The sequence below is a fragment of the Vanellus vanellus genome (genome assembly GCF_965231255.1).
Source record: "Vanellus vanellus genome assembly, chromosome: Z".
Taxonomy (NCBI): Eukaryota; Metazoa; Chordata; class Aves; order Charadriiformes; family Charadriidae; genus Vanellus; species Vanellus vanellus.
Window position 1 is genome coordinate 78029460 of NC_138908.1, and position 142461 is coordinate 78171920.

The 142461-nt window shown below is 54.7% G+C and overlaps 1 protein-coding gene across 1 annotated transcript; it reads right to left on the reverse strand.

Annotated features, from left to right (window-relative positions):
• Nucleotides 1–7308: 7308 nt before the first annotated feature.
• On the reverse strand, nucleotides 7309–93819 carry CNTFR (ciliary neurotrophic factor receptor; the record flags this gene model as incomplete). The annotated part of the gene is made up of 7 exons (XM_082496949.1): nucleotides 7309–7454; nucleotides 9047–9227; nucleotides 21398–21561; nucleotides 27815–27981; nucleotides 28668–28785; nucleotides 65377–65607; nucleotides 93738–93819. The coding sequence occupies 7 exons, from the start codon at nucleotides 93817–93819 to the stop codon at nucleotides 7309–7311; spliced, it is 1089 nt and encodes a 362-aa protein (XP_082353075.1).
• Nucleotides 93820–142461: the final 48642 nt, after the last annotated feature.

Sequence of the window (142461 nt, forward strand, 5' to 3'; positions counted from 1 at the left end):
GCCGAGGCCTCTTTGTAACCCAATCTCGTCTGCATGGGCCCCTTTGTTGTTATTACATTTATTTATTGATCCCTCTTGGGAAAACCTCAGCAGTGCTGGACTTGCCGGGACTTTATTAATGGGGGTGGGGGGTGAGGGAAGGGGAGGGGGGCCGAATAGAGCACCGGACCATCTGTTCCCACCAAAGGGACGAAGCAACAATAGCCATGTTTATAAAACTTCTCTGCAACTCATTGTGTTTGCGAAAGGAGAGCTTCCACATCAAAGGCTGTTTCCGCTCCCGCTGCTTGGGGGCCCCTCCATCTTCCAACATCCTGCGAGGATTGCCCTGTTTTGGTCCCCTCCTCCCCCCACAGCCCCAGCCACATGGTAAGGTGGCAGCAGCTTCACCCATGGGGACACCAAGGCGGCTGGGGACACCAAGGCATCTGGGGACACCCTGGTCGAAGGGACTGTCTGCTTGTGTCCAGTGGTCGATGAGGACTTTCCAAGGGGGGTTTCTCCTGGAAGCAATAAATCTCTGCCATAAAGCACTGAATAGAGTTTACCAGGCACTGGCTGGTGGGCAGGAGACCTGTCCCCAAGCTGGTTTCATTCCATCTCCTTGAACAGCAATATTTGTGAAGCAGCTTTGGTTTTACTCAAATTTCAGATGTGGGAAAAAAAAAAAAAGAAGAAAACCAAAAAACAGGGAAGGGAGTGAGGTCTGGCCACATCAAAACTGGCTGATGGGGTTCTTCCTAATGAAACAACCGTGTTTGGCTTTGCTCTAGGCTTGTATTAGATTATCTGTTACAATCAGACATGAAATAAAGACCGTTAAACAGCAATGAAATATTTTGACTGAACCAATATGTTGTTTTTCCTTCCCTAACTGATCTTTATGGACAAGATGAGGGTTTAGGGCTGGCTCAGATCAAAGCTGAATGCCTTCTTGGGGACTTGGAGTTGTCAGCCATCTCCTGACCACGACCCGGCCATGCATCTGGAGGATGGGCTTCTCTGGGTTGTGTCTGCAGGCTGAAGGTTTGGGACATGTCCAGGCTGTCACACATTCCCAGCGTGACCCTGAATAATGTCATGTCACCTCCTGGGACTGTGGCTCCTTCCCTGTCTGCTGGTGCTTTATGGTGGTGACTGTCTCCATGGGGCGACACACATGTGAATCAGTGACTTTGCTGGGGGTTGTGCCCATTAGGTGTAAGGAACAGGGAAACCTCCCGTAGGGATATAGGAATGTTTCAGTCCAGCCTTGGACAAAACTGAGACCTCTGGAAGGTGCTGCCAACCTGCAGGAAGGCAAGACCCCAGACCAGCGGCACTTTGCAACCCATGGGCAAGGCTCCTCTCTGCATCACCTGGTTGTCCAAGTGCCTGATTTCCAGCCTGCAGAACAGGTGCCCTGACAGCAGGCTGGTGGCTGAGCAGGGATGGGCTATCTCAGATCTTTCAACCACCACTTCCATCCTGGAAGGAGAAAAGCTTCCCAGAGACTATATGGCACCTTCTTGGGAAGCAGTCCAAGTCCCTGTTGTCCATGTCCTGTTGGCCTGTCCTCCTCCAAGCTGCTGGAGGAGACCTGAGAACAGTCCCTGATCACTCCTGGCAGAGCATAGGAAGCATGCTGCTCTCTCCCAGCACTTAGCAGCTTCCCCGGGAACTGTGCAGGAAAGAAGAGGAGCCCAGACTTCTGGGAGACACTTTCATTTCATGCCTAAGCCACTACTCTGCTGCTCAGCCACACGGCTCCATTAAGTCCCCTCCTGGCTGTCTTCTTTCCATCAATCACCCCATCTCTGTGAGCAGCCCAGACACCGGATCTGGGTTATAAATAAGACAATCAATCAGCGATGCTATTAGATAAACAGAGTGGCAGAAGCCAAATTAATGCTTGGCTTTTTCTTGAAAGGGAGGAAAAAAAGAGTCAATTGCTTATTAAGGGACCCCGGTGTGGTCTGGTCTGCACGCTGCAGCTGAGCTGGGTGGGCTGTGCTCAGCTGCCGTGCCTGCGTGCAGGGAGGTTTGGGATGCTGTGAGCAGACAGTCCGTGTGGGTCACCCTGGCCAGAGCAGGCAAGGGACTGAGGCAGACAGGAGGTGATCAGAGAAGTCACAGCACTGAGGTCACGATGGGGAGCTGGGAAGGCAATGGCGGGTGCTGCCCATCCGGCCATAGTGCCACTGGGGGGTGAGGAGGTGTCGGAGTTGGTCTGGTGGGGAGGGAGGGCATGAAGCTGCAGGGCAGAGGTGTCTGGGGACTAGGGACACAGTGCTAGGGCAGAGGATGAGCCATTCAGGATGGACATGAGGAACAGGAAAGTCACTGCTTTGAGGCTCTTCAAACAACAGATGGCTTCTTCTGGAGAAGCATCAAGTCCTGTTCTGGAGCCACCAAGGAATAAGAAGGTCCACGGCTGTCCTTTTCAGTCTGCTGTGACCATCTGTCACCTCTTACTGCTCCAAGCCTCTGCCCAACAGACTTGTGGGGGTGCCCGACGCTGTTGTTACCCCCAGGGACCACACCAGCAGCTCCATCTGCTTCTCTGTATGGTGGTGACTGAATCATTCAAAGCTCCTGGCCTCATTTCTGCACCACTGGTAGTAGGCAGGAGCCTTTCCTCGTAGTGGGACCCTGGTGTCTGAGCCATCCCTCCTGCCACTGGGGAAGAAAGTCCTGGAGGAAGGCTATAACCTGCCAAGGGCGTCCAGTACAACATCCCTGTGGAGGAGACATAGGTATTTTCTGAACCAGTACCCTGTGGTTTGGGATGGGCTCTTGTATTTTGCTGGACTTGACACCATGACATGTTGAGGACCAGGGGAGTCTGGGCTCCTCCAAGTCAAGCTGACTCTATTTGCATCCTCAGCCCCTCGCAGATGCTGCTTTTCATGCTTTCGCCCTGTGGACCACCTTTCCACCAGCTCCTGCTGCTCTTGCCTCCACCTCCCACCTCTCCCTGTTGTTGTGATGGAGGAGGATGTTTGACCCTTGGGGGACAAGATCTAACCCTGTGCAAATAAGCAGCAGCTCTCTTCTGCCAGCTGGCTTGATGGATCCCATGTGGCATTTCCATCCAGGTCAGCAGGATGCTCTTGTGCTTGGGTCTGACTGTGCAGCTATCCGTGTGATTTCTTGGCTGCTGAGGTTGCCTTCACACCCCTCTGCCTCCCCGCTCTCACCTGGGACTGTCTAAGCTGGAGCCGAAACACACAGCACCACGCCTGTTGCTCCACCATAGTGTGGTGCCCCATTGAAGCCTGACGGCTCAGCGCTGCCAGTCTAATTTGTGATAAATAAGCTGCACGCTATCACTTGGGGGCTCCAGGCTCCTGGGAGGCTGGTATGGCAGCAGGGAGCTTCTCTGACCATTGGGTCGGGGAGGATGAGATCTCTGCTGGCACCTGCCTCCGGGAAGGATGCAGGAGGTACAGTGATTTGGACCCGCTCCACGCCTCAGCCCATCACTCAAGCAAAGGGGCTTTCTGCTTCCTACGAGGCCTCGTGGCCAGGAAATAGCTCCTGCTTTCCAGCCGCACTTCTGATCCCTCTTGCAGAGCCTGGGGAGCTCAGTGCAAGGCTGCTCTCGCATCAGCAATGGCTGAAAACAACACCTAAGGTGGGATTTACTGCCACGTATGTGCTGGGAAGATGCAGGGACCCGTTGCGCCCAGCTGATGTATTGGATTTCAGGTTATGTGATGCACAGGTCTCTCTGAGTGCTGTAATTCCTCCTTTCTTCCTGTATGGATTTATACTGCTAAGTGGATGGATTTTCTGCTTGGCAGGGATGCTCCTCTGGGACCTTCCCCAGTTAGAAACATCTCCGCACATCTGTACGTAATATTGCTGGGGCACTTCACGAGTGGGCTTTTACGACACCCCGTGCTTTATGGACTGCCGCTTAATCTGGCCAGGCACAGCGGAGGGGCTGATGAATGGCATCCTGGAGCCGGCGTCAGGCTTGGTGCCAACTGCAGGTGTTGGAGGGTGCCTGGGGCTGCGTGTGAAAGCCACCACTCTTGGGTGGCTTCTCATACAGCTGCCCCGGGCAGTGGGACCACCGCTGCCTGGGTGCCTGAAAGAGCTTGAGAAGGACAGGTTACTTCTGCTTAATAACCTGAGACAGCATGGCTCCGGACCAGGCATGGAGATCCTGGTTGGAGATGAAGGCAATCTGTCTGTCTGGGATGCTTCCCCCAGGCAAGGGCTGGGCCTGACATTTTCATCTCTGCTAAGAGCTGTCCCTTCCCCCTGCCCCGAAGAGCCATCTGCTATGGTAGATTACCCCGGCTTTTAGCACTGTGAATCCATAATTAGTGCATAATTAATTACCAGATGTTTTTAACACTAATGAAACATTAATAAATGACGGAGGCATGTTGTCTGGTAATGGAACATTAACCAGTGAACCAAGCCAGCACAGGGGGTAGTGCTGCTGACAGTATGGCCAAGCTGGAGGCTGCATAGGACTGAGCTCTCCTCTAATAAAGCCCCAGCATGGCAAAAGTCATAGCAAGTGCCTGATGGGACACAGCGACCAGGTTGGTGCTGCCTTCAGGCTTTACAGAGCCAGGGCTGTGGCTACTCCACCTGCATCCACCCACTCACCCACCCATCCTTCCATTCATCCACCCATCCTTCCATCCATCCACCCATCCACCCATCCATCCGTCTCCCAACTGGAGAGATGCTGTTGGTGCACTGGGCAGGCAATTTCCTTAAACAAAACAACCTTTTTTTCCCCCTGGGATGAACTGCAGCTTGATGACATGTCTGCTCCAGTTGGTGCTCACAAGCAAGGCATGTGGGGAGAGGCCAGACCTCCGCACAGCATGCTTTGCTGCTCTCACTGCCCCTGTGCCATGTCCCTGTGAGCCTTGCCTTGATGGAAGTTTAATTCAGAGCATCTGGGCCAGTGGCATTTTGCTAACATGAAATTATTAATCAGACAAGGAAAGTGCATTAATTGGGGCTAAGTGTCATCTCCAACCTCCAGGCTGCAGCGAGGCACAGGCAGGTCTCCATCCTCCTGCCTGCCTGAGAGGTCTTCGGGTGCAGCCGGAGCTCGGGGACACATGGGATCCCTGAAGTCTCCGTGAATGGGGACATGTGACACCTCCCCATCACATCACAGGTGCCACATGGGGTGGGTGACAACCATCCCCTTTACATCACCAGGGTTTGCAGGGGTGGGCATCCCCCTTGCACCTTCTCAGGATGACCTGAAGGCCAAGTTTTGGGTCCCCCCACCGCCTGGGAAGATGATGCTCAAGGCCTTGGGCAGGCTCCAGGGTGTTCGTGTCCCCCTCACTGCCATCCCCATGTCCTCCCTGTCACATCCAGCACCACGCAGCCGAACCCACCCACTCCAGCCGCAGGGGAAATAACACCCAGAGCTGCCAGTCATCATGAAATGATCATTTAATGAAGACTGTCTCTCCTGGTGCATGTGTGTGTGTGTGTGTGCGCGCGCGTTGTCTCTGTGTGAGCTTTGTTTTATCCCCTCTATTACTTCTTTTTTTTTTTTTGATTCTTTTTTTTTTTTTTTATATATATACATCTATAAAAAATTCAAATACAGCATGTCAACAGTGGGAATACTAGGACGTACGGTATTAAATACTGCGCTTGGGTCCAGGCAGGGGCAAGAGGAGGTGTCTTTACAAAACAGGGTTTGGGTCAGGATAGGGAGGAGAGCAGAGCAGGCACGGGGACAGCTGGGGACAGCGGGGACAGCAGGGGACAGGTCTGCAGGGCTCCAGCTCTAAAGGCAACAGCAGAGCTATTCTGCTTTTGTTGGAGAATGAGACAAACGTCAACGGGGGCGATTCCCTGTATCCAACGTGGTTAAAAGTTTGGGGGTGATGTGGGGATGGGGTTGGGGGTGGCGAAGGCTCCTGCAGGGTGCTGCAGGGGGGAGGGAAGTGGGGGGGAGCCAGAGGGGCAGCTCTCCCAGGTGCTCGGCAAGGGGCAGGGGGGGTTTATCGGTGTTTCATTTCCTTTTTTTTTTTTTTTTTCATTAAAACCCTGCCAGCTCCCTGCTCCCCACCACACTTGTGAAAGCCACCAGTTCTTCCCTCCATCATCCCCTCGAAGGGGACCAAGACACCCCCCATCCTCCTTCCCTCCCCCCCACCCCCTCCCCCAGTGCACCCCTCCATCTTCGCCACACGGTTGACAGCTCAGGGAAGCGAGTCCGGTCCTTGGGAGACCCCCTTCTGCCGTAGGGGGGTACACAGCTGGGAGCATCATTCCCCTCGCCACCACCCCCATTTTCATATCCCCTTTTCTCGGTGCGCCGTCACGCTCCCTGTCACCCGGCTGGGCGGTGGGGCGGCGGGCACGTCTTTGGCGTGGGGGGGTTAGCTGTATGAGCGGGTATGTCCTCGGCTGCGGCGCGGTGCCCGGGCTCGCTTCGCCTTGCTGGGGAAAGGGGGATGGGGATGGGGGGCAGGGGAGGTGGGGGGACACAAGTGCGTCTCCTCGCTCCGGGCTGGGAGAGGATTTCATGGCTCCCCAGGGGACGGCGGTGGCTCTGTCCTCCTCCGAAGCGATGGCGAGAAGCGTGATACGTCCTCAACGTGTGCAAAATCGAAGAGATAAGAGACTCAACCCGGGAGGGGGGTGGTGGGGCGGGGGGTGGTGGTGGCGGTGGGCGGTGGGAGGGCGTCTGCGCTGGGCTGCGACTGATGGACAGACAGGGATCTGCAAGTTGGGAGGAGAGGGGTCACCGATCCTGTTCTGGACTCAGCCATGGCTGGCCACCAAGGAGACACACCGAGCAGAATCTGGCCTTTTTCCACAGGAAAATTCACCCCTTCCCAGAACCCAGGTGCCCAAACCCATCACCTCCACCTCCTCCTCCCAGGGACGGACCCTGCCCGAGGACATTTTTGAGATGCATCTTTGAATTTTCTGATCCTGGACAATTTTGCTTCTGTCACTATGCAAAGGCCTTCGATTTCCACATGGTTTCTTTGCCTCAAAAAATCAGCAGTGTGGATGGGGGAGGTCTGCTGACAGTGAGGCATTGAAGACCGACCCCTTTGCAGGCTTTGCAGAAAATGTTTGAAAAAACATTTTTGAGACCTCCATCAGCACACCCAATCGATAAAAGCAGCCAGATTTGGTGCATTTACAAAAGAATTGCAAAAGAACCCCAAACGGCTCATTCTCAATGCTCTTCATCCACAGCCTGGTTGGAGCATCCCCTTCCCAACTACCCTGGAGCCCCCTGGGTCCCTATGTCCCTGCCCCCTCCCAGCACCCACACCCCATCTCTCACACCCACAGTTTGGGAGATACTCACTAAATAAAGAGGACACCATAGGCAGCCAAGACCAGTCCAGCTGTCCAACACACTGCCACGGCCCCGCTGCCCACCACGGCTCCCTTGTCGCAGATCTTGGTGGTGGGGGGCGGCATGAAAGAGGAGGTGCTAGCGCTCGTTGTCTCTGTGGGGAGGGAGAGTGGATGGCGAGGGGAGCCGGGGTGCCCTGGGATGCGTCCCGTCAGGGCAGCCCCACTCCCCCACCGGTGGGGCCATGGCACTGTCTCATCCCCAAACTGCCTCTCTCACTGCCATGCCACGCTAGGGCTGAGCTGGGGGGCTGGGACGATGAGCCAGGGGATGGTGTGGTTGACGAGACTTTCCCTCCTCTAACACCGGACCTACTGGTTGGAGAGGTTTGCACCACCAGCCAGAGCCAGACATCCCTCTCGGCCCCATCCAGACCAGCCGGGCTGCTCTGTGCATCAGGTCTGTGGGAATTTTGGCTAAGAGGTCATGACGACATGGCCACGAGGGCTCAGCAGAGAGCATCCCCTGCCCAGGGAATGCCTGGCTTGTCCTCCTCTGTAGGGGACCAGATGAGGTGTCTGTCCCCACGAAGAGCTGCAGGATTGCAGGGAGAGCATGGATGGGCAGTCAGGCTGGGGCAGCTTCGGTGACATCCAGAGGGTCCCAGAGTGACCCTGGCCAGACAATATGGGGGGAGATGCTGGGAGCCACAAGGGGGGGTCTGTCTCAGCACCTTTCAGACCCCATCAAGGTGTCACAGCAAGGCTCAGCCCTGGAGCTGGGGTGTCCTACATCAGCCCTGCATGGCTGCATGCACAGGGACACGTGTGTGAGGGACATGTGTGTGCCTGCACAGGGAGCAGGTGAGTGCCATTTGAAGTGGCATTTACATTTAGCGCCGTGCAGGTGGGAATAGAAGCAAACCCCAAACCCTGACACCAGCGCGGTGTGCCGGTACTCCTTGTGGGGGTTTTACCCTGCTGGGGATGAGGGGCTGCAAATCCCTGGTGCTGCCTGAATCCCCAGGTGCTCTACTGGGCTTGGAGAGTGAGTGGGGACACTGAGCACACACCTCCTCCCCACACGCACATCTGGCCAGCTCACACACGTGGCCCCAACTAGAAGCCTGGTTGCTGCCTGCCTGCACGCCAGCGCTTTCCCCCACCCCGCTGCCGGTGCCAGCCAGGGGAACCGGCGCAGGGTCCGCTCCAGCCCTTCTGGGAAACGGTGGGCTGATAACGCCCATTTGGACACAGTCCCAGCTCTTTCCTAGAAACAGAGGCTTGTTAACTTTGTGGCTTTTATTTTGAATTGGCATCGCTCCGAGCCATTATGTAGGGTCGGAGGTGTGGAGGGGGTAGGACTGGAGGGAGGGTTGGAGGGAGGCAGCACTCCAGGTAATAAAAATAATAACAATATTATTATTATTATTATTATTATTATTATTATTATTATTATTCATCCAGCTTCGTTGTCACACTGCAAGCATCCCGCTGAGGAGGATGCTGGAGCCAGGCGAGCTGAGACAGCACCCCTCAGACCATGGCTGCACCTGCTGCCAGGGCCATCGGTTGGGGACAAAGTATAGGGTGAAGGGCTGCAACCCTCCACCCCGGGTGCTGGGGGGATCTCCTTGGCTGGGGATGAAACTTGCACGGAGCCGGACAGGGGGGACCCTCAGCCAGGACTCCTGGGTGACTCCCCATTGAGGGCACAGCCTGTTTGTACTGGGAGGGGGGCTCTCACCTGTGACCTGTGCCTCCGTGGTGAGATGCTTGGGCTCCTCCGTCCAGGGGGTGGCATGGACGGCCACGCTCCAGTCACTCCACGTGCCAATGTCGTTGTCTTTGGCTGCTACCTGGATGATGTACTCCTTGCCAGCATAGGCATCCGTGATGGTGTGTGATGTCCCGTCCGACAGCTCGACCTGAGGGCAGCAGCGGGGAGGGGAGGGCAGTCAGAGGAACCCCCGGCACCAGGAGGTGTGAAACAATCAGCGAGTTTAGCTCAGCTACAGGATGATAATGACACTTTTGCAGCACTTTGGGAATCGCTACGGGGTTTTGGGCACAGGCATGAGCCCAGGACAGGGATGCAGGGGAAGAATGCTCCAGCTGCAGCTAAGCCAAAGGTCTGGTGAGACCCCGTTCCTCTCCCAAACTTGCAATACCGGAGTGGAGCGGCTTCCTCTAGAGGTCACCAGAAACTAGCAGATGTGCAGGCAGGCTCCGCTAGGACATGTTAGGACTTTCTGGGCATCACTGCCAGTGCTGGGAGGAGGCTTCCCCCACCAGCGCACCTCTGGCCACCCTGCTCCTGTGCCTGCTAGTGTCCCACCGGCTTGGCTTGCATCCCTCTGGCTGGCCCCTTCAACAAAGATCAAGCCATGTCCAGCCGTCTTTCCTAGAAAAATTCCGTCTGTCCTCTTGTCACTGCTGCCTGGACCATGGGAGGTCCTGCTGTCCTCCTGGGGACGTGGCTGCTGGTGCCATGGTTTAACCCCAGATTCTGTCCACACCTTCCAGGTATCTCTGATCCACTTGGAGCTTGGCTCAATGACAGGGGGATGGAGGCGCTCAGCAGAAATGCATCCCCATTGCATGGCCACCAGTGAGCAAACATGCCTGGCTGACAGAGGAGGAGGGCTCAGCATCCAAGTGACCTTCCAGAGATGGAGCCAGGCTATCTTGGTGTCCTGAGGGCAAAGAGGGGACAAGGGCAGGAGCATCCTGCAGAGGCTGTGTGGGAGATTGCCCTCTACAGTTTGTGAGGCTGAGGACCAATACACTGCTGGGTTCATCCTCCCCCTGTGCTGCCTGTGCATGGCATGCTGGGGGACACACGGGCACCCCTTGTCCTTCTCCCATGCCCTGGCAAACACAAACCACCTTCTCTCCAGACACACATTGATAATAAAGATTCTGGGGGGATAAGGGATAGTGCGGGTCTGATGCAGCCCATCTGCGAGTGGTGCTGCCCAGCCAGGGGCTCACGCTGGAGCAGAACAAGTGGCACTTCAAGGGTGGGAAGAACTTCATGACACAACCCACGTGGGGTCCTCCACGTCTCCCCAGCCACCCAGGAGAAGGTCAGGCACAGGATCCCACTGCCCTGAGGAGGACCAACAGCTGCATTTTATTAAGAACTCAGTTCAACAACAGGAGCAAGATGGAGCTGAAATCTTCTGCCTGATCCGTGATCACATCCTGCAGCCCAAAGAGAGAAAAGCTGCGCTGTCGGGGTGCTGGGGGCTACCTGGGCCAATGCACCTGTGGGATGAGGCCACCCTGGCACTGCGGATTTACACACACAGGGATGGTGTACACACCAAGGATGCGTGTGATGGCCTGGTCAGCAGCCAGTGTGGTTAATCTCATCACCCCGCTGCTTGCAGGGGTACCTGACAAGTAGGAACCCACCCAGAGAAAGACCCAGCCCTTCTCCAGTCCCCCCACTACAGCACGTGCAACACCCCAGCACAGGTTTAATCCATTTGGCACGCGAACTGCAGCTCACCTGGCTTTTACAGCTGCTCTGGGGGATCCCCACCAGGGAGGGGGGCACTTTTTCTTTCTTGTGCCAGGGGAGAGCCTCTCCTTCCCTATTCCCTCTCCCAGAGCCGCATCCAGCCGGCACAGCGGGACCCTTGGGTTCTGCACTCCCAGCTGCTCACACCAGAGCCCGCAGGAGCCTCACACCTGGAGCACATCTGGAGGCAGACCCGGCTGGTCCCCTACCAGCCCTTGGGGAGCAAATGGATTCCTGCTGCCTGCGAGGCACGAAGCTGCTACCAAACCTCGTCAGGGGAGCAGTGCAGAGAAAGATGCATGTCTGTCTCACAGCTGCAGATTTTGGGGCTGGATGGGGGGATGCCAGGCGCTGCCTCTCCTCGCACCACTGGCTTGGGGTTGACACCCATGGTGCCGGTGCGATGCAAACAGCGGATGACAGTGGTTTCACTGCAGGGCTTGTGCCAAGCTGAGACGTGCCTAAGCCCTAAACACCCATTAGCCAAAGCACTGGGACAACTGGTGCATGAGTCCAACCCTACCATCCAAGGGACACCTTCCCCACCATGCCATGGGTGTCACCATCAGGTCTGACCTGTTGGCACTGGGGCAGCTAGTCAAGGTGCCCACCGAGGGGTCTGAGGTCAGACCCTGGCTGGAGGGAGTCTGGCATGGGGGGCAGATGAGCCCAGTGACCCTGTTGGGGCTCTGTGCAGAGTCACCCTGAGTTTCCAGCATGCCAAAGAGGCTGAGAGCCAGTCCTGGGGTCACAGGTGCTGCCTCTTGTCCAGAACGGGGTCAGGCTTACAGCAGTCCTGTTTGGCAGCTTGCAGGTCCTCAGCACAGTCTATACCAGGGGGCTACCTGCTCCCAGTCCAGGGCTGGGCACAGCCCATCCCGCAGGAAAAGCGTTTTGGTCCATTTCACTCATGGGAGAGGTGAAAACTGAAATCCTGTGAGGTCTGGTCAGAAGGGAGGATGGGGAAAAGAAGATGAGGTGGATGCTCAAGTGAGAGCCCTCAGCACAGGAAAGACACGGACCTGTTGGAGCGCGGCCAGAGGAAGCTGTGAAGATGATCAGAGGGCTGGAGCACCTCTCCTATGAGGACAGACTGAGAGAGTTGGGGTTGTTCAGCCTGCAGAAGAGAAGGCTCTGGGGAGACCTTATTGTGGCCTTTCGGTACTTAAAGGGGGCCTACAAGAAAGATGAGGACAAAGGGCCTGTAGTGATAGGACAAGGGGTAATGGCTTTAAACTAAGAGGGCAGATTCAGACTAGAGATAAGGAAGACATGTTTTACAATGAGGGTGGTGAAACACTGGCACAGGTTGCCCAGAGAGGTGGTAGTTGCCCCATCCCTGGAAACATTCAAGATCAGGTTGGAGGGGGCTCTGAGCAGCCTAATCTAGTTAAAGATACCCTTGCTCATTTCAGGGGGCTTGGACTAGACGACCTTTAAAGGTCCCTTCCAACCCAAACTATTCTATGATTCTATGCCAGTGCCTCCTGCAGGATGTGGCTGTGCATCCTCCAGCCTGTGGGGGGGTCTTGGCTGAGAACCATCCCACTAACCCCACCAAGCTCCAGCCCTCCTCAGCCCAGGACCAAAACCCAAGCTCGATTAGGCTCCTCAGAGGTGACGGGCTCTTGGCACCTATCGCTGCACCCAGCTGAGCTGAGCATCCTCGTGGCAAGGTGAAGCTGTCCCTGCCACCCAGACCCTGGGATTCATGCCTCTGCCACCAGCTCTGGTCACTGCTCACAGGTGTGCTGCTTGTGGGCACAGCGGGATGGGATGCATGTGCAGCACCACGCACACCACACAGCAGGGACCCGCCTGGAGAGGATCAGCCCAGAGCTGCTGGGTGGCATCCACCAATTTGGACGGCAATGCCAAGGTGATCAAGCTCCTAATGACAACTAAATTAAATGAAACCTTGCTGGGTGAGCTGCCAGCCCCCTGCAAGCTTGCTTCTCCTGGCTTGGCCTATGCTGGGCTGGGGGTGCCTTGGAAGCAGGGAATGAGCACAGGGCTCAGAAAGATGCTGGTGCGTGGGTCTCTCAAGGTCTTTCAGCATCCAGCTGCTCCCTGAGCCCTGCAGTGAGCAGGCCAGCCCCACTGAGGTCCTGCTGGCCTGGACAGGCTGCTGCTCCATGCAGAGTGTTTTCTCCAGCCCAAAGAGCCCTCCTGGCTGAGCGCTTCCCCTTGGGAGCAACTCCTGCCTCTCTCCAGCCACAGCCAGCTTTTTTTTCCCCTGTTTGCAGGCAGGGTGTTGCAGGCACAACGGGGTGCCTTGCCTGGGGGTAGATGTTCCCCCAAGACCCACGCTGGATGACCTGGAGAACCTTCCTTGTAGGATCCGGGATGATGCTACCCTAAGCTCCTCTTTAGACAGTAGACAAAAAGAGAAGGCATAGAGTCCAGCGTCCTGCCCGTCTGAGCTGGGCAGCCAGTGGACACATCCAACATTTGCTGTGGTGGGTGAGAAAGTCCCTGGGCGGGTGCCCGTGGCTCAGCACAGAAATGCAGCAGCAGATGGGAAAGCACATGGGGACTGGGTCCAACCGGTCACAGACAGGGAGAGCCGGGGTGGGGGACGACACTGGGGAGGTCGTGGGGGGACGGATGGACACACAGCATCAAAGGCTGAGGGAGAAATTCCTTAATCCGCGTCCCCGCCACACAGAGACAAAAGTTGGAGGAAGGCTGCGCATGGTAATTTTTTTGGCCAGGGGGTCTGTGTGTCGCTGCCTGCCTTTGTGCACCTGCCAAAAGTCACTCCGGCTGGCTGTGAAGCGCTGCCCAGATTAATGAGGGATCAGTAGCCAGTGCAATGCAGAGCTATTAGCATTGCAAAAAAAAAAAAAAAAAAAAGAGAGAGAGAGAGAAATGAAAAAAAGCCCTTGAACCCAGTAATTCAGCCGACAGCTTGCTGAGGACAGTGTGGGCTGGGATCCCATTCCCTGCTGTGGCCACATATCCCAATCAGCCTGCTTGGAAAGACAATGGGGCTGCTGATGGACAACCAGTGCCCACCCACAGCCCCAAGCACCAGGATGAGCCCAGGGGCAGTGCCACATCGCTGGGATGGGGACAGACGCACAGGACAGGTGGAGGGGAGGATTTCCCAGTGCTCAGCTTTGCCCCTGTCCGTGCCAGTCCCCCCTGCACACGTGAAGGGGGCCTGGGGACATCCACACCATGCACCTCAACAGGGGACATCCATGCGTGCCCTTGTTCCAGTCCCTGCCTGCAGACTGGTGGCACTGCCTTGCAGTGCTCGGCACAACAGGAGTTAAGGAAACCATTCCTCCCCCTGCCCCGGGCTCCCCCTACTCCCACTGTCCCCAGCCCACCCTGCCAGGCTGCCCCAGCAGTTAGAAAGGTCACCGTGCTCTGTTCCCACCCGAGCTCTGCTCCTGGTCCAAAACGACCGCATAGCATTTACTTGCGAACAGGGTGATGCACAGGCGGATCTGAAGCCCAGATTACTTTTGGAAGGGGATGGGGGAGAAGGAAACCTCAACCCTCCCTGCCCCGGCAGCTGGGCTGGGGGCTAGAGTGTGTCAGAAGGAGGAGGGGGGAGATCAGATGCCTCCTTCTCTGCATCCCACATGAAAATGTGTCTGCCGGCTCTGCTTTCCATTCCTTGACACCTGTGTCTCCCCAGCAAGGCTCCCGGCATGGGAAGAGGGTGCTCCGCTGCGAGGAAGCTGGCCACGCAGGGATGGGGGGCTGGCACCCCTCCGTCCCACGGCAGGGATGCGCCACACCTCTGTGCGTGCCAGGACAGAGACCACGCGACTGTCCCAGGTGTTGTATCCGGCCTGGGTGAGCCTGCCTTCCCCAAAATAAAAGGAGCACCCCGGTTATTGTAGGCTGAAGCTGATCTGCTCGCACTGCCCGTGACACCCACAGCGAGCGGGAGGAAGTGGAAGGAAATCCCTTGTAAGAGCACAGCCCGGGTCCCCCATGCATCTCACATCCTCGCAGCTTCCTCCACCTCTGGATGCCCCCCGGGTTACCCTGGGTAATGGGGGAAATGGGAATTGGGAGGGGGACGGGGCACCCCAGTGGGCTCCATTTCACAGCCTCTTTTCCCTGTAACAAGCAGCCAGATCCTGAGTGTTGCAGGGACCTGTGCTACACAAGCAGCTGCTGTTTGAGGCGCCTTCAGTCCCTGCGATTGCAGGGGGATCCCAGCAGGCTCCCGCCTGTCCTGGGGAACAGGCTGAAACAAGAGCAGGAGTAACCCCCAAACAAGCCGCCCCGCCGCTGGGACGTGCAGGAGGGTCGCTGCAAACAGCTGCTGCAGCCCGTGAAAAGATGTCGCCGAGCGGAAAAGAGATTTTTTTTTTTTGCTTTTTCCCTTCGAAAGCCACGTCTGGAGAGCAAATAGGTCTGACATTCATTACTAATAAACGAGTCCCCAAATACCTCCTCCTGCCGCAGCGCTGCAGGAATCGGTTGGGCTAACCCCAGACAAAACTTTCTGCCCAGACTAAAAGTGAATGACCCCACCTTATTCTCCACCAGCCGCATAGTGGAGGAGCCCAGCAGGGTCTGAGCTGCGGTCCCTGCTGTCACCACCACCCCGAACCCCCCCCGCAAAAAAAGGCTGCCGTGCTGCTGATGCACATAGCTCAGCCCCGCTGCCGCTCTGGGAGGACGAGTTATCGCAGGGCTCCTTGGCAGCCTGGGTTGTGTCACACCAGATGCGGCTGAACGGCTCCCTCCTGGCTTAAAATAAAGAGCATCTTTGAAAGCGGAGTTGTAAGCTCGTTAATAACGGGACTCTTTCTCCGGATGCGCTGTCCCCTCCTGCCAAGTTTCAACTGGCAGACCTCGCTTTCCCTCGCGGCTGCAAGGAGGATGGGATGAGGGATGCTCAGGGCACTCACCACCAGCTCTAACCCTGCCGGGCACTGGCATCTGCTGCCCATAGGTGCATTTACCACCCTCACGCAGTGGGCTGGGGGTGAAAGCGGATGGGTGCAGCTTGTGCGTGGGCACCTGCCTGGCACGGTCTGCACGCCGGCAGGGAAAGCTAAGCTCGCCGGTGCCGTCCTACCTGCGTGTAGCTGTGCGAGCATGCAGGTGAGCACCGGCACACGGCTGCATGCACGAGCGCTCCGCTGTTCAGTGGCACCTTTATGGCTGCCTTTGGAGGCCGGATCCTGCTGGGTGCTCAGTATTTTTAGGTCACTAGCAGTTCCTGAGGGCGCTGAGAGCACCCAGACACTGCCAGCCAAGGGTCCTGAGCCTGGCTCTGTCCCAGGAGCTGGGAGGTGGATGGAAAAGGTGACTTCTGAGCATTCCCCACCCTCATCCTCCTCCAAGCCACCCTCTGTTCCAGCCCTGCCCGTCCCACGCCGAGCTGGAGCGACACTAATACAGCCTCAACATTTTGCTCCCACCTATTAATTCTTTTCTTTTTTTTTTTTTTTTTTTTTTTTTTTCCTTCTTCTTTTTCAATCACTGACTTTGCAGCCAGGAGGGGAAGGGAGAGAAGCGCCGCAATAAAAGCTGCCAGGCGTGAAGCTGTAACCCGGCTCGCTCAGGGTGACCTCCCTGCCAAGGTTGCCTTGCGAAGAGGGGGAGCGCAGGCAAAGCGGCAGAGGCACTGGGAAGGGGCGGGGGGGGGATGCAAATGGGCGAAGAAGCGCGCCCGCCACAAAGTGACATTGCTGCTGCGCCAGTGGGGACGCAGCTGCGGCAGGCGGTGGCACTAATTGCCTTCCCAGTTCCCATCCCTCCCCCTTGCCCATCGCGAGCAGGATAACGCATTAGCACACACGTTCAGGTTATTTCAGGCTGCCCCAAGGCAGGAACTTCCAGAGGCAGCCTGTGAGATTCACCTATTTGACAGAAAAACGTTGCTTTGCTTTGGGAGATGAGCCGGAGCCCACCCCGGCAGCCACCCCCGACACATGAGCGACAGTGGCCGGCCCAGAGAACCATGCCCTTCTCACACCAACCAGCCCAACCACTGAATATTTGGCAATACTCACAAATTGCCCATTCCTGTCCCCAGATCCCCACCATTTGCCCGGATCAGAGCTACTCAGCAGCAGAGCCGGCACAGATGCCTGCACTGTGGGCTCTGTGGCCACAGCTCTGAAAATCCCGGGACGGTGGGAGCACCTCTGCCTGCTTTTCCAAAGAAGGACGTTTCCAGCCTTTGTGAATGCTCACGGATGTGGCTCTAATGCTTCCAAAACAGAAGAGGAAGGAGAGAACCCAACCACATTATTAGCTTTAAATATCTCATGACCTTTTACTGCAAATCTCAAGATCTGAGGCGCAGCCCGTCTTACGGTTCGTTAACATTTCATGTTGTCAGCGCGGCCAATGTGTTCAATTAGACTTTGTGTCAGCATCTGCAAATTGCTGGCAACCCACTGGAGGAAATCCTCCCTCGGCCTGGCCGCCAATTCTGACACTGCTTAAGAAATACCTTCTGAGCCTTGCCACGTTCCCGGGACGTGCACCGAGCTGGTCAGTACTCAGTGCATGAGATCTCCCTCCAAAAATTGAGAAAAAGGGAGATCTTGCTCCAGAAAATGCTGTGGTGTGGGAGAAAATCGAGTGCAAGACCTATCCTGGGCTGGGCTCCCCAAAGATGCTCAGGATGGTGCCACCTGCCTGCATCTAGGGGTGAGCGTGCAGACGGGCTTGTGGGGAGATCGCATGTATGAGCGTGGTGATCGCTGCTGTTGCGAGTTAACTGAAGGAGCCTGTAAAACCAGAAACAGGCTATTAGCAATCCATTAGGAAAGGGTATCCAGTTCCAGCCTAGGTAAGCCATTAGAGGAACATCTGAGAGCATTAGGAGAGCTCGCTTGGGGCCAGGATGGGGCTATAAAACAGAAGAGGAAACCATGCTAATCTGGCTTGAATTACAAACTTAAAAGCAGGAGAAAAATAAAGGATACCCTAAACATTTAATGTTTTATATTTAGGAGACAGAAGGGGAGATTCTGCCAAAAGGAGAGAATAAAAAAACATGTTTAGGCTACAAATATCCCATCTCTCTTTTGGCAGCAGAGAAACCACCAGCCCCTCTTCCAGCAAGGCAGGAGTGTGACTTTAAAGTTGCTTGAGTTTCAGAGCGAGCTCAGTGCTGGTGGGGTGGAGGGGAGTTGGTGGCCAGCCGATGTGACACGGATGCATCCCAAACAGCCGGGAAGTGCGTGTGGCCAGGTGCGAGGGAGCTCCTGCGAGGTGGCACCGTGGCGCAAGGAGCATCCGGCACACGCCCCGCTGCACGCTCACGTGGAAACTCATCATCATCATCTCTCCACAATAATAATTCCCAGAGCACATCATCATAATTCCCAGAGCAAACTGCAACACGAGAGCTGCTAAGTGGCCTGAGTGGAAAGGCGCTGCTGAGCAGGGGAAAGGGAGTGCAAACGGCATGCTGGGGCTCAGAACCACCTTTGCAAAGCACTGGGAAGGGGATGAGGGTGTCCCCCCCCAGCTCTGGGTCAGCCCCAGATATTGCTTGATGGGGGGGGATGCTTGGGCCAAGCATCACCTGGCTCTCTCTCGGGGAGGGAGGGAACTGCATTCATGGCTAGCTCGCTTAGCGGCGGTCTCGATAAGATCCACCGCTTCTGCCACGGACGGCTTCATCTTCTGGTGCCAAGCCCCGGCATTATTAAAATCCTGAAAGGAAGAGCCTGGGAGAAAGCAGACGCTGATTGAATCAGGCCCTATGGTATTCGACAGCTCGACATCCATCTGATCCTATTAGTGCTCATTCGGTCCTGCCTGCCGAGGTGCTGTGCATAAATCAGACCCTGCAAAGATAACGGGAGGTGGAGGGGAGAAAGGGGAGCTGCCGTTTCTACCAAAAAAAAAAAGCCAGGTGCGAGCAGGGCCTGCATGGATATTCCTGGCTCTGGGCAGTCTCCGGTACTCTCTTGTGGGTTTGCTCCCTCAGGGATGCTGGGCTTCCCACGGGGCTGCCAAGGGGGTGGCAGGAAACGCTTAAAACCCACAGCCGGTGCGTGGCTGGGTTGCCACGAGGAGGCGGGGATGGGGCTCAGCATGGGGACCTTGGGCACACAGGGATGTGCCAGACCATGAGGTTACCCAGCTCTTCCTGGATGCTGGTGGAGACTTCTCGTCTCCCTGCCAGGCTCCCCAACTGCCCCATTTTCAGCAAGAAGGTTGTGTGCTATGGCTTTTCCGTGCCAGCAGCCCGTGGGGACAGCAAAAGCCAAGATGTGGGGCAGCTTATGGCAGGAGACCTTCACCTCAGCAAGAATTAAGACACCCCCAGGCCAGCACGACATACATGATGGCTGCATCCTTTTTCGTGGCACTTGTCCCTTCGAGGAGAGCCCCAACCCCACCACCGTAGGAGGAGTTGGATGGCTGAGCTACGCTTGGCTCTACCAAACCATGTCCTTCCCTCAGCTGGCTGGGTTTGGGGGAATAGGGACACCCCCCCAGGATGCCAACAAGTAGTAGGTTAAGCAAAGCAGAGCTCAGCATGGATTGGGCATGCTCCCAGCATGCTGGCATCAGCCGGGTTCGTTTTTGGGTGCAAACCCCTGCATTCGCAGGGTGCCTGGCTGCGCTAAGCAGGCTGAGTGTGCCAAGGGGGTCTGGGGTCGGAGCAGCTTCGCCTGCTGCAGCACTGCCATCCCCTGGTGTTTGGGAGCTGATTGAATTAGGCTTTGCAAATAATTCATCTGATGAATAGTGGCAGTTTTCCTCAAATCATCCACAAATCAGATTTTTCATTACCTGGACGGCGGGGCACAGAGTCAGATAACAAGGCTGGTACCTCACACTCTGAATCCTTGCACTTGCTCACCGAGCAAATTATTTCCCAAACACACTTCTCCATCAGACAGTGATGGGGTACATGTCTTTTGCAAGGGGATATTGATTAAAAGCGGTACCCAGGACTTCTGTGCCCTTCCAGGATGCTGGGAGATGAACCCTTCCCAGCCCTCCTTGCACCCACCATGAGGGCTGGTATGTCAGCCTCTCTCCGCAGCTCAAGATATCTTTAAATAGGAGAAATCAAGTTTTTACTGCCCTGGAACTGCCTTTTCCAGCCAGGGTGGCCTCGCCAGCGGTGTCACCAACACCTCCATGTATTTCCTACCATTGCTGCCTGCCAGAGAACATTGATGGAGAGGCCGCACTGTGCCCTCGGAGGCCCTGCAGCGAGGGGACTGGCACAGCTTGACCCCATGAATATGATACCTAAACCCCAGTGATGGAGGGGCCAACCACCCTGTGGGTGGCAGCCATTTTTTGGGTGCAAACCGCTGCATTTGCAGGGTGCTTGGCTGGATTGGGCTGTGGCAGGGTAAAAACATCAGCTTTTTCCACAACAGTTTCACACCTTGAAAAAACTGACATTATGCTTGGTATTTCCCATTAATTCTTTTCACAAATTCTACAATTTGAGTATTTCTCCCCCAAGTTAAACAAAAAAAATTATACCCACAGCAAACTAATACCCAAACTCCACCTCTGCTTTCTTACCCCTTGGGATGCTCCACGGATGCTCTCCCGCTCCCCAGAGGGAAGCAAAGAGACAAGCAGGAAAACCCTCTCCCAACCCTTCTCTGATTTTCAAAGCCATCAGCAAACGCTTCAGTCTGAAACATGACCTGCGGCATTGCCTCATCAGAAAAAAAATACAATACCAAAGAAAAAAGAAAAATTCGCCGAGACACCAACATCTTGCAGAGACACGAGCAAAGCTTCCCATCCCATCTCTCAGCCGATTCTCTCCCCAAGAAGAGCTGGTCTGCAGAAAACCCTGCTTGGTTCCACGATGCAGGTAAGCTCCCCGGGAACCAGGTGCCACCTTCTATTTGTTTTTTTTTTTTTGGGGGGTGCGAAATGCTTTATCAAGCAAAGCGCCTAACTGGCTTTCAACCGGCCCAGCTCGGTGCAGAGGGGATGCTGGATGAGCCATGCCAGCGTAGCAGCACCTCTCCTCGAGTGGCAGATTGCTTTCCTTCACAAGCTGAGCATGCAAGCAGCACATAGACACAAAAAAAAAAAAAAGCCCATTTGTTATCTTCCTGCAGCTAACAAATGAAATCTGTCCTCCGGGCTGCCAAGGATTTCACTGACTATTTTTTTTTTTAAAGAAACAAGAAATAAAAGTAAGAAATACGATAACATCGCGGCAATCGCTCTGTGACTGTGCTCTGACTTACAGTGAGCGGTATTTTATCTTCAGTTCAAAATCTAAATGTGGCAGAGGCGCATTTAAATGTGGTGACATTTATACTTTAAATGCCTTTTACATCTCGTTGGCAGGTTTTATATAGAACATATGTATGGAAAGTAGATAGGGGCCGTGGATGAAAATGCAGAGCGGGGAGAGCCTGCAGAGCCATTTGTAGGCAGAATGTGAGTTAAAAGAAAGATGGAGAGGCAGAGAGAAAGGAGTAGAGACAGAGAAGGAGAGGAAAAGGGTCTGGGTTGCCTGGGCAGTAAATAGACATTTTTTTTGGTCCCCAACCACTTGTTCCCAGTGCAACTTGTTCCCAGCCACCATCTCCCCCCATTCCCTCCCGTCCCAGCCAGCTCAGCATCACTTACGTGTTGCCACTGGTCCAGGATGAGGGGCCGATACCGCAGGAAGAACTTGAGCGGGAAAGACTCAGGGTCAGGCCAGGATGAGGGGTTTTGCCACGACACCTCCAGCCTCCGAGGGTTATTGGTCACGGGTTTGGCCACCACGCTCTCTGGAGGGTCCGGCTTTACTGGAAGAGAATATGGTGGCTGGTAAAGCTTTGGACATGGCATCCTTACACCCTTCGGCACTGCTGGCTGGGCTTTGTGCCACATGCTTTCTGAGGTGGGCAGCCAACACACGGATCATCCTTTTCTCAAACTAATAAAGTGCAAATCACCTTTTCTTATCCAGGTCAGTGGTACAGCTGTCCTGGCACAAAATAACCACCATCAAGGAGACGGCAGTGCTGGAGACGTGTGGAAACAAGCTGGGCAGGACAAGGCCCGCCCCAGGGCTACTTGGGTCAGGGTGAGGAGCCCATCAAGCCCAAATCCTGCACTTTCATTGCACCTTCTGATTTCTGGGAGTCGGACCTACATTCAAATCCACTTACCTCAAAGTAACATGCCAGAGTTTGGCCCTGGGGTTTAGGTCTGGGGTTCTGGGGATCCAAAGTGTTGGCACATCATATTTGCCAAGGGCGAAGGACTGCCATGTTCAGCTTCCACCCCAGGTATCTCTCTCAGCCCTGCCCTGCTTTTGGGATACAGGGATATTTTCTTGCCACCTGACAAGTATCTCAAGTGAATATTAATTGGCTGAGAGCTAGGCAACGTGCTTTGAAGTCGCAGCTACTTTTAAGAGCGCTGGGATCAAATCCCAGACAGGCTGTGCTGAACGGCACTGCCCCTTGCAGAGTGAGCCTTGCTCCTCAGCAAGGGTTTGCTCAGCTCCCAACAGCTCAGTACCTAGTGCCACCTCCTGGCTCCCATTGACCCCTCTCTGTGGCAGGGTGGGACAAAATTTTCCATGTACAGCTTTATCCTTGGTAGGAGGGATGACTTGCTGGGTCTGCGCTGTGCTGAGCTACTCCAGATGGCTATGCAATTCCTCCACTTGCTTCGAATCCCGAGGCTTGGGCTGGACACAGCTTCCATCGACAGGGACTTGGAGTCCAAATGCATATGGAAAAGTATAAATCCAGGGCTGGCTCGGCGGGCTCGGTTTGCAAAACAAAAGTCTGTTCAGCTGAACGAGTGCAGATGACTGCAAACTGCAGCTCTGCAGCGAGGAATTGGGAAGGAAAGCACCGGGCTGGGGATGGACGCAATGGATACTCCCTGGGGTAACGCAGAGAGCCTGGCTCTGCTTTTTGACATGCCAGCCATGGCAGAGGGATGCTTAAATACAGTTATGCGAGGTAGGATGCATGCTTGGGCAGCAACGAGAGATGCCACCATGTCGGGTTGGAGGAAAGCACAAAATAAGGTGCCCTGATGCTGAATTGGGAGTCACCTGCCTGCTTTGAAGGGATGTGACCCCCCCAGCCCCGCTCCTGAGGGTTGGAGACTGTCCCTGGCATGCAGGGGAGGGCTGCCCTGGCTCCAAGCGAGCACGGCAGAGCCCAGCCATCGACGGGGCTGCACTCGCAGCTGTGGCGAGCCTTCAAACGGCGCTGCGGGTTAATGGGAAAACCAACAGCCCCTGCTGCCTCCCCGCGTGTCCCCCCCATCCGCGGGACTCCTGCCCAGCCTCGAAAGCGCAGCAGTGCCAGCCCCTCCAAAAGCATGAGGCCAAAGGTCTTCCTGCCACGTCCCTCCAAGGCGGTGGGGATGCAAGAGCCAGGAGAGGGGACTGCGTCTCCGTCAGCCAGCCCAGCGAGGACAGACTTATGTCTCTTAGACAAACGTACGTCTCTTAGGACAAACCTCCTTACACTGTGCTCATCATGGGCGACATCAGGGCTGGTTCCGCAGGAGCCATCTGAGGAGTGATGGGAGACGGGCTGTGTTCAGCTCCCGGATTTCTGTGTGGCCTTGAAGGAGTCCTTTATCCTCCGCAGCCTCCCGGGTCCCTCCTGCACACACGGGGACGAGCGCTCCTCTTTCCCTGGCCTTTGTCTGCCTCCATTTAGCCCGCACACGGCGAGGCAGGGGCTGTCTGGCTGTACATCAGCCAGCATAATAGAGGCCTGTCCTCGGCAAGGGCCTGCAGGCAGTAATGTAATAAGAGCAATAATAGTAATAATAATAATGGACGATGGGCATTAGGCTGAGTACTGGTTAACCGGCTACAAAAACAGATGTAATATTATCCCACAGAGCTGAGGGAGCATCATCAGACTTTCCTTGGAAGGGGACTTGGCCGGGAGGCGACTCGCAGCTCTTCCCGCTTGGTTTTCGGCTGCCGCGTCCAAGCGAGGGCTCGGCGTGCAGGAAGAGCCACGGAGAGCGGCTTTTCCTAAAGGCTCTGCGCGCTCACGCTTAACTGCGAGTCTTCAGCTATCCATCGCTCCTGGCTGCTGTTAGACACATCTCAAGACGGAGCCAGCGGTTCAGAAAGGCAGCTGAGACCCCGCAGCACGGAGGGGCCTATCACCCATCCCGTCTCTCCAATGAGCGCTAAAATGGATCCCTTGCGGCCGTTAAATATCCCCTGGCATTTTCCATGAGCAGAGGGACATTAAACTCCATGTCTTAGCCAAATGTCAGTCTGGGTAATTTAATTCTGCCTCCCTAAGTAGTATGAATTGAACTGACCTTCTGCCTAGGCAACTGTATACCCGCCTTCAGAGATTCTGAATTTTGTACAGACATGGGCACATTTGTCCTCATGCAGCCCCTTCGAGATGCTCTGCGTCTTAATCACCCCAGAGCCGTAGCTGGGAGGATCAAATGACCTTCCCAAGGTCACACAAGGGATGGGTGGCAGATTTGGGGAAGGCACCAATGCCTGCAAGGCCCGGTCCAAGGCTGCCTTCCTCCTTTTAATGCTGCACATCTTCTGCTAATTTGCCCCAGGCCCACACAAGGAGAAAGGTGCTGAGATGGGATGCCAGTGTTGCTGCTTGGTGGTGATGTCCCTGCTTTCCTGGGGGATGCGTGTGCCAGCTACCTGGTTCTTGGGCTGAAACACAAGTGAGGAAGGTGGGGTTGTGTCCTTGGAGGGCTGTCCCAGACATCATGAGGGAGGTGGGAGCTCCTGACACACCACCTCACTCCTCCCTGGCGCCTTCTTCTTCCTCAAGGTTCTCTCCCATCCAGGTCCCCCAGTCCCTTTCCCACCTCCTCCTGCCTTGGGCTGGAGCCCTGATGCCTGCAGGGCTTTGCAGAACCTTGCTCTCCCCACATTCACCTTCATTAATATCAATACCTTTGCAGAAGACGTAATTATGAAAACAATTTCCAGGAGCAAGACGAGGAGGAAGTCAGCCTGGATCTCCTACCAATGAGAGGTGGGGGCCAGAGCGCTGGAAATGCTTTTGCAGTCATCATTGAAAATGACAATGCAGAGTGACCCCTCGCAGCTGGCTGCTAATAACCAGCACGGCACAACCGCCAGCAAGGCACGGGCTCAGGATAGCAAAAGAAAGTACCAGTCATTTTCCACTCAATTAGAGCCCATCTTCTGAGCGGCTGTGGAAGGGATTTTCTGCTGGGGGCTCCAGGGAGGGAGGAAGGAGAGAGGAAGCCAAACCAAAGGAGGTCACTCCTTCCCAGGGGGCTTTTTGTGTTTGCCTGGGCTGGGTGGGTGGTCTGACCCAGCAGTGCATCTGCTCCCGGCTCAGACGGTGCCGGCAGGGAGAGCCGCTGGCCCTGCGCTGCTCTCGTGTTGGTTCCAGCCAGGGTATGAGATCGGGGCTTCACACCTGGGGTTTAACTTCCATGTAGAAGGTATGACGGTTTTCTCTAGGCTAAGGGGAAAACGCAAGGCAGGCTCTGACATCCCCAGCCCTGGTATTTTAGCAGAAGCATCATGCAGTCGCTGGTTGACACCATCTCTCCATTTTAGCAGGATGTGTGCATATGTCTCAATGCTCTCACGCAGCGTTCTTCCAGTGAGCCGATGCAATGGCTTTGCCCTGAGCCACAGGTTTTCCACCCCTCCATGTAGCAGAGTGAAACTCAGCACAAGTTCCAGGATGAAACCTCAGCCCAGCTGATGCTGGTAGAGATCCCCAGGGAACCTACCACGTGCCGGATCCACACCACCGGCACCCACCACACCAGGACACAACCCCGGGTTCGCAGCCGCAGAGAGCCAGAAGAGCCACTGGAAAGCAGAAGCTTCTGCAAGACGAACAGGCAACTTGGGGCAAAATTGCATGGCAAAATACGCTAACGCAGAGCACTGGTTTTAATTGGAAACACCGGGACAGCACAAGTAGAAGCTCCGTTCAGGGTAGGTGGCTGTTGATCGGTGGCAGCCGAGTTCATCCCGTAATGACCCTGCTAAGCCTGCCCACTGCCTGCCTGAACACTCAGTCACTCTCTGCTTCCTATGCACAGCGGCTGTACCAAATCCCAAGGAGAAGAATTTCATAGTGTACAGAACATGGAGATTTTAAGCCCACTAGATATTGAGGTGTTTATGGGAGTGAAGTGGCTCCAGGGTGCAGGACACAGCCCTTCCCGTCGGCACCAACCCATCACCCCTTCCCCAAGTGCCATCCTGGCGGGTGTTAGAGCATCTTCCAGGTGATGCTGGGAGGTTTCACCTTCCACCACAACTGCTGGGACATGTCCAGGCACCCTGCACCCCTCCAGGCACTCCTGCAAGAGGCAGCGATATGGCGCCCATGCTCACGGCTGTCCCGGGGCAGCGCTGGACTCTGCTCACCACTGCTCCTCTGACCTGGGCTGAGTTCAAACCGCTGGGCTGGATCCGGCTTGTGCTGGTGCCGGGATGCCCCGGGCTCGCAGCTGGGTGTGCTTCCCTGGGGGGTTGCCCTTGTGTGCTGGACAGAGGACCAGATGTTTGGGAAGCCAGGCAGGGCATGGGTGGGATGCAGATGTTACAGGATGATGCCCTGAACTCCTGCAGGAGGGAATGCAAGGAACTCAGAAAATGCAGCTTAATTGCTGCCCTGGGCCCTGTGGGCTGGAGGTTACCTTCATTTTTAAGGAGTGTATCTTCCACAAACACAACAATTTCCATTTAAAGGCACCCAAGTGACTGAAACTCCAACACTTCCCTGCTAAGCTCCTTGCCTTCTTATTCACGTTTGCAATGCACTGACGAATACAAGCTTCAGATATGGACCGCAGCTGCAGGGACATGGCAGGACAGTCCCTGCTCCAAAATAATGTCCCCGCTCTGTTCAGAGCTGGCACCTTGTTTCTTGTTTGACGTTTTCCAGGATTTGGGGTAGAAATGGAAAATCTGGGATAGCAGTGGAGCTCCTCTTCTTGCACTCTAGCACTTCCAGCCGCTCAGGACTGGGACATGCAGCACAGCGAAAGCAAAGACTGACTGCTGGCTGCACTTCAAGGATTCATTTATTTGTTTTTCTGGTCCAGTAATTGCCACATGTAACCAGCAAATTGTTTTTCGACGTGTTCCTGAATTCTATTCTCTCCCATTTTTCCTGTTCTGTGAGGATGGACAGCCTTGTCACAGCATGGGCTGTGATCCAGCTTTGGCTGGTGGCAAAAGCGCTGTGCCCAGCTCCCTGCTTTGCTCGGCCTTGAATTGCTCAGTCTACGCCAGTCCTTCAAAGTCAGAGAAGCATCCACACCGTGGGTTCGGACATGGTCGGGCAACATCCCCGCGGCACAGCCGGTGGCATGGACACCCTGACCCCCAAGGCCCATTGCTCCCTGTCCCACATTGCACAGCATCCACTGCCCAGGTCGCGCAGTGAAGAGGTGTAAAGGGGGAAATAGGGTTTTAAGAAGCATGTTAGGTAAGGGGTGGTGGAGGATGACTTTGGAAGGGCTTATCCTGACAATAAAGTTCTCTGGGAGGAAGAGAATGGGACATTTAAATTTCTCTTCCAATCCTAATTCCCATGACTCCACTTCCAGCACAAACACTAAACCTCTCTTTTAGGAATGCTCATAGGGGCAAGAAAGGCAATGCCATTTGGACCACAGCGGTTTCACAGCCCTCTGCCCCACTTCATGGCAGTCAATTCCCCAACCCCCACCAGGGATGAACTCAGAAACAATGGGAGACTTGGACCACAGGGGATGGGACCAGGCAGGGCATGAGGCCACCGACAGGAGCAGCATGGTGGCTGCCAGTGGGCGTCCTGCCTGGCTCCTCGAGGATGCTCAGGTGTTGGCATCACTTACAGCAGGGGCATGAGAATCTGGGGGGCACGGGGAGGATGCCAGCGTGGCTCAGACCCTGGCTCCATCTCATGCAGGGACAGGCAGAGGCTCCATTTGGAGAGCCTGCCCCTTCCCTGGCCCGTCGCTCCGGTGGGCGACGCTGCGTGCAGAGCAAGCCAACCCCAACACCGTCTCGGAGAGGCCAGTTGCTGCCGCGGAAGTTACCTATGGCGAACTCGTCAAAGGTGAGAGTGGTGGAGTTTTTGCCCAGAGCATTCGTGACTGTCAGAGTCACCTTGTACTTCACCGTCGAGAAGAGCTGGAGGTATCTGATGTGACACCTGTTTTTGGGAAAGGCATCCTTCTCGCAGACCATCTCTCTCGTGCCGTGTCTGGAAAGCAGAGGCGAGAAGAGCTGTTACCTACGGAGCAGTGCTGGGGCAGGGGATGCACCCACGCTGCTGCAGGGAGGAGGCAGGAGTAGCAGTGCTGTGTCTGCGGTCTCCATGCACCAGCCCCTGCCGCTGCCAAAGGGCTGCTTCCTCCTGCCGAGGAATTTTGCAGGCTCATGTGTGTGATGTTTTACCCCAAGCCTGCACAGAGACTGCAGTGAATGTCCTCACGCTGGCCCCAAGGAAAGGATGAGACCCTGCTAGGCTGGGGTTGGCTCTGCCCCTTCTGTAAGAGAAACGGTGTCTCCTTTCTGCTGGTGACAAAAACCCCAGAAGATAACGCACAGCACCAGCCTGTGTGAGAGCTGTGCCAAGACCTGGGCACAGGGTGGGGGACAATGCCATGCCATTGCCAGTTCTAGGTAGGGGACAATGCTGCTGCCTGGCAGTGCATGGCAGAAGGGAGCATGGCTGTGCCAAATGCGCCGAAATACAGCGGGCACAACCTCCACTGTGGACAAGTGGTGCAGAGAGGCCGGACCTGGGGGACATGGGAAGGCGACCTGGGAGTTGGGGACTTTCTTGGCCCCCTCTGGGGAAATTGGAACTTTCTGGGGACAAAGCATCCAGCCTGCATATCCCTGGAGCATCCTTCCCCATTGCACCCGTACTTCCCCAGCACTTACATGACGGAGATGTTGAAGAAGTTGGGGATGTAGGTGGGAGTGGGCAGGTGCCAGCTGCAGTAGAAACCCTTTGGGTAGTTGTTGGACCGGCACATCAGCACTGGCTCCTTTGGGGGGGCTGCCAGGGAAAGAGAAAGAACAATTACCCATTGAGGGTATCACCAGGTTCTGAAGAAGGGTATGTTCCTCCACTCTCAGCTGCTGCCAGCTCGGGAGGGGACACAGTTGGCAAGGGGAGCCTGGTCTCTGTTTATCAGCTGCTCAAAGCATCTGGGTGCCTTTTTACCATGTCTGCAGCTCACTGGCTTTAATGAGAGATGGAGTGGCAGCCGAGGGTGGCAGGTACCAGGGGAAATTGTCTTCAAGGCTGCAACAGAGATGTCACTGATGGGGGGGAGGTGCAGCTCTCTTGACCCCATTAAGCTACAGTGCTCATGGCACTCTCTGCTATGTCCCCAGGGAGCGACTGATAAACTTGTTGGGGGATGATCCTCTAAAAGACCAGAAGTCCTCAAAGGGTGGAAGAAGGACCACTTATGGTAAGATCAGGAGGAACAACCTGAAACCAACAGAGACAATTCAGCTCTCCAGGAGGACTGGCAGTGTTAATGCTTTCAGCAGTGGGGCAGAGCATCTCACCCCAGGGCTCTGCCTCCCAAAAGACACAGAGGCAACTGGAGATGGGACAAGAGCGTGCAGTGGGGAGCAGCCTACCTCTGGCCTCTTCAGCCAGTCCTAGAGGTTAGAGGCAGAAAAAGGTTTTAAACCCAATCAAGTGTTCACACTGCGCTTGGCTTTCCCAGACACAGGCGCTCTTTGCCGGAGCACAGCCAGAGCTGCAGGAAGACTCTGCAAAATGCTGTGGGCCAGTGCGTGCAGGAGGATGAGGTGTGATACCTTTCAGCTGATAAATTTTGCCCTCGTAGGTTGGTAAAAACCTTATCTGAACTGACACCGAAGTCAAGTCCCCTTGGTATTTGGACACTTGCATTGCTAAGAGCAGGGTTTGGCTCTAACTGCAGCACCCTAACACAGTACCTCGCCATAAAATACGCTCCCTGGGCCGGATGTGCACCAGGGTTCCCTCAGAAAGGCTGTCTGAACCTGTGCTGGTCCCTCTTTCCCTTCCTTCGTTAGCCCTCGTCCTCATACATCTACCTGGGATGTCCCAGGACACGCTCTTCTCTCCAAGCAGAGGTTTTGAAACAAACCTAGCAAACCTGGCAGCCTCAGTGCAAACATCGCTGCTCACCACCCCATCACGGTCCCAGCTGCATTCCCCACCACAGGGCTATCTGCCCTTTTCCCTTCTGCTGAGGCAGATGCCTCATCCATGGCCGTCACCAAAAATGAGATGCAAACAGGGATGCAGTGACGAAAGGGAGCACCCCCAGGCTGGGAAACTCCTTCCCCCGAGGGCTGCAAGGGCAAGTCACAAGTCCCACAGCACCGTGCATACAACACGTCTTGCTATGGAGCCGTCCATACTGATGTTGGTACAGGAAAAGCCATGCAACAGCATCCCACCCCCCTGCATGCCATGCCGGAGTAGTAAAGGATGCAGCGAGTCAGATAAGGGTGCCCTTGCTGCACTGGTGAGCTGGCAGCACCAGGAGGATGCCAAAGCCTCAAGATATCAACGCAAAAAATGGGACATCCCTGCAGCCATGTCTGTGCAAATCCCCCACGTGGCGCACAGCCCTGCTGGTCTCCTGGAGGTCTCCTCGGCCCCACTGAGGCACAGCCCAGGCCTCACTGGTGTAACATGCTCCGGGATGCATCTAGGACGAGGGCAGGACCCTGATGGTAAAGAGCAGCACGACCATGCCCTCTGGAGAGGGCCAACCCAGCTGTTTTGCCATGAGCATGGACTGCCAGGGCGGGCTGCCAGGATCCTGGCTTGGCATTGCACAGCAGAGCCCATGGTCAGGAAATAATGATGGGTTTTGGTAGAAAAGCTTTCTGGGGGGATGCCACAAGCTCCAGCTGCAGCACCCTACTACAGTCTATAGAGGGGAAACTGAGGCATGGGGCTTCCATGCATGCCGGCACCCCTGGGGCAGGGATGGAGAGGGAGCAAGCAGATGACAAGAGAGCCAAGGGCAGCAGAGTCAGGGAGCAGGGAGGAAGGAGAGGGAGAGAGAGAGGGAGAAAGAAGAGGAGAGGGAGAGGGAGAGGGAGAGGGAGAGGGAGAGGGAGAGGGAGAGGGAGAGGGAGAGGGAGAGGGAGAGGGAGAGGGAGAGGGAGAGGGAGAGGGAGAGGGAGAGGGAGAGGGAGAGGGAGAGGGAGAGGAGGGGGGCAGCAGGGAGGGGAGACTGTGCTGGTCCAAGACACGCGTTCCTCCTAATGGCTATTTCAGCCTTCAGCCGGCAGACGAAGGCCAGAGCCCGGTTAATGAGCCTCCCAGCTAAATTATTCAAGCAGACCCTTTGCAGGAAAACAGAGTGGCTAATCACAAGGCCAGAGACGAGGGCCTGATCCCTGCTACAGCTCCATCCTCCTCCTCCTCGCTTACTCCTTAACTCCTTCCCTGCCCCACAGCTGCCCCCGGGGTGAGGCGGGAGCAAACACAGGGCAGCATCGCCCTTTGAAGGGGGTAATGGTGAGGCGGAGGGGGCTCCGGGGAGGCTTTTCGGAGGGGTGGAAGGGGTGCAGGGGATTTCGGGACAGCCTTTGGGGTCGGAGCGACCGCGTGGTGGCAGTATGGGCTAACGGCACTCGGCAAACGGGGCTGGGGGCTGGAAATCTTGCATGGGGTGGGGTGGGGGAGAGGGGGAGGATGCTGGGGATGCTACCCTGGGGCTCTCTCGCCCACTCGCTGTTTGCGCTCAGCCACCCCGCGCTACACCATCAGCCCGTCGGGGAAGGCGGGCAGAGGCAGCCCAGGCTTCGGCGAGCATCCCTGAAGCCCTGCACGGTCCCCTCCCGACGAGGAGGCTCTGCCCTACCCACACGGCCCCGGATGCTGCACCGCTACTGAGCCGCAATTAGTCCATCCGAGGATAATTCATCTCCCGTTGTCTCTACTGTTACACCGGATCCGGCTCTTGGTGATCTGTGCTAATTCCTCCACCGGCTGCGGCGGGCTTGTGCCTCCAGGTTTGCTTTGCTGGGAGAAGGGGGGCTGCCCAAACTGCCTCCCGCTTCCACTCCCACTCTGCAGCAGCCTTTGAAGATGCCCCACTTTCACAACCTTGAATGTCTTGAACATCTGTCCTCTGCTCCAAGATTGGGGCCCCTAGCCTCTGTGCCCACCGCATCCTCCATCCTTCATCTTCTGGTACCTTTTAGCAAGGCAGAAGTGGAAGGAGAGCCTGGGGAAGGGGAACAAAACCACCCTCCTATATCTGCCACCCTGGTGCCTGTGCAGCATCCTCAGCCCGCTGCAGCTGAAGGGATGCTGCTGTGTGAAGCCCGTCTAGCTTTAGCCATCGCCCTCTATTTCTGGGCAGGGACAGGGACACTCCTGCCACCTCCATCCCTCCAAAGAGCTGTCAGTCCCAGAGCCACAGGCATTTTGGGAGGGGGATGTCACGTAACTGCCCCACTTTCCACCTTGATGGGCAGAAAGTCGACCCCATGGGAGACTGCAGGGCCAGCGCGATGTGCTATTTGGGGCTGTGACCATGACACCATGTAGGTGACCGTGACCGTGACCACCAGGCACCACAAAGGAGAGGGCTGCAAGCTCCTTCTCAGCTGCCATGGTGCATTGTGAGGGCTGTCTTTGCCCACCCTGCCATGGTGTCTTCTCCAAGCTGGTGGCAGGGTGCCCATCTCCTATGGGAGATGGTGGCTTGCAACCCTGTTCCTCTCCCCTCCTCTCCCAGGAAAGGCGCTCGCCGGCACAGCTCATCCTGCCCATCAAAGGCTCTTAAAGAGAGCAAATAAAATTGCAGGCTCCAATCGATCCGGCGCTCCGTAATGCTGTCTTTGGATGTGGGCCAGCCTGTCGGGCCAATTGAGAAAGCAAGAAAAGCAGCGGAGGAAAACAAAGCCATCAAGGGAGCACTAAAGGCTTTTCCTGCCCTGAGGCTTTGGGCAGTGCCTCTGGGTGCGGTGTGTCCCCCTCCAACCTCCTCCACCTCCTCCGTCCTCCCCCAGCTGACGTCCAGCTCTCAGCCCCTGCTCAACACCGAAAACAGCCCGAGCAACATGTTGCCCCTGCACGGGCACTTCTCCCTGGGCTCCTGAAAGCAGCCTCCCTAATCCTGGCAAATATTTATGTCCCCGTCGCCTCATGGAGCTGCTGAACTCTGTAAAGGCAGAGCTCCTTTCCGTTCGTCGCAAACAGCGCCTGCCCTCTCTAATCTGTCTATTAACCTCTCGCATGGCAGGAAGCCACTTCTCCCACGTGCTCTGCTGATGTCCTCTCTGCAAACCCGGTGTGTTTAATGCCCGGCCGTGGCGGCTTCTCAGCGGCTTGGGCTGCAACCACAGCCTTGCTGCAAAAGCTCGGGGCAAGGGGATGGAAGGCTGTGCCAGAGCCAGGCGCATCCCACCTGGGCACACCGCTCACAAGCTGTGCAACGCTCCAGCAAAATTCGGAGCTGCGACAGGCAGCAAAAACTGGTGCCAGGGTAATCGTCTGCAGACCCCGCAGAAGACCGGTGGCAGGGATGGGGTCGGTTTCCCACCACACAGTGCCCCCAGGCTTTGCGTCCATTCAACTGCTGTCTCTCTGGCTTGTTGGAAATAGCTGTCACTTGACCGGCTCCAGCATCTCTGCCTAGATGGGGAGAACACAACAAGTGGTCCTCAAGGATGAAACAGCTCTGGATGCATCAGCACGGACACAGATTTTTTTCTCCCTCTCCATCTCTAAAGCCCGGTCGTCCTTGTACCCTGAGTCCCACTGCGCAAGGGAAAAGTGTGACCACCCATTTTAGAAACCACTAAAAATGATCTACAATAGCTTTTCCTAGCCCTGCTAGGTCATGAGATAATGGACATTAAAATCGTGGCATTTTTATATATAGAAAAGTTATTTTAGGTCATTTTCAGAGGTTTCTGAAATGGATCAGTTATAATTTTCCTCTCCTGCTGAGGGCTGAACGTACTAAAGATGCCTTGCTCCACAGGTGGAGGGATACAAAAAATAGTACCATTAAAAGTTTTAAGAGGCCTTTCCAACACTTCTACAAGAGGTATTTCTTCTGGTGCACTCGGGGCACATTCGGGCGCTGGGCTGCTGGGGGATATCGATCCTCCAGCATGCCTGTGGGGTCACCTGCATAACTCATCATCCCGGTCCCAGGCCAGCAAAGCCTCCAGGGTCCATGACAGCAGCAGGTACTTGTGCTAGAGCTACAGCCGTGACACAGCCTGCCTGCATGTGGGCCCCCACGCTGCCCCGCACTGAGGGACGCCCCAGCACTGATGCTGTTCTGCCGCCAGACTCCCGCTGTTAGCACCCCTGCCTCTCCCCAGTGCCCATGGCAGGACTGCTGCCCCATCCCTCGCCTGTGCCTAACATGCCCTCCACATCCTCACCCGCTGACCTTTTTCCCACCATGGCCATGACCTTGCAGGTGACGGGTACATGCCGATAAGTAAAAAGGCATCCAAGTGACTGAAAGCAAAGCTGCGGAGGCTGGAGGGCACAACGGGGACCCATCCAGGCGCGAGATGCCAGCCCCGAGCACGCAGGCACATGTGCACACCCCGCACGTCTGCGCACTCACCTACGCAGAGGCTTTTGTTATGCACATGCTGGCTGCAAGCACGATGTATTATTTATCTAACGTCGCTTTTCTAAAATTGTCTGTGTACAGCAGGCTGGTAGGAAACAACAAAGAAAACAACGATGAATAAATAATATCTCTACTGCCCGGAGGATGAGGGGAGCATCTGCCTGTTGTGCATCACCTGTGCTGGAGTGCAGCGTGGCTGTGGCTGGGGACAGTCCCTTCCACCGCCCCAAATCTTGGGATGCAGCTGTGTTTTGTTGCTGCAGAAAGGGAGGGAGGTGAAGCTCTGATTTTGCTCTGTTACCCTTTGTCCAAGCTGTTCTTGGATAAGGGTGAGGATGAGGGGTGGTGCAGAGGACAGCGGCGGGGTGGTACGGAGGCAGGCGATGCTCCCCTGCATCGTGCTTCTGCGCTCAGGGAACATCATGTTCATAACCACCACTTCTTCAAGAAGGATTTAGCAAGGTTTTGGTTTTTGTTTTCTTTTTAAATTAATGTGGCAAAATTCATGTGAGAGAGAATTAGAGAGCTCAGGGGTGCAGGGGCATAGGGTGAGATGGGCTCATCCCTCACTGACCTCCTGGGTGACCTCAGCAAGTGATGGAGACAGGGTTTAGGTCTTCCCCAGTCAGTCTAAGCCACCCCAACCTTAGCAAGGGATATTTTCAGGAGGATATTCCTCCCCCTTGAAATTAAACATTGAAGATGCATCCCTCTGGAGTGCGAGCCATCCCAGCTGAACACCAGAGTGGCCCACACCTAGCCCAGCCCCAACACCCTCATGCTGCCGCATCTCCCTGGGAGCTCCCAAAACGGGCAAGGGACACCTGTGGCTGTAACCAAAGTCCCCTGGCCCCACTGCCAGATAGGAGACAGATCCCCAGCCTCAAAGAGCAAGAATTTATTCCCCAGAAGGTGCTGGAGAAAAAGGTGGACTCAGCAGAAGATAAATTTCTAAAAGGCCCCGTTTTACACTGATTAGGGCTCGTAAACCAAGCTATGGATTTTCTCATTTCCCTTGCAGAAAATTCAGTGTGCACATGAAGAGGCAGCGCTGTAAATTTTGGGGCGAGGCGTTACTCACAGAGAAGAGAGAGCTCAGAGCCCTGCTTTAAGCCCCAATTGCAGTGCAAGCTCCCAGCCCTGAGAGCCGCCTCGCAGCAGGACAGCGCGATAACAGGCTCACCAGAGTTCGCTTCATCCCGCACTGCACGAGGCCATGCTATTTGCGGCACAGCAGAGGTGCTCTTCAAACCTGACAGCTCTCAAGCCTTCAAAAAAATTAGCGAGCCAGCCTGGTTAAACAGCGAGAGGAAAGAGCACGAGGAGAGGGGCTCTGGCGACCGTGGGGTGGGGTGTGGTGGCCGGCTGGCGTCGCAGCCCTCTCTGGAGATGCTCCTCAAGGTGCGGGATGCCGCAGGAAGGTAATTTAGGCAGGTGAAGCCATCCAGCATCCTGCACCCATGACAAATCCGCTTGCTCCCAGCTGCAGAGCTGAGTCCCTCCAAGCAGTGCTGGTGCTGGGCAGCATCGCTGTCCCAGGGCAATGCCCACAGAGGTGCTCGGAGATCCTGCCTGGCACACTGGCACCCCGAACCCAACCGTACTCCTGCAGGTGACCTTGTCCCCACGGGCCGGGATGCTGGGCTGGATGCTGCAGGGACGGATGCACAGCGGGGATGCTGGGCGCCTCCAGCCTTCACCTGGGACTGCACCACAGCAGAAAGTCCCTCCTAACCCTCCCGTCCTCCACCAGAAACCAAAGACGAGCTTTGCTCTGAAACAGTATTAAATATTGAACAAAAGAAAGCAAATCTGTTATCTGGGATAATTGGGAGTAAATAAAACATTTAACCAAACCAAATGCAGCTGTTTCTACTTGGAGCCGGCACAACAGCAGGGAAGCCAGCTCAGCTACTCTGCATCCTCGTTACGGCAGCTGATTATTGTTTTGTGTATAACGGTAGCACGGCCAGGCCTCGAGCGAGGCCAGGGCGCGCTGTGCTCGGTGCGGCACACCCGGCAGGGGTACACCAGCCAGGCAGGACACAGCGGCAGGACGAGCGTGCCGGGCACGGGAAGCCCTTTGCGGCGCTGGGATTTGCTCTCCAGCCGGGGGAGTTCACGGCGAGGCCGGCTTTCCTCCCCCAACACCTCTGCGAAGGGATTTGCATGTAACATAAACCATTTCAGAGCCAGGTCACTGGTTCGCACATAGCCCCGGGCAGTAATGACCAAACCTCGTTACCGGCTGCTCTGGGATTGAGCGTGCCGGGCCTCCGTCCAGCTTCTGGAGACCTGAGGAGCAGTGTGGGGTGAGGGACTGTGCAGCTCCCAGGGGAAAGTGCTGGCAAACGGAGCCACGGGAGGCTCCGGGCATGGGGAGCGTGTCCCTGCCTGCAGCTCAGGGCTGGAGCATCCCGGGGTGCCATGCTGCCATGCCCAGCCAGCGGGGAAGGGGATGCAGTCCCCACGCAGAGAGCAGGGGGCTGATGCGCAATTTGCTTTCTCAGTGCAGCCATGGGGCTATCCACCGCTGGCATTTGGGGAGGACAGCGTGACGCCCCAACAGCCACCACCCAAATGCTGTGCCCATCCTTTATAAAATGTCTGGGAAGGACGCCGGGCATGAATTATATGGGATTTTCCAGTCCCTGCCAAAATAGTTTCTACTTCCAGGGGCACTTCTCAACATGGGGCTGGATGCACCGTGCCAAGGCAATGCAGGGGGAAAATGTTTCCCAGCACTCACACAGGCCCCCCAGCAGCTGCTCCTCACCCCAAGGAGCTTGTGTTTGGTGCACATCACAATCCCAATCTCCAGAGAGGAGTGTCTGCTTCCCTTGGTACCCCTCGCTAAAAGGCTTGATCAGAGCAGCCCAAAACTGCTCTGAAGTGTTGGTTTCCGCTGTGCCCCATCTCAGCCCACACCAGCTGTGAGCAACATACAGCCCCGGAGCCCGAATCTGTGCAGAGCTCTGCAAATCTCATCCAGGAGCTCAGCTGGAAGAGCTGCCAGCCAGAGGGAGGGAACATCCCCGCCTGCTGTGTGGGAGGGCAGTGCCTTCCCCGGTTCGCTTGTGCAGGGGACATGCAGGGCCTCCCCAAGGGCTCCCCAGCAGGTACTGGAGAGCCTGAGGGTCTGTGCCACGGCCACCCCCTGCCTCCATGCCTGTGGGGCTTGCAGAAGAGAACTCAGCATCCCCTTCTCCCTCTTTTCCCAGCCCCAGGCACAATTTCCCTCCACGATCTACACCATGCAGTGCCCCTGCCCCCTCCATCACCTCATTTACAGGCTGCAAGAACGCAATCTATCCTCCCAGACTCTCCAGATGGAGAAGACAGGGAAAATACCAGGTGCAATCAGACACAACTGGGACCATCAGCAGCCGTGTATCCTCAGCAAAGCTGTCCCACCAGAACTCCTGGAAATTGTATATTTATCCAGGAGGAGCCTCCGGAGGGAAGCTACAAGCACTTTGTCATGTACCGAGCAACAAGCTAGCCACGAATATTACCAGCTATCACTCCCAGTGGGGGAGTGTGGGCTGCCTCTAACAGCCAGCGGCTCTCCAAAAATATGTCTTCTCTCTTCATCCCTCTCAAGATGCAGCCTGGACTCATCCCCTTCTCTCTGCTCTTCCACAGGCTGCTCTCCACGCTACCACGGCGAAGGAGGTACCTGCTGGCACAGGGGTCTGTCACCCCATGGAGAATCGAGAGGAGGAAGAAGTAAGAGATTTCTGACTCTCTGGAGGAGAGCATTTGTGGAAAACCACCCTATTCTCTTTTCTCTCACACGTTTTTCTAGAGGAAATGCTGCAGGCTCTGCTTCCATCCCCTGACAAGGCAGACTTTATGGCGCCCTCAAACCTACACCGGCTGCTCCACCTTGGATTCAGACAGGACAAGGGACCTGAAAGTGGGTGTCTGTATGCAGGTACCCCCCTGCGCACCACGTGTCTGCACGTGCAGCAGAGCCGTTTGCCCACCCTCAAGCTGACCCTGTGTTTGGCCATCCAGATCGCATCTGGGTTTGCTCATGCAGACACAGCATCCCCCGGCCACCGGCCCACATCATCAGTACTGCCCTTCTGCCCCACACCACTGCTCTCCTGGGGAAATGTTGCGCTGCTCCACGGGGCTGATCTGCAGCCTGTGTCTGTCCACAGACCCACAGACACACCCCTGTCCCTCAGCCCCAGGGACCACGCAGCAATTCGTGTGTGACAGCCCCGGTCCCCGCAATGCTCGTGGGTTTGCCCAGCTTCGTGTCATTGGCACAGTCCTGCTGGGGAACCAACTGCGGGGACCTTGTGAAAACAGCGGGGCTGGAGCCAGAGGTCCGAGTTGGCTGTAGAGAGCTGACACAGGACCAGAAGGAGCCTCATATGGCTTCTTTCTGTGCTGTTCCCGCACAGAAGTCCCCGCAGCAGCAGCCAGTCTCTGGCATGTCTCGTGAAGCCACCTGGCCCATCCCACATGTCCTTCTGCACAATATACCCTGGAAAATCACACCGTCAGACTCTGGTGGGGATAGGGCCACGATGGATACCCCAGGGGGTTGCTTTGGTTGGTGGTGCTGTGCAGGCTGCTCAGGGATGCTGCTAGCCTATTTATGACATGCATCAGGGAAGATGCTTAATTTGTCCCAGGAAATGAGGTCTCCACACCAGTCCTCTGCTGCCCACTCTCCGGCTTTGAGAAAATACCAGTCAGGCGTATCACTAACAGCAGGAGGGTCCCCAGCTCAAGCCTAAATCCTCCCCTGTGCTGGTATCATGGGGTGGAGGCAGGAAGGAGTAGGGAGCCCAACTCATCAGTTTCCGCAGCTCACCCAAAGGGCATCCTTCGAGGGGACGAAACCCAGAGGAGTGTGGCATTTCTGGAAGGGGTGGGCTGATACACCAGCTCAGCTAACACCACTGCTCAACATCACTGCTCTCTTTACAAATGTCTTTTTTTATCCCCAGGCCTGAGTCAGGCCCTGACATCACTCTTATCTTACAGCAATGAGATCCTTGGGATGCAGCAAGTCACAACCCCAGACTCCACTGCATTTGGAAGTAATAGCTGCATCCTTAACTCAGCTGGCTTCAAGGGAGGTCCCATTATTCAGCCCATCTGTAAAGAAATGGAGCTAAAAAAAAGGCTCTTTGCTTTATGAAAATGATGCTCATCTTCTTGAAATCCTGGCTCGACGCTTAAATCCCCACAAGTGGCAGCCAGCAAACCCCACGGGATGCTCCTGGCGTGCACGGCCAGGGCAGTTAGAACAGCTTGAGGGGCCTGAGAGCCCCTTCCCACCTGTGTGAGAGCCCACAATTTGCAAAACGAAGCATGAAGAACGACCTGACTCGATTACTCACAGCGACTGTTTTCACCCATTCTAATCATCACCTGTAAAATGTTTGCAAGGTTGTTTTCATTTTCTTTCCTCCCCGCTTTCTCCAGCTCCGCTCTGCAGCGAGCACCTCACTAAATTCCCTTAATCTCCCCTTTAGGTCATACGCTATCTTCTAATCCTTTAATCAATTTTCCTCTGGACTCCCTGTAATTCATCGATGGCCTTTTAATAACGAAAACCCCAGAAGCGACCACACTTTTCCTGAGTGTATCGGCACCAGATCAGTGGCGAGAACGGCATCGTTGCTGACCCTGCCCCAGCAGCGATAACCTGGATGCTCAGCGCAGCCTGTCCCTCCTCATGGAGGACAGCAGCTTCTGATTTGCTTCCAACCAAGAACAAATAACAAGCAGCTATTGCTATAAAAAATATTGTTATAAATATTTTCTTTATTTCCCAAGGGAAATAATCCCCAGCACAGAGCTCCCCCAGGGCGGGCAACCCTCCTGCAAACCCCAAGCACCAGAGCTGGAGACTGAGCTGTTACCTGGAGGTCCCCAAATCTCTTTTGGGCAGGGCGAGGGGTGCCATGATGGGCACTGGGCACAGGTGATCGGGGCACCGCTGCTTTTTGTGGTGAGGCAGCACACTGCACACGCAGCGGCGCTGCCCAACACAGCAGGACACCATCAAGAGACCTGGGGCAGAGGGGAGAGGAGGCCACGGTACCCAGATACCCCACCGATGGGCTGGGATGGACTCCTGGCTGGATCGAGGTCTCTGCAAGAGGCTCAGCCCAGGATCAAGGAGTTTGGCAGGGAAGCCCAGGTCTGCTCTTTCTTTCCCTGCCTTTCTCAGCCCCTCCAAGGTCAAACAGTCCTGGACTCTCAATAAACTGTCGTAGGGGCTCCAGGGGATTTCAGGAGGTATTTGATAGGATTTCAGCAGACCTGGAGCGTGACTTCACAGGGATGGGGGGAAATACCCTAGAGCTTTGGAGGGAAAAGTTATTACACTCACTGAAGGATTTTGCCGCGCTCTCTGAAGCGTTGCACATAAGACTGCAGAAGAGCAAGCCCCACAGCCTGGACCTTGCCAGAAGCAGAAGGATGCTGTGGTGTCCTGGCTTACACGAGCCCCACTGCCCTGTCATGGACCAGGAGCACACTGCTGCTGCATGCACTGCAAACGCCTCCTGCATCAGGGACAACTCTCTCCTCGACGCAGGCAGACGGCTCAGCATCCTTCTGAGATGAGGTGCACAGCGGGGACAGGTCTGAGAGCAGGGGCTCGGCTGCAGACGAGAGCTGCAAGGATGTGCTGGGGAGAAACAGACAGGGCAGGGCAGTCTGGTTTTACCTGAAAATCTTGCTGTCCTCTCCTGGAGCAGAGAAATCAACCGTGGCTGGGTTAATGCCCATGCAGCCAGGTCTGTCTCATGCAATATGTGCCAATAGCAGCACGGGACGGAAGGCAGCATGCCTGGAGCAAGTGGAGAAGTGCTGTGATGCTGCCAAAATTTCTGACCTTTCCAGCAGTGACATGGGGTTGAACCTGCCCAGGACCCAGTATGGGAGGATTTGGGGTATGTCTGCAACAGGGAGATGCTGGAGGCACAGCTTGGTACCGGCCCTGTGCCCAGAAAGTTGTTCACGGGCATTTTCTGGGAGCAGCTCTCTGTAGCAGCACCCATGGCGTTAGGGCAGAGCAGCTCAGCCATCGCTCGGCATAACAAAATGCAAATGACTTTTGAGGTCAGAGCTCACACTCGCATCTCGGTGGCTGTCTCTCCTGCTTTCTGCACTAATATGGGCTGGAAAGACAAGAACTGGGCAAGGACCCGGAGGGCAGATGCACGGTCTTTGTTTCTCCACCCCATCCCGATGCTTTACTTGGACCCTTGGGGAAGTTTGTAGCTCGAACGCAGCCCTAGCTATGAGCCAAATGGGTTGCAAATGTATTGGCATGTGTTGTGTTCTCTGCAGCGATTAACAGGATCCCTTTTCCAAGGAAAGGGAAAAGAAAAGGAAGAAGAGGAGGGGAATGCTTAAATCTGCAAAACAAATGTCCATCACTCCTTCTAAAGCACTAAACCCACAGCAATAGATTATATATGAAAGGTTGGTCTAGAGTAATAATCTGCAAGGGCTTCTTGCAACAATGCAGCTGGATTCAGATGTCAAACCAAAATCCTTAGCACTTAATACCTTCAAAGCCTGTACAAAGAATGGATGCAATGCTGGCCCCGGTGGGGTTATCGGAGATTTGTCTCTAATTTCACTAGCAGCCCCATTAACACACTAATTCCCGCTGCCTTAGGAGAGGGCAGGGAACCGCCCTGTCCGGTGGCGCCTACACCATGCCCCAGCCCTGAGACCTTGCAAGAGTTGTCTTCCCATGTGGCATTTGCTGCAAAGCTTGGGAGAAGTGACAAATGGGAGAAAAGCACCCTGTGCCACCTTACAGCCAAGAAAACGGAAGTGCAGAGCAGCCAAGGGATCACCACTGAGGATGGAGAGGCTGACCGAGGATGCCTGCTAAATCCCTCAGCCCTGCGCGCATCTCCCCATGCATCCTGGTGAACCCGGGTGCTCAGTCCACCTCTGCCTGCGCAAGAGCATCACCGGGCTCAGCACCCATGGTTGGTTGAGCTGCCCAAGCCTCCGTCCCTCCGCCTGGCCCCAGACGGGGCTGGGAGAGCCCTGCTCGCCCGCCCAGCTTCCCCGCAGCCCAAGCAGATGTTCTGGGTCCTGTATCCCGGGACGGATCCCGGCTTGATTTATTACTGGACGTGACTTCTGGAGTTTGTCAAAGGCACCCACTCCCCCTCCCCTGGCTTTCCCCACACCCTTCCCATTTTGTTTTACGTTCACTTTGTGGTCTCCCCACCATAGCTTGCAATAAACAGAAACTCATTTCCAGTATAAACAACTGCACACTCTGCCCCAGCGAGCTGTACGACCCTGCCTTTCCCCTTCCCCACCCCTGCCTGCTTTGGGCTCTGGGAAAATCGTCTCTTCCTTCTGCTTTTTTTCACCCCCCACCCTCCTAGCCCTTTGCATTTCTTTTTTTCGCTGAGATTTATAATGTGCCAGCCGGAGCTGTAGTGGTCTATCCCACTCCACGTCACGTACGTGCTATTAAAAGTAACTACCAATAGACCTCGGTAAAGAAAGCCACCCAAAATCCCAAAGAGCTTGAAACGGCAAGAAGGCTCTGCCTTCTTTATACCCAAGACGCGGATGTTGGCCCCAGCACGGACAAAAGCCTCCCAAGACATAGGATGCCTCTCGAGGCATGAAACCGGGCAGGATTTAGAAAACTTGAGTCATAGGCTCAGCTCTTGTGCAGTGCTGTGCCGGGGCAAGGCTGTGCCCAGGGCTGGAGTGGCTGTCGGGCAGCTACTGGGATAACGAGGCTGTTTGAGACCCTGTGCTGCTCACAGTCCAGAGGCACTAGTGCCGACGGAGTCATACAGGGGGGATGCTAATGGTGTTCCCATGGGGGCTGTGCCTGGGCAAGCACCAGGACCTGCCTGTGGCTGCCTGAGCCTGCAGAGCCCTCTCCCCGTGTGGCTTTAACAAAACGCCCCTGTGCTGACCACTTTGGCCCAGAACCTGTTTCTGCTCAAACATCCACAGGCTCGTGCTTTGTTCAACCCAGTGATCCCCTCCGGCGTGGCTTTGCCCCAGTGATGGAGGCGTGTGGGGCAGACCCTGCCCTTCCCAAGCCCTGAGTCCCGAGGGATGCCAGCGGGATCAGAGGACAGCCTGATGGGAGCCAAGCCCGGGGAAAGAGACTTTGCAGGAAGACCATGGAGATATGGACGGGTTCACCTCTGAGAAGGTCTGGGTTGATGCTCTCAGGGTTGCCTTCATCTATCTTTAACCACATGGAAGGGAGCTGGCCGGGCCAAGCAGTCTGTCTCTGCTGTTGCTGTGCTCGATGAGGACTGACAGGCACCCAAGGAAGTCAAATCAAGTCTTTCCTCCACATGGGGTACACAACTGTCTGCAGTGTTTTCATAGCTGTAGAGGGTGGGCAGCCAATGCACTTGTGCTAGGAAGCCCCTTAACTTTGCAAACACCATGCCCATCAAATGACTTTGTCACCCAGGGTGGGCACGATGTGCAAAGCCAGGCTCAGTGGTGCTGACGGTGTGCTTGACCCCACTGTCCTGACCCTCCATCTGCCAGCGTGAACCCAAGCGGATGAAGCCAAAGCAGATTCAAACAAGAAAAATGGTGAATGTTTTTGACACATGGGTAATTAAACCCTGGAAAAGCTCACCAAAGCCTCCAGTGGATTCCCTGCCACTGGAATTCTTTAAATCAGGGCTGAACGCTTTCCTGGCAGCTCTGCTGCACTTCAAAGAAGGATTCATTCAAGGCAGCACCCTGACAGGGACCATGCAGCAACAGCGGTCCCCCACATCTCCCTTGCATCCCATGCCAGAGGGATGCTGCAGGGGATGTGCACACCTACCTCTGCACATGGCACGAGGACATTGGTGTCAGTCACCTCGCAGTGCTCAAGGACAAGGCTGCTTGTTCAGCCACAGCTCCCTGGTTGCAATTTTACTTTCTATTACCCTCTCTCTTGGACAAGCCAACCCAGGACCACCAGTGGTTAGGAGTTAGCCATTTAATTCCAGGCAAAGAGCTGGTCAAAGCAGCTGATGGTTTCATTCTTGCTGGGAGACTAAAACAAATAAGGAAATAATGCGGGTTAGTGGAAATTTGAACCCAAGTGGTTTGGCTGAAGAGGATCCCAGCATTGTAAACCAGCCGTTAAGAGTGCTGGAAATACCCTTATCCCTGCTGCGGATGCTGCCTGACATCAGGGTCATAGTACTGCTGGCCGGGACTCGCTGACAGCAGGGCTTGTGCAGTCCCAGACAGCTGGATTTTGGTTGTTTGTGCAGCATCTTTGTTGGTTTTGCCCCATTTGGGGTTTTCCACGTTGAAATAAGCACCTCAAGGGGGTCGCAGAGCACTGCAGCAGGAGTTCCATGCCTGCAAGAAGGACATGTTGATTTGGAAAAAAACCCCACAGGTGCCATTTATGGAGACATTAAAGCTGAACAATTGTCTCTGTGCAGAGTCCGAGTGCAAGCAGAGGCTGCAGTGCCACGACAACCTCACACAAAGCAGTGGGGAACTCCCAGCCACAGCTCCTGGCATCTGCCCACTCCCAGCAGCTACACCAAGCAGGTGGGTCTGCCCATCTTCTCTTGTCCTCAGAGAGCAGCAGATGCTGATCGGGTCTGTAATGCTGCCGAGACAAACCAGTGGGCAGGATCCAGGCTGAATCGGTATCTCCATTCACTGACTCTAATGCATGAATGAGCTGGACTGAGCCTTACGCTCGACACACGCTGCTCGGTGCAAGTACCAGGCTGCAAGCTGGCCCCAGGGAACCTGTGTCCTTGCAAGGGGAGCTGCTCCAGGTGGTCTGAATTCCCTTGAGCGGGAAGGGACTCGGTGACAGAGGTCTGGTAATGCGAAGCCACCTTGGCACAGCCCGTGCTGTCTGTGCTGCAGGTCCAGCAGATGGTCTGCCCATCATATTCGATGGGGAAGCTGAAGGGCATGGGAGGTTTCCTCTGCAAAATGCCCGACTCCCATGGAAGCACAGTGATCAGGAGGAAGAACTCCAAAAACTTCAAGTAGAAAAATCCCTGGAGTGGAGAAACCCTTCTGTTACATGCTGAGACTCATTTTATCTCGACAGCTTGGCTATTATCTTGCACCGTGTTTGCCGACAGCACGGCACGAAGCAGCTCCGTATCGTGATGAGAGCAGTTGGCGTTGCAGGTGGCTGTACCATGGCACAAGAGTTAGAGCCAGCTACAAGGAGCTGTACAGGTCTACCGGATTCTCTAGCAACAAATCCATAGCAATGGATTAGCTGTCTATGGAGATAGCTGGTAGCATTTTATCACCCCTTCACACCCCGTTGATAAAAGCACTCTTGGTATGAAAGCTTCTTTCTTGACCAAGAAACCGCTCTTCGCCTCTCCCATGGACGAGCAGCTGAAGCTGTCCCCAGCTGGCTGGAGCCCCTTAGCCTTTGCTTTGTCCACCCAAATGGAGCATCCTCAGGGCAGTTAATCACCGCAAGCGTCAAGGCTGGAGACAGCTGAGGCTGCTGAAGCCCAGTGCAGTTCGCTGACCCTGGGGAGGAATGCATCTGACTCACACCATGGGAATCCGACCTCCATCGCAGCCCCGCAACTGGCTGAGATCACAGATATCCATCTCCCGGCGCTGCGGCTCCCGGCAGTGCTGCAAACGGTCCGGCGTGCCCTTGCAGGTCATGGTGAGTCAAGCTGCTAACCTTGCTGCAGTGATGCTCTTTGGGCATCCCGGTGTGCGCGGCACACCCTGGCACAGCACCTGAGCCTCTGTCCCTGTCCCTGTCCCTGCTCCTGGTCCGCTCAGGAGCACGGGCAGCAGTCCTGGCTCTCTCCAGCACAATATTTGCAGCTAGAAAACGCTCTGAGCGTGCCAGCACTGGAGCTCTGATGCCTCTGATTCTCCTCCAAGTGACCCACAGGGTCCTGTTAGAGCTGCCGTTATGGTGATTTTTATTTAAATCAATATCTTCCGTGTTATCCCTGAAGCGCTCGCTGCTAATAACATCTCATCTTCCCAGGATGCCTTCAGCCGTGGTTGGATTTGCTTTGCTCTGCACAGAGCTATGGGCCCTCAGCACTTCTCCTTTGCAACTCCACCTCTGCCCACGCCACCTGGGAACCACTCTGCTTCTGCCCGGCGTGCTGTTCAACCCCTCCTGTGGCCACAAATGCCCGTGGGACTCCCAGCTGGTATTTAAGTTTCCAGCCACTGTGATGGGAGGAGAAAGCCCTGAAAAAATCTCATTTCCAAAGACTTTTTTTAAGTGCCGGCCCCAGGTGGGAACTGATAAAGCAAATCCCAAAGTGATTGGGTTGAATAGCAGGTTTCAGGTCCAGCGCATGCCTTTTGCATCCCGCCTCTGCAACACTCGTTGTTACTATTTGCACATGCTGGCCCTGCATTTTTGGCCACGCAATTGTGCGCCCGTCCCTGGGGAGAGCAGGGTTTTGTCCGGCTGGCGTTCTTCAGTGCGGTGTGTGGAAGAAGTCTGGGTCGCTTGGTCACCTGTGCCAGCAAAAAGGGGCACGGCACCCCCAGGCACGGATGAGATCCTGCTAACCGTGCAGCACACAATGATACACCCTGCTTTCCTGACATCTCCAGGTTTACAATAATAAATCCTTTCCTGTTTCATCTGAGCAAGTACAGGTACTTTCCTACCACGGCTGACAAGCTTGGCAGATCTTCCCCAGCTACGAGCATGTCTCTGCCTGACAGCCTCAGGGTGACAGCCCGGGGGCTGGGAACTTGCCAGCACGGCCCCGAGGTGACCAGAGATGGAGCCCTACAGGGGACGTGCTGCAAAGCCAACCCTTGCTGCAGAGCACTGTGCCGGGGGGTGCTGCAGACCCTTATGGGAACACCCACCTCCCCCCCGAAACGAAGCACCAGCCACCATCTGACTTCCTCTGTCTGCCCTGGCAGCCCTTCCCCAAATCCCTCCCCAATGGCTTCCCCCAGGGTTGTAAAAGCCAAAACCAACAGAGGGGAAAATGAGACGTAAACCCGTCACCGCGATGGCAGATCGGAGCGTTACGGATTTCCCATGTCAAAATAATGGATCAAAACCGGTGCTGCTGCCCAGGCTCCAGAAGGGCACCGCTGCTCCTGCCCATGGATTATGTTCGATGAAACTGAGTTAGTAGCGTTTTTATCTGTCAATTAGGAACCATGAAACAGTTATTAAATAGAGTCAGAGCCCTCCTTGCTGCTCTCTTGGGCAGTGCAGGAGACACATAACAGCCTGTAATGAAGCATTAAGCAGCAGCAGTTTTGTTTCTGATAGGATTGGAAATGATAAGCCAGCGAGGCATGGCTGGATGGGGGGAGCGGATCCCGGGCTCAGCAGCCGCATACCGGCAGCTGTTATGGGTAAGATCAAGACTGAAATTTCTGCCCCCTGCCCCAAATAAAGTCTCTGCAGGACTGCCATCTCTCTGCATCTGCTGGCTGGGGGAGAAGAGAGGGCCTGAGTTTAATTACCTGCTTTTTCCTGGTGCAGCCCTGGGTGATTACCGTGGAGCCAGGAGGGCCTTCAGCTGTGTGCGGAGATGTTATCCCAGCCCCGAGGAGAAAAAGGGCTGGTCTGAACAAACTTTAAGAGACAGGGACTGGGCTGCCCATGGGGATGGAGATAACACATGCACAATCCACTTGTGGAGGTCATCAGAGTCCGGGTGATGCTATCACTGCCCTCCTGCCGCAGAAGCAATGTCCTAGAGCATCTTTCAGTACGCTGGCACAGCTTGGGGCCAAAGCTGACCCCCAAGCCAGGCTGAGATGTCTACCTGCCCTCAGAACCTCTCTGCCCAGGATTTGGCACAGGGAAAGGCCAAATTCTGGACAGAGGGGTCATGGTCCTGCAGGAAGGGAGATCCCAGGGAGGGGGAGAGCATCATCCTAGCATGGGAAGGGGAAGAGAAGTGTGGTCTCACTGCCAGTGGACACATTTGCCCGTCTCCTTCCCATCCTTCGTGTCTCAGGGCTTGGTAAGCCCTTGCTCTGCCCTGGCATCTCTGCACCCATGCCAGCCAGCTGCCCAGGGAGGTGTTTGCTCACCCACCCACAGTGGTGGACCCATCCCCTCCCCAGCCAGTGCAGACACTCCTCCGCAGGCAGTGCCTCTTTGCAGCCAAGGGGCCAACCAATGGGGATGGAGCAAACTGTCCTCCCTGCACCTCAGCCCAGTGAACACCAGGGATCTGGCCATGCCAGAGGGTTTCACGCATTTGTGGCTGCTTTGCAGCTTGTTTGCTTCCAACAGAAACAGGACAACAGCAGCAGGTTTTTTTGCCTCTGGTGACTTGAATGGAAAGGTTGAGTTTCCAGTGCTTTTCCTTTCAGAGGTCCCTCCAATTTCACTAAGAACCTCATCAAGCAGAAATAAAATGAGCAAAACCTTGAACACAAACGCTTAATTCTCTAACTTCCCCATTCACCAAAAATTTTCAGCTGGCTCTGACTTCCAGGGCATTTTTCTGATGTTGCCAGTGAACAGCAAAACCCATTCATTTCCCCTTTTTGGGAAAAACCCTTAGGAATCTGAAAACTAGCATCTGCCAGTACAACGAGGGTACCCACTAGCTGCTTCTCCAACTGCCAGCCTTCAGAGAGCAGGAGGGAAACGCACCGCGGTGTTACACTGGTTCATTACAAGCCAACACTGTCCACCTCTCTCTTCCCAAGGACTTTGCAGAGTTTCAGTGTTTGCAAGATACTGAGGGCTTCCTGGGCACGTTGCACCACTGCACTGCTGTGTCCTGCCACCACGGCATCCCTGTGGCAGAGTCCACAACACCTGGCCTCAAGGCTGAGCCCTCTCCTCTCCTTCCAGCCATGCAGAAATGAGAGGGAGACCTCAGCCCGGCAGAGATCTGAGCACTCCCTGCATGGAAAAACGTAGCTATAGTAACAAATCACTCGAGGCTGGGAGGCAAAGATGGACAGGTTTCAGCACGGCAGAGGAGAGGGATGCTGGTACCCAGGTTGCTGGGAGAGGAGCACTGAGGGGATGGTGATGGGCACGCTTCCCGGGGGGAAGCAGCCTCCTCCTGCACTCTCTGCCCTGCTGTGTGCCCATGCTGTGGGCATGTTGTACTGGCATGGGGCTCTAAACCTCACAGGCAGATGCAGACTTGTTGGGGGTATTTATTGCTACCAATCCATCTCCGACACCTTCACCTTGCCAAGATGAAGAAGACGCCCAGGACGCAGCCGAAGCAGTTGTCCTGCCTCTCTGACCTGTCTGGGCAATAAAAGCAGGGAAGAACTTGAAGCAGCAGGAGAAGCCATAGCTGCTGTAAAGGAGAAGGAACTCGGAAGACAGGAAAGGCACAGAGCCGTGTCTGCAGAGACCAGCACACCCAGTCCCTCTGCTCTCCTCTGCGTTGCAAGCTGCTCCCTTGAGCGGCTGCTAGCTTGGCACTGGGATGGGTTAGTGCCCAGGGCAGAATTTCCACCCTTGCACCATGGCGGGCTGCACTTGGCTTGCAGACAGCAAGGGAGCCTGATATCACCCAGGCTGGATTTTATCCCACGTCCCACTGGCAGCTTGGTGCAAGCCCCTGTTGTGGTTCGGCATCAGCCAGTGGAGCTGCCAAGGTGCAGCTAGGCTGGGCTGCAGAAGGAAAGATGCAGCAGGGACAAAAGAAATGGCAATCCCTGCCTGTTCTGGGTAGACCACGGGAGGTTTTCAGCCCTCTTCCCACCTTGACCGTCCCTGCAAGGCAGCCAGGAAGGAACGCCACAGTGGGTTGCTGAAGAGAGGCACATCTGTATCCAGTGCACCAACATCAGGACAGGAGGTAAGGAGCAATCCAAGTGGTTCTCCCCACTCTAGCCCGGGAGGGATGCAAAATTAGGGCCAAATGCAACCTAGGGTCCTTACAAAGCACTAAGCACCTTCAGCTGCCTGAGGACCTTGGCCTTTGCAGCCCCGAAGCAGCAGGATGCTGTCCCTGCTGCACCTCTCCAGCACACAAATAGAGGCCCCGGGCTGTTCCTCAGGGATCAGCCTCTGCTTTTGGAAAGCAGACAAGTGGCAAAACCAGGCTGGAGACTGCTGCTGCTGCCACAGAGCTGCTCAGCCAAGAGACAAACCCAGGGCAGGGACAGGGATGGGGAAACTCACAAGGGCTCTTTGCAGCAGCGGTGGAAGGACTTTGCAAATGCCTCCATCCCAGCATGAGCATCCTCCGGCTGGCAGGAGCGGCTGCTGCTTGACCAGCTCTTCCCTTCGTACCCTGGAAGGATTCTGGGGGTGAAGGGAGGGAAGGCGGCCAACCCCTCCTCTTCCACCTTCCCTGAAACTTGCCCAAGAACAAACTCTCAGGGATTAGCAGCGGCCACATCCTGGTGAGAACAATATTAAGGGATTATGAGATTAGAAATACCATTTATGCCGAGAGGAATAACTCTAATTCTTATCTGATTGTCTACAGATGTCAGCAATCAAAGCGCCTCTTTCATGCAAAGCAGGGAGTGCTGCTGCTGGAGCAGTAGGTGAACACGACTTGGCCCCCTCCTAGCACGAGGAGAGCCAGCTCCTCCTGCCGATACGCGCCCTGGATCGTGTCTGGCAGCAGCCGCCGGCATGCAGACGGGGTTAGTTTCTTTTGTGGGGAAAAGCTGCCCGGCAGGAGCCCTGTGCCGGAGCTGCATCCCCCTTGTCTCAGGTCTCTGCTGGGCCGCCCGCCCCGTACGAGCTCACCCGTGCCCACTGCGTGCAGGGTGCTGGTGGAGAGCCCAGGGTGGTGGGTGCTGCTTTGCCCAGGAGCAATACCAGCCTGAAACCCCACATCTCCAGCTCAGTTGCAAGCTCACCACAGCTCACTTGCTACCCTGGACCACCAATTCCTCCTGCCCTGGGTTGTGTCCCCCTGTGCAACGTCAGCACCGTCAGACAAGGATGCAGCACCGTGAGCTGCAGGGCACACGGCATCCCCTGCGTGATGCATGGCTCTTCTTGCTCCTGGAGGGAACAGATCGCTTCAAAAAGAGACAAACTAACCCTGTCTCACCCCAAACCTGCTGCCTTACACACAGTCGGAGGGGCTGAGAGTGCTGGGGCTCGAGGCAGCATCTCCGGGCTCTGAGGCACAACTGCTCCCTAGGCTGGCCAAGCACTTTGTGCCAGCTTGCCTGGGGAGGCAGCTCCTAATGGGGCAGCCTAGAAGGGTCTGCCTGGCCATTAAGGGAGGTAAGTGCTTCTGGGCGCGCTGTGCCAAGCTCCTGTCTGCACGCTGGAGGCAGAGGTTTGCGGGGAGCTGCTCCCACCTCCCTCCCCACTGCCGTTTGATGGCACATTATATCCATTCCGCTCCTCATCAAAAGGTCTCCGTCAATCCCTCCTTCAGAGGGGCGTGGCAGGAGGTTCCTCTCTTTCAGGCTAATGTCTCACGAGTCACAGAATCACAGAATAGTCAGGGTTGGAAGGGACCTCTGGAGATCACCCAGTCCAACCCCCCTGCCAGAGCAGGGTCACCTACAGCAGTTGCACAGGACGGCATCCAGGTGGCTTTGGAATGTCTCCAGTGTGGGAGACTCCACCACCTCTCTGGGCAGCCTGTGCCAGTGCTCTGCCACCCTCAAAGGAAAGAATTCCCTCCTCACGTTTAGATGGAACTTCCTATGTTCAAGTTTGTGCACATTACCTCTTGTTCTGTCACTGGGCACCACTGAAAAAAAGACTCTTACCATCTACCTGGCACCCTCCCTTTAAGTATCTGTAAGTATTGATAAGATCCCCCCTCAGCCTTCTTTTCTCTAGACTAGAAATACCCAAGTCCCTCAGCCTTTCCTCATAAGAAAGATGTTCTGGTAGTCCCCTAATAATCTTTGTAGCCCTTTGCTGTACCCTCTCCAGCAGTTCCCTGTCCTTCTTGAATTGAGGAGCCCAGAACTGGACACAACACTCCAGATGTGGCCTCACCAGGGCAGAGTAGAGGGGGAGGATGACCTCCCTCAGCCTGCTGGCCACACTCTTCTTGATGGACCCCAGGATGCCATTGGCCTTCTGGGCCACCAGGGCACATTGCTGGCTCAAGTCTTTCCTCCCTGTCTCCCTTCCCCTTTCCCTTTCTCAGCCCTGAGCCATCTCATCCCATTTTGGTCCATTTTGCTTCTCTGCCTTCCCCATGCCTTGCAGACACTCCAGGGCTGAGGTGTCACTTGGCTCCTCTCTGCAGCCAGACCAGAAGCAGGGTGCATGCAAAACCGAGGCATCAGGGAGCTCTGCAGGGCTCTTTGCTCCAGGGTGCTCATTTCCAGTTGCCCCATCACCTCACTCAACCTCCCCGCATGGGCTGGAGCAGCTCGTTGCTGCAGGGAGCACGGCTGGCTGAGACATCTGGAAAGCCAGCATCATCACTGTCACACAGCTGCCCTGCAGAGAGTTGGGATAACTCTGTTTAGACCCAGCGAGGGCAGCTCTGCCTTTCCCCACCTCCCTCCTTTTGCTCCTTATAAACTCTACTCTCCCTCTGTCTTTCAGGCCAGAGATGAGCAGCAGTTTTCTCAGAAGATGCAGGGGACGAGGGGCACGGTCTCAGACCCATCCTAAGTAAGGACATGCAGCATCCTCCAAACGCCCCACCGCCTGCTGTGCTGCAGGTTTGTCCTCGCAGCCCTGCTCTGCACCACCAAACATCCGAATCACATCATCTGACGAAAGAAACAGACACCATGAAGCTAAATCTGCAAGACAGGGATATGCACCTTCCTTAACTCATCGACTTGAAGGCCAGAAGAGAAAATTAGTTCATCTCACTTGACCTCCTGGGTTGCACAGGCCATTACGTCCCTCTGTTACCCCTCTATTGAGCCCAATAACTCGTGTTTGACTGAATCATCTTTCAGCAAGGCAGCCAGCCTTGCTCTGCAGATAACAAGCGGCAGAGGATCCGCCACCGCTTTTGGCAGTTTGTTCCGATGCTTAATCATTTTTTCTATTAAAAATATGAGCCTCATTTCTAATTTGAATGTGGCTGTGCTCAGCTTCCAGTCATTGGCTCTAGTTATGGCTTTGCTTGCCGGTTTAGTACCCAGTATCATCTCCACTTGGAGGTAATTACCAACGGGAGTCAGGGCATCTTTCCAGCTCCTCTTGAAGCCACTGAACAGACTATTTTAAGTCTTTCTCCTTACGGCAGTTCCCCCTGCTCCCTTTGCATCTTTCTTTACTTTCCCTGGTTTTCTAAGGTCCTTCTCAAATTACTCCTCCCATAATATCCCGGGACCAAGCTGCAAGGAGGTAAAATTGCCTCTTTGTTCTACATATGCAGCATTTGGCAGCGTTGGCTCAATCTTGGCTCCAGAAGCCCCAGAATGGTCTTTTTGGCCAGGCTGTCCCAATACAAACTCACAGTTTGGGGCGTCTCCGTTCTGGCACCCTCCTGTAGGAGGTTTCTTCTGTGCTTTCTGCAATTTTGCCTTTTTTTTTTTATCGTAATTAAGCCCCGGAGGTGTGTGGCAGCATAGACCTCGCCGCCACCAGCCTTGGGCAGCTGCTCTGCTCACCCCAGTAAGAATCACCCCCGAGGTTAGCTCTGATCCACCAGTCACCGGGAGACAGGGAAGCGAGAGAAGGGAATGCAGCAAAGCGATGCCTGCAACGGCTATGTGTCACAGCAGCTTTGTGAGCTTTTTCATGCCCGTGAAAAAGTCCACCACTCTTTTTCACTTCTGAACAAAACCCTCAGCATCCTCCGCGGGCCGACGCAGAGCCCCCGCACCGCTACGGCAAAAATCACACCCACGAACACTGCCTTGGCAGCTAAAGAAGTGAGTGGTGTTTCCCCTCCTGAGTCTCCGGAGGCAATGGGAGTGGTGTTGGTGTATTCATGCTGCTCCAGCAAGGCAAGCCTGGTTTGCAAAAGCCACGTGTCACCACCAGCACTTGCAGCAAGGAGCAGCCTGGTGCTCTTGCACAGTCCCCAAACCAGCAGCGTTTTCCTGCCTGCTTTGCACGAACGTGAATAAGAGGGGTGGCCACAGCACCAGCTACCTCCCTCCACGCTCTCTTCTCCAGGAGGAGTGCAGGGGTCTGATTTTGGAACTTATTTTGCCACTTAGGTCCAACGCAGCAGGTCAACTGGAGATACGGGAATTCCCCCCTCCCCAGGCTTCATGGCTCTGTCGCCCTGCTGCAGACCGGGAGCCGCTGCAGGGAGCAGAAGGAAGCAGAAGCAAACCCACATGATGGCCAACCATGCTCAGCCAGCTCTGGCCGGGCAGTGGGAGAAGGAGGAGGGATGAGAAGAAGGGCTGGATGACAGAGGCTGTGGCAGAAAGGGGAGCACATGTGGAGGTTGCCCAGGGGCGATGTCTCCAGGCTGGCTGCCCGTGAGCTGTCCCACTCTGTGGAGTGATGCAGAGTCACGGAGCGCTGTGTGACTGGAGTGTGCTGCTGCCCCAGGGTGGGCTGCGGTGGGTGGGAGCCCTGGAGTGGGGGAGACCCAACCCAGCACACCCCAGGGTGAGGAGAGCACTGAATCACCAGTCTGGTTTCCAAGCCCAGTTGAGTGACTTTGGGAAATCACTCCCCAGTCTGTGCCTCAGTTTCCCCCTCCACCTTTTCATTTAGGCTCTGACCCCGCTGCTTCCCATCGAGCTGGGTCGCTTCTCCCTGGCAGGGAGTGAAACAGGAGGTGGCAATGGCTGCCCTGCATCCCCAGCACAGCACTGGAGTCTGTGTCCCGGGGTTTTGATTAGGGCAAGGGAAGAAGAGGAGGAAGGAGCTGATGGGGCCAAAGAGACTTTGCAGAGGGCAGCTGCACCTGGCTGGCAACCCAGGGAAGCCAGGCGCAGAGGGAAGGGTCAGTGGCTTGGGTCCAAATGCGGAGAGCAGCAACGAATCCAGCCCTGGAGGACTGAGGGTTTGGAAATCAATCAGGAGTCAGAAATGCCCCTGCAGCAGCCAGAGATCCTCCATGCCAGGATCCCCTCTTTGCAAAGGCACATTCACACCCGCCGCACACACCATCTTTCAAGCATCAGAGCTGCCCCCGGGCCGTGCAACCGCACTGCTGTACAGGTAGGGATGCTGCAGCGTGCGGGCAGTGATGCGCAGGAATGCATCGCACCCCAAACCAACATCTGCACAGACACCCCCACGAGCACCTCTCTGCCCAGGACCCTCTGCTCTGGGCTCAGACAAATGCCTGTGCAGCGCCGGGTGCTTTGGGCTCTCACCTCACCTCACCACAGGGATGGCTTTGGGATGCCTTGGGCACTTCTCCGGGAGAAGTGTATGTTGGTACCTGCGCGCCAAGCCATCAGCGCCGCCCCCCCAACCAGAGGCAGGGATTCAGCAAGGCAGCTATTCCCCAAAAAAGTGAACAACACCATATCAACACCAAAGATAACAACACAATGAATCCCAGCCTGTTCGCCATAATCAACGCACTTCACAGCTCCCTGGCTCCAGCCTGCCATAGTTCCCAGGCACTGGCTCGGACCAACACAGGTGGCACAGCATCCAGAAAGCAACCAAAAGGCAGAGAGCTGCTCATGGCCTTCTGCTTTCTTCCCTGACCGAGAGGACATGGCACGTGCACCCGTGGCACGTGACAGCCTGTGCTTTGTAAGGCTGCTCCTCGTGGAACATGCGCTGAGTCGGGGTGTGCTCAGCACAAAGCCGCGCACACTATAAGGCCGTGGTGAGGAAAAACAGATGGGGTGGGGAGGGCTCAGAACACGGCAGCCCAACATGAGCAAAAATACAGCACTAAGTTCTCAGCTCTGGCTCCTAACCTCCCTGTGGCTTCCTGGCATGGACCTATTTGGTGACCTCCTGGCCTCCAGAGATGGACAACAGCACCCATCTCCTCTCCCTACACGTCCAAGCTCAGTCATGCAAGAAATCAAGCTTGCTCTGTGGACCTGACTCTGGTCCAGCCCTGGTTTCATGGTCTCTCAGTTGGGGCAAACTGCAGCACTGGGGAGCCACTGCTGGTCCCTGCTGCATGAGGTTCTGCACAGGCACTGTTGGGCTCTGGCTCTTTGCATCCCCATCCCCAGAGCAAGACCAAATTCCCCCATGCTGCTTGGCACAGCAGGTCGTCATTGATCACTTGCATTTGGCAAACAATCTGCACCCCTCTCCCTCCCCTGCATCACCAGCAGCCAGGCTGCCCAGCCTGGTACCCTGTGAGCTGGCAGGGAGAAGAACGAATGGTCCACCATGGCCCACCATTAGCCACATCTGCGCTCGGCAGGCTGCGCACGGCTCCCGTCGGTGCAGAGAAGACCATCCTGGAGAGAAAATAAGCAGCCGTCACCCTAGGGATGGTATCATAAACCATTGTAATAAGGCATTTTGCTCCCCCTCCCCACCATCCCAACTCATGCAAACACTGTCTTGTTTAGTTGGCAGCAAACGATAAAGACCCCCAGGGAGCAGAGGAGGGGGAGAAAAGGGACATCTGTTTAGAGCATTTCTACTGCGTGGCTCTCCCAGGCTATTTCTATCTCTTCTTGTCAAAATTTATCAACTGCGTAATTGTTTAAACAGCATTAAAGTGCTTGGAGCAAGAGCAACTGGAAATTGTCCTGCAGTTGCCTCTGGTACCGATGCTGACAGCTCGGGAGGGGACTGGGGAGAGGAGGGATCCATCGGGCATGAGAACCCTCTGACTCCTTTTCCTGGGGGGGAGACACCACCCCAAACTACTAACCGGAGGAAAATAATCTCACTTTATTCCCAGTGCCCTTCCCTGCTTTCCAGACCCAAGACTCTCCTCCCTCTCTCCTCCTCCCAGCCCTGACCTGCTGTTAGCATACATTTACTCTGCTAAATTATTTACAGCAGGCGCACCGGCTCGGGAAACCATAGCTAATGACAATGTCTTTCACGCTGAAGTACACTAGATCCTGCCCTGACCCTGCTGAGCCCTTGGCCAGGACCCCACCGCCTGCCCGGGCCCTGCTGTGGTTCCCAGCTCTTGCTGGCGATTTTGGAGAGGGATGGAGAAGCAGAGGGAGCTGGGAAAAGATGAGGATTTGTGGCTGCCGGCCAACTCCTCTCCTTCCAGGGATGGGGCTGCAGAGGGTCCCCACCACAGGGTCTTTTCATCCCTGGGGAGACTACCTGGCCTGGGTCTCTGCAGATGTGGGCACATGTGGCTGATGACAGGCAAGAGCTGTGCCCCGTGCTGGTGACAGTGGTGGGGTTTCTTCTTCCAGCATCCACTGGGAAGCAGGCTGTGATTTTTTTTTAAGTGTCACAGCCGTGTGGAGCCGTGGGTGGAGAGGGGAAAAGCAGCATTCACATGCCGAGCATTGACCCCTTTGCTCCCTGCCCCACGGCTGCAGCCATAGAAAGCGGCCGCATCTCGGCCAGTCCCTCCCCTTCCAGTGCCCTTGAAGCTGGGGACCCACCGCCGGTGGGCGGCAGGAAGCTCGCGCCAAATATTTTGACAAGGGGCACTTAGGAGCAGCCGAGACAAAATCCTTCCTGGTGCAGGGGCCAGCACAAACAGAGCACCAGTGTGGCCCCCCCTCTGCTCCCCCTGGCAGGCACGGCCCCAGCCTGCGGCCAAGAAGGCTTTGTCCTCCCGGGCATCCCTAATTCCCTGCACTAGGGGAAGCAAGGGTTGTGGGAAGCTGTTTAGACTGGATTTGGGCTTCTTTAATTATAGGGCTGGTTTTGTCATGTTAAGGAGGATAAACAAACCTCAGGAGAGCGGGAGGAGGCTGCCCTGCCATCCGCCTGTGACACAGGACGCTGGTGTGGCACGCAGCCTTCAGCATTTGTGTTAAACAAGGATGTGGAGGGTCTCCCAGGAAGCTGCCAAGCCCCAAAGCCCTTTTTCCTCTTCTCCTCCAGCCTGGCAGCTGCTGGGATGGGACCAGGGAAAGAGCTGGACTTTCCTCCTGCCCATCCCATGAGCTCATCCCCAGCCCCGCGTAGGGCTCATTTCACACCTAGGTCCAAACCTTAGGACCCTGCCGGGTGCCTGCCAAGGGGTTCCTTGCACCCAGGAGCATCCACTCGCTGATGGGCACTCCATCCCTGGCTCTGGCTGGTCACCAGCAACCCCAGGACTCCCCCATGTCTGCCCTGGGGAGTGGGCAGACAAGGAGGAGACCACCTTCTCCACTTCTTGGTACTCTAACGCCATGTGATGCTCCCACCACAACTCAGGTGAAGAGTGAAGCTATGAACTCTCCATAGCACCCAACCCAGCATAAACTCATCCATCGCTGGGGTCAAGCCTGGTGCCATGTCCCTTCAGGTGCCCGCGAGGACACGCCATGGGACACAGGACCCTGCAAGCGTTGGCCACCTCCCGGGCATGCTCCTCCCTTGGGCAGGGGCTCCGCAGGCCACAGCATCAGCGAGGCCAGGGCAGAGCTGCCGGAGCTGCGGTCCCGTGCCGCAGCACCTAATAAATGCCACGTGCCGCTCCGCTCGCCCCGCCGCCGCGCACTCCCTGCCGCCCCCAGCTCCCCCGCGCGAAGAAGGGGGGCTGCAAGGATGGGAGAGGGGATATTTTTATTGTTTCTGACACCGGCTGCCCCAGATTATCATATTTTATGCAGCGAGCCAAAGAAGCATCACTCTGCTATGCTGCAGCTGGGCAGGCTGCCCAGCCCGGCAAGGGGAAGGATGGGAGGAACGCAGCGGGGCACGGATGCGTGCACGCATGGGTGCGAGCGTGCGAGTGCGTGCACACGCGGGCCACGGGGCCCCGCTTCATTCAGCCCTTCCCGCTGCGGCACGGCGGCGTGCATCCCAACGGACTGGGCAGAAGGGTCGCCTGCTGCCTGCAAACGTGTTTGTTTTTCTAGTCCGGCTTCTAATTCGATTAGGGCTAATTGCATTTGGGAGCGTGGTGGGGTTTTTAGGTGGGGTTGATTTTTGGGGTTTTTTTTTTTTGCTTTTTCCTTAAAAAGCAGGGATGGCAATTTGCATATCGTTACCCAGCATGCCTTTCCAGCTCCCAGCCGGGCCAAGACCTGAAATCTGGGCACAGGCAGCAAAGTTCATCTGTTGAGTTTTCCCAGCCGTGAACAAACAGCTCGGCACGGAAAGGCGGCGACTGGAGAGCATGCGTGCCTTGTGACACAAAGCTCAACTTCGATAAATGAGGCGCTCTCGCAACCTGGTTGACCCTGTCTGCAATGGTCCCTTCCCACAGCTTTCAGGAACTGGGTGGTGATGCTTGGCCGTGAAGACCCCCCAGAGCCATTGCACCGAGCCAGCCCCTGGCACCCGCGGGCACGTGGGGAAAAATCAACCACATCCACAGTAGTAAACCCAACGGCTTTGGGGTGCATCTCCCAATGCTGGAATGTCAGCAGCCACATGCTTAAATTTAATAGCTCCACCCCTGCTGTAGGTTTGGTCCAGGTTAATGTAGTCCTGCCCCAAGCAATGCCTGGGCACAGCCCTGGGGCTGACCTTGCAGGGGGCCGTCCCTGAGGGGCAGCAGGACATTTGGAGGGCAGGAGGGATGAATCGCAGGGGCGGGCGCTGCTCTCTGCCAGCTGGCCCTGGTGCCAGAGAACGGTCGCCGTTGTGTTTAACTTGCTGCTCTCGAAATAGCCTCAGTTTACACGGCCGCGGGAAGGGATTGGATAAGTTCATAGGGGAAAAATCCATCAAAAAGGCTTTTAAAAAAAACCACACAAGCCCTGCGTCACAGATCGCTGGACACGAGCAAGGAAATATCTGCACGCGCTGACCCCGAGCCCGGGCTTCTCCATCAGCATCTGCGCCAGTGGCAGGAGCATTGGCCCCACCAGCGGCACCCTGCCCCGAGGCAGAGGCATCCTTGTGGCCGGAGCCAGCCGAACCTGCTTTCCCAAGCCAGTGTGTTGGCAGTGCCCTACCGCAGATTTTCCCACCGAACCAACGTACATACGCAGCCGGGCAGACACCGATCCCTGGCACTGCCTTCCTCGGCTGTTTAGCCCATGCCCACCCTGGGATGCTCACACCCACCCTGGGGCTCCATCCCTCTCCTGAAGAGCCGGAGGTACATGTCTAATATGGAGAGGTTGCTACCTCCTTTGTTTCTTCTTTATTTTGGATGGGTGAAAAAGACAAAAAGTTATAAAAACAACAACAACAACAAAAAGATGCTAACTGCAGTCCAACCCTCCGGTTGCAGCTGGAGCCCAGCTGGGAGGAAAAGGACTTCTAAGGCAGAGAAAAGGGAGGCTCTGATTATTTATTAGTGGCCGATGTTTGATCGCTTGCTAATCAGGCCAGAGAACACACTCGGGCTCTCCCGGCCTCCCCGCTCACATGTGGTTCCTGTTGCTTTGCCCCTTCCCCCCTCCCTCTCTCTGGTTTTGCTTTGTTTGTTTTTCTGTTAATTTGGTTGTTTTTCCATGTCGTTTTCCGTCAAACCGCATGTTTTTTCCCCTTTCTCTCGCCAGCCGCTGCAGTGACAGACTCGGAGGAAGGAGGCCAGCCCGGAGCCGCTTGCCCTCTGCCAGTCCCGTTCCCACCATTGCCTGGGAGGCAGCGATACCCACGGGGCAGGGCTGGGGCTGGCACGGGGCTACAAGCCCCCACGCCACCACCGCGATGCAGAGGGCAGCTCCACTGCTTGCATCCTGACCCGTGTCCCTCTGCTGGAGGGGGTTTTGCTGCATTTTCTCTCCCGCACAGACGCCATCCCTGCCTGCATCCCAGCCCACTCGGCAGCAGCACAGCCGGCAGCGCTTGGGCATCCCCAAAGCCGGGCAGAGGGGTGAAAGAAGAGGTCCAACCGGGCAGTGCCGCCAAGCCAGGCCAGGATGGAGATAAGCAGGTTAGAAAGGGATGGAGGGATGGGAGCGGGAGGATGGGTGCCCGCCCTGGCTGCTTCCCTCCCTCCCTTCTTCGCACACAAGGCCTCCCCGCTCCCATGTGCGCTCTCCGGCTTCTGGCAGCCTTTCCGCCGCGCGTTTCCACTCCTCTCTGGCCCATTAGCAGTATTTTTATAACATTCTGTAATGCACAGAGCCGTGTGCCAAACCTCAAGAGCACATTATTTCCCAACGTCTTTGTTATATCCATCCCCGGGCCCTCCGCCCGTGCGTTTCCAAACACAGAGCTGCAGCTCACGGGGGCAGCTGGGAGCCCGGCGCCGCGCTCCTGGTACCCAGAGCCTTCCCTTCCCGCCTTCCCAGTCCCAGTGCTCAGCCCTGGGCTCAGTCCAGGGATGTCTGGCATGCAAAAAGCCCCGTCCCCATCGCCTGCTGCTTCTGGCCATGCTCGGGCATTCGTCACTCTCCAGGCTGCAGGGCAGGTGACCCATTGGAGATAAACCTGAAGCATCCCGGTTGCTCTCCTGTGCTTCACCTCATGCTCAGCTGCCTGAAAAAAAGGGGTCAGAGCGACGTGTTGCCGCTCAAAGTCCCCCAGAAGAGGGGGCCCTGGAGAAGTGCCCACCTTCTTCTCAGGTGGTTTGCGCTTGGGATGCTTCACACCCCGGAGATGGGCGATTTGGGACCCCCAGGGATAAGCAAACCTGTGGGCCCTTCCTATTTTCCAAGATGGGCTCTCTATCCTTTGGTTACCCCGTCCCTGGACGCACACTGTCCCCACCGTATGTGCGCTGGTGTCTCCATCTCTGTAGGGTACAAGACAGCCTGGCTTCCCCCATTCTCTGTGAGGTGTTGCTGGGCTCCCAGCTACATCCCCCATGATGTGGACCTGGGTGTCAAACCCCACCTCAAGGACCAGCTGAACTACCCATGTCCTCCCACCCACCTGCTGAAGGACACTGATGAGACACCTTCATGCATTTTGTGCCTTTTGCACCATTACATAGATCCTAGCCCCTCCAACATGAAACCCCCACCATCAAAAATCCCTGGGTCCCCCCACAGCTACTGGCACATCCCACTGGAGTTCACTGGTCCTTGTGGGCCAGAGCCATTACGGGAAACACCACTGAAAGCGGTCCAAAGGCTGATACCGAAGCTCCCCCATCCATCCCAGCAGCTCCCCTTTCAGCACAATCTGATCCTCTTTAGCCATTTCCTAAGCCATGTTCCAACTCTTGTACTAATCCACATTTTCTCTGGTTTAACTCATAATTTCCCATGTGGCATCATAGCAAATACTTCACTGAAGTCAAGACAGATTATATCGACCACATTTCTGGGCTTAGGAAATCAGTTCCCTTATCAAAGAGTTATCAGGTTAATCTGGTGTGATATATCCCTGGCAAGTCCCCCTTCTATTTTTCTCTCATTTTCCACTTGTTTCCATGTCTTTAATTGCTCCGTTTTCCAAGTGCACCCCGCGGCCCTGCTGTGCTCTGGGGTCAGGCTGTCTGATCGGGATTTTTCCTTCTCTCAAGCACAGGAGACACATCACTTCTCCCCACAGTGCTGGGTACTGCCAATGACCTCTCAGCCGCTAATGAGCATTGTTAATGAACAGGAGATGTCCTCACCTGGGGATAAGGTGCTCCCCAAGCCTTCACTGAATTGTTTTCTTTGAAGGTGCCTACAAGGCGGAGGATCATCTCCAGGTTTTATCCTCCCTTGTCTCCCCCAGCCTGCGCTGCCCTCGCTCTCAGCATCGCCACTCAGACCTGTCGGGGTTCATTCAGTACCGGGCTCTGCCGAGATCACCTTTAATCTCCCGTGAAACCTGGCTGCATAGCCAGCTCTGCTCTTCTCTCCTCGTTTGCTCTGTATTTATATGGCTAACCCCCCTTTTCATTTCCTCTGCAAGGTTTTGCTCAGCTTGACTCCTGGCAGGTCTCCCTTTATCCCTGCGTTCGCTGACCCCCACGACAGAGCTTGCTTTGCTAAATGACACCTTTTCTCGGTCCTCGCCGCTTCCCCGCTCCCTCCCCACATCCTTCCTGCAGCGTTGTCTGCCTGGGAGCGCCCCTGCCTCGCCTGGGGGCACGTTCCAGGTACCGTCATTGATTCAATGAGATCCCCAGCATTTCTCCGCACACGGCCTCCAACCCCTCGCTCCCGGTGCTGTCATCTTTCTTATTGCCCCAGTAAGAGGGAAAAGCACAGGCACAGGTCTGTTTTCATTTAACTTCCTGTGCAATTGAAATGAAACGAGTCCAAGATCCCTCAAATCCCAAGTTTGGACTCCCAGTGAGCGCTCAGCTGCAGCAGGGACGCTACTACAGGGCCATGCTGCAAACCTCCTGTGAGCTGCCTATCTCCACCTTCACGTCCATCCCCATTCCCATCTCTGTCTCCATCCCCATCCCCGTCTCCATCCCCATCCCCGTCTCCATCCCCATCCCCGTCTCCATCCCCATCCTCGTCTCCATCCCCATCCTCGTCTCCATCCCCATCCTCGTCTCCATCCCCATCCTCGTCTCCATCCCCATCCCCATCCCCGTCTCCATCTCCATCTCCGTCTCCATCTCCGTCCCCACCTCCGTCCCCGTCTCCATCCCCATCCCCGTCTCCATCTCCATCCCCGTCTCCATCCCCATCCTCGTCTCCATCCCCATCCTCGTCTCCATCCCCATCCTCGTCTCCATCCCCATCTCCGTCCCCACCTCCGTCCCCATCTCCGTCCCCATCTCCGTCTCCACCTCCGTCCCCATCTCCGTCTCCACCTCCGTCCCCATCTCCATCCCCATCTACGTCTCCATCTCTGTCTCCATCCCCATCTCCGTCTCCATCCCCATCCCTGTCTCTGTCTGCATCTCCAGCCCCATCCCCATCTCCGTCTCCATCTCCATCCCCATCTCCTCCTGGGATGCTCCCAAACGCACTCCTCCACAGCAGCCCACGCACCTCCAGGGAATCAATCATGCCCCGCAGAGGCAGGAAAGTTGGGGAGGCGTGGGGGGGCAGGCAGGAAGGGCAGGCAGGGATGGAAGTGCTGGGAAAAGAAACCTTGCAGACAACATGAAATTAAAATCCAGGCAATTAAATTAATTACCACTTAAAGCATCTCACCTGATTAGTTCCTTGCATACTTAATTGCATTAACAACACCAGGCATTCACTTATTTATCAGTCACCCTCTCTCCTGGGGCTGGTGGCCCTGCAGTGTCCAACCAGGTTCCTCAGCTGCCCGGTGCTTAGGGGGGCTGTGAGCTGTCAGCAAATGGGAACACGCGGTAATAGGAAACAGCAGGATTTGGGCTCTAATGCTGAGCAATTCCCATGGGTCCCTGAGCGGATTGACAGGGATTACTATTAGCGAGGTGCTTAGCAGACGGAAGAGGCATTGCGAAGTCACGGGGATGCCACAGCTGCAGAGGAGGCGGTGCGAGGCTGCAGCCCCCTACCCGTTCCCCTCGTTTCCTCCAGACCTGGGCTGCAGCCCCCTCCTCGCACTGGCACGGCCTGGGACCTCTCCCCAGCTGGCGTCTGGTGAGCACGTGCCCACGGCAGAGGAGCTGCGCAGCCTCCTCCTCCTGCTGCCTGCTCTGCACCCTGCTCTGCTTTCACTGCTTCCCAACAACCTGTGAACACCTCCTCACCCCGACCGCACCGCTGAGAGGCCCCTGACTTGGTCTGCCACTGCCTTTTTGTCTGCCGTGCTCCCAGCCCCGACGCCTACTCGCTGCCATACCCCCTGACCTATTGCTCACCGCTGCCCTCCTTGCCTGCTTCTCACGTTGCCTTTCAGCTTCTTCCAGCATCCCTTCCCCTCGGCGCATGTACCAGCATCCCTCCCAGTGGACCCTGAAACCGTGAGTTGGACGCTGTGCAGCATCCCTGAAACTTGTATTTCTTCAGTCCGACCTACAGGTGCAGAGAGCCCCCGCTGTATGATTTGCAGGGCTTATGCAGGCCATGGCTGGTCCTCCTGCAACCCTCTGACCCTGGATCACAGTCGAGGATGGAAACACCACGCTGGTTCTGATGCAAGGTGCTGAAGGGGAGACACGGAGCAGAGGAAGGCTCTGCCGCATCCCTCAAACCTGTACAGCCACATGATGCATCCCCAGCTGGTGGGGCTCCCGGCTGGTGCCTCGTAGCATCCTCCGCAGCAGTACAGGGTCTGGTATGGCAGGAGGGGGCTGTGAGGAATCAATACGGGAGCAAAGAGTATGGCTCTGCCCCCCCGCAGTGTCACACGCCAGGGTACTTACTTCCCACCCTCAGGCAGGTCTGGTATTTGAGGTGCCAGGAGGAGCCCTCGTAGCAGGAGTACTGGCCACTCTGTGTCAGGTCAACATTCTTCAGGATCAGGTAGGACCCGTTCAGGTGGGACTCATCGATGTCGGTGCCATTGGCCGTCCAGGTCACAGCTGCGTCCCAGTCCATGGAGCCACACTTCATGGTGACATCTGCGCCTACCCGCTCGTACTGGATGTGGCTGTCTGTGAGGAGGAAGAGGAGAAAACCAGGTGAGCTCAGAGCCCTGTGGGCAGTGCTGCCTTGGAAACAGCATCTTACCATCGCTTGTATAGGAAGGACTGGGGCATGGACTGACACTGCAGCGGTGGCCAGGGAAGCCTGTCTCTGTTCTCAAGTTCTCCTGCTGGAACTGATAATGATTTATTTTAATCTTAGACCAGAGTGGATCAACTGACATGGACTGGTGAATTGGGACTCATGGACCACCTCCATACCTCCATCTCACAGGCCGCCTTCCTCTGACATTTACCTTGGAGAAGACGTCAGGGATGCACGTATGGTTCTCCAGCCAAATGACCCACAGACGCTCGCACCAGCGAGTCAGTGCTGCTCCTGTACCTGCGTGTCTTGTCGCAGGATGCAAACCAAATGCACACATCAGAAATTCCCAGCAGAGAGGTGACAAAGCCCCAGGACTTGTCACCAGCAAACTCAAGGTATTTACTAGTGGAGGTGGGAAGCAGGCAGCTGCCCTTGCGACTCCCTGCCTAGGAAATCGGGTGGGAGGGCTGCAACCCAACGGCGCCGCACTTCGGAAAGGGGCAGCTGCTCAGTGCGTGCTATGCTGTTCATCTCCCTGCCCGCCTTTTCTTCTCTCTCTACCATAACACGGTGCCTGGCTGAGCTGTTTGATTTAGCATTTTGCGAGCGGGGCAACACAGCTCATTGGGCACCAGCTGCCTAATTGAATTTTCTCAGGTTTCTGGACAGGAGCTCGAGCTGACATTCATTAATGATCCTTAACAATTGAATCTTTCCCGTCTTGCTACACTGGCTGTGCTGAGCTGTGTGTGGCAAGGATAAAGCCCTGTGTGTGTGGGGGTTGTGTGTGTGTGTGTGTGCATGACAAGGGATGAAGCAGGACAGGGGGATGAGTAGAGGATGAGGTTTCTTCAAGGCTTCATCAAGCTTTTGCGCACAGACAAGGGCTGTTTGGTTCTCAAAATACTCTTGGGTTTCAAAAACACATTTGACAAGATGCCTCCCAAGGAAATCAAGCAGCCCCGACACAGGAGGAAAGTCCCTGCAAGGATTTATAGCAGCTAAAGGTCAGGAGACCAAAGGTGAGAACAAGCGGTCAGACGGGGCAGTAGAAGACGTCACCGGTGAAGTTCAACAGAGATCAGAGCTGGATCAGAGCTGCCCAACACCCTCGTAACTCACGGGGAAAAGGGTGTCGAGGCAGGGAGAGGAGACAGCGTGCTGCTGAGGCTGCCAGGGCAGCCAAATTACAGCTGGGTGCAAAAGCACTGCAGAAGGACATCACAGCGGAGACCCACCAGGTGGTAACACCATGTCATGAAGCTCAGAGGGATGCATACAGGGAAAATCAAGCCTTGCTTCCCCCACCACTCACGGCTCCAAATGAGCTGCAGCCTCCATGGAAACATATCTTGGAGCTGCCATGCTCACTTCCCTGAAAACATCAGCTCAGTGGCAACCCAAAATGCAAACCCAATGCTAGGAATTATTTAGAAAGGGATCAAGAAGAAAATGGAAAGACTTGTACCCTAAAAGCCACGCACAGATCTATCTCTGTGATGTTAGAGTTCAGTTCAGCTGAAAACGGGGTAGAGAGAGAAAATGGGGAAAGGCTGGAAACAGCCCCCGCCTAAGGATGGCTTAACAGACTCGATCCCTTCATCCGTAAAAGGAGACAACTGAGCGGAGACATGATAGACACCTAAGCAATGATGAGTGACACGGAGAGGATGAATAGAGAAGGACTGCTTGCTCCTTCTCCTAATAAAATAATTAAGGGGCAGCAAATGAAAACAAGCAAAAGAAAATGCTTTTTCACACAAAGTGTGATTAAATTACAGAAACCCATGTCCATCAAATGCTATGGATGACAACATTTTGGGGAAAATAGTGATTAAATGAATCCACAGAAGAAGGCACCACCCAGGGCAGTAAAATACTGAGCTGCCTGGTGAGCCCAGGGAAGCTGCAGGCAGCTGATGGGAGAGAGGGACTGGAGAAATATCTCCCCATGCTTGCCCTCCCTATCTAGACATCAGCCCCTGGGTCCTGTTGATAGGTAGGACTACACAGGCAGGATCCAGCCATTCCTTGTGTGAAAGCCCACAGCCTGAGCCCATCTGCAATGGAGAGAGCCCCAGGGTGAAGCTGACCCTGGAGGAGACCCTGGCAGGTTTGAGTCCTGCAGATGGTGTGTCAGGACACCTACTTCAGATAGGGAAGCAGTACCTTTGGGAATGCTATCCCTGCTGGGAAAGGGGGTGCTAAGATCAGATGAGGAAAGACTGGGTTGCTGTGAGTAAGGTGCTGGTGAGATGCCTCAGAATCATCTTAGACACTAGCCAAGGTGGGGACCTTTGAGAAACTGCACTGATCACACAAGACTTTCAAGTGTCTTAAAAAAGCTTAGCACGTATACCAACAGGCAGACAAAGGGGACAATATCCAAGCTGAGGTGTCTGTGTGAGGAAGGGTAGCTGGAATGGGCCCAGATAAACAGGCGGATAGAAGCATAGAAGATGGATGGGTGGATGGAAGAATGAATGCATGTGATCGCAGACAGACGGACAGCTGGCTGGAGGGGCACAGATGGGATGGAGTGAAGCGTATGAAGATGAACGGATGGATTACTATGCTAGTGGATGGATGGATGGGCATATAAGGGGATGCAGAGATGTGTAAGAGGACGGAGGGATAAGAATACAAGCAGGTGGGTCAGTGCAGGGAGGGATGGAAGGATCAGTGAACAGCAGTGGGGCTGGGTGGATGGTTGGCTGTTTGAATGACTGTGGAGATGGATGGATGGATGGATGGATGGATGGATGGATGGATGGATGGACGGACAGATGACTAGGCAGAAAGGTGGAGGGATAGTTAGAGATAGCAGAGCTAAAGTAAGAGTCCCAGCACCTTACTCAAATTCTCCTCTGATTTCTTCTATTGCATAAGGTAAAGACATTTTCTCTTCCCCTTTCCTGCTGGGTCACAAAAAGCCATTGACTCTCCGGGCCTTACACGTGGGGATCTGCTTGGCAGAGACATTGGAGACACCGCACCACCCACTAACTTTGCATGGAGAAAGGCTCATTGCAGCGATGGGTCCACAGACCTGCCTGCCTTGCCTGACTCCTGCCTGCCCAGTGCCTGGCCCCCAGGAAGGCTTGAGAGCAGGGGGATGCTTTGGGGTGCCCAGATCTGCTTCTAAGGACTGTGGCTGAGACCTTGTCTGTAGGTGGTGGCAGCAGGACTAAGCTGGGAAGGGGAAAAGGCACCTTGAATTATTTCCTATTTGTCCTTAAACACAGTACAAACATGTTGGCACTCACCCAGAAAGACTGAGGGAGCCATTCCTGGAAGACAGGTCTTTGAAACCAAGGCAGTGATTTAAGGCCCCTGATGAAGAAGAAACCCAAAGTACAGCTTCAGAGGAGGCGTTTCTCCCAGCCAGGTTTGCTGAGGCTATTACTGGAGCTGAGCCAGGTTCCCATGTCCCTCCTGCCCCATGCCAGCCGTAGGAGTCCCACCCAATCACACTGCCATGAGAATGCATGGCAGCCCCACTGGCAGGCGTCACCTCCCTTTTGGAAGGGGCACCATGGGGACAGTGTTGTCCCTCCCCGCCTCCAAGCTGGAGCAGCCCTGCCTTGTGCTACAGACACCAGTTCTGCTTTAGGATGGGGATGGGCAAGGGTGACCAGAGCTTTTACTGGGAGCCTCCATCTCCCACAGGCTGGGTATGGGCAGGACGCCCCTGGTCCCAGCCCACCCAGAGCCTCACAGGTCCCTCAAGGAGGGAGGGGAGGGCGGTTTGTACCCTCTCCTGGTCATCACATCACTGGTAACACATGGGATCGGAGGCTGAGATGGTGCCTATGCTGCAGGGCCAGCCCTCCTGGACGGACACTGATGGATGGCACAGGCAGAACAAGGGCCAACAGCCAGGGGCTGCAGCTCAGGAGGTTTGAGCTAGACATGGCGGAAAATTTAGTCTCCAGGAGGGTGGTGCAGCCCTGGGATAGGTACCCACAGAGAGGGGGTATCTCCATCCTTGGAGATCCTTGGTCTCTTTTGACAAAGCCGTGGCCTACTGTTGGGCCTCTTCTGAGTGGGACACTGGTCTAGATACCTCCAAAGATCCTCTCCCACCAACACTGCTGTGATCATTGGCTAGAATTGATCCTGAGAAAAGCTGTCCTGCTCCTACACCACCCTGCTTCTCCAAAGTATGCTGGTTTTTGGGTCAGGCGACAGGATGAGGGTGAAGCACACACGACGGAGCAGCTATGGTGCCACACCCCAAGCAGCAACATGCCTCTGAGCATCCAACTCCACCAAAGGCCACATCGTCTGCTGCAGCACAGCATGCAAGACAGGTACAGCAGGGCTTATGACATAAAGTCCCAGAGCTGGAGAGGAACTGCAGTGGTGCGTAATGAGGGCAGAAATTACAGCTTTACCCACAGCCCTGAAAAGCTGCAGCAGAGGGAAGATTGGAGGTGCCTGTGGGACAGACACACACAGCTCCCAGTGGTGGACCTGGGGTAGCATGGTGAAACAAGCCGTGAGCTCCTTTGCTGCCCTCCTAATGATGACAAGTGACAATTTGACAGGTGTGATCTGTGCAACTGCAATGCAAGGGGGACCAACGGGGACAGCGGTCTAGCAGAGAGACATGGAGGGCAGATGAGAAGAAGCAGCTGAGATGCAGGACCCACGGGAACATGTTTGATGCTTCCCAAACCCACCCTGCTCGGCTGGAGCTCCTCCACAGAATCATCCTCATTTTCCTTCTTAATGAATCTTGACCTGCATCGAGACTGCAAGGGCAACAACACAGGGAAATCCTGCAAACCCGAGGGCTGCCCTGGCATGGACGGTGCTGGGAAGGAGGAAAACTCCTCTTGGGACCCTCCACCTCCACTGGCTGCTCTCCCTGTTCCCACTGAGGCTCCCACCCTGCCAGCGTGGGCAGCTGCCAGGGCAAGCGTGCCACTGGGCACTGCCCTACGGCAGCACGCGTGGAGCCACGCCACGGACGCGGCCCCAGGGGTCTGCGCCCAGATGCCCCCAGGGGTCTTCTGAGCAGCCAGCAGAGGAAGCGGAGAAGATGGTTTGCATTCCCGGCGCCGGTGCTCACCGCAGCCCCTCAATGGGGCTCTTTGTGCCAGGGCGGGTTGCGAGCCAACCTCCAGCACGCACACATGGGGGCCCAAAACCGCCCTTGCCGTCACAGCGATTTGCAGGCAGACGGGGCCAACTGTTTCCCCCAGAGCCCTCTGCCCAAATGCGGCGCGGGTTGCGGCTGGCATGAACAGCGAGAGAGCAAAAGGAAGGCACCGAAGCATTTTTGGGGACAGACACAAGCACTCATCTGCAGGACGCACAGCCTCTGGCTCTGCCCCTCTTTTGCAGATGGGGAAACTGAGGCAGTGAGAAAGGACACGTCCCCTTCTGCAGCAGGACGGAGCGTTACATACGTGCCTTCAGACAGCAGGACCTTCACATCGCCCTCGTTAGCCTTCGTACCTCCCTCGCTAAGCAACTGGCCACAAATAATCATCTCAGTGGCTAATTAGCTCTCTGTGTATGTATTCATAAATTATACATTTGATGTTTACACAGTGCCGGGGCTATGCCGAGAGCTTTCCAAGCAGATAAACCGGTGAGGTCTTGCACCCTGCAACTTCCCACAGTAAATGAGACGAATAAGCCCACAGGAGATGAGCTGGGAGCCCCAGAGGGTGGGGAGGATGAGGGGAAAGAGCCCGGCCAGCGCGGGGAGGGGAGGAGGAGAGCACTGATCCCCACCTTGGCTGGCCACCACTGCAAGAGCTGCAAGTGCCTCTGCTCAGCTGTGTCCCAGGTGGCCCTGCCTTCTTGCAGAGATGTCTCACGTGCCGATGCTTGTGGGGGATGGTTTGGCCGTCTCCCGTCATCCTTCCTGCATGGAGGAGGATGCTCCTGGCCATTGGGTCTGGGTCTCACAGAGTGGTGGCACAACCCTGTGACTTGTCACCTGTGACTGCACCCATGCTGGCTGGCACGAGCATCACCAACCATGTCCAAGGGATGCTGGTGGCTCTGCTCCCATCTGCAGTTTCACAGCCCTGAGGTCTGCCCTTCTTGAGATGAAACAGCCTCTGGCACTGGAGAGGGTTTCCTGACACCAGCTTCCCAAAGCGCAGCCCATCCTTGATCACCTCACATCTATTTCCTCCGGCGCCACGTGGTCTTTGCAGGGCTTTTGTTGCCAGCAGAAACCTTTCCTTCAAGGAGAAGGAATTTCATGCTTAAAGAGGCAGTTTCCCCACGAGTGATTTAAAACTAGATACATCTTTGTAAGGAAACAGGCATAATTAAGTGTCATTGATGTAGCCAAAGATATGGACTGTTCCAAGTTAATTTTGTCCATTAATGAAGAATTGCAGCAAGCAGACACTGTGTTTGTTTGCTCTACTTTGGTAAATCCCTGGAGTCAGCAGCTTTGCTCTCTTGACAAGAAAAAATAATTAGCAAGAAACTTTAATTAAGAGATAACAGATGGGTGCTAAAGGACTTGTACTCAATCACTCCACGATAGCCTAGGAGCAGATCTTAGTTTACTTCAGGGGTGTTGTAAAGGAGGCGCTTCCCCCTCTGACACGCTCGGCTCAGGGGAAGCTCCAGGGCAAGAGAGCCTCTTCTCTCAGCCTGGATGTGACCACAAAACATTCTTCTGTGGGGGTAGGCAAAGCCCTGCTGCCCCTGAAGAAGCTCTCCTCCAGCTTTGCTGCAGCTTTACCTCCCACCACTGCTCTACAGCTGAGTACACCTCCCTCTGCAGCTACACCCCGAACCCAGCTGGGGATGTCCCTCATAGGGTGAAACGGTCCTTTGTGGCCCTTCTAGCCTCTCAGCTGGAAGAGGCTGATGCTTATTCCATGAAACTTAATGCAGTATCTGCTGAGACTTTCTGGGGACGAAGGGAAACTTTTGCAGTCAAGTATGTCATTGTCACAAATGATAGTCCTTGCCACAGGCTCCCACCTTGACCTGGTGGTCCAGCAGTGGGGCTCTTCTACCAGCTTGGCATGCTGTCCCTGGGCCTGAACTCCAGGTGACACAGTCAGGATGGCGACACTTGCATGGCTCGTGCGCGGGAGCCAACAAGGCTACGCACTGGCAGGGCAAAAGCACCCTCCTGGGGAGAAAAGGCAGCACTCAACCCAGTGGGAAACCGCAGAACAGAAACCCACTGCTGGAAGCAGAAGCAACACAAGCTCACAGCAGAAGCGAGGGCCAAGTCCTTGCTGCAGCACTGGCTCAGCCCCAAGGGATGCGGCAGCTCCCCGTGCCTTGTGGTCTGTGGTCCCACGCTGAGCCCTGGCTGACAGACGTGGTAGCAGGATGGGGGAAGCTGCCTTAGCAGACAAGTAACTTCAGTGCCATTTTTTCTGCTTGTATCACATCACCAGACTAGCTGAACGGCTTTGGCCTCGTCTGAGTGGGATCTCACCAGGGCAGAGCGTGCCGTCCCTGTGCCAGAACAGGATGGCTGGGTCCATGTCTCATACTGGTCTTGGTGTGCTTTCAGCACCCCCATGTTAGGACGGAGCCCCTCTTGCAGCTCTTCAGACCTGCCAAACCACATCAGCCTGGAGCATCATGCCGGCAGTGCTCCTTGCTGCAAGCCAGAAGGGCTCCATGTCCAAGGCAGACTTGTTTGTCCCACATGCCATCACACTCAATTCTTGTTGGGAGTAGCAGGGGCTGTACAGCAGTGTGCTCCCCAAACACCAATTTGTCCCTGGCTGCAACAAGCTGGAACAGTGACCAAGTCCCTCCTGCCTTGGTAACAGGGTCTCTCCAGTCATGCATGGGTAGGTGAGCTCAAAGAAGCTGCCCTTTCCCACGTCTTCGGGGTAGGACTGAGCTCTGCCAGAGGGTACTAATGCTAGGGTATATCCATCTGCAATGGTCGCATACCTCTAGCACTGATTGTCTTGTGTTGCCATAGGCAGGATCAAGAGAAGATGCACCTCTGCTGCTACTTCTGCTTTTCTCTCTCAGCTGCTCTGGGCTGAGAGAGCTGGATGCTGTTGATGCTGTTGATGCTGTTGATGCTGTTGGGCTGGTGATCTTAGCTTTTTTTTCCCCAGGAGACTTTGCTCTTGCACTCCAGCAGAGGACCTGAGCTCACATATTGAGCTGGTTTCCAGCAGGAGGTCTTGGTAAGACTTGCACTTGTATGTCCTAGCTCTTCTGGTCCAAAAATGTCTGTGTCCTGGGACTTCAAGTACTCTCCTTGCCGGGACAGGCTGAGCTATGACACCATTTTCATCCTAAGGCAACAGGAAGGATGGATGGGACTTTGCCCACTTGGCTTCCTTGCAAAGTCAACTTGAGACGACCTTTCCTGAGGAAGAGCAGTTGCCCCATGAAACAGCAACTCCTCCAACTCCCCTGCATCAACACCACAGGTGCCCTGGCACGTGGGGTGGTATGATATGGAGAGGAAGGTGTTGGAGGACCAGACAGAGATGAATGGCACTAATGAGAACCAGCACATAGCACAAAAGTCCCACCAATATCCTCCAAGCCGGGATCACTTGAGCCTTCGCCCTTTGCTGCCAGGTGACTGGTGTTAGCACCGCGGATGAATTAAAGCCTTGTTTTCTGGTCTTGCTTTTTCACGCAGACAGGATAAATTGCTGTAGGCCACAAAAGAGTGCTTAGATCAGGCTTTTCAACACCGTTTAAGGGGAAATCAATACGATTCAGAATTAGGTGCCCAAATTACAGCCGTAAACACAAGAAAGGCTTATTGTGGTCCAGCAACAGTGCAAAGACGCCTGTATTTACTGAGCTTTGGGAGGTGGGAGGGAAGCGCTGGATAGAGATGTCAGGGTACCTCGCACCCCACTGACCGCAACCTGCCTTTTAAGCCCGGTGCACAGCGTACACTTCCCCATCGCTGTTTGCCAATGCCCACGCGCCCGCCCTCAAATAACAGCCTTCCGCCGCGCGAATACACCGGGGGCGACTGCTATTTGTTCACACAACAACCCGGCTCCCGCTTCACCCCACTCAAGGCTGCGGATTAGCATCAGGCATTGTGCAATATTTTTTTTATTAGCGCAGAATTATGGAAGTCAGAGGCGTAAAAGACCTGTTGGGTCCCACTCAGTCCATCCTCCTTCTGCCAAGACAGTATTGCTCCCTGCAGCATATTTACTATTTCTCCGGTCTAATTTTACATACTGTACAATCTGTGCAGTGCCAAGTTACGATCCCTGTGTGAGAAGCAGAGCTCTCAATTTCCAGGCTCTTGGGTGTGTAAAATCACAACCGCGATGTTAAATTAACTTTTTTTTCCCTTGCATTTAATCATTTAATAGCTCTAAAATTCAGCCCCTCAGGCTCTTTCTGTCTGTCTGTTGGCTTGGGTTTTGCCTGCTGTAGGCCAGTGGCTTGTCGCTTACAGATGTAACACTCACACCCCTGGGTGGATCGGCAGCAGCTGGGCTTGAAGCTGGGACCGCTGCAACTAAACACATGAACTTCTGCAGCCCGAGGATGGAAATCCTCCTCCGCTTTCTTAACCACAGGTACGGGAGGTTCATCCTCCTCCGTATGACCCGGCCCCGGCAAGGAGGAGGTACAGGGCGCACCGCATGCGGGGCCAGGACTCAAAGGCAGCACCCAGGCTAGATTTAGAAATCAAAGCGAGGGTGCAACCTGCAGCACCAAGACACGGGGGGACAGGGCAGCACTGACGCCCTGTGCCCAGGAACTCCCAACAGAAAACACCAATACTTTTTCCTCCATCCCTACGTCCACCAGAGGTTAGACCTCAGGACTTGTTTCTTCCCAAGACAGGGACTTCTTCCCCCTGCACCAACACCAAGACTCTTCTTCATGCATGTGGCTACAGGATAACAGAGGAACCGAGCTGCTGCCAGGGCAGCACAGTGACCAGAGGGTGGGAAGAATTGATGCTGATGAAATGGGAAGCATTTTCCCAAGTAATTTTTTTTCTTTTTTTTTGACTCAATCACCATCACTCACTACTCCAAGTAACACTTGCACTTCTGGAGCCTGGTGATGATTTCAAAGCAATATTAATAATAAGGCAACCATCTACTCTGCCCATCAGGGGCTGTATTAACAATTACACCAAGGCCTTGGGATTTGCCTTGGTAATAACGAGATATTACATTTGCATTTCATGCCTTTCATTCCGAAGGATCCTCAAGCGAAGCCAAGCCTAGAAATGATCACTGGCATGTGCTGAGCCATGGCACCGCTGTGGAGCTGTAGCCCAACAGTCACACAGAGCATCCCCTAGGTGTGAGCACCTCTGGGGTGAAAGATGGCAACGTATCAGACCCATGGCACACTGGAAAGAGTGTAACTTCCACCAGAGACATCAAGATAAGTCCCTGAGTGTAGCTAAAGGAGCACTGCAGACCAGGACAGGGCCCCAGGACACAGCTCCTGGATTCAGGCAGAACGTGGAAGCAGGCTCCAGATGGGGGCTGAATGAGTTTGGGTCTCTGGTTATGGGTTGGAAAGTGTGTATCTGGGCCATGAATGACACGACTGCAGGATCAAGGTCCCCAAATGGTTTCTGAGCAACTCCCAGACCGTATCTATGAGACTGCAGGAGATTGCAAGCACACGATGCTTTGGGGCATACAGACAGAGGCTTTGCATGCCTTCTTGTGCAGATGTGCACATGTATCCCTGCAAAGCACAATGCAGAATCAAGGAATCATGGAATCACAGAGTTTCAGAGTTGGAAGGGACCTCTAGAGATCATCTAGTCCAACTCCCCTGCTAAAGCAGGATTGCCCAGAGCACATTACTCAGGACTGCATCCAGGCGGGTCTTGAAAATCTCCAGAGAAGGGGACTCCACCACCTCCCTGGGCAGCCTGTGCCAGTGCTCTCTCACCTGAACCGTAAAGAAGTGTTTCCGTGTATTTGAACGGAACTTCCTGTGTTCTAACTTGTGCCCATTGCCCCTCGTCCTGTCACTGGGAACCATTGAAAAGAGCCTGGCTCCATCCTCCTTCAACCCACCCTTTAGATACTTGTACGGCATAATAAGGTCTCCCCTCAGCCTTCTCTTCTCCAGGCTAAAGAGTCCCAGCTCTCTCAGCCTTTCCTCATAAGGGAGGTGCTCCAAGCCCTTAATCACCTTAGTTGCCCTTTGCTGAACTCGCTCCAGCAGTTCCCTGTCCCTCTTGAAATGGGGAGCCCAAAACTGGACACAGTATTCCAGTTGTGGCCTCACCAGTGCAGAGTAGAGGGGGAGAATGACCTCCCTCGACCTACTGGCCACACTCTTCCCTATGCAGCCCAGGATTCCATTGGCCTTTTTGGCAACAAGGGCACATTACTGGCTCATGGATAATTTACTGTTTACTAGGACCCCCAGATCCTTCTCCTCAGAAGCTGATGGCAGATCATATCACCTCTCAAAAGAAAGCATTAAGATGAGGATAGTGAGTTGGGAGCTTTCAGCTGGGTTTCCCATTCCCAGCAGCAGCACTGAGTGCTTTCAGAGAAGGGTGTCTGCAATTCCTTGGAGGGTCGTGAAGTAAACTAGCTCCTGTCTGGTCCTGCTCCCTTGTTGCTGCCCTAAGCATCAGTGTCCAGCACCTCTTCCAAAACCTCTGAAGCAGATGCTCTTCATTAAGCAGCTGAGCATCTCCAAGCAGCCCCCACGGGATGGCTGGTGGCAGAGGCTCCTGGGTTCCTCACGCAGAGCCCAAAACAACAAAGCCATAATTTCTATTCGATGCTGGCTGCCTCTCTGTTTCTGGAAACACCTCCTCCTCCGCAGAGCCTTTCCTGCTCTTCTACCCACCGCTATTCCCTCTCTGTACGGCTTTTAACGCCATCCCTCTGAGTAATCTCTCAAAAGCAGAGAGCAGTGCTGCTTTCAGACTCTGTGAAACGGGAGCTCAGCCTGTCTTTGAGAGCATCTCCTAACTTCCAATTACTGATGTTGCTGTTTCAGAGAGCCCTCAAGTTGGTGGTTTGTTGGTTTTTTTTTTTTTTTTCTTTCCTGTGTTGTAGATGATGAGCAAATGTTAGTTCAGGAGCAGACATTCATTCAGTATGATTTGAACTAATTGCCCATTATTTCCTAAATTTCAACACTTAAAAGATTTGAGTGTCTTATTGCAAAACAACAGCTAAAAGCCCAGTTATGTTCATTGACTGAAATACAAATAAACTTGCCCAGCTCTCTGGAGAGCTCTTGTGCTTGAAGCAGAAGAAGATTTTACGGAAGTATATTTTCTGAAAGTAAGATTATACAGAAGCTCACCATGTCTAGAGCTCCAGTTATCTGAAGGCACTACTGAATTACAACTATTATTAGCACAAGAGATACTTCAATTCTGGAATTTCTGTAAAATGTTTTGAGTTCAGGTTCTGAAGCATTTAAAGGACTTGCGAAAAAATCTTTGGCTCCAAGTCAGCAAAGCACTTAGGCAAGCCCTTAACTTTCAGCATGTGTTTAAGTACCTTGCTGGCTTGGGGCTTTTAACCCCGGCAAAAAGAAAGCAAGAGGAAAGAAAAGCCAAAGGAAAGAGTTCTGGTGTCTGTGGAAATCTCCAGGCAAGCCGAAATAATATGGGAATCTCTTCTGGAAAGTTAGAAAACAAAAAATAATAGTGATTTGCTTTAAAATTGAACGCTAGAGGAAGCTTTCTGGAGTGAGGAGAAAGACTCCCAGAACAAATGGAGTATTTCAATGTAGCCTAATGCCAGCTTCACTCTCCTGCCTATTCAGCACGCTGAAATTATTTATTGCTGAAAAAAAAAAAAAAAACCCAAAACAACCCCTTCCCAATTCCAGACTAAGCACGATGAGAGAGAGAAAAATCTTGGCTTCAGCAGTGAAAAAACATCTCTGAAATGAGTCGGCTGTGAGCGGCTGTCTCCATCAGGAGGGAGGAAGAGGAGAAGGGATGAGGGAGTGAATGGTAGTAAGGAGGAGGAGGAGGAGGAAATTGCCCACAGGCAGGAGCCTGCAAACAACCGCAGACGCTGCCTGTGGGAGGGGGAATACGAGAAAGTCCTTAAGGAGAGAAAATCAGTGCAAATCTATGCACGCACGCACGCACGGAAAGCAGCTACAGGCAGCAAGCAGCTCTTCCCGTACCTCCGGCTTGAGGCCATGAATAGAAAACAAACTGAAGCAGAGTGAAAAGAGGATGCTCTGCAGCCCACCCAGGGAGAGCGGCTGCCAGCCCGCAGGAGACGGCGACGGGGGAAAAGAGCGGCCGCCTGCATGGGGATGGGTGGGAGGAGATGCTCCGGCTTCTCCGGGCTCCCACGCTTGCAGCCCCCCACTACCCTGGCACGGCTGGGGCAAGCTCAGGATGCCATGAAGTTGGAAATGCTGCTAAGGCCCCATCAGGGCAAAAGCCCAAACTTCCAAAAATTATCCTTTAAAGGGAAAAAAAAAAAAAAACAACCCCCAAAACAATGCCCCACTGCATTGTATAAAAGGCTTTGCAACCCTTTTTTGGGGGGTAGAAGGGGTTGCCAATTTAAAGTGAAGAGCCTAACCATTTCTGAAAAATACCAAAAAGACATACTGCAGCCCTTCTCCACGTCCTGCAACTTTTTTTTTTTTTCCCTTGACAGAGAAATATGATTGTGCAAAACACTCAGACGTTGATGGGACTTCATTTTCCAATGGAAAATGGCTCCCCTGAGGATTTCCCCGTCAGCTCTGCTCAGGACAGACTGGCAGCACACGCTTCGCTTCCCGACGGAGATGCCCCTCCATGGGAAGCACAGGGTCCCAGCACAGGGGACGGAGATGGCTCTTCCCCAGCACTCGCACTGCCTGCAGCCCCCCGGGGATGGGCACCCTGTCACCCACAGCTCTGCACCAGCACCCCACAACATGCAGCTCTCATCTTAACGAGCTGACAACTCAAACAGATGAGACAAACGAGGAGAGCATCATTCTCCCCGTCTTACAGATGGAGCTGAAGTTCCCACAGCAGATTAAATGACTGGCCCAAGGGTGTGCAAGTTGTCAGCATCAGAGCTAGGCTCTGATGTTCCTCCTCCCCTGTGGTCCTATGGCACCTAGTACATTGACACCAGGGTTTAGCTGGGTTCTCCTGATCCTGCTGTAATATAAACACCCAAAGCACAGAATTCATTTGAGCTGGTGTCTTTTTATCCATCTTGAACCTCTGTATGCCCCTTGAGATGCCAGCACTCGGACACTGCAGTGGTGGCTTGTGGCACTATGAGACAGCTGCTGCGGTGTACGCTGCTGACTCCCCCTGAAGCGGCAAAGTAAAAGCCTTCCATAAATAGCGGTTACACTGAAAAACTCCTCACGGCTAAGCAAGTTAAGAAAAATGGCCCAAACTCGCTGGAGGAAGGAAAACACAATTAAATCACCTAACAGCCATATCCACTAATCCCTCGGGCTTCCAGGCTTGACTCTGAAAGTCTCTGCCTGCTGACATCCACCACTTCCCACCCTTCTTCCAGCCCTGGCACTGCTTTTCCCAGCCGTGCATGCGTGTTGTGCAGGAGAGAAAGCCCACCAGCGCCCAGGGCTCCCAGCACACAGTCAAGCCCGACCGGGACCCCCTGGCAATGGGGTGTGCAAGGAAAAGCTTGGGAGCTGCTGGCCCAGGCCACAGCACAGATTACAGACACACTATGTTTGCAGGAGGATTCAGTATTCACCAGGCTGGGAGACGCGTCGGTGACATCACGCAACACGTTAAAAAAGCTGTGACATTCCGGCCTTCACTGTCAGTAGTTCTCACTATGTGGTTGTCACTCTGGAGCTGTGATTTAGGGCAAGAAGATGAATGTAACAGGATTTAGTCTGCCTACCTAAATCCTGAAGTTTTCCTTCTGGGCTTACATCCCAAAGTCCTACTCATGGATCAATAGAAAGATGCCCATGGCCATCTCTCTGGCGCTGCCAGCAACAAAACTGGAGAAACATGGAGAAATAAATGCATCAGGGATATGAAATCCCATGGACTCAATAGACTCAGTAGAAAATACATGTCCAGACTGCAGCAAGATGGACAACTTCATGTGGAGGGAAAGCTCACCAACAGAAAAAGGCTGACCACTGGGTGTCTTGCTCAGATAGGGTAGACACCTCCATTCTCAAGTGACTGACCCAACCCTCTCCAAATTTCTTGAGGGACAAGGCACATCCCACCTCCCAAAGAGCACTTTTTGGTTGTCCAGGGGTTGCAAGGTTGCTGCTGCATTTGGATGGGGAAGCTGAGAGCAAAGGGAGTCCACAGAGGTCCCATGCTTCGACGGCTGAACCTCCTGGTGGGCTGAGGCACCCTACCCTGACTCTGCTGCCATGCAGAAGGCAAGAGCAGCACCTTCGCTAAGGCTAAGTCAAGTTCAGCCAATGCCAAGAACCAGAAAAATAATATGATTAAAAAAAAAACAGCCCTGCCTAAATGTATAAACAAATGTTTCTTTTAAAATGACAGCTTCCGAAGTCTTATGTCATTCCTATTCCCCCAGGATTTTCCCTTCTGTCTCCCGTGCTGCCATTGCAGCAGCTGTGTAACTTTTGAAGAGCACAGACCGGCAGTGTGAAAATGGCCGCAGTGATTATATTGCAACACTTCACTGCTTTCCTGAGCTGCAGCTCCCTCCTCCACTGTTGGAAGTGAAGTACGATCAATGCTAATTAATTAAGGGCCCGAACCTACCAACCATGGTCATAGTGAGTTCAGTGCTGTTTCTTGAATATTCAGGGCTCACTCTCCATAAAAGTGAGGCTCAGTCTCCAGCAACTTGGGCTGAAAACAACAGAAACTCTCTTTGCAAGCCGGGAGGGACGGACAGACATGTCCATCTCAGGGCTGAGAGCTGGAGGAGTCACCTGCGCAGGGGCAGACCGGTGCGCCGCAGCTGTAAATCAGCTAAGCACCATTGCCACGATGGGAAGGGCAGTAAGGCAGCTTGAAGGCATCCCTAAAGGCTCTCCGCCAAAAGGAACCACGGAGCTGGCAGAAATATTACACCCGACCGAGGCCAAGAGAAGGATGCTTGTGATGGGTCCAGCAAGAGAGCACAAGCATCCTCCAAGAACAAGGAGGAGCAATGCCTTTTCTCTTAAAGCCCAGAGGGCTGTGCCCTGCGATGCTGGGAGAGTGCAAAGCAAGGGCTGGGTGTTACCAGGCAAAGCTGGGGAGGCTCCTCAAGGGAAAAGCCCTGGAGATACACGAGGCAGAGAAGAGTCCCAGTAAAGTGAATGGAATTCCAGCAGGAGCGTCAGTGGGAACAGCTCACGGGCAAGTGAGCCTGTGGCCATTGGCATTGGCCGCACTTCCTCCCCATGCCAAGGGGCTTTGTGTGATGCTCTAAGAGCTGGAAGGAACCAGTAGGAACCTAAGCTCCTGAGCTGCTTTCCCCTATGCCACAGAGCAGGGATCTTCACCCAAAGGAAAAAAAAAGAGACAAGGACACAGGCCAATTTCCCTGTGCTTCCCACCACAAAGGTAAAACTAATTTTCAAGTCTGCTGAGTGCAGGAACTTGGGTGTGATCACCAGCCAGGCACCTCACTGCATCCCAGGTAATGTTACATCCCCTTCCAGGAGTCCCACAGGCCACTCCTGAGTGATGTCCCTGGATTCTCATGCTTTGCTCCAAGACTCTCCAGTTGCCTCAGCAGCTGGCACAGGTTGTGGCAGATCTCCAGGCTCCCAGTTATGGCCAGACATGGAGGTTTCCTATGGGAAATTGCAGGGAGGGGAGTAGACAGACAGACATTAGCTTCTGGATTTAATACACTCTCACTCATGTGTGCCTCAGTTTCTCATTTGCACAGTGTGCTCTCTACCGGAGCAACCGCACCACAGTACAGGCAATCCGCAGATGCAGCAGAGTCCGACCTGCCAGGGCTTGCGGCTTGGCTGGAGTCAGGGGATCTCAGTGACTCATCCTACAAAGTCTCAAGTTCACATCTACGGCTGGAGACTCCCCTCTGGAGCAAGCGCTCCGGGCTTGGCTTACCGTTTCCCCTGGAGAGGGTTTGCACACAAACAATGTGAATGGTGAGCAGAGCTCTCCTGCCTGGTTCAAGATCTGTGCTTGGACGGATGCATGGCTGTGGGACTACCAGGACTGGCACCCCGCAGCAGAGCCCTGCACACATGCTCTCCATGATGCAGGTTTGCACCAGCCGCCGCTGTTGTGAGGCTGCCTCCCTGCTGCTCACAACAGGACAGGACCCTGATCCCCCCCCCCGTAGCTCTGTTACCTCTGTGAGGGATGCTCAGCAACTTCCTCGGCTTTATTTCAGTTTGGATCCTGGAGGCAGCTGGTGCGGCCCCCTTCAAGCAGCACAGACCAGCAGAGGACAGAGGAGACCTCTCTCCAGAAAGCAGAAGCACGCTTTGGCATAGCAAAATGTCCACTCCCCACCAGTCCTCTGCCAGCAGAGCTGTGTTACCCCGCAGCACAACCAACGCCTGGACATCAGAAATACATGCACACATCATTACACCTGAGCAAATTCAGAAGGAATCAAGCAAGACACACTACACGCTGCAGCTCTGCTTTAGCTTGTGCATCCCAGTCAGCTCCTTGGTGCGACGGTGCCAGCTCTCTTCTGCCTACAAAGCACACGGGTCTTGGCCGGCAGAAGTCCTCCAGGCTTCCAGCCTTGCAGGTCAATGTTTTTCAGCATCGACTCTGCAGACCTCCGGCTGCTCTGTAACGCTCCAGAATAGATAACTAAGAAGAATCTGGCTGCTGCTGGATGTCTTAAATCTACTAACACCTGCGCTGGGGGAAACGCTTCAGGCTTTCCAAGCCAAAAAAGCTCAGAAGGTCAAGTGTGCTGAACCTGGGACGAAGGGCAGCCTATGGCAAGGCTCTGCCCCATCCCGGGGGATTTTGCACCAGGATGTGGATGTGTCTTGCCCAGTGCTGTGGGACAGGGACGCACACTGCACACAGACACATGCGACCGTGCAAGGGATAGTTGTCGGCCGCTTCCCCTTGTCTCCTGAGCGGAGACAAAGTCTGTTTCGTTCCCACATTGAGTAACATGCACACAGCCCCTTCCCCAACGCCATCCGCTCCAGTATGGCTCTAAGCAAAGGCAGGCGGTACAATGAGGCTCCGGACTCCTCAGCTTCAATTAGCACCTGGTGGCAGCTAAGCCTAAATAACAATCTTTCCCCGCAAATCCTACACCAAGAGATCGATGGTCCATACGCTGGACTAATACTGCTGTAACCCCTCCTGCCTCCATCACCTTCGATTGCTGTGTGGTTTCACTTCACTTCTCCACCTGATTGGCCTTCCTGGAGCACTCATTACGAGGTGACATGCATCGCTTTTCCCCTCTGTAACGAGCTTGCCACAGCCCCTGCTCAATCCTTCTTCTTCTTCTCCTTTTCCTTTTAATATGCTACAATTATATTGGCTTCTCTGCATGGATCCGCTCCATTTAGTGCTGCCTAAGACGGCTTATCCTGAAAGATGCTCTTTTCATTTGCAGGACAGACTACACATCTTGCAAGCCGTTCTCCTGTTTATTGTTTATGCTCTAGCATCTCCCACCCGGATTAGGAATCTGGGTATTACGTCTTCCCTTTGCACAGAAGCACAGTGTCTGCCCAGAGAAATTAAAGTCCCCAAAAGACAACGATTACTAAGGTTTGTGCATGTTGTGTTGCAGCATCTGCGCTCCCGATCATGCTTCATGGTTCCTTTGCTCTGTTCCCACCCTAGTAAAATCTCTCCCTGGAAAGTGGAGACAATAACATTTGGTTTCAGTGTCCTGCCATGGCTGTGCTCCCATTACCCAGGGCTTTGCTTGGTCACAGACATGTCATGGGTGGCCTGAAGACCGCAGCAAGTGACTCACTCTGCGTCCAACACTACTGATGGATGTGCAGGACCCGAACATCTCAGCCCCAGCCTTGCCCTGCCCTTTTGGTCCTGAGGTCTGTCACACACCGCCCTGCTGACATTCTCCGGGAGTGATTTGTAGCACCCTCTGCGAAGGTCGTGGGCTCCTGCGAGCAGTGTCCAGAGCTGCAGCACTTTGCTCTTTCAGCCTGACTGGAGACTGGCTTTGCAGTCCCAGAGCAGCCTACAATCCAGGACTTCGCATACTGGAAACCCTTCAAAGGGGATAACTAATGAGTGGCACCTTCAGTCCAAGTTCAGCTGGACACTTGTTGCTAAACAGGCTGGTGGGGACCAGGCTGCTTTGGAAATGTGAGGTGGCTTGCTCCCTGGGATGGCCATGCGCCACTTCCAAGGCGAGACCTTTCCGAGCTTTTGGAGGCTAATTGAAGCCAAACCCCTGAAGCACTAAAGGTTTCCACTCCAACTGTCACTGTTTTATGAAATCTTCCATTTCTGGAAGCTTTGGAGAATGTAACAGGCACAAAAAACCAACACACGTAACCCATGGTCAAGGATTGCTTCCCCCCTCGCCAAAGGCAGCTCAGTGCTAGGACAGGACACAGCCCTTCTTCAGCAGCCAGAGCTCACGCAAAGAGCAAAGCCCACGGCTATTGCCCATGTGCTGGGCTACACCTCAGCTCCCTGGGTCTGAAAATCTGTGAAAATGAGATTTTGGCTTCACCAGCTTTTGGGGGCTCACAGCTGCTATTGCAATGCCTTGATTTACAACTGAGTGTCGGCAGGGGAAGTAATGCTCCTGCTTCATGCAACAGGACGATGCCACCCTGAGAAGATGACCTTTATCCAAACCCTTCTTCCCAGCTTCTCCCCACGATCTGGGCTTGTCCAGCAGTAAGTTTCAGCAAGGATTTGTCAGCAAGGACCCAGCTGGCTTACACAGATGCTCCAAAAGCCAAATGCTGCTCCCTGTTCCACGCTGCCCCGTGGGCACATCTTCACCAGGAGGTCCTGCCTCCTCCCCGTGGGTCATGGCAGCTTTTTCTCTGCCAGCAGTAACTCCCAGGGCTTCATCCTGAGCTGAATGCTCTCCATCCAAAGCTCCTCTGGGTGTCTGGGTGGACTACAAACCCCGTTCCTCCTCCTTCATTGCTTGTCGATACGTTTAATGAAGTCTAAGAGACTACTGAGACGTGGTTTTCCTTGCCACTGGCAGAACTAATGAATCCTGGCAGACTGCAAGCCTCCCAGCAGTTTCTTCTTCTCACCACAGATATGAACTATTTTCACCAGTTTTGTAGGATCACAGGCTTGTCCAAAACCTGTCAGATCCACTCTTACCTTTAGTTAGCTTTTCTTTTTTTTTTTCTTTTTTTTTTTTTAAATCTTTTACAGCCTTGTGATCTGCTTCAATATACCAGACTGATAGAACTGTTCACATTTTTGTTAGCATCTCAGATATTTCCTACTAGATTTCCTTCTGAGCTCTCGGATGGCTCATGTGGACCTGGGGACAGATCCCCGCTTTGCTCCAGAACCTTATTTCTGTTGGCTCCATTTCAAACAACTTCTTCCCTTCCCATAAAGGCATAAATTCAGTGCAAATGCCTCCAGACAGACTTGTATAGAAAAAGCAGGCAGCTTATTTGCGGTGTCCTCTGCATGTCTCCAAACTTCAGCAACTTGCAAAGAGCAAGTTTTCAAAGCCCCGCTCCCTCTCACCTAAGTGCCGATCCCTCCGTTTTTCTTCCTGCCCTTCTCCTCTCTCCCCCACCTCCACTTTAAAAGCATCTCTCCTCGCCCATCCGACAGCACTTTGCACAACGGGACATCAATCTCACGCTGACCTGAGGCTATTTTCCAAGCACAGACCCTAGGATGAGCTCCACGAGCTCTCCGCTCCCTGTCTGATGGGCACGACCTCCGCTGTGCTCCGGCAGCGCGCCCCAGCAAGACGGGCCACCCTGCCCCACGCACCCGCCACTTTTTTTGCGGTGCAAAACTAACAGACACTGCATGGAAACCAACGCTCGCAATTTCCCAGCGCCCAGGGGGGAGGAACGAGCCCGGGATGTGCTCCCCGTGGGGTTATCCTGCACGACCGGCCGGACCCCCGAGGGATGCTCAATGCTGGGACCTGCAGGGTGATGAGGCAACGGGCAAGGAAACACAGGCACTAAAAATAGGCTGTCTGCGGTAGGGGCTGACCACATTTATTAGCAAGCCTATGCTCTGGCTGACCACAAGGTCAGCCTCCGAGAGCTTGGCCATAATTCACTCTGTGTCTGGGCAGGAAATCTACTTGAGCTCAGAGGGATGTCCAGTAACAGAAAAAGATGTTCCAGGACCCAGGGCTATTTTTGCTGTTTTCTTTTGCTTTGCAGACAAGGAACATTTTGGGAGATGCATCTTGTGCTGAGAAAAAAAAAAAAAAAAAAAAAAAAAAAGAACAGCAAGGAAAAAGCCAGGTACTCTGGAACAGACAGAGGTGTAGAGGTGTAGGAAGTCAAAAGCGGGGTGGGGAAACCACCATGGTAATGGATGCCCAGGGATGGGGGTTACAGACCTTCCTTGCAAAAGCATCAGAGGGACACAAATTTCATGCAACTCGGGCTACAGCCAGGTTGTACCTCTGGCCAGCATCAGGTGAGATAGCAGATTGGCACCCAGCAGATAGAGCAACCCCACTGGAATGATGCTGGTCCCCAGCAGGCAGCAGTGAGTTTGGGCTACCTTAGCCCCCAGGAAGCAATTAGCAAGGCAAAGGAGGCAAAGAGTGGATGCCTGCCCTTGAATGGCAGCCTTCAGAATTATTTAAGTAGGCTCCGAGTCACAGAGAAGCCCGAATCCTAATCGCTGCGCACAAGCCGTCAGCGCTGGAGCCTTCGTGTGAGGGGTAATGTGTCCTCGGTGAGTCAGGCTGACTCACCCGCCGGGGACACGCGCTGCCTGCAGAAGGGAGGTGACCGCTGGGGTGGCCAGCGGTGCAGGCAGTGCTGCTCTGCCAGGGACACTGCCATGCGGGGATGTCCACACCTCCAGCAATACCTTCCCCCACTGCCCCAGTGCTTGTGTCTATCCCCTCTTGCAGCTCCAAGGCAGAAGCATCCATCTCCTCACGACATGCCCAGGAACCGAAGTCTTCCAGATACAGCTGCCTCCTTCAGCAGATTATGTGAACACCGCTGTGAACTGAGCCCATTTAGCCTGAGGACAGGCTGAGCTCAGCCCCCCGGCTTTGACTACGCTGAGCAAACCCTGATAACATCCTTTCAATGCCAAGACATATCTGTTTATTGATCCAGCACCGTTACCTTGGTTCTGGCTCTCCAAGCTCTCCATGAAGCAAATCTGAAGAGTGTTTTGGCTTCGACGTTACTTGCAAAGAGTAAGGGATGCAGGGGCAGGTAGAGGTTATGCCAAACCTTGCTTCCTAACCCAAAAGGCGTCCTGGAGTGTTCTGAAACCAGCTCGCACACTGAACAGGGCTGGAGTTTGGAGCAAGGCTGGTATTTCAGCCAGCTGGATAATAAGAGCATCCAGAGTTGTAACACGAAGAAGTAAAAAACGTAACTGCTAATGGGGAAATGATCGTTAATGGGGAATCATCATTGCAGGAGGGTGGTCCCAGCGTGGCCCCCCCAGGTATTTGTTCTTGGCCCATTGCTAATCACTCATCGTATCAATTATCTTGAAGGCAACATAAAACTGTTGCTGGCAAAGTTTGCCAGTGAGAAAAAGGCTGATGTTGATAACAGAAAGGACGAGTCCATCGCACACAGAGCTCTGGAGCAGCTAATATAGTAGCTTTCCCTCGGCAAGAACATGTGTTTTATGCAGCCAAACACAAGTCCATTCATCTCCGGTGGAGGAATGTAGGTCAGACTCACAGAAAGCAGGGCTGCATCTTGAGGACAACACCGATAACGCCTTGGCAGGAGCCACCCAGAGATAAAGTGCCAGTGTGCTGTGATGAGAGTAAAACTTGGCCTGAGACGCAAGGAGGTGTCAGGGGAGGTGGGAAGGTGCTATGTCATGAGGAGACAGAGCTTCTTCCTGCGCTGGCCCCAGCCTGAGCAGGGAACGAGCCTCTGCGGGAAGCAGGCGCCATCTCCAGCCCCAGGCCAGCTGCTTCACGCACACACACACACACACACAAACACACGGTCCCTTTGACCTTGCCTTCCCCAGTGTACACAGAGAGTGCCAATTACAAAAATTCCAAAACACTCTGTTGCACACGCATCTCGCCCTGGGGAGCGGGTGGAAAAACAAACAACACATGACAGATGTTAGTCATGTCGCTTAATGCATGATTGAAAGGCACTTCAATGGAGGGGAGAGGGAGAGGGAGAGGGAGAGGGAGAGGGAGAGGGAGAGGGGAGAGGGAGAGGGGAGAGGGAGAGGGAGAGGGAGAGGAGACATTCTGTACACGTCTTTGGAGAGACTACTCCAGCAGCGCTGTCTTAGGTTGAATGTGTACCTCCCCTGCGCACCCGTGGGCACAAGACCAAGCCTCGAGACCCAGGCAGACCACCACACCACTTGAACCCAGGCACCTTCACTGAACAGCATTTGCACACCAACCAAAAACTACTCAGATGTCTACAAACAAACCACACGTCACTGCGTGAATCTACAAACCACCTCCTACACAGAAAGCCCAGAGAACACCCCAAAAAGCAAAGCAACTAGTTTAACTGCACCAGGCCTGGGGAGTTGCACAGGGCGGTGGATGTGGGAGGAAGCAGAGTCCAGAAAGAGCAGGTCACATCCCCGTCAGCCAACGGAGAAGGTTGGACAATGTGGGGAGGGGAGAGAGGGACATATCTATAGTTGGTTTCTCTTCAAAAAGCTGATTTGTGTGGCTTTGCTCTGCATCTTGAAGGCTGTTTACCGGCCCAGTCTTTGTCTTAGCTGAAATGTGGGCAGCATTTCTAACGAGGCACATGCAAACTGGAGCTCCCGGGAGGCTTTGCAGCAGAACCGATTGCAAAAGATTAGCGCCAGGGCTTAAGAGAGCAAGGGAGAAGTGAAAGTAATGAAACAAAATCTCTCTTTCTTTTCCTCGGTTGAGGAATGATGGGGGCTAATTGCTTGTTGCTGGTGAGAAAGAGAGGAGATAGCAGCTTCTGCGCCCATCAATAAATTAACCCCAGCATGTGGCATCTGAAACGCATTCATTTCCAGAGACGTTTATCTCTTTGTCTCCTCTCCTGGGTGAAAACATAATTATTGTTTAAACATGAGTTAATTCAGCAAGGTGAGGATCAATAAAGCAGAATTACTCCTCTTTTAAAAGCAGAGAAATCTCAATCTGGGACACATGTGGACATAACTCTGGCAGCACTGACAGATGGGGAAGACGCTTTGGTCGTGGCAGGAGCCAGGGGAAGCGGAGCTCACTCTTCCCAGGGCTTCTGTAGCCCTTGGGTCTACTGGTACCAGCTAACTCCAGCCACGGGAGTCATGGCAATGAACGGAAAGCACTGACATCACCCATGCATGTACACTTTATGGCCTGACATGCGGTTATGCATCTCCACCACGTACAAACTTCCCACATAAGGAGCTTCGGCAAAGCCCCAGGGCTCGTGCCGTGGCCTCACCCCTTCCTTTGAGGGTGCCCAAGTCCTGCTAGCGAGAGGGTCTCTGCGTGACAGGGACCCCTGCCAGCGCTGCTGTCACACGATGGAGCCCCTGGCCAACCAACAGTGTGCGCGTTGCAGCAGGCAGCATTGCTTCTGCGCTCTGCTGAGCTTTCCCCATCGCCTTCCTCTACGCTGAAATAAATCGGCAGCAACCGCTGTCCGGAGGAGGAAAGACAGGAAGGAAAACTTAGCCACCCACGATAACGGGGAGGGTACCAGCCTCTACTGCGTGTTCTTCAGCCCGTTCTGCCTCCTCTGTCCCCTCCCATCTCTTCTTGCAGCTCCAGTCCATCCCTCTGTGCTGGCCAGGAGCTACGTGGATGGGGACGGCTCCATGGCGGCACAGGGCAATGCCCGTCTCCGGAGGCAGGCTGCCCCTCATCCAGCAGCCCCATCTGAAGCCGGTACACTTTTAGTGCTTGCCCATGCAGTGGGGGGACATCCCTGGACCACCTGCCCAGCAAGTCCGGCAGGAGGGCCAAACACCACCCTACGCCAGCCTATTCTGGCAGCGAATCCCTGCAAGCCTCATCTCTGTTTTTTTTTTTTTCTCTGCCTCCAATTTTACCTAGCGCATCGCCTTTTGCTTTGCTAAATTCAAGAGCACTGAGGTGGCTGTTCGACCCTGCGCTGGCTGCCCTGGCTAGGCTGGGGAAGGACAAGTGTTCCACGCAGCGGCAGCGATCCCACCCACACTGAACGCCCCACCGGAGCCTGCCAGAGCCACCCAGCGTGAGGGGCTGAGCAGCGTGGGGTGATCAGTTTAGCAGCAGTAGGATTAGCCGTGAGCACACCGTGCAACCCCCGGCTGGTGGCAGCACTGGCGGCTCCAGCAGCATCCACGGTCCAACCCGGCTGGCCCAAAATGGCATCAATGCCAGAGCTAAAGACTCTGTGCTGGAGGTGGGCTGGGAGCAATCCCTGTTTGATGGCTTGAGCAATTATGGGGGTGAAGATACAACCTGGGAAATCAGGGATGTTTCTCCTGGGGAGTGGCATCGCCCGCCCACAGCCAGGCACTCTGCCTCATCCCCGTGCCACAGAATCACAGAATCTCCTAGATTGGAAAAGACCTGTAGTCTAGTCCAATCGTTAACCTAACACTGACCAGCCCACCACTAAACCATGTCCCTGAGAGCTATATCTGCACGACCCTTAAATACCTCCAGGGATGGGGACTCCACCACTGCCCTGGGTAACGCGTTCCAAAGCCTGATGACCCTTTCAGTAAAGAAAATCTTCCTAATATCCAATCTTCCTAATATCCAATCTAAACTTCCCTTGGCACAACTTGAAGCCATTTCCTCTTGTTCTAAAGAGGAATGATGCCCCTCCGGTTAGGGTTTCACAAGGGACCATGCTGTGGGAGAAACCCCTCACTAACACCCTCTCTCGCTGCCCCTCTGCCCCATACCCACATCAGGACACTCAAAAACCCCTGCCCAAGCCAGCACATCAGCGAAATACTCCGAGCATCCCCTTGGGGCTGCCCTGAGTGATGGCTCTGGTCTCCCACCACAGTGCCCACCATCATGGGTAGCTGGAAGCGGTGGTGCCCAGCAGGGTGGTGCAGGTGTAACTTTAGCAACCTGCATGGATGCAAAGCAAGACAGCTCTGCGACCGGAGGGAGGGAGAGTACCCAAATCTGCTGACTTCTGAGCGCCTCCAACCCTCACCCCCCCAAAAAAAAACCACCTTGGGGAGTGGGGAGCATCCTGGGCTCCTACATCCCAGGCAAAGGCACCCTTTGTTGTGTCAGCTCCAAGGAGAAGGACCAAAGATGAGCAGCAGAGGGGTTAACGCGTGAGCAGCCTCACCTCCTCTGAGTCCGATGCTGCTTTTATTAATTCATGTGCCACTTTGCAGGACGCTCCAGTAATCACCAGGGTGCACGTGAGAGCCAGGAGCGGGTGGCCGGCCTCGCTGCGCTGTGCTCGTGCTCACTTAACAGCTTGTCACATCCTCCTCACTCAAGTATTCAGTGCTAATGCATCTCTTAAAGTGCTTCATGAGCTATTAAAGTCGAGCGTGTCTCAAGTGCATGATAAATGGACTCTATACCAGTGTCTTCCCCCCACCATCTCCACCCGGTCCACCAGTGGGATTAATCCATCCTCCCACCCCATTCCCGCTGTGCTTTCCCAGCCCCAGCGCCCAGCTGGCAGGGGATAAGCCCGGGGGCTGGCTAGTGAGGGGAGGCTGCGGTGGGGCAGGGGGTGAGCTCTGGGGGATGGTGGGGGGACGGAGCACACCCCTTGGGTCTGCAATGCGGGGCAGATGCTCCCCAACTTCATGTGCACGTGCGCTGGTGGGGAGCAGTGTTTTTCTGCCTTGACAACAAGTTTCAAGTGTGCATAACCCTGAAGTACATGCCACCTCTGTGTTTTGTCCACCTCCCTGTTTGATAGGTCTGGGCTGCTGTCCCCACAGCTTGGAGGGAAGCAGCATGGCGCATCCAAAGGATGCTCTGGCAGCCTCGACACTGGGTTCTTCAAGGCTTCCCAGGTAGTGGTCCTGCAAGCACAGCAGGACCAGCAGCATTGCTTCTCTGCAGAAAGCAACACACCACAACAAGCAGCACACAGCTCAGCACCCAAATGCTTTGAGCGGGCGCCCTGGGGAGGTCTTGGGAACCCAGCAAGCTCCCTCTGTGTCCAGAGACTGGCTGTCCCCATGTGATGGGAACATGCTGCCAAACCCCATCTGCTTCGTGTCCAAGCAAGCAAGGCTGTCGGTTTCCAGCAAGGTACACCCACCCAGCTGGATTTAGGGGAGCTCAGCAGGGTGCTCTGGCTGGGTTCCTCAATCCCACAGATGCACAGGTGTCTTTACTGGAGTTAATCAGCAAAATTATCCTCTACAATCCACCAAAAGCAACAGCAGCCAGGCTGACTGCCAGAGATCCAGTGAGTTTTGGAGGTTGCCCATTTTGTTCCACTATTGCAGGGTTGCCATAGGTGACCCCACCATGGGACCCAACCCACTGCCCCATAACCTGTCTGCTCCTGCCTGGACCCAGGACCACCAGTGTCTCTAAAATTTCATCTCTCTAAAGCCATCTCTAAGGTAAGCGCGAAATCCTCTGACAACCTGAAGAGGCAGGAGCAAGTGGTGGGCACAGATGGGTGGTAGCAATGGGGAACGAAGTCACCCCACGGAGGTGAGAGCAGGATGAGGCATCCATCATGGTCACGGGGTAGGGCATCAGGGCTTGGGGCTGTCAGGATGCTGCTCATCCCTTCACGGGTGGGTTGCACAGGGCAGCGTGCAGAAAAGGGAGGGTAAAGGGCTGGGAAGCGGTGCCCTGGCTGCAGGGGCACCCTGGGACACATGGGGTTGTGGGCAGGGCAAGGGGGACCAGCAGGCTTTGTGGGGACGCAGGATGCCCAGATCCTGCAGCAGTGGGCAGAAGGGAGAGGAGAAAAGCGATAAACATCCAGAAACGCAGTAACAGGCAAACCCGGAGGGCACACCCAGCTTGCCCCAGAGGAGAGGCTGGAGGAGTGACATTCACATTTTTCGGGACCCCCGAGGTGGGAGAGGTGTGAAGAGACTCACCCTGCTGGCTGTGTCTCTGGGCGTACACCACCACCACCGCGGCGAGCACCACGCAGCAGGCTGACGGGACGGGGTTAGCCATCTGTGGAAGCAAACACAGGCAGGAGCAGTCAGGGTTTGTCCCCAGGCGACCTTGCACGCAGCGTGCTGAGAGACGGTCCCTCCCGGCCAGCCGAAGGGCACAAGGAGATGGCCATGAAGTGAGACTTCATCTCAGCTATGCAGGAACCTGCTGCAAAACCGGGCGTTTTGCTGGCCCACACTTTATCGGTCAATGTGGCACTTTCCGTGGGAGCTGCCAGCGCAACCAGCTGCCTGGAGGCGACGAGACGCCTTGCACAAATGCTGCATTTTCCTTGTCTCATTTTCAACCTTCCCCTTAAGAAAGTCAAACCCTGGTGCTGGGCTCTCCTCGGCAGCTGCAGCACCACCCTTGGAGCAGACACTGCCTGCAAGCGGGTTGCAGAGGTATTTTGAAGAGCTGGGAGCGCGCCGAGGCATTTCAGAGCAGCAGCCGGTGCTTAGGATGTGCAAAATGCAGATCCCAGCATGAAAATGCAGATCCCAGCGCGGGCAGCTGCTGCTGCTGCTGCTCCGGTGTGGCTCCCCTAGCACCGAGCACTGTGCTGTCCGCCAGCCCGATGCAGAAGCAGCAGCAGCATCTCTGGGCACGCCAGGGACAGCATAACCCTCATCGGTGTCTTTGCAGTGACCGACGGGTGCTGCGTGCTGCCCCAGCTGCCTGCCGTTGACACCCCGATGGACCACGGTCAGCCCCCATCCCTCTAGGCTGGGAGAGGGGCAGAGGCTGCTCGGTCCCGACGAGCCCTGCCATGTCCCAGGAGATGCTGGGGTGCAGGGAGGTGCGGAGGGGGTTACAGCTGAGAAAGCAGGCGGGTGGAGACACGCTGGGCTTTAGGGACAAGCAGGGAACATCTAGGGACATGCAGGGAACATCCTCCTCAACAAGCAGGGAACGTCCTCCTCGCAACAAGGAGCCTCTCTGGGAGTGGACGGATGGCAGCAACAACCGCAAGGATGCCCTGCACAGCCCTGCCAGGCTCAGAGACACCTGAGCTCTCCTCCTCCTGTGGCCGGGGCCAGCGGAGGAGACCAGAGCCGGGAGGGAGCTGCTGGGGACAGTGATGGGGATGCCGGCCCACCCGCCAGGAGGTAAATAGCACCGTGCGTGAAAAGCAAATTACACCTTCAAAACCATTTAAACCTCTCTAATCTCCAGCGCCGTATCGGTAATGCGCAGAGGATTGCCTTTTAATCTAGAACATGAGTATGGGCTCGTTAGCCAGATGGCATCCATTTAAACCTAAATAAAGGGGAGCTGCACCAGCCAGAGGAAAAAAAAAACAGCAAAACATATTCCATTACCCAACACGGCCATTGCAGGAGCCCAGATGGCCTCGGGTTCGCAGCAGGACATGAGCCTTCGCAGGGCTGGAGGGGAAGGCCAGCATGGCTGGGAGGGATGTCACGAGTTGATTTTGGGGTACAGCCTGGTCTCAAATGCCTCTCAGGGGCAGGGATGCTGGAGGGGAGGGGGCCCTGAAAATGGGGAGCCGGGAGACAGGCAGAGAAGAGACCCACCGCCTCACTGCTGAATTTGCAGCACTGGGTTTGGGCAGGGAGGGCTTCCAGCAAGAGCCAGTCCCAGCACGGCTGCGGCGGCAGAGCACGGACACACCAGCCCAGACCCCATTCCCAGCCCATCCCCAGCCCTCCCGGGTCACCTTGAGCACATCGCTCTCACCGCCTCCCCCGTGCCTCAGTTTCCCCGCCTGTAAAACAGAGATAACGAAGATGACCTTCCTTTGAAAGCTCTGGGCGAGGAGCGCTAAGTGCTAATTACAACATCGTTATCATTCACTCTGCTGCTTCTCTCCTGCTCCTCCTTTTCCCCCATGCCTGCTCTCCGCCCTGCCTCCTCCACGCGTCCCCCCCTGCGCCCGCAGCGTGGCTCCCCGGCTGACACCCCACCTTTGCGGTAGCTGCCATCGCAAGCGGCAGCTTTGGGGAGCGGGTGGCAGCCAGGACCTCAGCCAGGTGGCAACGCCGCATCCCGGGGCAGTGCTGGCACATGGGGCCCCAATGAGCTCGGGAGCTGCCTACAAACCAGGAGCCGACTCTCCCTGCCAGTCCCAAATTCACTTCCTACTCAATATCCCCTCCGCACAGCCCTGGAAGTTGGTGGGTGGCACCAGGGGTTGAAGCCATCAGGGAATTGCACCAGAGCTGCAGATCCCCCCTGCACCGCAGTCCAGGTACCCGCAGGCAGTGCAGCCATCCCACCTCTGGGGACAGTGGCAGTGATGGCACGCAGGACAGGAGCCCCTCTGACATCCCCCCATTCCCCCCTCCCGCCCACCCCGGCAATCAGCCTGATCTTTGAAAAGAGTGAGATCTGCTCGCCATAGCCTTTGGTTTGGCTCGCACCGGTGCAAATATCATCACCAACCATCACGCATCCTGCCAGGGAGCAACGCCACCCGCCCTCCCCTTGCTGCTCCTCATCTTATCGGTTGTTAAAATAACTGCTGCTGCTCCTGCCCATGTGCCTGGCAGCCTCACCCAAGGCCGGACCAGCGTGGAGAGAGGCACCACAGTTATGTGGCAAGGGAGAAGCACCCACAGTCTCGAGGGCGATGCTGTTTGGCTACAGGTAGAAAAAGAGAGAGAGAGAGAGAGGCGGGTCCCGGACAAGGTCCCTTGGGACTCTGTGGTATGGCCAGGACACAGGCAGAACCTCCAAGAGCTGGCACAGGCATCTCACCGCTCGGCTGCTTTTACCCTGCAAAACCTCATTTCTTTTCGGAGATGAGCCCTGACGCCAGGCAGGAGCCGGAGCTATTTTAGCGCGAAAAATCTAGCCAGAAAACCAACTTTTTCTCACTTGAATCGCAATTTCCCGTGCAGTATTTGCTTTGTTTGCCTGTTTTGCCCAAAGCCATGTTGACTTTTTTTTTTCCTTTTCCAAGCACATAACAAACCCATCGCAATTTCTGCAGATGCTTCTAATGCAAATTTCCATTTGCTGTATTTACTCATTTAACAGTTTCTCTAGCAAAAGCCAGCACCTCGGCATGCGGGCGCACGGGCCAGCGAGCAGCAGCTCACCAGGCATGCGGGTCCCCAGGCTTTGTCCCTTGAAAGGGGACGTCCCCAGTTGAAAGGTGATGGTGGGGAACAGTGTTTGTTACACAGCAAACGCAGCAGTGGGAAACTCAATCTTCTGCAGACAAAAAGGTTGGAGAATATTTGCTGTTGCCACTGTAGTGAAGCATTTCTGAACAGCGGAGAGGAAAGAAGACCCTGGACAGGAGTGGAGGGAGGCAAAGGGGCATACAAGATGTGGTGTCCCAGCAGGTCTGGAGCTGCAGCCACCTCCGGCAGCCTTCCTCGCTGTCCCCAGCTTGTTTGGAAGAGAGTGACCAGTCAATCCTTCCCTGCCTTGTCCTCTGCACCAAGGGCAATGAGGACATCAGTCACAGTCGCTCTTAGCAGAAGCAAACTCAATGTAGACATAAATATGGTCCTCTCTGGCAGCTCTTGGTCTAAACCGAATGCATTTCCAGTCCTGCTTTCCCTGAGCTGGATCAGGCTACATGTGGTGAGACCTATGCAAAGATAAGCCCATAGGCTCTCCCCACAAGCAGGATTGAAGAAGCACAGCGATATGACATTAACTGCTGCGGCATGATGGGGTGAGGATAGTCCAAGGCGGGTAGCAAGAGCAAAGAAGATCATGTATCAAGGCAAAAAGTAGGCTGCCACTGTCTTCTGAACAGTCCCAGTGCCCTATTCTGAGTGGGCAGAGGGATGGATCCTTTCCGGCCCTCCCTTAAAAGGATCCCCAAAGCCATGGGGATGCTCACTGGTAATGAGGTATCAACTGGTGACAGTCAGCTGGAAACTGCTTGTCCATCCTGAGAGCACCTTCCAGAGCCAACACACTCCCTGCTGTGGGCTGGGACAAACCCAGGACCTTCTGATGTTCCTGCAATTCAGCATGTGCCACCATGACCTCCCCCAGGTGCCCAGCACCTCCAGAACAGGGCTGTCCCTGGCTGGTGAGGGACAAGGGCTGCAGCCCAGCCTCCTCCCATCACAGCCCCCTCCCAGCCACAATAAATAAGACAGACCCTCTTCTGGGCATTTCCGTGACAAAGTCTTCTGTTGAGCAATTCCCCACCGGGTGCTCTTACAGGGCCTGGCTCTGAAATGATGACCCAGGGCAGAAAAAAGGTCCATTAAGCTTTTTCTTCCCTGAGCACCCTCCCCTGCAGCCTCGTCCAGAGCCTTCCGACGGAGCTCTGCAGTACCTGTACTGCAGACACTGACTGTAGACACTAAGGTACCACCTCTACTACAGACAGCAGCTGTAGACACCATGGTACACCTGTACTGCAGACACTGATTGTAGATGCTATGATACACCTGTACTGCAGATACTGACTGCTGACCTTACAGTACACCTGTACTGCAGATACTGTATGTGGTACCCTACGCCTGTACCGCAGATGCTGACCACAGACACTGCAGCATGACCATCCCACAGGAGAGGTCATGATCGGCCTGTCCCTGAGGTGTGATGCTACGCGTACAGTGCAGACACCGACTGTAGCCATGATAGTGCACCTGCACTGGAGACACTCGCAGCAGACACCTCCTGGGCCCCCAGCCCCACAGAAACATAAGTAAGACCACCCTTACCAAAGCCACCCCCCATTGCTCAGCTCAGCCCTTTGCTAGCAGAGAACCTGCCACAGCTTTCCCCAGACCTGGGAATTTGGGGTGCCATCCCTCCTGGAGGGCAGCGGGTGCTGCTGGGTTCAGTGGGCAGGACACCCTTCCCCAGTCCCAGTCCTGGTTCCCACAGGGATCGCACCACTTGTGTGCAGCCCTGTGGGCAGCGGGGCAGCAGCCCTGGGAGCAGCACTTGGGGGCCCAAAAGCACTAAGTGCCATCTCGTTCCTTCAGACCTCCCCCGGCAGCGAGGCGAGGGAGAGGAAAAAATAGTTGTTGCTTAATACTGTGCACTTGCAAACAGCCCTAAAACCTCCTGGTCTCGCAATGCGCCATTCACGCTGAACTCCACTTTGCCACTTAAGAGGAGGAGAGAAAAGAGGGGCTTTATTGTCTCCTTAATACGTGCTATCAGAAAGCCTTACCTGCAGGGCCAGAGCCCCTGTTGCCTGAAAAGCCTTCTTAAATCTAATTTAAACCCCCACTGTCAACAGGGCGATTAGCGCTGCCCCCCCAGACCACAAGTGCCACAGGGATGAGTGGGGCCAGCTGAAATTAATTCGCTCACGGCTCTCAGACTGCGACTTTCCTCCCTCCACCTCCTCCCTTTCCAGTAACAATGTGGAGATGCCAAGTAAGCACAGATGCCCTGGAGGAAGGAGCCCGCCACAGCAGAGCCCCTCCATCACCATGCCTCTGCCAGCCCGGGGACCGCTGCTGGACCCCTGGGCAGCTGCGCAGACTCTCCTGCCCTCGTGGTCTAGAAGACATGGACAGAAGGTGGAAGGATGGCCCTCAAAAAATTTCCCAGCTGCTTCGGTTGAAGACGTGCCCCTAAAGGTAGCTGTAGGCTTGCAGGGCTCTTGGCTCCACCACAAGTCTGCTGAAGCCTGGAGTTGCTCCGTCATCCCTGGATGTCACTGGTAGGATGTCTCAGTGAGAAAGACAGTGACCAAAGATGCTCCCCGTGCCTGTGGGGATGAAGAAAGAGGCTCTCTGGGAGGGAGCATCAGCCCAGCTAAAACCAGAGCTGCTTTCCAGGGGGTACTGCAGAGCCCCTGTGCTCCAGGGGCAGCTGGGATGGTTTGGGGAGGAACAAGCAACCCATGAAACGGCTGTTTGGGAGCCTGCCTGACTGGCGAGCTGGCTCCCTGGATAGGTAATTTCTTGCTCACGTAAATCACAGCAACATGTTCCCGCTGGGGCAGGGAGCTGTGAAAAGGCCAGCAGGACCCTGAGACCCCCAAGAGCTGCAGGGGCTGGGGGATTCCTGCTCCAGGAGCACGGTGGGTTCCTCCCCTCTCAAACCACACCCTGCAGCTCCTCCAAACTGACCAAGCGAGCCCCAATGCATCAGGACACTGCAACCCACACCATGACCCTTACAGGACAAGGGACACATGCAGGGGCGATACGACCTGCCTCCCCTGTGGCCTGAGGACAGGCAGGGGAACCATCCTTGCAGCGTGGCTCCCTGCCAGCCACATCCTACCTCCATGAGCAACGTTGGGGAGCACCACACAGGTACACCGCTGAGAACCCCTCCAGCAACCCTGCCTACCAACAGCCCTTGGTGCCATGGCCATCATGGGGCAATGCTGCCCAGCAAGGCAGCTACCTGCCGCTGCCCATTCCTTCTTCCCGCTCGGAGCCTTGAAGGAGGATGTTTCCCACAGCCCCTACCTGTCCGCGTAACTACCATCACGTTAACCAGCCTTTCTGCAAGCGGAGGGCAGCAGTCCAAGCCCAGCCATCTGCTCCAGCGGCGATAAAAGCCAAGGCAAAGCACAGCATACTAATAAGCATCGCACGTCTTCGAAATCAGTGCTGGGAGAAAGCACGGCAGGGCAGGAGGGGGCCTGAATCCCCACGGCAGATGTTGCGGACAAACATTGCCCCTGGCCTATTCCTCAGAGACACCAGTGTCACCTGGGCAGGAAGCTCAGCCGAGCTGCCATACCCAAACCCTACTCCTCCACACCCCACATCCATGCCCTGATAGCCTCTGAAATGAAGGGAATCTTGGACCAACAATGGGAAATGTAATTTTCCCCCTCCTTTTACTCAACTTTCCTCTGTGCTGAGCATTTCCTGGCTCCCTGCAGAGTGAGATTGCAGGAATCAATTGCATGTTTGCTTCTATTAAAGAAGTGTCAAAGATGGTGTTTTTTTCTGGAGCCTCCATTAAAGTGGGGTCTTGAGCTGAGCTTTTCTATAGATGCTTCCCCCCTGTGGCATGGAGCTGGTGGCACCACACCAGGGACAGACAGAGGAGATCAGACAGAGCAGGGAGGGAGACAGGAGATGGGAGATGATGGGAGATGTGTGTTTCCCAGTGCTCCTCCCTGGAAGCTGGAGAAATCACCCAAGATGGGCGCATTGGAGGTAGATCCTGCTCACTCCACCTCTCCAGGCTGTGATTACTCTGGGAAGGAGCTCTTGGTGTCACACTCAATTTTGGCACTTCAATTCCCAGTCTCCACTCACAAAAACAGAATATTAACGATGGGGAAAAAAAAACAAAATACAAAAGCAAACCCAAACTTCCATACACCAAGCAAACAGCTCCAAACATTTTAGGAAGGTCCTGCTGCCTCATGTCAGGTTCAGTTTGTGATTTCCAGGCAAATGCTTACAACTTTTCATATTTTTGTCCATGGGGCTGCATTGGCCTTCTAACCCCCCAGGATTTTGCTCACCACCCAGCTTTTTGCCTTGAGGAGAGTCTGTGCCCAGGCTGCTTTATGAACTCCCCAATGCCACTTCAGACGCAAACCTCCAGGGCAGAGAAAAGCATCCTAGTGTTAAAATCCAGACTATGCCATAGTCACATGCTGTCCTGAGCAAAACGAGGAAAAGGAAGACAGACAGCTTGTTGTCCAGACTTCCTCCGTCTAGATGCCCGTGGCACAGTGGACATGGCGCAGGGCAGCACGGCGTTTCCCAGCCTTGCCAAGTCTCAAGAGCCTGGTTGCTGCCCATGGGGATTTTGTGGGAGGTCTTGCCACAGGAGCTTTAACATCGTCCTCAATGGCACCTGGGGACACAGGGACAAAGGGGTTTGGCTTGAAATATGAAGACTGTACCTCTTAGTGGCCCAAACTTGCTCCTCTGGAGGTCTGTTTTCTGCAGTACCTACACAAGAGGCTGGACACCAGTGTGGGCACTGGGTCCAAGCTTGCTGGTTCTGGGGTTACCCCAATGCTACCATGCTGGAGAGGTGAAGGGGACCGCACAGCTGCAGAAACACAGGGGCAAGTGGGGCACAACTGGCTGCTGCCCCAACCCAACTGCTGGCACCCTGCAGCCCACAGGACCCCTTCCTCCCAGCCCAGGCAGGACCACGTTTGCTTGGCCACAGAAAACCTCCCGGTGGTGATGTTCCAAAGCCAGGGAGAGGTACAGCTCACTCCCAAATCAACAAACACAGCCAAGGACTGAGGCCACAGGATCGCTGCTCAGAAAGCAGCGCAGGTTTGCTTTGTGCCAGCATGCCAACAGCTGGAGGAGGATGAGAGCCTGAAGCCGGTGTTGCGGGGGCTCAGGGACACGAGCAGAATTGGAGTGAGGAGTGCTGGAAGAGACCTTGGCAGCTCATCTTGTCCAGAAAGGGAATAACACGCTGGCTTAAGCAGCTGGGAGCATAAGGGAGGGAGCATCCAGTTGTACAGAGCTTGCTGGGCATTTTAATTTTGGCTTGTTTATTTGTTTGGGCTTTTTTTTTCTTTAAGTGCTTGGCATGGAGCAAGCCACTCCAATGACTCTGACGCCGCCTCCCCAGAGGTGCCTTGGGATGATTTGTTTTGCTTTGCTTCATCTCTCCCCCATGCTCGCGGTACGAGCTGGCAGGAGGACAGGGTGGGCAGGGGCCAGGCAGCCTCCAGGGTGCTGTCAGGGGCAGACAGGGGCTCAGGATGCTGGGGAGACCGTGTGCTCCCCACTGGTCTCTGCTTGCTGTCCTGCCCCTGTCCAGGTCTCACGGGAGATGCTGAGCTCTCCGCTCTGCAACCCATCCACCCACCCCAGGAACTCCCTCCATCCTTTGGAACGTGGTTCTCCCTCCCAGCACAATGGGGGACAGCAAATGGCATGGGGAGAGCATCCTGCCCATGGCAGGATTCTATGATCAGGATGGTCTGAAGACCCCATCTCTGGTCAGGCTGTGAGCCTACTCCAGCTCTCCCCTCTTGCCCACCACCCCATGGGGTGCAGGGGGTCCTCACCAGATGTGGTGCCCTGAAGGAGGAGTGCCACAGTGGGTGGGCAAGTTGGACAAAAATCACTCCACCGCTGGCTTGCATACTCACCAAGGTGCTCTGCACACGTCTGCTTGTGAAATGCATACAGCTGCACTGTGGCCACTCCTGGTCACAGAATCATAGAATGGTTTGGGTTGGAAGGGACCTTAAAGACCATCTCGTTCCACCCCCCCCCCCCCCCGCCATGGACAGGAACACCTTCCACTAGACCAGGTTGCTCAAAGCCCCATCCAGCCTGGCCTTGAACACCTCCAGGGATAGAGCTTCCACAGCCTCCCTGGGCAACCTGTGCCAGTGTCTCGCCACCCTCAGAATGAAAAATTTCTTCCTAATATCTAAATCTCCCCTCTTCCAGTTTGAAGTAATTTCCCCTTGTCCTATCACTACATGTGCTTGTAAAAATTCTCTCTCCAGCTTTCCTGTAGGCCCCCTTTAGGTACTGGAAGGAAGGTCCTGCCTGGTGGCACCCTTTGTGAGCCCCCGGCCACTCTGCACCCCGACTGACCCCGGTTTGCATGAGTGCCACACCTGCCTCCAGCTCCAAACACTTGGGGCACAGATTTGCAAACAATGCAATCGGACAGTGTCTTGGACAGTGGTCCCTGCAACGCTTTCATGCCACCATCGAGCCTGGGGTAACCAGCCCACAAGCCGCTTGTAGGGACACACGCCACCCCAGGCAGCCAGGACAGACGTGATGCTGGGGGACACGTCCTGCACCTGCATATGGGCTGCCCCCTGCCTCCCTCCCCACCGCAAGGACGCTGCCCAAAATCAGGGCAGGGAAAAGCACAGGCTGGAGAGAAATGCAGCCCACCCTGCGGCCAGATGGGGTTTGGTGCTCATTGCCTCTCCCAGTTCCATCCAGTTTCTCCACCCCGCTCACCCACTGCTGTCCCGCAGGCTCCCAGCACGCCCCCCGCAGCCTGCTGGGGACTGTCCCCAAATGCCACAGCAGCGCCTGGGTTTTGGAGCGGGCATCCGAGCTGGCTGCAAAACGCTGAGCTGGGGGAAACTGAGGTGTGGGGCTGTGCCGTGGTGCCCTGGGGACAAGTGAGGAGAGCGGTGTCACAGAGAGGGACTAATCCTGCCCTTCGACAGGGACAGCCCGTACTGGGGCCAGTGATGCTGCAGAGGGCTTTCTGCTGCCAGAAGCCCCTTTGGCAGACACGGAGCTGAGCCCGGGGCTGGAGGTGGCACGGGAGCGACGTGCCTGCCCCCTCCTGCTTAAAAACACCTTCCTGGGAAAGCAGGGGGGGAGGAATTGACCCCCTTTCAACTCCAACCCTCCCATTCACACGTCGAGCCTCGCCACATGCTGGCAGCTGTCTTGCCATCACCGCCGCCTGGGTTTGCAGCAGGACCTCTCTGACCCCAGCTCCCCCCACATCCCCCCCCCCCATCCCCCCCCGCCCCCCCCAGCTTGGCATCGCCTGGACGGAGCTGGGGGAAAAGCTGCCACGAGAGGCCGAGGCACAGGGTCTCTCCCTCACCAGCATCGCCGAAACGGGCCGGGGGCACCCACAAGCCCCCAGGCTGGTGCCACTCACCTGGTGTCCCAACCGCTGCCTCTTCGGGGGGCTCGGACCGCTATAGTCCGCAGCTGGCGGAGCACCTGGGGCGAGCCCAACGGGCCACCCAGGGCACCTCCGAACCCCTCGGGGACCCTCGCCCTCCCCAGGGTCCTGCCCCAGCCGCCGCGTTTGCTGCGAGCGAGCAGGGGGCGAGGGAGGAACGGAGTTGGCCCGAGGCAGCTGTGCTGAAATAAAAGGCAAGAAAGTCTCTCGCCCAAAACGACAGGAAAATTTAATTATCAAGGACAAAACACCATCTGTTTGTGTGGACTGTGACCTCCCGCTGCCCCCTGGCTTTAACAGCTCTTAAATTAGCATGTTTGTTAGGGGGTATTAGCTGTCTGACATCAGGGAAGCAGTTCCTGCGCGGGGAGCGGGGGGACGACGGAGCGGCTGTACACCGAAACGCGTGCCGGAGTAGCGCGGCGGTCTCGGCAGCGATAGGGGAAACAAAACACCCCTTTGCAAACGAGGATGCCCTCTGAGCACGGATCTTGCTAGCAGCAGTGAGCTCTGGCGAGCCCAGCACCGCTGTGTGCTGCCGCTGGCAGGTGAGCTGTGGCATAAGACCATGTCTGGGTCTCAGCCTCCTTCCAAAAAAGAAAACGCCAAGAAGACATATGCTCGGAGGAAGACTTTGCAATGCAAAGCGAGCAGAATTAAATGAATACTCAATACAGGAGAAATTGTTTTAAAATCCATTTTGTTTCCAGCCCTGTAAGGGAGAGAAGATGCACACATTGGTACCCACGCCTGGGAACCAATTCGGTCCCCAAGTGATGTCAAACTGCACAGATTCTTCCTTTTTCGTGGTTTGTGGGGTACAGTACTCAAGGTGGGTACACCACCCCCTTCCTACCTACCAACACTGGATGCAGTGAGCAGAAAATGTTCTGAAGCCAATCTGGCCGTTTAGGAGAAAAACAGCTCAGCTGGGAGAGGTCCCACCTTGCAAGATGCCAACAGCTTTTTTTCTCCATCACCTGAGCTTTGCTTTTGCGAGCTTTGCTCCACTCTCAGGCCCTGCAACCACTGCAGAAGGGGCTGGAGAGGAGCTAGCTGCCAGCATTGCTCCTCCAAGGCACTTTATCCACCAGGAAACTGTGAAAACCAAGTGCTAAACACGTACACAAGTCTCCTCTGTGACTTGCCATGAAGACTTGCATCCAAGGAGCATGGTTCCTGAACCAAGTTCATCCTGGGGCAATTCTACGGGCTGTGGCTCCAGAGGTGGCCACGCTGCCAGACCCCAGGAGTGAGCAGGGGAGCGCCGGACACTCCTCCCACCTGGCCCCACGCTCTCCATCACCGCTGGTGCACGTCACCCTGCTGCCCATCACTCTGCCCTGCTGGCCAGCCGCTTGCTGGACTCTCTGGGCTCTCCCTTCCTTACAGTCCACAGAACCACCACCTATCATCTCCCATTCCCATACCCCTGACAGGTCAGCTCCTCTCCAGCTCTGGGCCGTGTTCATACACCTTAAAACTAGCAAGGGGGTTCGTTCCTAAGCTCAAGATGAGAGCCAGCATCAGGTCTCATCCTGCTCTTCCTTGGGCTTCTCTCCCTCCAGTGATCTCCCTTGTCTCTTCCACCCCCAAAACCATACCAAGTCTTTGCTTCTTCTCCCCTTTTCAGGCAAAACAACCGGTATATGAGGATCAGCCCTTGCAATGCCAAACTTTGCTTGGAAGTCCCCTTGCCCACCTGCACCCCCGTGGTGCACCACCTCCATCCCAGGAGGCTGGTGGTGCTCAAACCAGATGCCTGGAGCCTGCCCTCATCCCTGCCCTCTCTCTGGGGCCAGGCAGCAGGCAGGGACCATGCTGCCACCCCCTGCCCAGCCCACTGCCTTCACCATGCGTGGCCAGGCAGACGTGGACTACGTGTGTGCTTCACCTCAGGACCCTTCCTGCAAGCTCCAGCACCGAAGGAGGAAAAAAAACCCAGCAGCCGAGAGCAGCCGTGGAGTCCCCAGCGGCCTTCAGCCCCCTCCCAAACTCTGGCTCAACTCCATCCACTGGGGCAAGACTCAGTTAAGGGGAGGGCTTGTTTTTTAATTAGAAAATATTCATCAGCGTTTAAAAATAAAATAAAAAAAGTGTCAACCAGCTGGGGCTGCGAGAGCTGGGGCGTTTTGGCTCCCGACCGAGCACTTTGATAGAAAGGCTCTTTGGAAAATGCCGTAGAAAATATTTAATTTCTCCCAAGGCCTGCATATGGGGCTCATCACTCGCGCATATTGCACAGGAATATTCATGTGCGCTGGCCTCCTGCTACAGGATGACGAGGGTTCGCCGGTGCAGCATGCGAGACAGGCTCTTTCCCTTCCCTTCCCCTCTTTTCTTTTTTTTTTTTTTCTCTTTGGAAGAGGAAAGCGCTGTATTTCCCTTTCAATCCCCAAATATTCCTCAATGGCAGAACAAAGGAAAAGCTGAGCCAGAGTCAAGTCTATTCAAACTCATCAGCTTGCTGTGCGCACCGCAGCTTAAAGCCATGGATGAGCAGCAAACGTGGGGAAACATGCTTCGGCTCCCAGTTTTGCTCCCTTCAGGTTGCCTGAGCCCTTTGCGATGCTGCCTGGATGGAGAGCGGGAGCCCAACTTCCACCTCCCTGGCACGGCAGGAGGTTTCAGTTCAAACCCCAGATCTCTGCTCTGGGGACACGGAGGTGGCTCATCCTGGACCTGTCACTGGGCATTCCTTTAGCTAATACCCTCCTGCAAGACTCAGGGAGGGTGGAAATACTTCACTGTGGCTGCAGAGCTGAGCCTGTCCCAGCAAGGGGACAACTGCCATGGCTCACTCGGTTCCCCATCTCCCACCGGCGCTGCCGGCTCCCTCCCTTCCACCCTCCGCTTTTGGCTTAGCAGCATTTGGGCTGAGGGCTTTTCTCTAACAAGCCAACGAGCTGTTTTGGAAGGAACCAAAGTCACACCAACTCACCCTCTCCCAGGGATGCTCACTTCCAGCAAACATTCCTTTCCTCCTCGTGAGCCCCCACCTCTGAGGTGACCTGCCTCCTGCCCTGCAGCCTGCCGAGGCTGCCTGACTCTTTTTAACCTTTCCTAAAGAGTTTGTGCTCCCTGTCCCCAGCTCTGATTGCACCCCTCAACCCCCATCACCCCTCCAAGCTGCTCTCTGCAGCTCCAGCACCTCCCAGCACAGGATGCAACAGCTCTCGCCAGAGCAGATCCTGCCCGGTCCCAAAAAAGCTTCCTCCTGGCAGATGAAAACTCTGGCCAAGGAGACAGAGTAGGAAAAGAAACCATCTGAGTTCACTATCTCTGTGGCTGAAGCGAAGCCAACGGCAGCTTGTGGAGAGGGCACGACTTCCACGGGGGTTGCAGAGGAGCCTCTGAGCAGAGCAGCACATTTGCACAGGGTCCAAGCCAAAGTCCTTAAACACACCCGTGAAAAATATTAATAAAAATGCTATTGACTGTTCAAAACAGAAATCGTACCTACATAACTGTGCATACACGCGTACACATGCACACAAGCACACTTTATTAATTCTGTTGGGTTTTGGCAACATTTCCCAACCAGCGGGGAAATTTGGTGCCAGGTACATGCCTAGGCAGGGTCTGCAAGATCCACTATGGAAAAAAAAGAGTCCTTAAACCACATCTGGAGTGTTGTGTCCAGTTTTGGGGCACGACGGGCATTGCTGATCTCCAGCAAGCCCAGTGAAGGGCCATCAGGGGGATGATGAGGCTGAAGCACTTGGGGATGAGGACAAGTTGAGAACACAAGGCTTGTCAACCCAGAGAAGGGATGGTCTTAGGGGGACATAACAGCTACCTGCCAGCGCCTAGAGGGAGGTTCCTGAGATGATGGAGACAGACCCTTTCCCTCCACGGTGGGAAGATGAGAGACAACAGGCGTGACCTACAACAGGAGACATTTAGGCTTGCTGTAAGGAAGACATTTTCCCACGGGGATGGTCACCTGCTGGAAGAGGAACCCAGACAGGTTGTGGGATCTCCAGCCCTGGAGGTTTTCAAGATCCGAATGGGCAAACTAAACTGGTTTAGTTTTTAGTAAAACTCAGTGTTGACTCTGCTTGGGACAGGCAGCTAGACTGGAGACCTCCTAAGGTCACTTCTCACCTGGATGGATCTATGAGCACACCATTGCCAGGAAAAATTAAATGTAAAAAAGTCCCCTACCAATTTTGGGAGGGGGATGGCTCAGCCCAGAGCTCCTTTCAAACACACTGGAAAGCAAAATCTGTCTGAACAGATCCAACCAGCTCTTCACTTGGAGTGGGACGGAGACCATGAACTGCAACACACCAGGGCCAGATCTTGCACTCAGCCCATCCCCATCAATGAAGTGGAGACTGAGTACATGGCCGTCTTCCCCTCTTCCAAACCTCCTTCTGTGGGGACTGACTCGCACGACATCGGTAAGTGATTAACGAGCGGCCAAGCCCGTCAGCACGCAGGCTGCGTGCATGGGTGCTTGCGTGTGTGCGTGCATGCTGCTCCCCGAGACTTGGCGGGGAGGGGAGCTGGGGGGAAGAGCGCTGACAAGCAGATGATTAATTGAAATGCAAGGGGGAGGAAAAGTAACGTCCGCTAAAACTATCAGGCGGTGCGAGCATGGGAAAGAAACTCGGAGATGCTGTCCCCATCCCTGCTCCGCACGCATCGCGCCTCCCAGCTCCGAAATGCTCGCCAGTCCCTTCCTGGCTTCTATTTTTGCAGGTGCAATTTCATATTTGAAAATAACCATGCTGCACACGCACGTATTTTTTTTTTTTTCTCCCCAGCCCCCCGGCTCATTGCACGCAGAAACGGCAGCGATGGGAGAGCAAACCTCCCGGTCTGCGGCGCACAGCAGCAATTAGACATCGAAGCACTCGTTACCCCGTACCTCTGGGCGAAGGCGCCTGCAGCCTGGGCTCTCTGCACTGCCCGCACCACCTGCACCTTCTAAGCGGCACAAGCTTGAAAACATACATAAAGTTACCGTTTTGCGCTAAAATAATAAGAAGAAAGAAAAAAAGAAGAAAACAATAAAATGAAAGAAGCTGAAAGCTCAAGCCGGGGTCAGCTCTGAAACCTTGCTCAGAGTCTGTAAATTATATCCCAAGCATCGGAGCTGGCGCGACTGCACCATCAGCAAAGAGGGCGAGCAGCTTCTGTTCATCGTACAGCATGAAAGGGATCAGCTTGGGTCACCAAATGAATAGCACAGAGATGCAAAGTGGTACATGCTGTTCCCCTGCACCGCTGATGGGAAAAGCACAGAGAGCTGCGGGATGGGGATGTCCCAGGGGGAGGCTGGATGGAGCAACAAAGGGATTTTGTTATGGCCAGGGTCAAGGCTGGCACCCCAGGACCCCCCTGCCTCCAGCTCCTCCTCCAAGAAGGAGGACCAAAGGGAAGCCCCAACGGCCTTGCTGTGGAGGCGAGAGGATCCTGAGCTTAAAAGCCCTGGGTTGGAAAATTAGGGGTGAGATCTCACCAGTGGCCTCTGGACGCAACCACAGCGCAGATGACAAACTATCTCCTTGCCCGAGCGCGCGCCGAGCGAGCACTGAGTGAGCGGGGCTCTACAGCGGCTTGCAGGAAAGAGATTTACACCGGGGTAAAACAGGACCCAAATTTGGGCTGCTGGAGCATAGCTATTACCAGCTTTCGCTCGGCAAGCTGATCCCCAGCCAAGACGACCGGCTCGGGAAATTAACTTAGTGCGTTGTTCAGCACTTCACCGCTCAGGTAACGAGCGGAGCTGTAGGCGATTGCATCGGAGAGCTTCACGAACCGCTTGTACCATTGACATGGTTTAACAGACTGCTGTTTATGAGACAGAGCAGTATTTAAAAGACACATTTCTCTCAGAGCCGCACATAAAATTTGATAGCTAAATAGCTGTAAATGCTACTGAAGTCTGACAACTCGAAGAGGAATCGAGGGTCTGTCATGCGGAGTATCCGCCAATACACCCGGCCCTGCAGAGCCAGCGAGACTTCCAGTCTCATAAAACCTTTTTTATATTGGAAGTGAGAATTTGTGCAGCGCATATGAACTCTCTTTTATTGGGCTGGTGTGATGCTGAGAAAATGCAGTTAAAGTTGTACAAGTCCTCCTTGGAGCGCTATTGGGGCGCCTATAAATCAAAAGCTTTATTCTGGAACGGGTTTACTAAATAAACCTGCTTTAATTCGGGCTCACACCGAGCGGCAGGAGTCTCGCAGCGGGAGCGGGTGCCTCCCCTCCACACTGCCTGTTCGCACCAGTGGAGCGGGGCCAGACCACGGTGAGAAGGGCTCTGGCCGACCTCCCCGCTCTCGGGGCCAAGAAGAGCATCCCAACAACAGAGCATCCTCCAGAGCCAGGCACTGCTCTCCTCCCCCCTGGCATGGGGGTTTTACCCTCCTAAAACATCCACGGCCCCCCACGATGCTCCCGGCTCACAGCTGCTGCCCTGAACCCCATCCAGACCCCCCGTGCCTACGCAGCTGATTCGGAGAGCTCCCAGGAGCACCCCAGGCTGGAATGACCACAGACCCACCTTCGGCACCCAGCGGACACAGAATATTTCCAAACCTTCACGAAGGCCTGGAGCACTCCGGTTGGGGAGGAAGATTTGGGCCAGCTCCCTTATCCCCCACAGACTCCTACATCTCCACTCTACAGCTGCATTAATTATTTCATCTTAGTCTGGCTTCCTCATTAAGCTAACCTAGACGGCCCGCGGCTGAGTGACAGCGAGCGAGTCTGCAAGAATCCAGGCCAGCAGTGCTGGAAGCCATAGGCTCGATGTGATTTACGCGGACTAATATTACACATATCTCAAACACACAATCTTTAGAGGACCTGAGGCTGCCGGACGGACGGAGGAAAACCCACGCAGAGCCGGCAGCGCAGCATCCGGACCGAGCCCGGGTAGCAGCATCTCACCTTGCGCTTGGCCAGGACGGTTGACCCTGACTGCGGGAGCAATTCCCTCACGGATGCCCCGGAGCCGTAGGGAGCGGAAAGCCCCGGCACTGCTGCCAGCGGACCCGAGTGTGACACAAAACATCTGTGTCAAAGCAAGGGCCGGGAAGCGCGACTCCTCTGGCACCGGCCGCGGGACAGCCCCTTCACCCCACTGGTGTGGCTGTGAGTTCAGCTAATTTTGGCATTGGGCTCCCCTTGGGATGTCTGGCTTTCGCGGGCTGTAAGAACGACGCTTCGGGGCATTACGCAGATCCCCGTTTTCCAATACTGCCAAATCCGAGGCTTTTGTGTGAATCCACCGCATTTTGCCGTCTCTGCAAACAAGTGTATAGAAATACAAGACTTCAGCCCCTTGGAAGCCTCCAGGGAAAATTCAAAGCAATGAAGAAATATGAGTTGTTTTTCCATGAACCCATTGAAAAAAGGAAAAAAAACCCAACCTGAAAACCCCCACATTACTTTTCAGCCCGGTTTTGCCAGCAGTACAGGTCTTTTTCCCACAGTCTAAGGAATCAACACATTTTCAAATCACTCCTGCTTATGGTATTGAATATCAGAAAACGATTGCCTTTCATTCAGCAGCTGTTTTGGGACACTGAGGGAAAAGGCAGTCAGCCTAAACTTAGCAAAACACGACGAAAGGCTTCAATGCATTTAAAAACCAGTTGCAAGGACTGGAACAGGAAAGGAGAGGTCTGCAAGGGGGTGTGTGTGAAGAGGAGGATTTTGGGGTGCCGGCATCCTTCCACAGCCCCAGTCTCTCTCGGTAGCAGAGGGACCATCGCAGCACTGCTCCAGTCCTCCGCCTCCTTGGAAAAATGCAGGGATGTGTCCTCATTTCCCCAGCAAAATCAGCAGCATCTCCCAATTTACCCACGCCCAGCCTTTCCGATGTGCAGATGCCCTGCCGTCTCTGTGCTGCTGGTGGGGAGTGGGCAGCTCCAAAAATAAACCAAGCAGCTCGGTGCATTAAGAGGAAACCCAACAGAGGGAATAGCAACGGGGGATGGAGGATTTGCTGAACTAAATTTGCCCTGAAGCACTGGAAGGAGAAAAGCCCTGGTCCCCTACAGGCTTGTGCGATTTAATCCCTCTGTGCCCCCAGCAATAGCTCCAACCTCCTCCTATGACCCCTGCCTCCTCCATAGGAAGGGGACCCAAACCCCAGAGCTTTCCTGCAACAAGGGCATGGACCTGGCCACTGACTCCGGTGGCTTTCTCCATCTATCACACCCGGCTGCAATCAGCCAGTAGGATGGCGAGCTTTCACCGGGAAAGGTTGACAGCCCGGCAGACCACAAGAAGGAGACCAAAAGGGAGGGGAGATGGGGACAGGACAGCCAAACCCATCAGATATAAGCCATCAAGTTAGGTCATGCAGATCATCACCCCTGGCTGAACATCCCCAACCATACCCCTGGGTGAGGTACCAGAGCAGGGCACCTTGTCCCCATCCTGTCTGACCCCGGTTTCCACCTGGCCCCGGCAGAGCCACATTTTGTGGCCTTAATGCCACCAGGTAAGCAAAGACTGGTTAGAAGACCGCCGGGCTTCTAACAAAGACAAACTGCCTCTCTCCTTCCTCCCAGATTGCAAGCAGATGTGTGCTTAAATTACCTGCTGCTGACTGTGACGCTTAGCAAAGCGCCATGGTTGAGGAGCAGAACGAAGAAAAAAATGTGTGAAAGGAGGGAGGGGAGGATTAGCGGGAATTCAGCTGGCTCTGGGAGGGCAAAGCCTCGCTGTTGCAATAAGCAAACGTCACTTCCATCGCACGAGGTGCATTTGTGACAGACAGCACAAGGGAAACCCTGACCTGGCTAAAGACACCGGTGAAATTAAGAAAGCCCGGGGAAAGGCTGCAGGGTTGGGTCTGGGCTCCCCAAAGGGAATCGCTCCCTGCCCTCAGCACGCTACAGGAGCAGCCCTGCTTGCGTTACATGGCCTTGGCTTCCTTTTTCAAGGAAACCCTTCAAGCCTGTGCACCCCGCTGCCTGCATGGCTTGTAAACCCTCAGTCCAGATGGCTTTGGACTGCCTGACCCAGGTGCTGCCAGCCTTGGCTCCTGCGTTGGGCTGCATGTGTTCACCCATCCTCCTCTGTGGGCTTCCCCAGCAATGCCTTGGGAAGTTCACGCCCAGGAGGGTGCAGACACCCAGGACCCATCTCAGTGGTGCTAAGAACGATGCTGGTGGAGGAAAAGCCTGGACAAAGGTACCCTCGCTGTGCTGGCCCACCACGATGCGTGTGGCAGATGGGACCCCCGGGCTCTGCATCACCTCCACTCCTACTCAGAGCCAGCTTGCACCCATGCTGGTGGCAGCTTTCCCCTCATGGGAGGCTGCCCAAAGCCTGAGGCATCAGGGCATGTATTTGCACCACAGGTCAGGCTCCAAGCAACGCCTCCTTACAGAGCCGGGATGCGGGTGCAACCCACGAGGCCCCAGATGCTACATTTCCACTGTCGGAGGCAGCAGCTTGCTGCGTGTATCCCGGGTCTCTGGAAGAGCATCCAATGGGGTCTCCCACCTCCCAGCAGCGTCCTGCACAGCAGGACAGCATTTTGCAAGCTGAGCCATACAAATCAAGCCCAACCTTGCTCCCCTTCCCCCTCGCTGCTCCTGGCTTGCTCTCCGCCGAGCCCTTGCGGGTCACACGTGGCGTCCCACTTCCCGGCACAGCTCCGCCGGCTGGAGCAAAGAGCAGAGTCAGACCCCAAATTGCAGATTAGTGCGTTGGGTTCATGCACGGGAAACAAAAGATCGGAAATCTCTGAAGTGCACAGCTGGAATCCACACCCCGGCCATGTTTTTGTGAGATATCACGTACATTTTTAAAAGCTATCTAGAGAGGGTTCTGCTTTAAAACAGCCTGGCGGCTGCTGCACTGACACCACCGCCTGTCACGCTGACCAGGACCTTCGATTGTTCCCTGTCCCCCACAGGCCGTGCTCATCTGTAGCCTTTAGCCTTAGGTTATGAAATTGTTCAAGGAAAGAATTAAACGTCCTCCTCTGCATTTGTTCAGCACCAGCTGTGGAGGGAGGGCGGGAAGGGAAGGATGTGCAACCCAGAAAAATCACTGCGGGATACTATGTGCCAACACCCCAAAATAATGGTTCCCTGAAACCCTGGGGTTTCTCTCTCCATCGTATTTATGGCCTCACAAGGTCACTGCAAGGGGAAAGCCCATGAGCAGCCATAAGATGCTCATGTGGTAGGATGAAGAACAGGGACCACAAAAGCACTCATCTCCCTCTCATACTGTGTGTTTCTTTCTCCTTTCAATACTCCTGCGATAGCAACTATACTTTTATGGGACGCCAAACTATGGGGTCTTTCTTTGCCCCTTTCCACATACCAACCTTCTCGGCTAAAAGTAACCCAGGGTGAGATGAAATATCCTTACGTACCCTGTTCCTCAACACTGCTGGTCTCCAAGGAGCCCCCCCAACACGCTGCAGGAGCCTGTGTTTATTCCCCTTAAGGATTCTTTTCTTCCTCAGTGCCTCTCCTTCCATCTCTCATGCTGCCTGGGTTGCAGGCTGCCCTCTCAGCCTGGCTCCGTGGGACGTTTGCTCTACCTGAATTGACAGCCGCCCGTCTGCGAGATCTTCCTGCCTGTGTTGCCAGCCGGGAACGACCGGAGAGCCCTGCCTACGCCCGTTCCTTCCCTGGGCTCCTCCACCCTGAAGTATCATCCACAGCAATCTCACAGCAAGTGTTTCCTCCAGGAGAACATGGTTCCCTCCACTCAAGTTGACCTCAGCAGAGTGGCAGCTTCTCCATCCCTCCCTCCCACTTCATTTGGACCAGGGGAATCGACACGAGACATTGTGAATTTGAAATTAAAGGTCCGACCCGGTGACGTGCCACAACCAGCCTCCCCAGAGAGAGAACGTTTTGGGAGTTTCGGAGTGTCTCCGGTGTTTGTCCTTTAGGGACTGCAGAGAAGGTGCAGTGTGGTGCCAGGATCCAGCAGACACTGCGCTCAATGCACTCACCGTGCTGGGACACAGAGCAGGACCCCACACCCAATTTGGAAAAACACTTTCCCAGACAAGCAATAAATACTGGAGCAGCAATACCCAGTGGTACGGCCACAGGCTCACCCCGACGTGGGGAAGAGCCAGACCAAGCCGACCTGGGACAGCAAAACTGGGAGCAGAACCCCCCTCCAGCAAATCCAGGGCCGACGATGAGATGCAGAAAGGACGTGAGTCATCGAATGAAGGCATCTGCTTTTTCCAGCACACGTGTGGAGTTATTCTCACCTGAAATCAGTTTTTGGACAGCTAGAGAGCACATGCTGTTTCAAGCCAAACATGCCCCGGTCACTCTCCCAGGCAAGGAGTAATCTCGGGGCTTATTAGCGGGGAAAGCCACCGCACCAACAGGCTCACAAGCTCCAGCTTGGCAGCGTAGCGGCAAGAGCGGCAGGGAAAGAGAAGCTACAACACCCGCTCCGCTCCTCCCTAGGGAAATGATCAAAAAAAGAGCAGGACCACTGCCCGCATCCAGGGATGCCCGGCACTGCCCGGACGGCCGCGAGCCCGGGCTGCCCTCCCTCCCACGCCGAGATGGGAAACCCATTAAACGCTGCAAGCAACGAAGCCTCCGCTGCTCCTCCCTGGAGGCACTTTCACAGTCAACTTGAGGAAATTGTTCCTGATATCCAGCCTAAATTTCCCTTTGTTGATTTTCAGTTGAGCAGCGGAAAGGTGGGAGCTTTAATGAGACAAGCGGGGCCGCTGCAGGGGAAGGAGCCGTCAGTTTGAGCGAGGCAATGCACAGAGCTGCGGTTTAAGTGGAGCAGCTATTGCGAAAAGCCCAGAATCCTACAAACTTGGGATGGAAAAGGTCTATTAAGTTTCCCAATGGACTAACATGAGATTGTTCCCCCATTTTCTAATGCTTCTCCCAGTCCAGCTATTTGATTGGGACCAGAGCTCTGCAAAAATATGAAGGGCTTGTCCTTTTTTTAAAGGAATTGCTGCATGTGGAATAAAATGTTGGGCTTTATAGCTAGATTTTCTCGTCTCATCCAAGGGCAAAATTTTTGCTGGCTTGACTGCTAGACATAGCTTCTTCTGCCCTGAAAAACGTACCAAAACTCTTCTGGCAGGGCACGATGTGCGTGGCAGCAAGTTGCTGCCAGCTTGTGTTTGAAAATAAAAGTTTTTCAGGCAGAGAAATGTGATACAAAACTGCAGATAGCCACTTTCTGGGACACAGCTGCTGCTCAGCAAGTCATCGCCCGCCTCAGACACTTCTTCGCGGGAGCCCAGCATGATGCTCTACTGCAAACCAGCACTGGGAGAAGTTTGCTGTATGTGAAGCCAATGCCATCCTGCACTATTTTTTGCCCCTGTAGCTGAGGAAAAGGCTTTTCACCAGCAGATAAGACACTGAAATGCTCACAGGAGCATACTCAGGACACTCAGATGTGTAAGCAAGGGGTATACAAAGGAATGACAGTGCAGCCAAGTGGGATTCGCCATGGGGTGATCATGACATCTATTGGTTCAAGCAGCTGTGACATCGCGTCCTAAAAATCCAGCCTGGGACATGTGCTTCAGCAAGCGAAGGAGTAATGGTTGGGTCCAGGAGTGCCGGGACCCTCTGCCTTACTCACCTGAAGAGCATCAGCACTGTACAACCTTGAATCCCCAAAACAGGTTGGCTGCTTTGGGGTTGCTCCACGGGGTCATGAAGCTCCCAGGCTGTGCTGCACCAGCCAGACCCCTTTGCAGCGGGGCAGGGGTTTGCCCAACACACCTGCAGACCCCCACGGGGTCACAGAAACGGAGGCATGGCAAGAGCTGGTCTGTACTGGGCTAACCCATCCCGGCAGATGTTTGCCTTAATCACACACCGTTTCCTTAGGTGTCATACGGCTGCGTGGCAGTAGAAGGGCGCTTCTCCACTCTGCTTTTACGGGCTCGTAAAGGCAAAGCGGCTGCACGCTCCCTGGAAATGTCAGGCGGCGTTTCCCTGAGGCCCTGACATCCATCAGGTTCTACCAGCGGAGAGAAGAGGAGGGTGCGCTCGGCCGCGCAGAGCGAGGGGGCTGCGGGGGCAGGCACCGCCGCAAGGAGCCCCCAACGAGCCCTCCCTCCCCTGGCTGGGTCCCAGCGGTGCATCGCATCTCCCCGCCCCCCCCCCCCCCCCCAAAAAAAAAAAAAAAAAAGCATCACCCAAACTGGTGCAGAAAGGGGCAGGAGGGGACAGCACTGGTGGCTGCAGGCACACACTCCCTGACACCGACACCAGGTTTTTCAAGCTTGGCGGGCAACGCTGCTGTGCAAAGCACCCTGCAACGAACCCCTGAGCACGCAGCACTGGGGTTTCCCTGCTGGTGCTCTCGCAGTGCCCTTTGGTGTCACCGCAATACCCTCTCGGGACAAACCTTAAGCACGCAGGCTGCAAAAACTTCAGTAAGAAGAGACATCCGCACCACAACGTTAGAAAAACCCAACCCGACGGGTTTTGTCACAGGATTTAGCATCAGGACAAACCTGAGTGGGGGGGGAATGAAATAGAGATTTTCTCCATCTACTTCCTAAACGTCGGGCGAGGGAGCACACCGCACGGTACACTGCAAGTTTGGGATGTGGCAAGATACCAACTGCATTTTATGTGTTGCAAAAACCATCTCCTCCATGGCAGCTGAGATTTCAAAGCATAAGCTCTGACCTTGGTAATACTTTGTACATATTGAGTCACTGCCGACACTGGAAATAACAGGGTAAAAGGGCTGGGATTTCAAAGATTTCAATGCATGGCTGGGTCTGCTAAGGACTGGGACAGCCTCAGCTGCCAGCCCGGCGCTCCAGCCCTCTGCCACTCTTCATTACGGGCACAAGGCAGCGAGATCGAAACAATAGGAGCCGATGTAAAGTCCTGGCGTGCCAGACTGGGCAAGAGGAGGATGAAGATTCGAAAACCTGCCGGGATGCAGCGGGCACAGCCCTCCACTGGTAGCCCTAAGGGTGATGAGCATGGATGAGCAGGTGACTCCCAATTTTTTATGACCCACCTCCAAGGGAGGATGGCTTGAACAGGCCAGTTGTGTGCCCTGCCCCCCCCCCCCTTTTTTTTTTTTATCTTATGTAAAGAATCAAGGCAGATCCCTGTCCTTTGCCTGCGAAGGCAAACATCTGAAAAACAAGGGGAGAGGAGAGAGGGGACTCAGCAGAGAGCCTTTTCCACTGGTGGGAGGAAAGTTAGATGGGCAGATGGATAGGGAAAGAGAGGAATCCTTCTCACACATGACATCCCACCCCATCTGGTCCCTTCTGCTTGACCCCTCCACCTGAAGGTCTACCCCCCTGAGACACTTTACCAGATACATAATATGATTCCCCAACTCTCCCCCTTCAGCCGGCAAGGGAATAGCTGTCTCTGATAGCCCTGATTTGCTAAATAAAACACTCCTTGAAGGCTCCCTGCAATAACATTTGCACAGAAAATTGACATTCTTCCTCCTCCCATCAGCCCCAACGCTGTTTGTTTGTGAGTTAATAACTTGGACGCTCGGCTGAGCTATTGATCCCTTCTCAGCGCAATCGCTCTTTTGGGTCCAAAATACACAAAAAAAATAAAAGAATGAGCTAGTGATGGCAAAATTAACTCAGCACTTATGAGTGGCCCCATGGCATTGGCGTCGCAAGGGGACGCAGGTCCTTCCCAGCTGCTCGTGATGCCCTCTGCAGCCGTGACCGTATGAGGTTGGATGTATTTCTCCATCCTTCTCCATCATCAAGGATGCGGTGTAGTGGCTTGCAAGCAGAAAGTCAGCTTCGATGATCCAAAATTATCATTTAGCTTTAAACACTCATCACCCAGCCACAGCTTCATAGGAGGACAGATGGACCACGCAGGTGTCTGGGCCAGAGACCTCTGGCAGCAGTGGTGGATGGGTACCATCACCTTTAGTATAGGAAGGGCCCAGAGCCCCAGTTTTGCAGCCAAAGGAAAGTGGGCAATACCAGATCAGTCCCTCCATCCAGGGCAGGATGATCTCCGGGCTTTTGTTATATTAGATGGGACTCGGAGTGCCAGAGGCAAAACAAAGCTCCAGGCTTCACCTATTTCCTCCTGCCAGTACTCGCTCAGAAGCCGATCTCCCTCTGACAGCCGCTGTAACAAAACCTGATGAAAGGAAAAAATTAAGGTCTCTGCAATGCCCTCGTCCTCCTCCACTGCTCCCCTACCAGCAGGGCATTGCACCACCTCTCCCGGGGGAATCCTCACCCAAGCCAGCGTATTTTTGCTTTGCAATCTGCTCGCATGCCTCTGGCTAATTGTTCTTCAGACTGCTCTTTTCAGGGGAGATTTTCATGGCAAACAATCAATTTTTCCCAAGTTGCATTTTTTTTTTCCTTCAAAGCCTTTGATGTCTGGGAAAATAACAGGCAACCTCAACACACGGCTGAGCATCAGGCGAGGGCTGGGAAGCACTAAGCGGAAATGCATTTAGTTGTCTGGGTCAAAAACCATTTCCTTTGTTAAATGATTATTATTGTTCCAAGAGGATTTCAGTGGGAATTGAGGGTGCTTAGATAGATGGATTCACAGGTTTGCTGAGCTTCTATAAGGGTCTCTATATCCTCCACCATAATTCTACATCATAACTTCCAACACCAATAACTCTTCTATGACTCCCAACAGATATTCCTGTGCCTTCCAAAGCAATAACTTCTCAATGAACTCCAGACCTGCCAAATCGACTGTTTTCCCCCAGCGGACGCCTGCTTTTTGGCCCTTCTCACCGGCCCCCAGGGAATCTTGACCCATTTACCTCTCCTTCTGGTTCCAAGCTCAGTGCAAGGGGAGATGAGATCAGAAAGCGATCTGCCTCGGACGTCAAGAAATAGCTCTGGCACTAAAAGCTTTCAGTCATCTCCCATTTTCCTGACTGCTCTCAGCAGCCGAGGATCCAGCTCTGGACCTGCTCACACCAGGCATCCTTCTGAGCAAACCTTCCCCCATCACGTGCCGCCCTTTCTCACATCGCTCACTTCTTCCCACTCATACCTGAAAATTGTTATGAGCGTGTCGCAGGTCTCCCCTGGAGAAATTACTTAGGTTATTCACCGGGGCTAGAGAACAAACACTTAAATAAGAAATAAATTGCGATGCATTTCTTGGGTCGCCAAGCCTCCCAGTTCAGCCGTAAGAGCAGCGCACCAGGCACAGCGGCACAGAGCCGCTACCTCTCTGTGCACTTGATCTTAACGATGTGTTAATTAAGCTAAGGTTAGAGCCGCTCGTTACCTTATTATTTTTGGTTCTATCACAGTAATGCTCAGCGGCCTCAATCAGGAACAGGCTTTTCCCCCCCCCCTCTCTCCTTTTAAGTCACAAATTATTTCAAGATCTGGTAAAAATAAATGCACACAAGCAGGCTCTGCTCTTTTCCAGGGTATTTTGCTCTGCGAGGGAAGAAAGGTTTCTACAGCGCGTTTGAATCAAAAAATGAACATATGCAAGAGGGGAAGAAGGATACGCATCAGAAGGTACTCTTCTTTTGTTGAAAGGTTTTCTTTCAAACAAAGAAAAACCCCGAAAGACTAATCTCACAGCACTAGGTGCTGTGTATGGAGTCAGTTCATGCTGCAGCGAGAATATTGAGCGAGCTACAAGGCTGCCCAAAGGAGGACAGAGGAAGGATAAGTGATTTGGCTTCGTTTTGGGGCTCTCCAGTTGATATCCCACTCGTCGACCCGCAAACTCCTCCAACCGCTGGGGCCGAGCGTGGCTGGCTGCCTCTCAGGTCATCCCCATCCCACGTGCACACGGAAAGCACGCAGCGCTTCTGCGCCTGAATAAATAACCCAAGTTTTAGAAGATGACGCTAAATTTGCTGGTGAGAGTGTTAAAGGAGAATGCCCTGGTGTAGGTCTCCCCGTGCCTGGCTCCCTTCCCATGGCTGCAATGAGCTGCCAGTTCTCATCAGCCCTGCCTTACCCCTGAGGAGCAGGTACCAGGGAGAGCCAGAACTGGGGAGCAGGAGCTCTGCAAACCATCCCACTTTGAAACCAAATGGAGTCCAGGAGGGAGAGGCAGATGGGGAATGCCACTAAGGCAATTTGGGGCAGGTCCTCTTGACCCCAGGTGGGATGCAGGTGCCCATCCTCAGGGGGGGATGCTGCTGCCCTGGGAAACTGGGAGAACATTCCCCATCTCCACTCCCTCACAGCCAGGAGGAAATGGGCCACAAAAACCTCTCCAGGTCTTTGCAGGAGGTTCCAATGCTTCTAACAGGGTGGGCACCCCTGAACACCGTGGCTGACAGCTTCTCCTTGTGGGTATCCTTAGATGATGGTGTAGGGCCAAGCCCAGGAGTGTCACTGGGAGCACAGGCTGGCGTCGCACCCCCCAGCTGCACCCCAGTGCCCGGTGAATGACCTGGGTTTTTAAAAGAAGCCATCACACACACACTATCCAATTACTAGGAAACAATTAAGCCGACGGATGGACCTCAGGACCACCATGGAAAAATGTGGAAGGGAGCCACCTGCTCAGCACAGGGCCCGGTTTCTGTGAGGCATTTGCAACCCAACGTCGTGTCTTTTGTTGAACGGGAGCCAGGACTCCTTTTCCCCATGTTTTCAACCAAAATCGTCCTATGCCATTTCTGGCTGCTTCCAAAAACCGCTCGAAAATGTCATTAGGAAACAAAACCTCCAGAAACTGTTAGTGTTTCCCTGCCTTGTGCCGAAATCGTCACTTCCCTCTGCATTCAGTGCTGCTGTTCTCATCGGGAAAGGGCTGGTGCTGTCCCAAAACTTAACCCTTAACTTCAGAAAACCTCTGGATGCCGGGGGGGGAAGCCCTTTCTGGGGGATAACCCATAGGAAAAAGGCTTCAGAGAGGCTCAGCTGTGCTTAAGTGGGTAACAGAGTAGAAATGGCTCCGGGAACCAGGGTGAGAGAGGACTTTTCTGGGGAACGCGGTGTCTCCTAAAGCAGCAAGTCCCGTTGGCTCTAGTTTTCCACAGAGGTCTCGCAGCACAAAGCGATGCAGGCAGACACGCAGCGACTTACTGGGGGCTCTGGCATCCAGGCTTCGAGCAGGAAGGCGCTGCACAACTGCACTAATTATCTGCTGAACATCTGTCTCTCCCCTACTACCGCGGGGCTGGAGGAGTCCTCCGGCATAGCCGAGGATTAGCGCTGGAAAAGATTTTGTTGACTGCGTGATTTTGCACAGGAGGTGGAGAAAAAAAAAATATCCTGCAGATTGTCTGGAAGGGAGGTGTTTCAGGGCGAATCTCTTGGATGAAGGAGGGGAATTTTTGGTCAAAACCAGAGACGTTGCCGGAGCAATCAGTGGGCACTCACCCTGCCGCAGGCTGCGGGATTTAGTCCCTTACTCCAAACTGGGGGGAGCAGGAGCTCTGCCCCTGCTGTCCCATAGATCTCGAGCAACACCATGACACCTATTGCGATCCAGAGGGTGCTGGATTGTAGTCCTCCTCCCTCCAAAACTCCTCTCATGCTTCCCTACAGCCAATATGAAATGGGGGAAGATCAACAGAACAAAGCCACAGAGGCACGGGAGGAGCGGGGTATGGCTGGGCTCCCCCGACCGCTCGGTCCATGCTTGGTGCATCACGATCAGCGTTGGAATTTGGAGCTGCCTTTCAACAAAGCCGCTGGGTTTCGGCGGGAGGGGAGCCCGGGGCAGCAGGATGAGCCCCTGCTGCAGCGAGAGCTCGAGCAGGGCTCCTGCTCGGCACCCAGCCTGCTCCCCGGGCTTTTAGCAGAGGCTAACTCCCAAAGGCCAGTCCGTGGGTGGCTTTCCAGGGACCGCCTCACTTCCCTGGGATGAAGGGGGATTCCCGAGTTCACCAGCGGCTCCAGAAGTTAGACCTTTGACAGAGAAATCACTCAAACTTCAAGGAGGAGGGAAATGAGACTGGGCCTTAGATTTACAGCTTTCCCAGGTGGGGAGGGCAAACGATCTAAGACTGCACCATGGGCATGAAGGGGAAAGAAAGTTCAGCCTTGCCTGGTCTGCTTCTCCCTGCCCAAAAGGCTAGAAAAGGAAAAAAAATCCCCAAAGATTTCCAGTTGTGGTGTGGCGCCTAGGGGAGGGTGTGCATCCTTCTCGCTCTCTTGGCTGGGATGCATTTCTCCCAAAATCCCTCTATAGCCAGAGAGAGAGGCAGCAGCGCAAGGGACCTATGACAGGCTGCAGGCATAAATCATCCTCTAACAAACTGAAGAGCCTTCTTTCTGGACAGGCGATGGAGGGGATCTGGAACTTCAGGAAATGGAGCCGGGTGGTGAGAATACATCTCTCATCTTCAGTCTGTATCCCACCAACCTCGAGACAAAAAATCTGCCCAACTTTGTGTGACATCTACCACCCATGTTAACGAGGTTTGTGGAAATCTGTGAGCAAAAAGCCTGACAGAAGCCTAAAAAACAAACCCGTGGTGAAGAGAAGCAAATCCCCTGCTGTTTAATTAGCACAAATGTCTTGTAAGCTGGGAATCTTTTTTTTTTTTTTTTTTTTTTTTTCCCTTCAAGACCATCAGGGGCCAGAAACTTGCACAGTAACACAAACAAAACGTCCCTTAAAATCAACTGGTGCTTTTGGCCAAGCAGAAACAGTTGGGATTTCCAAATATGGCCCATGGGAACATCAGCCCAGGCATTCTCGGGAAGCATCTCGGAGCCTGAACTGTCTCCCAAGAATAAAATCCTTCAGTCCAGCACGACAAAGGAGCCATTGCATGACAGTCGCTATCGCACAAGCGCACAAATTAAGCAATCAATCAAATGAGCAATACCCTGGAAAACAGCAGTGTGCGGCGCACATTGTACCGGCAGCGGGCGAGCAGAGCTGACCCGTGGTTGCCTCCCATCACACGTGGGCTATTGTGTTCCCTTCTCCATCGACATCACAGTGAGTGGGGGTTTCTTTTTGGTTTTGTCCTTTTTATCCAAGTTTGGGGAGCAGGACCCTTTCTTGGAGAGAATACAGGTATCCAGCAAAAGCATTTATTTTGGACTCGTCCGCTGTATAAATCAATGGTTATTCTGCGGGGACATGACAGAGCAAAAAATTAGACGTAAAATTTGCCAGACGGCGAGAAACGAGCTAGAAATTGTTGCCGTCTCTCCTGGGTCGGGGAGGGATTCCTGTCTCAAAGGTTCAGGATTGTGTGTGTGCCTCCAGCTTCACATAATGATGTCCCCTGAGGCAAAAAGAGAAGGAAGACGATTTAAAACCTCCCGTGATTTCTTGTCTTCCATCTCTTTTAATTGCTTCAAAGGACATCGCCACTGCCCGTTCATGGACCGAAACCCCAGGAGGTCATTTTTGGAGCCCGGCACCGGCGCTGAGCATCTGCTCAGCACCCACAGGCCCAGATATGTTTGCAAACAGATCGGGCAAACGGCTGCATGTTTGTAAGTGTATTTTAAAAATCAGATCCTGTTGGCAGGCAGCTCTCAGACAGCAAGCGGGGCCAAATCCCATGAATAAATTGCTTGGAGCGAGTAGTTTGACGCGCCATTATTCATAACTAATGCAGTCCTAGTAAACAGAAAATGGAGGCCAAATCTGCCTGTATAGACACCAATGACCTCATCTGTTTTCATCCTATTTACTGAGCAAAATAAGAGCAGAAGAGAGCTACCACTATCCTCTAAAAGGAGAAATGGAGGTTTTTGGGGAACAAATATTCCCAACAGCTCTGGGGTGGGAGGTGGGAGTTGGGAGAAGGGGGACACAAGCAGAGTCAGAGCAGAAATTTGGTCCCACCGGTGCAAAGACGCAAATAAAACTGAGCAAGCACCTCTCCCACCTCCAAGGAGCTCCTGCTCAGGGTTATGAAGAGCATGGCTTGCCTGAGCCAAGACGAAAGCTGGAGGGGTCACGGCACCCACAGGGCACCCATTGAGCACCCACGGGGTAGGTGCTCTTCTCCCATTTCCCAGCCAGCGTCTCAAAGCAGGTTGTGCAGAGTTTTCCAGGAGCGGGCAAAGCTGCAGCGCACTTCCCAACCTTTCTATAGTGAAGTAAAAACAAACAAAAAACCACACAGGGAAGCAAAGAGGGAGCAACTGGCTGCTCCTCCGCCCAGCACAGCGATCGCAGGCTGCCCAACGCAACCGTCAACCGGTTGGTGAAAGTAAAGACAAGACGCAACGCTTCTGAGGTGGTTTCATGCAGCAAAACCCAGCAGAAGTCACTGCCAGGGCACACTGCACGTGAAAAAAACATCCTGATGGCTGAAGGGAAGGGACGTTCAAGAAGTGAGGTCTCCTGATGCTGAGGCAGCCGTCAGAGCAGCGGCTGCTTGCAAGAAGCCTTGAGGTTACAAACTGGAGCACAGATGTGCTATTTTCACCATGTTTCCTATGCTCTTAAAGATTTGCATTTATTTCAATTTGGGCAGTACGTAGGAAAATTGTGAACATGGCTGTGATCACTCTTCCCTTGCTTCTTTTCCCAAATAATGCTAATTTTGAAGGCATTTTAGCTGCAAGCTGCTTCCACTGTGAAGGGGTCAGCTCAGCACCTCCAGAATTTACCTTAGGGAAAACCAGAGCCATTGACCTGAAGACTGCCACATTCATCTTGAACGCAAAGGGAAATACTTCTGTGAATGACAAAGAAAATTTATTACGCTGCTTAAAAGTTACAGCCCATTAAAAAAATTGCCCTGATTTGAATCATTGACTTTTCAAAATAAATACTATTCTTTCATCAATAAGCTCAAAATATGAGCTAACCACAAAACCCTTTGGAAAAAAAGAAACATAAAAATTGTATCTTTACACATTAATAAGATCTATTGATCTAACTGTAAGCATATGTCCACATACATAATTTCACCATATCACACATCAATAATACTCTACACTTTTATCATATAAAACTATGCTATTCCCACGAAACCAAAGTCCTAAGTATTTCCCTAAAAAGGCCCTTGCCATTTAAACACACAGTGGTCGCGTTTCAAAGTATTAACACTAAGAGCGTATTTGGTTACGCAGACCGGTGTTAACCATTCATAAAGTGAACGGGGCAGAGTCGTAGCCATGTCAGAAAATAGAGAGGCTCTTATTTGTAATAAAACCAACGGTGTTTTCTCTGCCTCCTTTCGTTATTACCTTCTTCATGTCTCAGACCTTAATCTATTAAGCAGCCACAGCAGCTCGGACCGAGCGCAGCGCTGCCAGCTCCCCGCGCCGCGGTGTTGTGGATGAGGCTTAGCACGCTATAATCTGTTTATTAATGCTTTGAAGAGGGCTGAGCAATGAGGAGGAAAAACAGACAGATGACAATATTATTTAGGCTAATCAAGAATATGATGGATAAGGGGAGACCTTCAAAGCAAACAGCAGCGCCAGGCGGGGAGGAAGCCCAGCGTGGCGATAAGCGCCAAGGCACCGCACGCTGCAAGGGAGACTTCGAACTAATCACACACATTGCTGCAGTCTAAATTAGCCGAAAACAGCCAGCAAAGTGATGTCAGCCTTCGCTCTGCGGCCACGGCTAAAATGGCAAAACAAAATGCCAGGTGATGTATAAAGACCCGGGATTATAGAATACATGACGGTGTAAATCAGCGATATGCCCTGACCTGGAATGCTCCGATCAATCCTGGATATCAGACAGAGGAAAAGCGTTTCTGTTCAGAGATGGGCAATAAAAGCGATGAGATGCAGAGAAAGAGCGGAGTGTGAGACTGAAAAGTCTGAGACTTTAATTTACAAAGGAGGCGGATAAACAGGAAGAGGAAGGAGGCGCGGGGAGCAACGAAAAGACAACCAGCAAACGCTCCTCAAATACGGCACGGGCAGAAGAAGACTCCACAAAACCCAAAAGGAGATTTGAAGCTGTTTTATTTTCACATGCGTGTGCACGGGCAGCTCCTGGGCTGTGCTGCCTCCGAGCATCCCGCAGGCCCACAACGAAGGGAGGGTTAAGAGCACAAATGAAATGCTTTGATTTCTAAGAAGACCTATAGGTGCGCGGTGGCACTGGCGGGTGGTGGGTGAAGGAAGAGCCATGCCAGGGAAAAGAGCACCAAGGTCGAGGGAAAGAAATGCCACCGCAGCCAGCAAAAGGTCTTACGGACAAAACCCACATCCAGCCAGGAAAACGCGACCTGTTCCCCGCAGGAGGTTACTCCCGGCTGGGCAGAGCCAAGGGTCACCCTGTGTCCTGCAGCAGGCAGGATCTCCCCTGTGACTCTTAGTGGTATTTTAGGTATTCGTTGACTTGGCTTCTCTCTCTTCGCATGTCTCCCTCAACCCTTGCTGAGGAGCACCGCTTCCAACACATCGCTACGAACGCGGTGTCCATATGGCTCCCCAGGGCAGCTGCTGCTCAGGGTGGGGAAACTGAGGCAGAGCCCCCACCTTCCCCGACACCATTGGGATGCTCCTCAACACCACGCTCCCCGCATCCACCAGCTGCACCCTAAAGCCACGGTTGCCCAGGGGCAGACGGGTGGACACATATCCTCGTGTGTCTCTCCATCTCTCCCCTCCCCGTTTTTCTGAGGTCCGGTGATTTCCCAGCTGATGAACACATTACCACCTCATTCGGCAACGCCTCGGAGGCGCTCACGTTTCAGGCCCCGGCGAGAAAAAGATGAAGTATGAAAATCCCTTTCCTTTCCAATCCAGTCCTCCCAGCACGGGCCAAGGAGTGAACACAAAACGCCTCGGAAAACACACAAAAAACACCGGACGCGAGAGAGGCCGTGCCGAAGTCTCACCATATGCAGGTGTCAGGGAAAAAGGTCTCCTGTCTCCCACGCCAGGCTGCTATCTCCATCCTACAAAGCCTTCCTGTGCGGGGTGGATACCCAGAGAGACCTCCGGTTGATACCTCTCCCTCCTCCAGCTTGTGGTCGAGCTGAACCCAGAGGAGAAGTGGCGGAGGATGCGCCCAGCCGTGCCCATCAGCACCAAAAAGTATCTGGAGATGGTATCTAGCCTTGGAGGCCCCAAATGTGTCCATGCTGACATAAAGAGCTGTGCCAAGATGTAGTCTCACCGTTTGGCTACAAATATCACTGGGGGCATTTTTATCCCAAGCTTGGCTGGGGAAAGCACAGTCCCCGTTCCCTGCCCTTGGAGCTGCAGCAAAGGGAGAAAGGCGTCGGGTCAGGCCAGGAGTTAAACACCACCCCCAGGCATCTCCTGGTGACACCTCTGCCTGCACACAACTGATTCTTTTTATTCAGAGGGTGCAGCGCATTAAAACCCATGAAACACACACGGCTCTCACCCTCCTTCTGCAGCCGATGGCTCCGGAGCCCTCGTTTTGGGGTATTATTTAGGAAAAAGTGAGACAAGCATCCACGGAGGTGACTGAGAGAATGTCCGGTCCTGCTCCGGGAGAAGAGGGCATGTTGGACAACCTTTGCCTTCATCCAAGATCCTCTGGAAAAGGCATCAACTCTGCCAGCACGTCAGGCCAATGGAGACCGATGCTGCTCAGGAAAGGTCACAAGTCTCCTTCCCGAAAGACTTCTTGGAAAGGGAGGGGGTTTATAGCAGTTACGGCACTGTTCCTCCCTCCAACGCTCTCGTAACCCCAAGCCGTAGCAAAAAAACCCACAGCTCTTCTCCACACTGGTTTGTCACCCCGTAAACAGAAACGGGCTGGCTGATGACACCAAATTTGTGCAGGATTTTGTGGAAAGCGCAAAAGAAAATGGGACAGAGGTTTGTTTAGCGGTGACAGCCCAGTCCTGCCTCTTTGACATTTGCTCCAAACCAGTGAACTGCACAGCATTTGAACTTTTGTTTAGACAGATAGGCCTGTGTATTTAGAAATCCTTGAAACTCATCCATCTGCAAAGACAGCAACTCTCGATAATGCAAAAGCTCCAGCCGGGATGCTGAGCTCAGCAGATCTCTCTACAAATGATTCCTATTAAAGTAAAAAATTACAATGCAAGCGTCTATTAGACAATCCGAGCCTGACATAAAAAAGGAATTAAAAAAACATAATATGTTCGTGCCAGCCATCTTTATAGACCACTGAGGAGCTCAGGGAAGGAATCGGGACACCCGTTCTCCATCGCATGCTTGGTCCCCAAAACCACCCGGAGCATCACAACCTCCACCGTGCCCAGGGACTACCTTGGGCACAGCCATCCCGATGGAGGTCTGCTCTGCTCTTCAATGCCTCTAGCGATGGACAACCCAACCTATTGGCCTGGTTTGGACATCTACCCACCCCTCCCATGAGGATCAGCTCTCCTGGCACCCAGCTTGAACCTCCCTCACTGAGTTTTACACGCAGGATTTATTGCCCCAGGGACACAAGGGCTGTTTTCCCAAGACTTTTTTTGCATCTGTGAAAGCTTACAGCTTTTTTTGTGTTATTTCTTTTCCAATCTCAATGCTCCCAAACTGTGCCCTTGGGGATGTGAGACATGCTCAGGTCTCAGGCTGCTTCACCCCCCAGCTGCGTCAGCAAAGCACTGAGAAACTCATCACAGGCGACGGGTGCAGCCGTACACCAGCCCTGGTCCCACCAGCATGGGCAATTGAGGCACGGCTATGCGGACCAAAGGAAAAACACAACCATCCTCTCACCAAGAGCCTAAAGACCATCTGAGGCCAGAGTGAGCTGAGGGAGAGCCCTCCCTGTGGCTTCCCCAGCTGGGGCGAGAGGATGGGAGGTTCTGTGGAGGAACCCCTGTGCCGTGTCCCCTCTCCCGCCCGGCACGCTGGGCAGCAGCAGCGTGCTTAGCTCCCAGCTCCCTGCCCCCCTCCAAAGCCTAAACCAGCAGATTATCACGTTAACGCTTCAAATGTTTAATTTCCTGCTCCAATTACACCGGTTTTGCAGCAGGAGAGGGGAACAAACGAAAACAAGCCGTGCGTTTCCAAATAAACCCAGAGCGACTCTCAGACCGCTGGGCTTCCCCCTCCGCTCTCCAGCTGGGGATGGGGGGCTGTTGCCCGCGGGGGAGAGGATGCTGGATGCAGGCACGGGAACCACCTGAGTACCGACCCCTCAGACCAGCATCGCCGTCGCTCTCCATCCCGCCGCTAAAATGAAAAGGTCCTTTTGTTCGGCAGCTCTGGCGATCTCCACAGCGCCGCGGAAACGTTTGCTGCACGGCAAGAAAAACACGGCAGCTGGTGTTTGCAGAGCAAAACGGTACCCTGCTGCAGAGAGGGGCCGGGGGGAGCACCGGGGAGGGAAAGGGGATGGGGTAGGAGGAGGGCAAAAATAGTGGGAGTTGGGAGGGGAGAGCATGGGAGTGATGGGGCAAAAGATGGAGGGATGAAAAGCACAGAGGGGAACTGAGGGAGAGGGAAGGCGAGAACACGAGAAATAGGGAAAGATAGTGGGGAGAGAGCGATGGCCTGGAGAAGGGAAGGAGGACGAGCGAGGAGGAGAAAAGCGGTCAGGAAACTTCAGGCTGCGGCTGTGTGCAGGCTCCAGCGGAGCTGCCTCCGCCTGGACGCTCCCTCTGCCACATCCATCAGGTTGCTCAACCCTCCCCAGAGGAAAAGAGAGATCTGGAAGGGAAAAAAAAAAAAAAATAAAAAATAAAATATCCCAACCCCAGCGCCTTGCAGGGCAGCAAGTCCAGCTTGAGCTGCTCGCAAGGGATTTTAAAAAAATAAACTCATCCCTGAGCAATCGGTCAGCTGGAAAGCCCCACCGGCTGCTTGCAGGGGAGAGCGGAGCTCTGGCACTCAAAAACCCCATGGGAAAAGCACAACGATGGCTCTGCAGCATCCCACCGCCCTCGGGGGGGACAGTGGTCCCCCATGGCCCTGGGCTGGACTGGGACAGGGGATGCTGGCTGCCCACAGCGCCGGGGATGCTTTCCCTTCGGTGCCCTTCCCGGAGGCCGCCCACGGCTGCCGTTATTTATAGCTCGCCGAGTGAGCGCGCGCGCACCGCACCGAGCTCACCCGAGTGCGCGGGGAAGGAGGCGAGGAAAAAGGACCGACCTTGGGGTCGGGGCCAGGAATAGCCGCCAGTGGCCAGAAATAGCTAGTGCCATGTTCGGCCCTGGTTCTTCGAGAGCCGCTGGATCGGAGCACGGTGTTTCCAAGATTTCAGCCCCAGCCAGGATAGGATTGACTTCTCCTTCGGATTCATGTTCCCCCACCCTCCCAAGATACCTCCCCCTCCCCACCCCCATAGCTGTTCTCCAGGTCCAAAAAAGCTGCCGGGTTGATGGAGCAGGTGGGAAGGGGCAGGAAAGCAATCCAGCGGCGGGGAGGGGACGACTGACCTCCGGAAAATGTGCTGGAAAAGCAAGGGAGGCAGGTCGCGAGGAGGGACGGGTTTCAGCACCTGCTGCCGCGAAGCCCGACGCTGACCTGGGAAGGGGCGACGCAGGGGAGCAGATTCCAGAGGATTTTGGCAGCATGCGGTGATCGGCGCGCAGCTCGATGACTCCTTTGGGTGCCTGCGAGAATCTCAGCACATGAGATCAACGCGGACGGCGCGCAAGGCACGGAGACGGTCACGTGTGCGCCTCCATCCCTGCCGAGGAGGCTGCGAGCAGAGACAGCCACCTCCTCGCCCCGGGCAGGCACGGTGTGGGCATCCTCCCCATCCCTCCCAGCACGTGCCTGCATGAACACGCGTGTCCACTTGCACGTGCGAACACAAAGCCCGGTGCGCACCGCCGCCACACGCTGCCCACACACAAAGGACTTCCCTGGCTGCCCTGGAAGGACAAACAAACAGTCTGGACCCCTGCACGCAGCCCCTGCCCACCTTGGTCCATGCTTGGCTGTGCCGGAGCTGCCTGCCCCCACGCAGGGCTGGATGCTGCTCCCAGGTCCGGGAATAGCTGAACCCTTTTTGCCAGGATCACTGTTGGTTACGGAGACCGTGGGAGTGGTCTGATCCTGCTGCCTCCAGCACCAGCCCCCAAAGCCCAGCTGCTCCCCGAGGCAGACTTTAGTGATAAACCCTCAAGCATCATATCCAGGGGCCAATGCTTGGACGGATAAGTGAAAAATGAAAGCAGACAGGGGAGCACAGGGCAGCAAAAGGCTGAAAGCCCTGGGTGAGCTAGCCTGCTGGCTAGCTGGCCTGCAAAGGAAACCACCTTGAGCTCCCTGCAGAGAGGAGACCCTCACTCCCTATAGACCAAGAGAAGGTCTGAGCAACTCTTCTCCCATCTTCCCCACATAGTGCCCTCCCTGGAGAGCCTCGCAGCCATCCCCAGGGTGCTGAGGAAGAGATGCTGGTGTGGCTGCGTGGGTTAGGACTCTCTGCCTCCTCCTTTGCCCCCACCACCTCCCAGGAGAAATGCAACCTATCCCTTCTGCAAGGTCTGCCTGTGTGGTTGCTGCTTGCCTGTGCTCCATGGCCGTAGGGCCCTCACCCCAGGCAGCGCTGAAGGGCTGTGACAAAGGATGGACTGGCCACGGGCTTTTTTCCATCGAGTTTTGAGCCCCATTTTGGAGATGGAGGAGAATCCAGGCCCCACCTGCTCCTGCCTCCCAGCTGGACCATCGCAGTGTGGACCCAAAGCAAAGCACTAAACCTGCTCCGCGTGCTCCTTCCCGAGACGTCTGTAGGATGCTCTGAATGCCGTCCATCTGATCACAATGCAGCAGGTATCACTAGCGACAGACAGGGAGAACATCCCACTATTTGCTCCATAAAGAGCCTCTCCTGCCTAATTTCCTTCTCTCGACGCTGTTCTCCCCAGCCCCTTGCTGCTTTCAGGTACCAGCGCCAAGGACGGCCGTGTGAATGCATCCGTGAGGAGCCGGGTAGAGCAAAGCCGGGCAGGGAGGGAAGCAGCCCGGGGAGGTCTCCCAGACCAAGGGGATGCACAGCATCAGGTAGGTCTCACCGGGTGGCAGCAGGTTGTGCTCATGCAGCTGGGGAGCGACAGAAGGGCCAGAGAAGGCAGAGAGAACAAACAGAAAAATAAAGGATGCCCTCAGCAAAGCACTGGCCCAAACCTTCCTACCTCCTGCAAAAATGCACACGCACGTAGGTATTTTTGTTTTGGGGGGAGCTTGTACAGGGCTAGTGGACATGGTTCCTGCGGGTGGTCCCCATCACCCCCAGCTGATCCATCCGCCTTTGGCAGCTTTGGACATGGGTGTGCAGCATGACCGGCCGGATCCACTCCCTACCAAAGTGGCCCAAAGAGCTGTGCAGTCAGGTGCTGCCACAAGCACACAGCAAGTCTACAACATCCACTAGCCGGGGGAAATCATCCGTCCATCCCCGCCGCACCAAAGCCCCCTCCCCAAACCCACCCAGCAGCAGCAGCATCCCCTTGAAGCTTCTCCTGGTTTGCAACACACCTCTAAGCTCAGACCCCGTCAGGCCAAGGCTCCAGAGAGCAATGCCTTAACAGCACCAGCTCCAGGAGAGCCGTGTCCCAGCTGGACCAGGACAGGAGTGAGGAGGTTTTGTGCATGCACATCTGGGGCAGCGCTGGCTCCAGGGAACCCGACGAGGCATCCCCTCCACCCCAGCGTGCAGAACTCAGCCTCTAGTCCTGCAGTGGGTTGTCGTTTTGGTTTGGTTTGGGTTTTTTTTTTTTTTTTATGTTTAACAAACTACTCTCCAGCCTTGTAAGGCGAGTCCTCATGGTTCCCAAATAAGCCGAGTATTTTTGGCCGCTCTCCCTGCAGCCTCGGGCTGGCCTTTGGGAAACGCATACCCCGCAGCCCTCCGTGCCCCGGTAATTGAAGAGGCTGCCGCTCCTCCGGGCCAGAAAAGGGATTACAGGACACGCTTAAGGGCTTGAATTCATAACCTTCAGCCTCCCCCCGGATCTCGGGTCCCTCCCGCATGAATTGCGGCGGCGGCACCGCTAGCCGGCAGCACTGCCAGCCGTCTCCATCCCGGGCATCCGAAGGGCACGGCCGGTGTTCGGACTTCAGGCTGGGCCACACCACGCCGCCCCTCCGGGCTGCTCGCAATTAACTGCTTTTGAGGCTGCAGGGAGACAAATTATTATAATTTAACAAATAGACTTTATCTTAAAACGAGTGCCTTACTCAACACCTATTGATTACTGCTCCCCCTCCGGAGAACTCTCCGCAATTAAGCTGTCACATCCCTAATGCCCACGTAAAAATGAGCCAGCTCCAGCATCTCCCAGAAAACCTCACCCGAGCAAGATTACAAAACACAGCTGCCGAGTTTCCTTTTTACCCCTGAATTAGCCAGAGATGAAATTTATCTCGGTGGTAGACAGCGGAGCTTTTATCTGCATCCCTCCGGCTGCCACGCAGCTCGCAGACAGCTCGTGTTTTGCCCGTCCTCTTCCAAACTGCTGATGTTTTTGCACAAAAGCAAAACTTTTGCAAGCAAAACATGGTGCCCTTCATGGCAGAGCACTGGGGAGAGCAGAGACTCAGTTTTTTGGGGCTTGTAGCGCTTGCAGAGCTGATCCCTGGCTGCTGGGACAGAGGGGCATGCTGCAGAGAGGGGGTGCGGCTGGTAGCACCCCATCGCCCCAAATGGTTGACACAGGGATGCTGTGGGCTCCCCCCATCCCACAGCCCGTCCCTGCCCTGCTGGGAGTCCCGCTGGCCTGGGACACAGGCTGAGCAGCCCCGAACGCGTTGCGTTAGCATGCCGTGCCTCAGTTTCCCCATTGCCACAAACAGCGTGGGTGTTGGTGACGTCTTTGCCAAGCAGAGGAAGAGAAGCACGTGTCCCAGGGACACAGTGTGTTTGCAGCCAAGGGGGGCTCGCTTTCCCAAGAGCAGGTGAGATGAGTACGAGAATTGCTCTCTCCTGCCTCAAAAGGCCAATTAAGCTGCTGCTTTTAATACCCAGGCTGGGATCATCACCATGACACAGCCACGCTTCTCTTGCTCCCCAGCGGAGCGGCTCAGAGGCTTGCAGGCTCAGCCAGGGCTGCTGCGTCCCCCAGAGCCGCCCAGGGACCCTGCGGAGAAGCCAAGGGGAGATGGAGGGAAGGTGAAAAAGCCCTGGGCATACAGTAGCACCGTGCAGGGATTCAGCTCCAGGACAGCCAATGGTGCCTGAAAACCCTGAGGTTTTGCCTTTCCAGCGCCCCAGCCCAGCTCAGGGGGAGGATTTCTATCCCACCGCCGCTCACCAGGAGACAGGGGAAGGCAGCCGAGGGGAAAGACAGTACTGAGAAAAACAGCAGCAGGGGGAAAAAGCCACAAGAGAGGCAGCGGTGCCAGAGATTAGGAAGGGATCTTTGAGATTTAACAGAGATGGGGGAGCTAGACTTAATTACACGCCACGCACTCCGGCAGCGAGCCACCGGCTGCCGTTCATTTCACCGATGCAGCGTATATAGATTTGATAATCACTGCCACGTAGCAGCGATAATCTTCCCCTCGCCATCTCCCAGCACTTATTTCCCAGCAAGGGGAGTTGCAGACAGCTCTGCAGAGAGCCCGGCACCCGCGAGCAGAGCCGGGAGGGTTTAGGGGTGCAGGTGTATGCCCCCAGACGGGTGCCTGGCCCTGCAGCAAGGGTGCTCAGTGGTGGTGCTGGGCTGGTCAGGGTGCGTGGCCATCCCCATGGGTCCCCTGCAAGAGCATCCCACCCCCAAACCTCCTTGCAAGGGAGGACTTGGTCCTCCAAGTGAAGAACTGGTGAAGGCGGTGTCATTTATTGATAGTGTCCTCTTGAGGCAAGCAGGGGACTAAGCAGATGCATGAGAAAGGCTCTGCGAAGCATAATAAAAGCAAGAGGAAAAGCCATGCTCATAAAACACCCAACGCCAGGAGTTAATAGGGGGCAGCGGGGGGTGTCACGGCTCTCTTCTCTGCCCCGAAAGGACCTCGCAGGAGCTCGGCATTGGAATCATTTTACCTGTGGCGTGAAACTTGGGCATCTCGTGGAGGACAAAGCGGCCCCTGTGCCCCAAGTGGCAGGGCTGGGTCCCCGCTGGTGCTGCTGGGAGGGTGGTGGCAGGCATGGAGTGGCAAGCCCCCCCCCCCCCCCCCCATCCCCCAGCTCCCATCCTCTCTGGAACGTCAATCAGGCACCTGCCAGCGCGGCCAATTCACTTCCATTTGGAAAATTAAAGAAATAAAATGAATCGTTTGCTTAATTTGAAAGGGTGGCAGGAAGCAAAGACGCCTTGGGCCCCTGCCAGCGCGCGGAGGTCTGCTGCTCCTGGCTCGACTGCAGGGTTTCACCAGGGGAAACATCAGCTTCTTCCCTTTCTCTGCCTCCTGGACCAAACAGCTCCTGCCCAGGGGCTGGAGGGGGGGGCTCCCGGTCCTCTCCCAACCAGTCCCTCTGCTCCAAAACCGGGCAGGGGTGGGCAAGCACAGTGGTGCTCAGAGCACCCAGTCTGTCCACTAACCACATCCGAGGGCCACGGGGACCAGCTGCCCCGGGAACGCCCCCGCGCCACCGGCGAAACAGCCGGGACTGCTCAGCATCGCCGCCTCCCCGGGGGCACCTGGGGTCTGGGCTCTGCCCCGTCAGGGTGAGGGTCTCCAGGACCCACTGCCACAGCACAAGACTGGAAGGAGAGAGCAAAGGTGGCAGTGAAAACAATCAGCAGGTGCAGGGCAAGCACCTCAAAAAATGTCTTCTCTCTGCATCCCCACGGGCTCAGCTCTGGAAGTGCCTTCCCCCCCGCCCCACCCAGTTTTCAAGATTTCGGGGACATTACAGGCAATACTTGCTACTGCTCCCTGTCTCAGATGCTTTCAGCTGCGGGGCAAACTTTTGCTCACAGGAGCTGGCCTCATCCAGGCTCTGCAGCCCCAGAGCCTGTAGGATCTGCTCCTGCTTTGTCCTGGGGAAGGGAGAAAGAGCCACCGGGAGAGGACCCTGCCCTCCAGTTGGCTCCCCGACGTGGGACTGAAGCCTGGGCTGTGTCCTTCCCCCTCCCCAACGTGTCTTCCTCACTCGCAAGACACAAACATCATCTCTCATTGCTTTTTTCCTCTTCCCCCCCCCAGCCTCCAACCAAGGCAAATCCCCAAATCCCAGCTCCTTCCTGCCAAAGACATGTGCACCTGCAGAGCAGCTGGTGCCAACATCCAGAGGAGAGCCAAGCACAACAAACGGGCTAAAGAGCCCTCACTGCACAGAGACCAGCTTACAAAAACAACCGTATTTCACCCAAACTCTATTAAACTGTCCTGGGTTATTGCTCCGTTTCCTTTCCCACCACTGAGGATCAAATGAGATTTCTGTGGCTACACAGAGATGCTCACACATCTTCCCTTCAGCTGCCCCCTCGGTGCTCCGTGCGGGGTGAAACCCGCCGTGGGGTGGCACAGCTCTGCATGCAAGTAATTTCCCCTCAACGATGACTTTTTCACATTGGGAAAAATAACACCGGGAGCATATTCCCGTGCATGATTACCCAACGGGGCACCCAAACCCTTTGCCAGAGTCCAAGTGAGTCCTGCAAGCTGGAGTCTCCTTGCAAAGCCCGAACAACGGGGTTACACAGGCTTTAAAGCCAAAAGGCACCGGCATGATGGTGATACCAACCGGTACAGCCCTGCCATGTCCTGACACTCTTCACCCGAGGGTGCCCGCAAGCTCCGACCCCACTCTTTGCAGGGCAATTAATGCAAGAAGGCATTAATCAAGGAACGGGGCACCGCTCTCTTCCCCTTCCTTGTGAGCATCCCTCTCATTTTACCTTCAAGCTTCTGGGTTTTCCTCTGGCAGACTTGAAAGCCAGCTGCAAACTAGACTCCTTGTTTATAAGTCAGAGGATTTAAAAGCCGCACAGGCGATTCGGGGCACGGCTCCCATTAATTTCACCAAGTTTTACACATCTAAGCCTCAGCCATCAGCTTCTAACAAAAAAAGAGGCTCACTTCAAGGCAAAAAATAGCCAAGAAAAATGAACTTCGCTTCCACAGGCTTTTCAAAATAGAAGTATCTGAAATGCAACAGTTCTTGCAGGCACTCGACAGACTTTGCAAATAGATGAGGGTGTTCGGAAAATAAAATCATGAAAATGTCTGCTGCCTGTCTTGTCCCAAAGTATGTGCACACACACCCCCTGCCCGGCTCAGCCATCAGCCCTGTCTGGAGAGGAAACGCAGAGAAAAAGTCCAAGAAGTTTAATGAAGTGCCACAGCTTAACAAACTAATCCCTGCTTATGCTCACCTCATCCCAAATGAGAGGCTGGGAAAAAAACAAGTGTGCACCATAAGGCAGCTATCTCTTATCTGCTCCGTTGTTCCGTATGGGCAGATGATGGAGCAGAGACTCCTGGGTCACGGCGAGGCACCGCTTGCTCCCCCGCAACGCGTGGCCAGAACGGAGCAAATACCTCGGGGTAATTTCCCATGAAAAGTTTGCATCTGTTTTCCAGAAATACTTCAGCTAAAGGTAAGAAAGGCGCATGGGAGCAGCACAGCTTACGGAACGCTCACGGAAAGATGGCTTTGAACTCGGACGTGAACGTGCACTCGGCAGATTGGGTGCAGAAAGACAGTCCTCACCCCGGCGCTACTCATTCACGGCACCGGAGTTGTCCCCTGCAGACAGCAGGACCACAGCTGTGCAAGCAAAGGTGGAGGGAGAGCAAAAGGACAAAAAGAAGGACGTGTTTTCCTCCTGCTCGCACTGAGAGCCCCAGAAAGATTTTGCAAAGGTTTTGGGCAGAACACTGCGCCCCCAGAAAAAGCCACAGCAGGAGACACCGGCCCATCAGCTGCCCACCCTGAAGCCGCAGGGAGCCCGGCACCTTCATCCCACCATCCTCACCCTCGGGAGACAGGGCTGGGTGCCTCATCGGCAGCCAGGAACAACAACGCGAGTCAGGTTCCTGCTGCCGAAAACGCCGGGCGAGCTGCTCCTGAGCGATGTCAACACTCGCTGGCAGGAGGCACTGGGTAAATAACTCGCAGCAGTGCAAACAACAGCAAGTAGCGTTTTCTTGGTAAAGCGGCACCCAGGCTTTCCATCAAAGCTCGGGGCTGTATTTTCTCAGGCCCTTTACTGAGCTATCAAAAGGCTTTTCCTCTCCCATCTTCCTTATAAACACGCACGCGCACACACACGCACGCACGCACGCACGACGAGCTTCATGTCCCCAAAATCCTTCCCCCCCTACATGAACTGCTTCCTGGCAACTCCCGAAGCAGAAAGGGGAGAAACTTCACCGTGTGAAGTATCAGCCGCTTCTGACCAGCAGCCCCGACCTTCATAAAAGCCGCTGCCTGAGCACAGTGTCATATTCTCATAAGGTGGGCAACGTTTCAGAGATGCCTGCAGGACAGCTGGCACCAAACTGGAAATGACGGCAGTGACGCCGGGGCATAGGTTTAGCTGAACAACAAAGCCAGGGTGCAGATGCTAAATCAGCTGGTAATCCTACATCTCAGCAAAAAGGTGGGGTTTGGGTTGGTTTTTTTTGGGGGGGGTTGGTTGTGGGTTTGTTTTGGGGTGGTTTTTTTTTTTTTTTTTCATCTAGGGAATGCTTTTCTGATAATGCAAAGAAAATCCTGGTTCCAGCTGATGCTGGCTTGCTTTAAAGTAGTGGAAATACCAGCTATGCTGTCAGTCTGTCTCCCAGGGTTGACATTTTGTCTCCCCTTTCTGTTACAAGTTTCTAGGAATAGGTTAAAAATTTTCAAGAAAAACTAAAGCGCACAGAAGAACAAAAAAAAAAAGGAAGGAGCTGGGGAAGCTGGTGGTGGTCCCCAGGGGAGCGGTGAGGAGGCAGGAGGTTAGGACAGGCAGCACAGATCCGCTTTTCATGTCTTCTCTGAGAAGACATCCCGTGGCTTCGGCTCAGACCCCGTCACCGCTAACACAACACCCCGAAGAAACGATTCTCTGCAGGAAAGCAAACGGGGCGACAGGATCTGCTGCCAGACCCTTATGTCTCACAGAGGGGGGAAGAGGGGAGAGCAAGAGGAAATGAAAAACAAATCCCGGAGCCGGGGATGTGCCGAGGGGCGGCTGCGGCGCGGTGTTATCTCTGTCGGCAGGGTGGGCTCCGCGGGGGTCACCACGGGAGAGGGGATTAAGCGCTCGCATCAGCTCCAGACAAGCAGACGTGCCTCTGTAAAGGTGGGGGGAAAGGGAAAGCTGCTCTGAAAACCAACAGGAGGGCAGGTCTCACTGGGGTGGTTTTATGCCTGTGGGTTGCATGGTTGGCTGAAGCACTGGTGGGACCTGGAGAAGATAAGCACGTTGGTGGTCCCCCTGGCTGGACTCTGCCGGTCAGGCTTCCCATGGAGGAGACAACCCTGCGCCATGGGATGATGCCCACCTGGTCTGGTGCAGCCAACCTAGGAAGAGTTTCACCATCACCTTTCAGGGATACACATCCTTTCATTCATCATCACCTTTCAGGGATACACATGGAAGAAAAAAGGGAAAAGGAAGAGGTGAGATGATAGCATTAAAATGTAAATGAGACAAGATCACTATGTAGATACTTTTAAACCTGCCAAGATGGGAAGCCACAAGTAACCAGGTCTCCACACACCATTAGCACATCACTTATTAATCACCCATTAATGAAAGGGCCGCAGATAGCAGAGTCTTTTACCACTACAATATTTTTCAGCCATTCCTCCTTTCCTCTCCAATTTTATTCCAAGAAATTCCTCCAAAATCTAACACCTGAGATCTGCGCTTTCATTTCTCTTTTCCTTCGTTTCAACTGAAGCTATAAAAGAAACAAACACAGGCAGAAGCAGCTCCACAGCAGATTTCCATCTAGTCCTTTTTCCACGTAGGACTTGCCGTGCACTGATGAAAGCCCAGGGTCCTTTTGGAAGCTTGCGTGTAGCTTCTCTCTCCAGCTCGGCCCACAAAAGCAAATTCAAACTTCTAACCTTTTTTATTGGCAAATTATTTGCAAACTGAGTCCAAGCCCCCTAGAATGCATTACGTCTCTCTTACTATTTGCTGAAGAGCTTCGGTGGCCCAGCAAGTTGCTCGCAAAAGTATCTCATTTTCACCCATAACCTCTGCGGCTGACTGCCTCCCGTGCTGTGGATGAGGCACCTGAAGAATAATTCTGCACTGGTGTTGAAAATAACAGCACCTACTGCTAATATGTGTATGTTGCAAGGTATGAGTACTGATACCGCCCATTTCTCGTCTCAGAGAAACAACTTGCTCTCCAGATTCCGAAACAATTTCAGCAAAACCAGGGTCACAAGAGAAGCAGTTTTGGAAGGAGCAAGCAACTCATTACTCCGCTATTTATAAAACTTTAAAAATACATGTACAAACATAAAAACACCCAACGCGCACACACACACACCCCCTTGCTCATACACATACCACCTTATTTGATCAGACCTCATAAAAACCAGATGCTATCTTGGAAACTAACTTCCTTGGGAAAATAAACTGCCTGTAGTAAATCCCAGGGCCAGCACGGGCAGCTGCCCCGGCGCGCTGTCTGCGCGAGGCTTGCCACTTTTGCCGAGTCCCAGGACAAACAGCGTTAAGGCTCTTTGCACAGCAGGAAAACACAGGGAGAAGCACGGAAACCTCTCTAGCTAGCTGGGAGCTGGGCTTGGCGCTAGGGTTTTGGGGTGGTGGAGGCAGCTGAGCAAATTTAAAAAACACAACAAAACAAAACAAAACAAAAAAACCCCAAAACAAACCACAACCCACGGATGTCAGCAGGTTGTCAGTGCCTCGGAGGCACTGCCATAAAACGCGGACGCCGCGAAGGGCTCGCTGTTCGGCGGGAGGGCTGGCGAGAAAGAAAACAACGCGCCGGGTGACAGCGGAGGCTCTGCGCAGGGAGGCTGTCAGCGCCCGGAGGTGGCGGAGAGCCTCCCGCTCCGCCAGCCCCGGCCTCCAGCAAACCGCGCCGGAGCGCGCGCGAGCGAGAGGGCAGCGATTCCACGTGGACCCGAAACCCCGTTGCACCCTGTTGCCACCAGCCAGGCAAAACCAGCACCGGGGTGGGAGACAGCCCCGGCGCCGGGATGCGCCGCCGGCCAGCGAGGGCGAAGACGCCAGGCTCTCGCGCGCTTCCCAAGCTCGCCGACGGAAATGAAAGCGCGCTGAGCGCGGAGGGATGCCTGTCCCGGATATTCGGCGCAAGGAAGAATGCGGAGTTGTTGGAGCGGGCACGGCACCACCCGCAGCTGTGCAAACAACCCTGCCGAGAAGGTGACTTACCTTGACCCCCCGGCCGAGACCGCAGACCCCCTGCCTCCAGGAAGCCTCTTCCTTGCCCAAAGAGGGGACAAGCGAAGCCGAGGGCTGTTTCCCAGCGGGAAG